This window comes from Rhinolophus hipposideros, assembly GCF_964194185.1.
Source record: "Rhinolophus hipposideros genome assembly, contig: HAP1_SCAFFOLD_89, whole genome shotgun sequence".
In the NCBI taxonomy this organism is placed as follows: Eukaryota; Metazoa; Chordata; class Mammalia; order Chiroptera; family Rhinolophidae; genus Rhinolophus; species Rhinolophus hipposideros.
Genome location: NW_027669012.1, coordinates 169460 through 313638, shown reverse-complemented (window position 1 = coordinate 313638; position 144179 = coordinate 169460). Strand labels below are relative to the sequence as shown.

Sequence of the window (144179 nt, the reverse complement as noted above, 5' to 3'; positions counted from 1 at the left end):
AAGGAGCCAACTCCATTCCTTGTGAATACTGGTTTCTGGCCTAGTTTTAAGGAGGAGAAACATGGCCCCAGTAGGTATAGGGACGTGGCCACTGTGGGTACCACTAGTAAATTGCCTCATAAATTCCTTATTCTGGAGAGGAAACAACATCTCTTGGAAAACAAACCAAAAAAGCATGAGGGTAGGCAGAATGAAAACACTCTGTTGTGTAATTAGTAGAATAAATTTTTTTTTTTTTTTTGGCCAGGCCTCACAACCATAGATTCTTCTCCTTTCCATCTTGTCAAGTTGGTTCCTGGGTGGGAATATGCCCAATGAGAAAAGGATAGGGAGCAGGAAAATTCTTAAGTCACACATGCGGCCATGATGGTCTAATACATGCCTTCTCTGGGCTTGAATATAAAACTCATCCTCATGTGAGTGCTTTTGAAAGTTCTTTGGACATCTCTCACTGTTACTTCTCTGTTATCCTGAGAATTTCAACTCTTTTCTGGACAGCACCTCCTCGACCATCCCTAAGATATCCCCGTCCTGTTTGTCTCACACACACTCATATGTGATGGTTATTCTTTGCCTACATGCATTCACCTCAGACAGACCCTAATGCAAATACATCCTAGGGTTCCATACTTATTGTTTGGCAGAGATGCATTTGAACAACAGTGAGAGGTTTTTAAAAGGTTATGCTCCAAAAGGAATTTCATTCTATGGCATGTAATGGTATATTGAGCTTCTAAACTATTTCAAAATTGTCTGACATTTTGGAAATGACAAAGCTTATACTAAATAGGTCAATTGACGATAAAATCTGGAAAAATCTGTGCCTCTCAAACATACAGTAAACTACTCCTTGCTCATGATCCTTTTCAAAGGAGATGTGAATTCCTCACCAAGCATATAGATGGTTTTCTAAGTGTAATAATTCTAATTGAGGCCTTCCATACTATGTGAATTGAAAATTCAAGAAATTGGCTATTTTGCTGCCAGTGATGTCCAAATCAGCTTGAGCACTGGAATTATATCAGTAAATTTTTAGACACAAGAATCTGCAGCTTCACTACAAACCTATTAAATCAGAATCTAGACCGCTGGGTTCCAGGGAATCTAAGGTTTTTACACTCTTCTCGTTCATTCCGATAAACTGCTTAAATGATTGCCTTCTTGGTAACTGGAATATCTTCAAGTCTATTCACTGAACTCCTATGGTGTTCCACCTTCAAATCTTTTCTCTCATTGTCTACTGAACATTAAAATATAGGTCATGTAGTGAAAGTCAACACCTCAACTAGTCAAGTCATATCACGATACCCAATAATATACTTTAGTCTCTCCATTCTCTGAAAAAATTACATCACAAAATACAGAAATTTGAAAGATAGAATGAGAGTTAACGTCATATACAACTGTTGTCCTCATTAATCTTTCAGATTTCAAAGTTTACCTTAGGTACTTTTATCTTAAACTTTTATAACCTGATACTCTAATTTAAGAAAGTCTTCATCATAATCAAGATTTATCGTAACAAAGCAATTTACTTTGGTTGTGGAATTTGTTGGTTTGGGGCCCTGGATTGAACTCACAACACACTGCAAAATATATCTGGGTTGACATAAGTGCACAAAAGAGAAGAGGCTAATCGTAGAGCCTGTTTCACCACAGAAACTTTAAAAAAATACATAAAATTGTCAAAATCAACTCTGACAGAACTCTAGAAAACAACCAGTCTTTATATCAACAAAGTGAACACTAAATCTGGGAGAGAAAAAAACAACTTAAAAATGATAGAATGTTTTGTGGCATTTTAATTAGCCTTTGTTCCAACCCACTGCCTGGTAAGGACAGTGCTGGTGGTGGTCTTCAAGAAGGGGGCCTGTATTCCTGATATGGGACCCTTGGCTGTGTTTCAGAGGGCGCAGAACAGAGCTTGTTAACAAAGAGGTATTTGTATGTTCAAACCTGTCTGAAAGCTAGAAGACACACAAAGCATTGCCCCCTTTTGACTACTTCAGAACTCACTCCTGGTGAAAAGAGGCAGGCAGTCTGCAAAAGCAATTTAGGGCAAACTGTCAACCCACAGCCAGTAAGGACAAAACATTATAGATTGAGGCACACAATAGACCAGTGAAAGCCATGGGTGAAGAGCTAGAGAGGGAGTTTCTTTGTAAAATTGAGGTATTCAAAGGCACTCCTGTATGCTGGAAATTTAGACACACACATCCTCAAGGCAGGTTGCCTGCTCAGGAAAGACACAAGAAAACTCTAAGCTTTCACCATTGGCTGATCTCTGGGCTCAGTGTAGCAGGAAGGAAAGGGTAAGAAGCAGTTGTGAATGGCCTGGCTAAGCACTGAAGGAGTGCCCCAGCCTAGGTTGAATTTGCAAAGCCAGGAAAAGATTAGGATTTAAAAAATTTCTTTTTTTTTTTTTGGCTGTGGGGCAAATGGGTGTCTGTCATGGACAGGACTCATTATTTCACCATTCCCACCTTCACCTCCATCCACTCATTCATACTCATTGGTGTCATTTCCACTTCATCACTTGCAAGGAAACACATTCTGGAAGCATAGTGGGAAAGGGCAGCAAGCAATTTCCTGAGATTCATGTCCGAGGAATATTAATTTAAATGAAAAGGCAGGGATGTGATCCCACTTCTAAGGAGCAGACAACATAGTGCCCAGGCTGAGAGCGCTGACGTTTTAAATCCTGGTTTCACCTCCCATTAGCTGAAAAACACGAACTAGTTGCTTAAACTTTCTAATACTTATTTCCCTGTCAACTGTGGATTTTATCAATACCTACCTCAATGGTTGTTATGGAAATTAAATGAAACAATAGCAGTAAAGCTCTTCTCACAGTGTGTGGCATGGTGAGCACTCAGTAAATGGTAGCTAGTATCAGTGAGCTCCTATGTGCTTTTTCTATTGTTTAACTTCTTCAGATTCAGGACACATTCCACCTTCCATTGAATGGCTGCAAACATGTAGAAACAGATAGAATTTCCCCCCTAAAAATATTTTTAAATTCTCTCTCTCTCTCTCTCTCTCTCTCTCTCTCTCTCTCTCTCTCTCTCTCTCTCTCCTTCTCTCTCTCTCTATCTTCTTCTTCTTCTTCTTCTTCTCTCTCTCTCTCTCTCTCTCTCTCTCTCTCTCTCTCTCTCTCTCTGTTCTTTTTATTTTTATTTTTTGCTTCTAATGTTCAAGAAAATTTAGGTCAAAATACTAGCTGAAAAATAGCTAGAGGTACAGAGACTTAAGAGATCACAAATAATAAAGAATACAGACATGTAAAATAGTTGATAAAGTTCCTTAAACAAGCAGCTACAACCTACAAGTAACAGAAACCCTAGAGGGAGAAAACCTTGATTGAAAAGACAACATGATAATATTCAGGATGTCTAGTTTTCAATGAAAAATTACAAAGCATGGAAAAAAATTTGGCCCATTCATACAAAAATTAAAGTTAACTGTCATTGTCTCTGAGGAAGCACACTGATTGGAATTACTAGACAAAGACTTTTAATCATGTATCTCAAATATGTTGAACTAGTTAAAGGAAGTCATAAGAATAATGTGTGAACAAATAGAAAATATCAATAAAGAGAGAGAAAATATTAAAAAGAGCCAAATACAAATCCTAGTGATGAGAAGTATAGTAATTAAAATGAAAAGCTCACTACAGGATTTCAATAGCAGAATTGTATAAACAGAATAAAGAATCTGCAACCTGGAAAATAGACCTAATGAAATTATTCAATTGGAAGAGTAAAAAGGCAAAAGGATGAAGAAAATGAACAGAGCCCAAGAGTTCAACCAAACCAACATACAGTGGGAATCCCAGAAGAAGAGAAGACAGAAAATATAAAATAAAATAAAATAAATTTTTTTAAAACCATAAAGAGTTCTTCTCGTAAGCAGCCTGAGGAGACCTCTGAAAATGGTTCGCTGTTCGCTTGACTCAGAGAACCCCACAAAATCATGTAAATCAAGAGGTTCGAATCTACCTGTTCATTTTAAGAACACTCGTGAAACTGCCCAGGTCATCAAGAGTATGCATATCTGAAAAGCCACCAAGTATCTAAAGGATGTCACATTACAAAAGCAATGTGTGCTGTACCGTTGTTATAACGGTGGAGTTAGGAGGTGTGCCCGGGCCAAACAATAGGGTTGGACAAACAGTCCAACCCAAAAAGAGAGCAGAATTTTTACTGCACATGCTGAAAAATGCAGAGTAATGCTGAACTTAAGGGTTTAGATATCGACTCTCTGGTCATTACACATCCAGGTGAACAGGGCTCCCGAGATGCAGCCCAGAACTTCCAGAGTTCATGGGTGTAGAAACCCGTACAGGAGCTCTCCCTGCAACAGAGAGATGATCCTAACTGAGAAAGAGCAGATTGTTATTGTTCCTACACCAGAAGAGGAGGTTGCACAGAAGGAAATGATCTCTGAGAAGAAAGTGAAGAAACTAAAACTTATGGCCCGGGAATAAATTCAGCCTCACACAAATGCTAATAAAAGTAAAAGCAGAAAAAAATAGCATAAAGAATATTTAAAGAAACAATAGCTGAAAACTTTCCAAATTTGATAAAAGATGCAGGTCTACATATTCAAGAAGCTTAATGAACTCCAAAAATTATAAATCAAAGAGGTTCCTACCCAGACACCTCACCAAACTCTTCAAAGCCAAAGGCAAGCAATCTGGAGAGCAGCAAACAAACAGAGCAACAAAAAACGAAGTCAGTACAAAGGATCTGCAATGAGATGCACAGCATATTGCTCATCAGACACAATGGAGGCCGGAAAGCAGGGCCGTGACATTTTGAAATTGCTGGACTGCGTTCTGATTTAAGATGGCCACATAGGAAGATCCTGAACTCGTCACCCCCCACATGCACACCAAATCTCCAGCTGTATATGGAATAATTTACTCTGAGAAAAAAAAGAAAAACTAACAACTGGTAGAGCGACCCCTGCTCATTGGGTAAACAAGAGGGAAAACGCATCCAAGCGGTTAGGAAGGGCTGAGACAAAGTCTCGCCATGAACCCCACCCCCAGCACACTGTGCTCCATAGCTAATGTGGTGAGAGGCTGCCATATTGGACAGGGCAGACAGAGGACGTTTCGATCATCATAAACAGTTCTATCACACATCACTGCTGTGGAAGTTTCTAGTCCTACCTTTCCAGAATTGTTTCTGGTTTCTGAAAGGAATGTTTTGCTTATCTCCACGGTTTTTCTTTCACACCTGCACTGATATCACTGAGGTGACCCTTGCCTCATCAGCATGGCTGATATATACCAGTCCTCATTCAGAGGAATTAATTTCTTGCCCTGCTCTAGGTAAAAGTGTATGAACTTTGTTGTTATAGAGCTTTGTATTCATAGTCTGCGACCACCATTTTCTAACTGTGTGGCCTTGGGCAAATCATTAAATCATACATTACTTTCCCCTTCTATAAACTGTGAAAAATTCATACGTCACAGAGTTATGAGAATTAAATGAAATAACAGAAATTAAGGGCCTAATTCAGTACCTGCTACATGTATGTGCTCAATAAATGTGATTTCCTTCCATCACATTCCTTGTCTCCAGGTGTGACCAAGTTAGATAGAACCTGGCCTTCCAGGGGAAGGATTTACTGGTATCTCTGGGAGTTCTGAAGTTTAGAGGCAGAGTAGAACAGCTAATCACTCGGAGAAATCTAATATATGATTAAGACATGGGTTTCCTTGCTTGGACATCATAGGCCAAGATTCAAGATTGCCAAACAAATTATATAGGTGCTTTGGTGGTAAAATTGTTTAGGAAAACAGGTAAAGCCTCATTTGAGGGTAGCAGACTAGAAAATGTCCAAGGAAAATATGGTAAATGCCTCCTGAACCAGAATATTGGAAAAGCAAAATGAGCCAGGTGTGACATGTGTAGTCATCCTGAAATGACTCTCATGGGATAAACAGTAATTCTCTTTTTCTAGACCCAGAAGACCATTAGACAGGCTAAGGGATTTTTCAGTGATTCCTATGCCACAATTTTTCTTTCACCTGTAAATGAAATTGACGAAAGTGATTGACCGTCACTCTTATTCCTGAAATACTTGCTACAAGACTGTTCCATGATGGAGATTATTTATATATAAATAAAAAGCAGAAGGAAACTGAAGCACATAATGTTTTACAAAGTTCTCTTGTGCACACCAACCAAACATGAACTTTTATACGTGTGTCCAGCAAATTGTGCGCGCCCACCCGCCCCCTCAATGAGGAAGGCTAGCCTGCCACCTCAGTGCTCTCTGTCTTCCCTCTCAGCCATCCTTAGCATGTCACTCTTTTGTAGGCCAGTTCTCCTCATTGTCACAAGCTGGTGCAGCACTTTCCAGATCAGTCAGATACAACAGTATGGAGGGGGAGAAGGACTATTTCCCATGTGCTTCTACAAAGAGTGATATAAGTGCTCTGATGTTCATTGCTGCTTCATTTACGGTGGCCAATACATGGAAACAACCAAAGTGTCCTTCGATTGATGATTGGATAAGGAAGATGTGGTATATATACACAATGGAACACTACTGGGACATAAGAAAAGATGAAATAGTGCCATTTGTGACAACATGAAGGATCTTGAGATTATTATGCTAAGCGAAATAAATTACAGAGAAAAAGTCGAGAACCATTTAATTTCACTGATATGTGGGATATAAAACTAAAGCAACAAAGAAACAAGACAAACAAAGAAACAAAAAGAATACATAGACCCAGACAATAGTTTAGTGGTTACCAGAGGGTAAGGAGGGAGAGAGATGGGAGATGAGGGTAAACAGGGTCAAATATATGGTAATGGAAGGAGAACCGACTCTGGGTGGTGAACACATAATGTGATATGAGCATATGGTAGTACAGAATTGAATTTGAAACCTATGTAATTTTACCAACCATTGGCATCCCAATACATTTTAATTAAAAAAACAGAAAATGGACTCAGAACACTTCTGGCATTTCTCTGGGTGAAAATGCCCACATCTGATTCAGTAACTGACACAAAAAACTGGATCACAATGACTGGCATGGATCACGTGGAATTTCTTCCTGGGACATGGATAGTGTGACCTCTCTCAAGTCCCATGGGTTAGGGCTACACAGAAGAACACAATAAATGCTCCGCATCAGGAGAAAAGGTGGGACCAACTCTTAGGAACACAAGGTTTTTTCTTCGGGTAATATTTCTTGAAACTTCATTCTCTGTGCTTCCCAATGTGTGGGGAACAAGACCCACTGCATTTCTCCAAAGGCAATCTGAGATAATCTTGACTGTCCTACAATACTCTCTCTGTTCTCAGCATAGTATGGACCTTACCTGAAATTGTCCTGAATTAACTTTTTCCATTCATTGTTATTCTTTGTCTAGAGGAAATAAAGTGAAGGCAACAATCTATTTCTTCTGGGAAATTAGTTTTTTGTATGCACAACCTCCTCTAAAAGAACACACACAATAGCCTGTTACACGCCCTCTCATGTGTGCCATGAAGCTTTCTGCTGGCCATTTCACCAAACTCTCAAGACATCCCAAATCTAACAGTAATTACACACAGTTTCCATGTAGATAGACAAATGTTATAGGGCCATGCAGGCCATCTTTCCTCTTACATATATCTCTTCAGTTACTATTGTGTTTTTCTGCTTGGGACTAGAGGCATAAAGATGAATAAAAACAGACATGATTCATGACCTTGTGGAACGTGAGCCTAGCAGGAAAGCCAGACATTGACCAATCGTAACAAGCAAATGAAAAATTATAACCATGATCAGTGCCAAGAGAGAAGCAAGAGAAGTCAGAACGGGTGCCATGAGGACGTGAAGCTTAAGCTTTTACTGTAGGAAGACAGCAGCCAACTGGGTAAGTAGTAGAGGGGTAGGAGCATGATCCAGACAGAAGGAATAGCATGGGAGAAGGTTCTGTGACAAGAGAGAGTGGCACAGCCTGAAAAACGCCAAAGAGGTGGGAGCATAGAAAGAAAGGTGCGGGAGGTGGTGCTGGGGAAAGCCAGCATCTGAGGTGGAAGCCAGATCATGCAGTCCCGGGTCCCTCACAGTTCGAATTTTAGTCTTTCTCCTATGTGTAGAGGGCAATTTCTGAAGTGTCTTACCTAGGAGATGGCACGGTCAGATTTGCATTTGAAAGGGTTATTCTGCCCAGTACAGCTCATACTGGAGGCAGCAAAGCCACTTTTCAGGCTAATGCAATACACCACATGAGAGACGTTGCTATCTTAGACCAAGATGGAAACTGAGGGAAGCGAAGAATTCAGAAGAGAGTGTGGACGTAAGAAACTGCCGGAATTCCATGATGGATTGGGTGAGAGGTAAGCTAGCAGAGCCTGATGAATGTTGGTGCCCATTACTGAAAAGGGAATATAGAAATAGGACTGGGTTTGGAGGTTGAGGAATAAGTTTAAGAACTGCTGAGCTGAAGGAATCTCTGAGACAGCCCAGTGCACATGTCAAGAAACTAACTGGATCTATAGATCAGGAAGGACTCAGAGGACTAAAACGGAGACATCTATTTATGAATCAACTTCACATAGGTGATCATTTAAACTTTGGGCATAGGGGAGATAAACCAGAGCAAAGAGTAAATTCAGTGGTTGGAAGGTGTAAATACAGGGGCTGGGAAGTGGGATACACATCTGTACATGGGACTGAGGCGTAGCCAGAGAGGAAGTGAGGACACAAGGTGAGGGCTGGGTCATAGAAGGCAAGGAAAGAGAGAATGGTTCATAAGCCAGGCCACCTGTGGATTATTCAGCTGAATGAGAAATAAATTCTATCTTTACGTTAAGTCCTTTGAGGCACATGTTTTAACACTTGTAAACTAATGCAGAAAAAAATTATAACAAACATGCTTAATCTGATGCCATCTCGTCATTTTCAGCTATTGTCCCAAACTCACTAGGCTGGGGTCAGTCTCAGAGCTATAAAACTGACAGAAAAGGATTTCACGATTTTGAATTGCTTTAACACCAACACCACAGAAAACATGACCATAAATATTTAGCCAAATGCTATTTTGTAGTCAATTGGAGAAATCTAAATTCCATTTGTAGGATAATTAGAAAAGCCAGCAGGAGAGCAATTAGATGCAAACTGCTTTAATTATTATTCTTGGCCATCCAATCTCAGAAATGCATTCCCCATCCTGGGAAAAGAACTCAAAGTATGTATCCTTCTAGTGGGATAAAAACAACTCTCACATTGTATGCCAGAAATGGTATCCTGATTTTGCAGTTTGCTAATACATGGAAAATGGAAATAAATTTCACTTCATCTCCCCAGGCAGAAACCTGGGAATTGTGTTTGATTCTTCCCATTTCTTCTTCCTCCAAGTCTAATGGGTCACTAATGGGTCACCAAAGGCAGTCACTTCCACCCCTTCTCCATCCTCGCCAGCTTAGGTGAGGTCCTTCTTGTCTTGTCTGGACTGTAGATATCAACGTTGCACTCCACAGAGTACAGGATTTCTGCCTATTTTGTCCACAGCACCTAGAACATTACCTGACATATTTGGGGGTCCAACAAATACTTCCTGAATGTATTTTGTATTGAACATAATGCATTCATAGTCTCCTACACAGTCTGACTCTCAGATCTTTCCCTCCCACTGGTTTCTTTCCCAATATGAGCTCATCTGCCTGCTTAAAACCCTTCCCACACAAGACAGAGGTCCAGCTCCTTCCTGAGTGAGACAAGTAGGGCCTTTCAGGATCTGGCTGTCACTTAACCACCAATATCATCTGTCGCCTTGCCACTCACACCCAGAGGACATTACAGAGCTCACAGTTCCCTGCACTCTTGCTTCTATGCCCTTGTATCTGTGTTCTTCCCTGTGCTTGAAATGAATAGCCCCCTTTTGCCCTGACAAACAGCCACTGGACAGTTCAATGAGCAGCTCAAATAGATGTCCCGTTCTTTCCTCTGCGTACCCAATAGTGTGTTCCACCTGCGTTCCACCTCCCTGGCCCTTTTCTGCAAAGTGTTCACCCCATGCCCATCCATCTTCCTGTCAAACTTAGGCCAAGATCTCTATTTCATTCTTTCTAGATACTGGCACACAGCAGGCCCTCAGTAAATGTTTGTTGAAATGAAATGCGAATATAGTTTAGCAAGGTATTTTAAAGTCTAACACAAGTAAAACACTTTCTGCTGTGTAGGTGACAAACCCACATGCTAGTATTATGAGTTTTTCTACAGTTCTACGACATTCACTTCCTGATTCTTAAATTCAACATTTAAAACTTACCTTGAAAATCAGTACTGTTTTTTATATTACTATTAAATTGGTGCAAAAGTAATTGAGGTTTTTGCATTTATTTTTAACCTTTTAAACGACAATTACTTTTGCACCAACCCAACTTAATGCAAAGGTATCTGGACATCAATTCCTAACATATATTCTGTTATTCAATCCTCATGCACATCAAAGTGAAAACAATGAAAACTTTTAATATATTTTTTTCTGAATGAAATAGATGTTATTTTCAAAAACAAAGTTTACTTTTTTCCTTTTCCTTTGTATTTACTGTTCCATAGATTCCAAAGAACACATCGTACGGTTCAAGTATCTATAAAGCTCACAAAATGCAGGGCTCGGAGATCTACTTTAAGGGGGGCCTTCCATGGTAAGGTAATAAATACAGTGACCACCTCCTTTCAAGAATAAGTTTGTTTTGGATTTTGGAGGGTTTATTTGGATTCCATAGCATAAGATGCAATCTGAGGTCAATTACAAAAAGACACTACTTTTATAATGCTGTTCACAATATCTAAAAAACTACTGAAACTGTCCCAGTAGAAAAATGGATCATTCATCCCACAGACTCTAATCATTGTCCTCTCTCTCCAGGGTAGTCGGTTCCAGGGCGGTCCCTGGCCCTGGCCTCCTCTCAGGACCGCCCAGCCCACTACAGACTGGGCAGGGCCTGAGGGTTAGCCTCGCCCCCAGACAAAGAGCAAGGGGGATTTCCTGTTCACAATGCCACTTGTTGAAGCAGATCTCAGGCTTTCCATGTCCTACCACCACCTTAGGTCCTACAGCTTTGGTTTTCCTTAAATATCTCTGTGGCATACATTTCCCTACAAGTTTTCCTGGTGGAGGAGGCAGAGGAACCTGGTTTCATTTCCTCTCCTCGATGTTTATTCCAGCGTACACATCTCCAACAGTAAAAGCAATTCCTCAGCCTCATCCAATGTTCACATTCTCTGTCTAAATGCATGTATATAAGTGTGTATGTACACATGTCCACACACACACTCACACACACGTTCTAGACACCACGGTTTATGAAGATTCCTCTCGGCTGGCTGTTCAGTACCCCCCACCTGAGGGAAGTCACTTGTTGTTCAGCGTTCCTGGGCCGTTTCCTAAAGCGAGAGGAGTTTTCAGTTTCTTACGTCTTCCAAAGGTGACCCTTCACCACTTCCCTTATAATGCGGCACTAGCTGCACAGGGAGCCCCAACCCGCGGGGGGGCATCACCTGACCCCCCCTTCGCGGCCCGCAGAGGAAGTCACCTCCGGTGACGCGGGCAGGGCGCTTACGGACGGGCCCTCCGCCCCTTTCCCACCAGGTCAGGACCCCCAGGAGGGACCCCCCAGCCCTCGCCACCCACTCCCCTGCCGTCTCAGGATGGCAGGAAGGGGTCTGCGGGAACAGCTTCCAGGTAAGACAGAGAAGGAGCCACCGCCTCGCGCAACCCCTACCGGTCCCGGCGCCGCGTCACCCCGCGCCCGCGCTCCCGCCTCTCCCCGGGTCACCTTTTCCTCGGCCTCGTTCCCGCTCGGGGAGGCTGGGCACCCGGATGCAGACGCGGACAGAGGACCCGCGGGCGGGCGGCGGCGGGGACTCGGGAGCCTCGGGCTGCCTGGCGGCCTTGCAACCCCCGCCAGCGACGCTCAGCGGACCGCAGTGCGGGCCTTCCCGCCCTCGACGGGCCCCGCCCCTCCGAGGGCCCCGCCCCTCCGAGGGCCCCGCCCCTCCGAGGGCCCCGCCCCTCCGAGGGCCCCGCCCCTCCGAGGGCCCCGCCCCTCCGAGGGCCCCGCTGCAAATATCCTGCTGTTCCTCTCTCCTGCGCCGACTCCGCTGGCTCAAGGCACCGACCGGGATAATGAGGGTTGCGCCAAGGTGTCAGTGTGATAACTGTGACGAACGGCGATAATCAAAATAAATTACTAATTAAACCATGTGTGCGGAGTCGGTCTTCCCCGCGGGGTCCCTCTATAAAGCCATATCCACAGGGGGTCGCTGCACCCCGCGGAAAGAGGAGGATGGTCCCACGCATCCTTGGAACTAGGCGGGAGCTCTATTAAAAGCCTTACATCTGGATATAGGTAACTGAGCACCATGGCTTTCCACCTGATTTTACGCTTAAAATAGACCTTTCATTATAAACCAAAAGCCTGCAGGATGCTTTTCCGGCCTTTCTTACCAGGGAATAAAACACCTGGTTTTGTTCCTGGATGTTTCGGCTGCCCCAGGCAGGGGGATTACTGCATTGACCTGGATTGTACCTGGGAAGCAGGAGTCTTGCTATACTGGACCAGAGGAGGGAAGATGCTTCCGGATTTGTCAGAATTAAAAGGAAGGAAACAAGACGAGGAAGGAGAGAGAACCGCGCTTGGTTGCAGTCTAAGCACGGTGAGGAGGAATGCACATACCTGACGCAGAAGTCATCTGATCTAGGGTCAAGGTCTATGCCAAGGTGGTGCGGTCCGAGCGCCTGGCAGGCAAGGGGACCCTCGAGCAAGACTGGAGAACAGCAATTAGGGTGGGGTTGCAGGTGGTCTGGATGGGAGTCTGGGAGCAGGTTTGTGCTGAAGACCGAGAAGGACGTCATACCTGGAAGCCTTGATTTTGGAATTAAGGAGCTGACGCTGCTGAAATCAGTGGGAATAAGCAGCGTGTGGATGAGCATCCACGCTGCCCACTGGTGAGATGGAAACGAGCCGCCAGCACAGGGGTGCGGGGGAATCCTAATACAAGTGGCAAGAGGCCTATGCGCCCTTTCCTGGCTTCTCGGAAAGATTCCGCAGGATTCTGCTTCGCTATCTAGACCGCCTGCTCCGGGCTGGCTCCTCTTGCCTGGCTCTTCACACCACCCTGAGGTTAACCCCCCGGGAGCAGAGCAGGGGCAGCTAGCGCGTTAGTAACTGCCCCCAGACTCTATTCCAGAGCGCCCCTCCTGGGCCTGGTAGGGCTGCCTGGGGTGAGTCACACTCCACTGGGCTTCCTTCTATTTTAAACCATAGTAAGGTAAGATGAACTGAGTATCAGAGAAGCTGGGGCGGGGGTAGGGGATAGGGGGATGGGAGTGGAGGAAGGTCATTCGCAATGCTGCCCACGCTACAGAGTGGGAAGGTTGGGGATGACTTTCTGGTACAGAAAGTGGTCCAGGGTGGTTTCTCTCCACCCACTTGCTCCCAGCAGGAAGGGCCTCTGAGGCACTGAGCATGTCCACCACTTCTTATTACGCAGCTGTGTGACCTTGGACAAATTACCCGCCCGTGCTGTGCCTCATTCACTGTCTGTAAAATGGGGGCTGTACTACAGATCCCCAATAACAAAAAGTTCCTAGAATCAAACCCTTTCTTAATTCACTTAAAGACAAAACCTGACCTAAATGATGTAAATAAAGCCTTTTATAGTCTTTAGACCACTTGTGATTATTTGTTTCCCTGAAGGCACATTAACTAGTTTGTATGAGAACTGCTTCAGATCCTCTTGGGGAGTTATGTTATATAAATTACAGGCATTTGTTACCTTGCTAAAATCCAAACACTTCTGAATTCTGAATCAGAGCTTGCTGCAAAGGCTGGAAATCTACAGCACCTACTGCCTGATGTCCTGGTGAGGGTTGAAGGAAGAATGCATGAAAAATGCTCAGAACAATGCCTGGTGCATAGTGTTAATTGTACTGTTAAATTGCTAGTGTTAGAGCCAGCTTTGTTTCTCAGCCTGAATAGCCCAGGGGGTACCTCCTTCCTCTTTCACACTTCCAGGAGTAGATGGACTCTAAGTGCCCCTAAGAAAACTGAAAACTGAAACTGTAACTTGCTGTTAGCTGTTCACTGATGTGGTTTTACGGTAGGGTATTTAGGGAGATATTCGTTTGTTTATGTAGATGACCTCTGTGCTCCTCCCCAGCCCCTAGCTCCTTCTATTTGAAGAAGGCAGCTGATCCCTGTGTTTCCTACTTCAAGGGCATTTGCAGGATCCTTTAATCTTTTGAGAGAGCTCAATCTCACTAAACACTGTATATATCCCAGGTGTCCTGGTGCGGACAGGGGACATAGACTGGACGGGGTAGGGGGCTTTTACAGCAGTTGGAGAGAAGAATGACTGCTCTAGAGTGGAAGGGGTGGGGATTGGTGGTCTCCTGCGCCCCTGCAGCACCAGGCAAGCTCTTGGTGTCACACTGCTGTGTGGTGCATCTATTAGACCTAGGGAACCTGGCCCCACAGTTTTGGCAGATTCTGGAGTCCACACTTGTCACTGGAAATAATAGAGCAACCTGCCTTCTCCTTGAAGAACCCATGTGTTGGTTAATGAGGGTATCAGCAGTAAGATTAATGGGCTGAAGAATAAGTGGTCCTGATTCCAATGGTACCGAAGGCCCTTCTAGATTTTTGCACGACCCTAGAGAAGGAGAGCCTCCACTCCAGGCCGCACTGATGCCTGACAGTGGGTCTCCCTACATTCCTACTGGCACGGGCTGAGTGGAGAGTAAAGATATGTAATATTTTTATGTACATCTGAGCTAGTAAACTAATATTCATACTTGGGACACCAGATCCAAAAGATCTACCGAGACCATGATTATATATATATGAAATGTCTGGAAAAGGGAAACAGAGAGACAGAAAGCACACCTGGGCTTGCCTGGTGCTGGGAGCAGCTTTGACTGCAAACAAGCTCGAGGGAATTTTGGGGGTGATGAAAATATTCTAAAACTGGATTGTAATGATTGCACAACTATTAGTGTAATTAAAATCACTGAGTTTACAGTTATAATGGATGCATTTTGTGGCATGCAAATTATACTTCAGTCGAGTTGCAAAAACACCAAAAAGAACATTAGAGCCTGAAGTAAATAATCATATTTTCCCAGAAAGGATATGTCCCTTCTCCTGTTGGGCCAACACCTACTCAGTAGCTGAGCTGGTCTGGGCTTCCTTTGAGCTTTAGATTCAGTTCACCATTGACTCCAAATATTCTGAGGATGGGTTCCTCAAAAAGTTCAACAGAATTACCATATGACGCAGCAATCCCACTTCTAGATATACACCTGAATGAATTGGAAAGAGGGACTCAGACTACGACGTGTATAATCTTTAACAGGGTGCTTTCCTTTTACTGATATGCAGCATGTGCCTGTACAGTATGAGGAGTAAGGTGTGTAGTCGAGGCTTCCATCAGAAAGAGGCTCTGGGAGGAGACTTTCAACTGCCGCCAATTTGCAACAGACTCAGCCAAGTATCTTGAATCTCAGGGAAAATGGCACTGTTTTATGAAAAGCCAGAGTGAGTGTGTGAGAGTGTGTGTGTGTGTGTGTGTGGGTGTGTGTGGTCCTTGTTCCTCTCCTTCATCCTATGTCCCTAAATCGTGAAACAATAAACTCACTGGGAAGGAGTTGGGTGTTTATCCTTTAGGGGATTGTTGGTCCTCTGTGAATATTAAATAAGAATACCATAGTCATAATATTACTTATTAATGACTTCCTACTCCTTTCCCATTGCGTATACAGAGAAACTGTCTTAGTGCCTGCCATCTTTGCTATCAAATCAAGGCAGAGCATGGAGTGAACATTAAATCTTTGATTCCCTGTTTTGCTGTAAAACTGTTAAGAGTTCTTGGAGCAAAATTTTCTGTTAAAGTCTTAATTAGCCAGAGCCAGTGATTTGGAAAAATAATCATGATATCACAATTCTTTGTCATGGTCTGAAAAGTATTGTCATTATCTTCTATGTATGCTTCAGGAGTGAGAAATAGTCTCAGTACTTCATTTTCTGCATAGGTTCTTGCTTCTGATTAAATAATTCACCTGTCAGTGTTGACACACATGTGATTTGTCTGTTTTCCATCTCATTTATTTTTTCCACAATGAGACATCTCTCTTTTCAGAAGTCCCTGGTGGAGTGGGGGACACAGGCCTGAGTGTCAGGCTACCTGGGCACAGCCTGAGACTCAGGAAGGGGCAAAGTACCCTGGGACTTACCTCTCTATCAGGGAGGTAAAGAGGCCAGGACAGGTGAACTCTTAGCTTCCCTCTAGCTCTGAAAAAAAAATGTGAATTCCTTTTGGTTCATTGTATTTGGTGTCCTATTTTAGTAGTCACCAAATTAACTTAATTTCAGGTTAGGCTTTTTGTTTGTATTAATCAGGGTTCTTCAGAGAAACAGAACTACCGTGTTTCCCCGAAAATAAGACCTAGCTGGTCAATCAGTGATAATGCGTCTTTTGGAGTAAAAATTAATATAAGATCCAGTCTTATATTATATTATGTTAGGTAAGACCTGGTCTTATAGTATAGTAAAATAAGACCGGGTCTTATATTAATTTTTGCTCCAAAAGACGCATTAGAGCTGATTGTCCGGCTAGGTCTTGTTTTCCGGGAAACACGGTAATAGAATGTAATATATTCATTTTCTGGGACAGATGTCTACACCGTGTAAGCATGTCTGACTCTATATGAGACAGAAACCCTAAGAATGTTAGGATGGGTGGTTGATAATTAGAGAGTTGGGTGTTTGAATACTAAAGAAATGCCACTTTTTTTACCTCAAGATGGTGAAATGGGATGCATCACTTACAGATACTTACCATTGAATTATTTTATTGACCCTCTCTGCTGCATCTGACACCTGTAATCACATGCTCTGTGCTTTCCCCACTGCTCCGAATGCCCTGTCTGAGAGCTCCCTCATAGCTGAAATCTTTGTGTTCCTGATACTCCCCCTCAGCACCCTTCAATGCTTAATGCTTCTATGCTCTCCTTCCCCACCCTGGAAAATCTCACTCACCCTCATGGCCTTGCACATACCCTCCTCCAAGCTTCAGACATCTGCAATCAATTGCTTGCTGGCATCTCAAAATCAACATGTTACAACCCCCAATTTCATTATCTTGGCCAAACTGTCTTCTCCTCGCTATTCTCCATTGCAACTCACGTCATTGACATTCACCCATTTGTATACATTAGAAATTTGGAGGCACCGCTGACTCTTTCCCCATAGTGAATTAATCATCTAGTCTTGCCCCTCGTTCCTTCTTCAGTGTTTCTGGAATCTATTAGCATCTGTACTTCCATCAGTGAGGTGCTGCTAAATGGTTAGCCACCTGCTCTGGAGGGAAGCCTTGCTTTACAGCAATTAGTAATTTCTGTAGAGCAAACATTCCTACTGTGGATGATTTCAAGCTATCAAAGGTTTCACAGTCTCTCCCCCAAATTCCTGAAAACTCAATTGTCTTCTGTGAGATGATAAAAGCCAGCTCCCATGCTCACTGGCCCCAGCCCTCATTGATGCTTTCTGAACCTGTGCGTCTTGCTCCAACTTTCTTTTGCCTCAGCCATTCCATAGCCAGATGCCAAAGAGGTCTGCTCCAAACTGACATCTGGCCATGCTGGTCCCTTGCTGAAATGACATTGGGAGATTCTATCCACATCTCCTACCAGCTTCCACATTCATGTCTATCTCACCAGTGTCATTTCCAGCCACCTTGCAGTGCTGTCCCTGTCCACATTGCGCGTATGTCTCTCCTTGCTATCCTTCTCATGCTGTCTGCCCACTCCCATTCCCTTCCTCCTTTCCTGGCCTCTATCCTTTTCTTCTTTGAGGCTCAGCTCAGTTGAAACCTTCTCCAGCCATTCTTCAGATTGGGTTGGGTGCCCCATCCCTGAGTGTTTATAATAACCTTTGCAGGCTTTGATTGTTGCGCTTACAACCTTTCACCCATGGGATTTTGTTTTGTTTCTTTCGATTTGTTTTCTTTCTAGTCTGTAAGCTTCATAGAGAGAAATCATATATTGAGATTCTCACCCCCACCTCTGCCCCAGCTTTATAGCTACAGAGCATAGAACAGTGGCTCTCTCATTGAAATCAGTCAATAAATTCTTCTTAATTATCAAGTGTGTGTGTGTGTGTGTGTGTGTGTGTGTGTGTGTGTTGGAGATATGGGAGACATTAACAGTTGTCCAATTATCTATTGCTGTTTAACAACCCCCCTCCCAACCACACAATTTTTGGCTTAAAATTGTTAAAATAAAAGCAAACAGAGACCAGCCTTTAAAATTCCCTGAGCAGACAAAATTAGTTTAGTCATATCAGCAAAGCTTAATTTAGCTGATTTTGCAAGTCTAACGTGACCTGGTTCATTTCTTGCTTATGCCTCTGGAAATCAGAAGCAAAACTTGAACTGTTTCCCAAGGTTGACATGTGGTAACCGCTGACCAATTCCTCTGTCATTTAAGAACATTCTAATATAATAACCAATCCCTGTGAAGAACAAACAGTCACTGCTTTCTCACTCTATAAGCTGTGAGATTTATAACAATATTCCATGTTTGGGTTTGAAATGTTCTTACATTGCAAACCGTCTTTTGGTGTGAACCCAATAACCTTTTACTAATCACTAGTTAGGTAATTTGTTGGTTTCACTTCTGTTATTTCTGAACTTTTGACAAAAACAGTAACAATTATTTTGCTCATGAATCTGGGAGTTAGTGGGGCTCTGCTTGGCAGTTCTTGACTGAATTTCTTCGGCAGTCAGACGGCAGCTAAAGCTGGGGCATCTCAACACCTGGGAAGACTGAAAGGGCTGAGGCTCCGTGAGCCTCTTTCCCCCCTGCACACCTCCCACTCCATGCACATGGCTGCTTCAGTGTAGCTAGACTTCTTCCATAGGATCCCAAGTGGACTTCCTCTGCCCTGCCCCCCATTATGACTGTCATATATTCAGTTTGGGGAGGGTACAGCCCCCAGACTCCAAGATGGTTTTGAGGTGTGGTTTTCCTACTTTTAGTGTCTCTTTGACTAAGTTTCAGATCAGTTGCTCCGTTGCATTTCCCCCAGCACCTGAGGCTGAAAACTCTTTCCCAGGTGTTTTGGCAGTTGACTGTCTGCCCAACATCACAAAAATGGTCCATTGGAAGCCAAGGAGTTGAGAGAAAGCTTTGAGATCTGACTGACAGATTTTAGGTCAAGAAAAAATAAAATTCATGAGTTTTTTTGGGGGTCGGGGGGAAACCTCTGTTTTCTTTCCCAGTTCTTGTAGGGCCAGATCTCTGACATTTGAATGGGTTCCTCTTTTACTTTCCCTCATTTGTCACAGATAGCATCTACTCAGTAATTTGCAACAATAGAGTAATTTTTTTGCATACTGTTTCATGCAATAGATGCTTTTTGTAAAAAGACAAGCTTTTTGATAAAAATGATCTGTAGGAGTTTGGCAACTAAGCAGGAAAGACAGCCAGCAGTCTCAAGACTTGGGCTCAGATCCTCTCTCCACCATTTAATAGTTACTTCACTTCTTTGAGTGTCCTCATCTGAAAAACGGGTAACATGTGCCTTACTCGCTTCTAAAATCATAAGGATCAAGGTTGCTGGAAGCTCAGATGTCGCACCTGCCTGAGTCTGGACAGTGGGTGACGGAAGGGCTCAGCAGGGAATCCACGGTTTCTGCCAGCGCTTCTGCTGTGGGGAGGCTGCCCCTCTGGCTCTCGCTCTGCAGCCAGATGATTTGCTTCCTCCCTGTGTGTCCCTGGCGCCTTTTGAGCTGCTGCCCCAGAGCTGGAACTCAGAATGAGTGAGTCATTCAGCAAAATGCTCTTCCCCACTTCTGCCTGGCCCACATTGACTCATCTATCCAGTCTCAGATGAAACATCATTTCCTTAAGAAAGCCTTCCTTGGGGCTGCCGGTTGGCTCAGTTGGTTAGAGCATGGTGTGCTTGACGGCAAAGTTGCCGGCTCGATCCCTGCATGGGCCACTGTGAACTGTGCCGTCCACAACTGGATTGAAACAACTACTTGACTTGGAGCTGATGGGTCCTGGAAAAACACACTTAAAATAAATAAAAGTTAAAAAAAAAAGAAAGAAAATTTTCCTTGAGCACGCCCCACCAGGTCCCACTCTCCTGGACTAGGGTCAGGAAATAGATAGCAGATATTAGGATAAAAAAAGCTTTAAAAATTAAGAATCTAATCAAGGCTGAAGAAGTTACCTACAACCTCAGTGAAGATTATAGATTTCTCTGAGCAGATGGAAGAAGTCAAAAATGGCATCGCTTCAACTCAGAAAAGCTCAATCGTATAAAAAATGCAGACATGGTACAGTAACTATGAAAAGGGCTCATTCTTATATTCTCCTAAAATTGAAGATACTAGACTGTGTCAACTGAAATACATTTACAATTATGATTTTAAATGGGAATTATAAGGCTGACATGTTGGTCCAATTAGACAAATTTTCTTAAAACATTGCAAGTACATAAATACCAAATATGCACAGACTTTTTAATGTAAAAAAAAAAAGTCAAAACACAAAACTCCGAAAGATTTAACGTATGTTTTAATTACAAATCTTCCTGGGGTTAAAAGAAGCTTCTTCTGTAGTAGGCAGAATTCTAAGATGACTCCCACCCCTTGCATATGGGTGGAACTTGGAAGTATGATAAGATGTTATTCCCATGACTAGATTACTAACCAGTTGACTTTCAGCTAATCAAAACAGAATCCTGGAAGGGCCTGCCTTAACCAGGCAAGCCTTTACAAGGTGAAGCATCGGAGTAATGTGTTCCTGCTGACATTGAAGACTTAGCTGACCCCTGGCCAACAGACAGAAAAAACACTGGGACCTCAGCCCTACAACCACAAGGAATTCAATTATGCCAACAACCAGTGAACTTGGAAGAGGATCTTTAGATGAGAACCACCGCCCCAGATTTCAGCCTGATGACACCCTGATCTTACGTATGCCTGAACTCCTAATGCACAGAAACTGTGTAATAGAAAACTAATATTCCCTCTGTGGTGGGCTGAATTGTGTCCCTTCACCCAAATATGTTGAAACATTAACCCCTTATGACCTTATTTGGAAATAGGGTCTTCGCTGATGTAATCAAGTTAAGAGGAGGTCACACTGAATAAGGGTGGGCCCTAAATCTGATGACTAGCATCCGTATAAGGAGAGGGAGATTTGGGGACACACTTGCACATACACAGGGAAGATGGTCAAGTGACCATGTAGGCAGAAACTGGAGTGATGTAGCTGAAACCCAGGGAATGGTAAGGCATAGATGCAGACACCAGATCTGGATCCTAGACAGTCGCACTAGCCGGGCTTTTGGGACGCTCATCTCTCCTGGTTCTCCTCCTGCGACTCTCAGTGACCCCTCCTACTCAGCGTCCTTGCTGGCACTCCTCCTATTGACCTCTGATGGCTGGAGTCCTCAGAGCTCTGTCCAGCTTCCACCTTCTGAGTCTCTCACCAGATGATCTTGTCATTCCCTTGTCTTTAAATCCCATCAATGCATTGATTACACCAAACTTGACATCCTCATGTCAGGCGCCTTCTGGAACGTACAAAAGCAGGTCTGATGGCGTCCCTGTCCAGCAATGCCCAGGATGCCACCCGACCCCGCCCACCTTCAGTCTTTATGTGACTTCCTTCAGATCTCAGTGAGCTTACATTTAACCTTCTCTGACCAACGTAGCATTGGATCCATGTCACTTCATCCTGCTCATTTCCTTCACAGCATTTTTTTATTCCCTACAATGTTATTCATTTCTTGTTCACTTGACTATTATTGGTTATACTTTCTAGAATTTTAGCTCCTTGAGGAGACCATGTCTCTCATTTACTTTTCTGGGCCCAGAGCCACGCAAAGTGCCTGACCAAAAGCAGCTGCTCAGCAATACCTGATGAACAAATGAAAGGTTGTCCTGAGCAGCTCCCCTAACCTTGCTGAGGTAATTCCATCTATTCTATAATATTAAGAGGATTCTATGGGATATAAGGTGGTATACTAGGAAGAGCCCAGTCTGCTCCTGGCACATAGCAGGTGTTTATTAAAAGTTAGTAAATGTAAATTAAATGTTATTTCCTTCTCCCTTTTCTGGGCCATACATAATAAGCTTATAACATGCACCTAAAAGCCCTTCATTAAATCTGGTGTGATGCACATCACGTAGATCTAAACTGAGTGTACTTATTATCTAGTGTACAGATGCACTGGGCTGTATTCCCAGAGACAATGATTCAAAATGGTGTGTGCTGTGTGTCAATGTTTGAGATCCAGTTATATGGAATATACATTACAGTGCAGTAGTGGGTACATTAGTCAAAGTTCTCCTGAAGGGAGGTTTAGGGTTAGGGTTAGGGGTGTGGGTAGGAGTAGTTGTAGTGGTAGGTGTAGGGGTAGGGTTAAGGTTAGGGTTAGGTTTAGGGGTAGGGGTAGGATTAGGGTTAGGGGTAGGGGTAGTTGTAGGGGTAGTGATAGTGGTTGGTGTAGAGATATGGTACAGTTACGGTTAGAGGTTGGAGTAGGGTTAGGTGTAGGGTTAGGATGAGATTTAGGTTTAGGGGTAGTGTTAGGGTTAGGGTGAGGGGTAGGGGTAGGGGTAGGGTTAGGGGTAGGTTAGGTGCAAAGGTAGGAGTAGGGGTAAGGTTAGAGGTTAGGGGTAGGTTTAGGGGAAGGGGTAGAGAAAATGGTAGGTGTAGGAATAGGGGTAGGTTGAAGTTTAGGGGTAGGTGTAGGGGTAGGGTTGGGGTAGTTGTAGGATTAAGTGTAAGGTAGGAGTAGGGGTAGTTGTAGGGGTAGAGGTTGTCATAGGGGTAAAGATATGGTAGGGTTAGTGTTAGGGATAAGGGTATGGGTAGGGGTAAGGTTAGAGGTTGGTGTAGCGTTAGGGTTTGGGGTAGCGGTAGTGAAAGGTGTAAAGATAGGTGTAGGTTTATGGGTAGAGTTAGCGGTAGGGTAGGGTTAGGGGTAGGGGTAGGGGTCGTTGTAGGGATAGGGATTGTGTTAGGGTTAGAGGTAGGGTTATGGTTAGTGTTAGGAGTAGCAGTATAATCAGGGGTAGGGTTAGGATTAGATGAGGGTTAGCGGTAGGGTTAGGGTAAGGTTAGGGGCAGGAGTAGGGGTAGGGTTAGGGTTAGGATTAGGGTTAGGGGTAAGGGTAGGCTTAGGGGTAGGTTTATGATAGGGGTAAGGTTAGGGGTATGGGTAGGGTTTGGGGTAGGTGTAGGATTAGGGGTAAGGTTAGGGCGAGGGTTTATGGTAGGGTTAGGTATAGTGTATGGTGTGGGTTAGGGATAGGCGTAGTTAAGGGTAGGTTTAGACGTAAGGGTAGGGTTAGTGGTAGGTTTATGGGTAGGGGAAGGGGAAGGTGTAGGGTTAGGTGTATGTTTAGGCTTTGCAGTAGGGTTAGAGTTAGGGTAATGGTAGGGTTAGGGATAGGGGTAGGGGTAGGGGTAGGGGAAGGGTTAAGGGTAGGTTTAGGGGTAGGGGTAGGGGTAGGGGTAGGTTTAGGGTTAGATGTAGGGTTAGGTTTATTGGTATGGTTATGGTTCGTGTTACGGATAGGGGTAGGTTTAGGGATAGGGTAAGGGGTAGGGTTAGGGGTAGGGTTAGGGGTAGGGTTAGGGGTAGGTTAAGGGTTAGGGGTGGGGTAGGTGTAGCAATAAGGGTAAGGTTATGGGTAGTGTTAGGGGTAGGTGTAGGGTTAGGGATAGGTTTAGGGTTAGGGTTAGGCGTAAGCTTAGGGTTAGGGTTATGGTGAGGGTTATGGTTAGGGTTAGCGTTGGGGTAGGGCTTGTTGTAGGGGTAGGGATATTGGTCTGGTAGTGGTAGCAATCGGGTAGGGTTAGGGATAGGGGTAGGGTTAGGGGTAGGTGTAGGGTTAGGGGTATGGTTAGGGTTAGGGTTAAAGATAGGGTTAGGGGTAAGCTTTAGAGTTAGGTTTTGGGTTAAGGTTAGGGTTAGATTTAGGCTTAGGATTAGTGTTAGTGTTAGAGGCAGGGGTAGGGATAGGGCTAGGGTTAGGCGTAGGGGTAGGGTAGGGTTACAGGTAAGGGTAGGGGTAGTGTTACGGTTAGGGGTAGGAGTAAGGTTAAAATTAGGGTTAATATTAGATTTATGGTTAGGTGTAGAGTTAGGTTTAGTGTTAGGGATATGGGGAGGGGTAGGGTTAGGGTTAGTGTTAGGCATAGGGGTAGGGATAGGGGTAGTGGTAGGCGTAAGGGCAGGGTTAGGGTTGGGCTTAGGGTTAGGGTTTAGTGTTAGGTTTAGTGTTAGGGCTAGGGTTAGGGTTAGCATTAGGGTTAGGGTTAGGGGAAAGGGTAGAGGTAGAAATAGGGGTAGGCTTAAGTGCAGGGTTAGAGGTAGGGAAGTGTTAGGGTTAGGGGTAAACGTAGGTTTAGGGTTAGGTGTAGGGTTAGGGGTAGGGGTAGGGTTGAGGCTTTTGGTTGGGGTTATGGTACGGTTAGCGGTAGCGGTAGGGTTAGGGGTAGGGTTAGGGGTACAGTTAAAGTTTAGGGTTTTGGTTAGGGTTAGGGTACGGTTAGCGGTAGCAGTAGGGTTAGGGTTATTTTTAGTGTTAGGGATAGGGGTAGGGGTAGGTTTAGGTTTAGTGGTAAGGGTAGGGGTAGTGCTAAGGTTAGGTTTAGGGTTAGGGTTAGGTGTAGTGGTAGGTGATGGGTAGAGGTAGGGGTAGTGTTACTGGTAGGGTAGGGGAAGTGTTAGGGTTAGGGGTACGGTTAGGGTTACGGTTAGGGTAGTGTTAGGTTTAGGGTTAGCGTTATGGCAGGGGTAGTGGTAGGGTTAGGGTTAGAGTTAGGGTTAGGGTTAGAGGTAGGGTTAGGGGTAGAAATTGGGGTCTCGGTAGGGGTAGGTGTAGGGGTATGGGTAGAGTTAGGGTACGGGTAGGGTTAGTGTTAAGATTAGGGTTATGGTTAGGGTTAGGGGTATGGTTAGTTTTAGGGTTAGGGTTAGGTTAGTGTTAGGGGTATGACTAGGATTAGGGTAGCATAGGGTTAGGTGTAGGGTTAGGGGTAGCATTAGTGGTAGTGTTAGGGGTATGGTTAGGGTTAGGATTAGGATTAAGGGTTTAGGGTTAGGGTGAAGGGTAGGGTTAGGGTTAGGTTTAGGGTTAGGATTAGGGTCAGACTTACGGTTAGGATTAGGGTTAGAGTTTTGTTTAGGGTTAGGGTTAGGGTTAAGTTTAGGCTTAGGATTACGGTTAGGGTTAGTGGTAAGTGTAGGAGTAGGGCTAGGGTTAGGGTTAGGAGTAGGGGTAGGTGTAGGGGTAGGTGTATAAGTATTAAGGTTAGGGGTAGGGTAGGGTTAGGGGTAGTTGTAGGGGTACGGATAGTGGTAGGAGTAGAGGTAGTGTTAGGGTTAGGGTTAGGTTAAGGTTAGGGTTAGGGGTAGGAGTAAGGTTAGGGGTTGGGTTAGAATTATATTTAGGGTTAGTGGTACTGTTAGGGTTAGCGTTAGGGTTAGGGTTAGGGGTAGTGTTAGGGTTAGGGTTTAGGGTTAGGGTTTAGGGTTACTTTTATTGTTAGGGTTAGGGTCAGTGTTAGCATTAGAGTTAGGGGTAGGGTTACGGGTAGACTTAGAGGTAGGTTTGTGGTACGGATAGGGTTAGGGGTATGGGTATGTTTAGGGGTAGGTGTAGGGTTAGGGGTAGGGTTAGGGTTAGGGTTTAGGGTGAGGGTTAGTGTTAGGGTCGGTTAGTGGTATGGGTAGAATTTGGGGTAGGGGTAGGGGTAGGTGTAAGGTAAGGTTAGGGTTAGGGGTAGGGTTAGGTGTAGGGTTAGGTTTAGGGGTAAAGTTATGGGTAGGCGTAGGGTACATTTGGGGTAAGGGTAGGGGAAGGTGTAGGGATAGGATTATGGGTAGGGTTAGGGTTAGGGGTAGGGTTAGGTTTAGTGGTATGTTTATGGTTAGGGTTATGGGTAGGCGTAGGATTAGGGTTAGGGGTAAGGTTAGGGTTCGTGGTACAGTGAGGTTTAGTGGTATGATTATGGTTAGGGTTACGAGTAGCCGTAGGTGTAGGGTTAGGGGAAGGGTTATGGGTACCGTTAGTGGTATAGATAGGGTTAGGGTTAGGGTTATGGGTAATGTTAGGGTTAGGTTTAGGGTTAGGGTTAGGTTAAGGCTTAGGGTTAGGGTTAGGGGTAGAATTAGGGGTAGGCTTAGGGTTAGGTTTAGGGGTAGTGGTAGGGTTAGGTGTATGGGTATGGGTAGAGGTAGGTGAAGGGTTAGGGGTAGGGTTAGGGTTTAGCGTTAGTGTTAGGGTGGTTACACTTAGGGTTAGGAGTAGGGGTATGGGTAGCGGAAGCGGAAGTAGTGGTAGGGGTAGGTTAGGGGTAGGGTTAGAGTTAGGGGTAGGGTCAGGGTTAGGGGTTGTGTTAGGTTTAGTGGTATGGTTATGTTTCGGATATGGTTAGGGATAGGGTTGGAGTTATGGTAGGGGTAGGGGTAAGTGTAGGGTGAGGGGTAGGTTTAGGGTTAGGGCTTGGTGTAGGGATAGGTGTAGTGATAGTGGTATGGTTATGGATAGGGTTAGGTGTAGAGGTAAATTTAGGGTTAGGTTAAGGGTTAGAGGTAGGCTTAGGCTTAGGATTAGGGTTAGGGTTATGTTTAGGGTTAGGGTTAGTGGTAGGGTTAGTCTTAGTATTATGGTTCACGTTAGTGTTAGGGGTCCTACTAGGATTAAGGGAAGGGGTAGGGTGAGGTATAGGGTTAGGGGTAGCGTTAGAGGTAGGGTTAGGGGTAGGTTTAGGGTTAGGTTTAAGGTGAGGTTTAGAGTTAGTGTTAGGTTTAAGGTTAGGCTTATTGTTAGGGTAAGTCTCAAACTTAGGGGTAGGGGTTAGGGCTAAGTGTTGGTGTAGGGGTAGGTTTAGGGGTAGGAGTAGGGATAGGGGTTGGGTTAGGGGTATGGGTAGTGGTAGGGGTAGAATTAGGTGTACGGTCAGGGTTAGGGTTGGGGCAGGGTTAGGGTTAGGGATAGGGTTAGGGTTAGTCTTAGGTTAAGGGTTAGGGTAAGGGTTAGATTGAGGCTTAGGGTTAGGCTTAGGGTTAGGCTTAGGGGTATGGATATGGTTAGTGTTAGTGTTGGGGTTAGGCTTAGGGTTAGGCTTAGGGTTACGGTTAGGGTTAGGGTTAGAGGTAGGGTTGTGGTTAGATTTAGTGTTAGGTTTAGGGTAGGGGTAGTGTACTTGTCTGATTGTTGGATTCCATTGCTTTGCCAATGGAAGCCTGAATGTGCTTCACCCCGATTCTCTGATAGCGTCATTTGGCATAATGGTGATTCACTGCATGGAGTGGCTTGTTCTGTTAATTGTTCGGTACACTGTAGCCAAGAAAAACACTCCTAAGTTCCCTCGAGGGACGCCAGCAGGGCAGCAGCTGAGTGAGTCCTCCTCTCCACCGTCTGTGACATTGTACACTATGGGAGGGAAGCAAAGTAAGCCTGCAGTCCTAGACTGCATATTCAAGAATTTTAGAAAGAGATTTTGGCGGAGATGATGGAGTCCGCATGACCCCAGGAAAATTAAGAACCCCTCTGTGAACTAGAGTGGCCCACTTTTAACGTTGGCTGGCCATCAGAGGGAACCCCAGACCTGGTCGTCGTCCGACGTGTTTATATTGTAGTGACCAGCAGTCCTGGTCACCCGGTCAGTTTCCATATATTGACTCTTAGTTGGAAATTGCCAGGATCCTTCCACCTTGGGGTACGGTTCTGCTCTAGTGAAAAGGGACAGTGCAGGATTCTCCTAACCCAGGCTCCGAAAGAAACTGCTAACGCCCCTCCCACAAAGCCCATTCACTGAGAGGACACAAGAAAACCCCACTGCAGGTTTGAGGACAGACGTCTGAGTTCCGGAAAAACATTTCTGGGAGCCGGGATGCACTGTGTTTGGGGACAGTGTGAGGCACAGCGTGAGCAGGAGCGCGGAGAGGCGCCTCCAGAACGTAGAGTCACAATCAAAACCCCACATTCCGGGCGAGTGCGAGCGGGAAGGGATGTGACCCGGACACGGGCGCCCCGTGAGCGCCCTGCAGCCAGCGTGAGCGCTGCCGGCCGGTGCGGCCAGCCTGGGCGCCGGCCAGGTCGAAGCTGGGAGTGGGGGTGGGGGTGGGATGGCGGGAGCCTGCGTGCGTGCGTGCGTGGGTGCGTGCGTGCGTGCGTGCGCCCTGGGGTCCCTGGCTCCCCGTTCCGCGCCTCTGAGGAAGCCCGCGGGCTCCCCGCTCCGGCCGCCGCGCCCCGCGCTCCCGCGCCGCGGACCTAGGCACAACCAAACTGCGGCCCCACTGCCCCACCGGCGGGCCATCCCCAGCTCGGCTTGGGGACCCGGGAGCAGCCCCGGGGGCCTCCCCAGCTGCCCCCGCTCTCTGCGAGCGCAGCCTGGGCCTCGCCCAGCCCCCAAACTACCGTGACACCAATTTTCCTTGGGTAATGGGAGAGAAAAGGGAAGGGAAGGACCGTCCAAGGAAGGCTCCGCCCAGCTGCGTCCCTCTGGATTTCTGCTTCTTTGACGGCCGCACGCTCCGTGCTCCCCCAGTGGTGCGGCGGTAGGGCTCTCGCCTGCTTCCCAGTCGGGACAAGGTCGCCTGTTCACTCCCGCCAAGGAGTTAACCCTTAATTTTTGTATAAGGCGTTTTCTGCTTACCAACTCCGCGACAGTTTTGGTGATCCGGGTGCGACACAACGGGCGATGTGTGGAAGTCTCTGGGTGCTTGAGATGGGGACTATTTAAAGGCCATGTTATAGAATACCGAAGGAAAACTGTCATCACAAAACTGAGAAACAAGCAAACTACGTACTCCTTGTGTCTAAATGCACACCTGAGAGATTTACTGAGAGCTGCTTGGGAGAAGGCTAACCTTGTAATTCGCCTGTCTTTCCACGAGGTTTGGCGCCCCTGTGCTAATTGGCTTCTGCCTGATAGTATTGGGACACACTTCCTCGATACTTGGTTGTCTAAACAGCAGCTACACATTTACTGCTTATGATTTCCTTCTCATTTCTTACGCAGTGCGATGCACGTATGACCTCTCCGCGAGCTCCCACACAAAGATTGCGTTGACTTTGATGTTACCTTACTAACGGATGGAGACCCCCTCCTCCATCTGTAGGAGACTCGCCTACTTCCATCAGCAGGAAGGCAAAGAAAGGTTGACCTGTAATTTTGCTGAGTTTGAGAAGGAAGAAGAAGGAGACTCTAGAAAAATGGAAGTTCCGATATCAGTACTGGCTGCCTCCAGCCACAGTTCTGCCGTCTTATGAGACAATCCAGGGATGATCTTGTTCCCCGAGTCTCACTCTGACTGCAGCCGCACGGACAGCAATTTTCCACCCAAATCCTTCCTTGCTGCTCATACAACATACGGCCTAACGCAACGAGAGCTGGAATTTCAAGGACCCCAGCCATCATCATTTCATAATCCCTCACCGAGGGACAAAATACCTTCTTGTCTTAGTCTGTGCCTTCTCGGGCCGGGTAAAAGCCTTCTGCACCCGTGCTAAAAGCCGGAGAAGTCACCGAAGTTCCCATCTGCGAAATCATCCCACGGTATGGGCTTCCCCTCACCACTCACATGACAACGGACCAGCCTTATCTCAGATGTGCTACGGTCTCTGCCCTTGGCCCTCAGTGTCTCCTGGAAGCTTCACACGGCCCACCGGCCTGAGTTCAGGGAAAGTAGAGTGCATGAACCATACCCTCCAAGAAACATTGTCCAGGATATGCCAAGAAACGTCCCTGGGACAGATGGATATGCTCCCCTTAGCCGTCCTCCACTCCCGGTGTACTCCTCGAAAGGATGGTTTTTCCCCGTTTGAAATTCTCTATGGCCGGCCTCCCCCATTACTGCCATCCATCTCAGGCAGCCTCAGAGTAGTAAGTGACTCCCAGGTCAGCTCCCCGCCCTAGGATAGATCCTTACCAGCCTGCACTCACATCTACTAGAAAGAAAGAACTGATGTGGGAAACTCTGCTGAAGTGCTAGCAGGTGTTGTTTTGTGAAATGTTGAACCTTTGACTTCCTTGAGTGGTTTGTGCTCCCAGCAAGGCAAAACTTGCTACTTTGAGAACACAGAACCAGAGAAGGTCAGGAAGTGCAGAGCTGGACAAAAAACAAGCCCTTGTTCATGCAAACATTGTAACTACTAGACTGCAGACAGTTCTGTTACTTTTTGATGCCCAGAGTATATAAGCTGCAAAAATAAACTTGGGGTGAGGCATTCTACTTAGTGACAGGGGTACCCATTTTACGGGGCAAGAGGTACAGCGCTGGGCTGCCAGGATGGACGTGCAATGGTTGTTTCATGCTCCATACAACCCACAAGCAGCTGGCATGACTGAACGTTATAATGGCCTTTTGAAGCAAGGTCTCCGGGTGTCAAAACACCCTCCCACGATGCGTGACTGGGCCTCGCATCTATAGGACGTCCTGAGAGTCCTGAATGAGAGACCACGGAAGGGAGGACCAGCACCAGTAGAAGCTCTGCTATATTGAACGGCCGCTCCCATTCAATTACAAGTCACCACCAGCGAGACTCTGTTAAAGCCAGGCTATGACAGAAATGGAAACATGTTGCTGCCAGCACCCACATGCTTGAAAGCAGGGGAACGGCAGCAATGGACTTGGCCCGGGCAGGTCAAAAGCCCCCACTGTCCATGGTTGGGCCTGATAGCCCCATGGGGGGCCGGTTTGACTCATGATTTGCAAGTGACGCCAGGGGTGGTGGCTGAGTGGCCACCGCAAGTGACTGTAGTATACGGAGGTCCCGATACCGGGATGATTTTGCAGGGAACCTATGTGCTCTCACTATGGCCTATTATGGGGTCCCCTGTACTGTTACATGTTGAAACTATGCAAGGGACCCCAAGCCCTGCCATAAAAGTTTGGTACCATAAACCGGGAAAGGTGCCAGTGGCAGCGACCCTCCTTTCCCAGGACAAAAAGCTAGCGTATATCCTCCAAGATGGAAGGGATTTGCCATTATTGGTTCCTAAGACTACCGTTTCTTTTCGTTCATAGGTGTCAATAGTCTAATATGACACAGGGACCCTCGCAGAAGACGCTTGTTGTGTAGATTATGAGGCGAGAACCCGTAGGGGTGGAGTGTGGGGACAGAGCCCCAGAGGGCAGTTTCCAGGCTCTCGGCCTCATGTGGAGAGGTGCTGGCTCGGATAGTGGATGGCCGTCAGCTGTGGCTGGTTGGCCGTCAGCTGTGGCCATTAAGCCATTGGTCACTGATATAACTGCCGCGGCTACGGAAGGGAGCCGAGGAGAGTGAAGGAGGAGACTGAGGAGAGTCGAGGACAGTTGGTCGGCTGGCAGCAAAGCGGACAGCAGGTCACACGTCGTGTAAACCCAGCCTCCAGTGAGCCCATAGTGGTATGACTCCCCTACCTATGGCTCCGTGGGTGTTCCTTTTTGGCCTCACCATGTCCTGCGTTCTTATGTGGGGAGCGGGAACAGAGACCCCGCAGGCCGCCCCGCCGGTCACCCTGCACGACAGTAACCTATTCGTAAATTGAGGAAAACTCTTGAGTTCTGCACATACCATTACATTGGTCTGCTCATGATAATTTAACAATTCAAGTAAGTAATTTTGTTCCATACATACTACTATATATTGTTGAGTTTACAGATACAGCTGGAAACTGCTCTCTGGGGCTCTGTCCCCACACTCCACCCCTACAGGGTCTCACCTCACAATCTACGCGACAAGCATCTTCTGCGAGGGTCCCTGTTCGAAGAGCCTGGAGGTGGATGCAGTATCCTGGACACAGCCAGGGCTCTCAGGGCACTGCCACTCTCTCTGGGCACAGCCAGAGATTCTCAGGGCACCACCAGTACTTCTGGGCACAGTCAGACTTCCTGGGTTTCTTAGGGTACCAATAGTCTCCCCGAGCACAGACAGGGCCTCTCAGGGCACTGCCACTCTCTCTGGGCACAGCCGGACTTCCTGGACTCAGCAAGGGCTCTCAGGGCACTGCCACTCTCTCTGGGCTCAGCCATGGCTCTCAGGGCACTGCTACTCTCTCTGGGCACAGCCAGACTTCCTGGACTGAGCCAGGGCTCTGAGGGCACTGCCCCTCTCTCTGGGCACAGCCGGACTTCCTGGACTCAGCCAGGGCTCTCAGGGCACTGCCACTCTCTCTGGGCCTCTTAGGGTACCATGCTGGAACAACAGTGGCTCACAGTCAAAGTGCTCACATATTCTCGATGGCGGCTGGTCAAGACACAAAAGCAAACATCCGCCAGTCCCACTACATGGTAGTATGTTCCCAAACAGTCAGGTGGTCCATTAAATTAGAGATGGAAGGCAATTCCCCATAGTCCATAGTCATTCGCCAGGGCTGTCCTGGGGGTGAGGGATGACCTTGACCTCACCCTCATCTCCCAAGGAGGACTCAGCAAGCGTTTCCTCCTGGGACTACAAGTCCTGCATCCAAGCTGCCTCAGCAAGCACTTTCCAGCCCACAGGGCCACAAGGACCTTCGATTTCTCCGGCCTCTGCTGGTTGGGGAACTGTCCACGTTTTCCCACCCCTCCACGGGGGTCCAGCTCTCTGGCAGCTGCTCCTTCTGGTCTTCCTGAGACCCAGTGTTCATACGCATAAACTGTTCCACCGCCCTGCGGGGGCTTTGGCCGACACCATACCCTGCTTGCTGTACCATGTGTCATGCAGGGTGGCCTGTGGGTCTCTGGTCCCGTTCCCCACATAAGAACGCAGGACATGGTGAGGCCAAAAAGGAACACCCACGGAGCCATAGATAGGGAAGTCATACCAGTATATTCTCGCTGGTGGCTGGGTTGGAGATACAGGAAGCAGGAGTCACACTGTTTGCAACCCTCATTGCACCGCTTGCAGGCTCAGCCACCATCTTCTTGCTAGCCCCCATTTCTTTGCTAGCGTAGTCTTGGCAGTTATATTAGTGGCCAATGGCTCACTGGTTACAGCTGACGGCCAACTAGCCACAGCTGACGGCCATCCAACCACAGTTGATGGCCATCTACTACCTGAGCCAGCACCCCTCCACGTGAGGCCGAGAGCCTGGAAACTGCTCTCTGGGGCTCTGTCCCCACAACATATGATACAAAAATATTTTCCTGTAATAAGGATTTCACATGCCATATATTTTGGGATACAATTAACATGTTGTTTAAACAGCCCAGTAAATACACTTGTACTATTTATATTTTAGAGCTTATACTTTTTTTTCAAATTGTGGACAATTTCTCGTTTTACATTCTCAAGTAGATCATCAATAGGTAATGGAGGAAATTTTCGACTGGATTTAGATTCAAATTCAGCAGCAACTGGAAAGAAAAAGAATTATGTTCTTTAAAATACAGCTAAGTATAAGTGTTAAGAAGAATGAGAAAACCTCTAGATGAGGCCACAGCTCACAACAGGAGATCATATTCAATACAGTTTGCCCACGGCTGCACACTGACTTGACTGCTATTGTGGCCAAGTATCAGAGCTTCTGGTTGTCTCATCCTTCATTCATTTATAAACAAGGTCGTAGGACAAGCACTGAAGTTACAAGACGAAGATGACACGGTCCAGCCCTGACCCATCATCTACTATAAGCTGAAGGAACAGATGAACAGGCAATTTCCATTCAGAGGCCCCTATACCATACAAATGCACAACAGGACGCGAGTGGGACCCACAGAAGGGACATCCCAGTATTGATTGTCTGCTCTCTGGTGGAGGTGACATGGACGTTGATGCCTGAAGGACAAGGACAGAGGATGCCATTGAGAGGGAAGACGCAGATGCGAAGACTAGCGTGGGGGAGAACACTACGGAACGAGAAGTAGTCTGGTTTAGCTAGATGCTAGAGCAAAGGGGCAAACGAGGGTTGGTAGCAAGATATAGGCTGAGATGTTTGCTGAGAACTACATTGATTTGGGTGTTTTCATTCCATGCAAAGCAATGTGGAGTTTCTCCTGAGGGTACATGGTAAACTAATGACAAAGTAAATGACTGGAGATTTAAATGTCACCCATCAGGTGACAGCTACAGTGTTTCCTCCAAAAATAAGACTAACCGGAAATTAAGCCCTAATGCGGCTTTTGGAGCTATAATTAATATAAGACCTGGTCTTATTTTCAGGGAAATATGGTAGCTTGGCCCTCCCAGGAGGTACCGTATTTCCCCGAAAATAAGACCGGGTCTTATATTAATTTTTGCTCCAAAAGACACAGTAGGGCTTATTTTCCAGTTAGGTCTTATTTTCGGGGAAACACCATATGTGAACAGTAATTGCCTAAGTATCACTAGATAAGTCTGGTTATTGGGCCTCATATCACTGGCAAAAACATGAGAAGTTGATGAAGCCCCCTTTTCAAAGTGCAGGTGGACAGTTCTGTAGGGATGGCAGAAGAAAGGAAGGGGACAGACCAGAAATAAAAAGAGATACATATACCCTTGAGATATTTAAAAAGATATCCAATGTCGTAAATACTCATATGACTTTGTCTTCACTATGAATGTTTTTGCTTTCACCTTTTTTATTTGCTATGCCCAAGAAAATATTTAATGTAGTACGTATTATCAGAACATGGAAAGGGATGCCATTTACTATTTACATTTTATTCCAGAAATCAGTGATATCTAACTTGAATTAATACATTTTGGCAACATACCGTCTTTCTGTTGTTCTCTAGTTATTTTTTCGTGGTACTCCTGCAACTGAAATAAATCAAATCTTATTATAGCATTTAAGGTAAACAAGAGACTTCATTGTAGAAATGATATATATCTTATGAAATGTGCTCTTTAAATAATACCTTTAGAGACCAGACTTAACGTATGGATTATATAAATACAAAAAAGTTAAAAAATGAATTACTGGTTGTTTTGATTTTACATAATAGAGACCATCTATATGAGATGCTATTGAGATTAATCTGACCAACAGTGCAATTGATATTGGTCTACCTAAGATACATAATCTCAAAAGGCGTGACGTTTGATTTGTTTGGTACAAAGAAGTTTAAACAAATTAAGTCATATTTTACACTGAATGCATTACTTTGCAATTTTTAGAAAAATTGTCCTTTATAAATGTTTCTTGTTTTTTGTTTTTACTTTAATGGACTTTTCCTTAAAATGAGCTTTCCATTCTTGCACTTCTAGAAAAGTAATCTTAAGGTGTATTCTAGGCTATTCATTTTTCGGCATAGAACCTTAAAGACATAAAATGATGAAAGTGGTACTGTGACGTCATGTGAAAATTCTACTGACAGAAACAATAACCAAAACGATTTTGCCATCTATGACTGAAACATTACTGTATTCGTAGACAGAAAGATTTCCGAAAAGCTGCTTGAATAAAGTATGACCTAGAGCCAGTTTTCAAATTTACTTTCTCATTTATGACTTTGTAGAGTTAGAAACAAAAAATAATATATAATTCTTTAAATGTAACTTTGTTCCTTAGAAATCAGGTCCAATTTTCGAAAACTCAAGTGGGTGTAGTTATAGTCTATTTAATTATGAAATATTCCCACATGGGAATATTTCAAACTATATTATAAGTGTCCCAGTCTAGAGTGGTCTTACTTAAACCTTTCTTCTGAAAGCTATCCTCTCACAAAATGTCCAAAGCAGTGCTTAAAATAACATCCAGAATCTAATAGATGCTGTGGTGACAACAATGTGACACCCAATCCCTGTACAAATTTAGGGGGGAAGACAAATTTGTTAGCCATCATGTTTTCCAATATTTGCATAACACTTTTTTTTGTGAATGGCTTGATAGACAGGGCTTATAATGTGAATAATGTGACAACAGCATCACCAGACAGGCCGTGTAAAATCAATAACTAAATACCATAGGAAGGGAGAGGACTTTCATGAAACAGTTTAAGTTACTGTTAATCAACAATATAAAATGTAAATCACATTTTTACACGACTTGAATTAATGAACTACCAATGTAGCATTATTATTATTTTCCCCCAAAACAGCTCTTTTCCTAAATATTTACTTCATCACTTCTACCGAGTTTCCCCGAAAATAAGATGTAGCTGGATCATCAGCTCTAATGCGACTTTTGGAGCAAAAATTAATATAAGACCTGGTCTTATTTTAACATAATAGAAGAACGGGTCTTATGCAATATAAAATAATATCAGACCAGGTCTTATACTAATGTTTGCTCCAAAAGACACATTAGAGCTGATGGTCCAGCTGTGTCTTATTTTCGGGGAAACACAGTATGTTTATTTCTAGGTGAGGAGTGTGTTTAGATGGTGGAAGTAGCTTGAAGTCCAACATTAATAAGGACAACACATCTGCAGTCTTATTTATACTTTTCTATTTATCATATATATAGAAAAATGAGAAAATTATACACACAAAAAATGTATCAGCAAACTTTAATTCAAAAGATTTCAACTAGAAGGATTTTCTCATAACTGGCAGTTCTCACTATACAACGTCTCGGAGAAAGCTCAGGTTCCACAGGGGACACCCACGGGATAGCACAGCTTAGGAGTCTGCATCCCTCCTTTAGCTAGGTAGCTCTACACGTCTCTGCTTTGGTTTGTTTTGTTTTTATTGGAGACGATTGAGGAACACTTTGCTTTTCCAGGATGTCAAGTCGTTGTCTTTTTTCAATCTAGTTGTGGAAGGTGCATCTCACTGGCCAATGTGGGACTTGAACCGGTTACCTTGGTGTTATGGGCACCTCGCTCCAACCCCTGAGCCAACAGGCTCCCCACCAGCAGCCCAATTCCAAGCTCAATCCGTTGCTTCTCACGGGTCTATGTGGGAATCAAACTGTCAACCTTGGTGTTATGAGCACCGTGCTCCAACCACTCAGCCAACCGGCTGCCCACCAGGGTTCAGCTCCAAGCTCAAGCCATTGTTTTCAATCTAGTGGTGGAGGGCGCAGTTCACTGGCTCATGTGGGAATCGAACCCGCAACCTTGTTGTTAAGAACTTGCACTCTAACCAACTGAAGCATCTGGCCACCCTTGGTCAGAGTTTTTATATACCGTGTTTCCCCAAAAATAAGACCTAGCTAGACAATCAGCTCTAATGCATTTTGGAACAAAAATTAATTAAGACCCGGTCTTATTTTACTATGATATAAGACCGCGTATGATATATGATATGATGTGACATGACGTGACCGGATCTTACATTAATTTTTGTTCCAAAAGACACATTAGAGTTGATTGTCCGGCTAGGTCTTATTTTTGGGGAAACACAGTAATAGAGTTTTAAACAAAAAAATTTTCTCAAAGAATGGTACTATTCTTTGATAAAAAGAATATTTTTCAGGTCTGAAAGTCACTGATTTAGTGAAAGTCCCTAATTTTACATAAGAGGCAACCAAGGCTCACAGAGATTATAGGTCACCTGAGGTCACCAAACCAAAATGCTGCGGGCTAGGAATGGCATAAGTCTTCCTACTGAGGCTAGCGTGCTATACCAGGTACTACCTCATATTCAGGAAAATTCCATCAATTTCTGAGTACAACTCAAAGAAAATGAATATGTAAGACTTTGTCATGTAGCTCAATAATGTTAAGGCATGAGAAACAAAATAGTAGCTTTCAAACTCAAGGGTAAACTTTAAAGTCATGAATAAAAATAAAGACACAGATTAACATCACAACTCCTATTAACAGAAGTCAACACACTCAATTTATAAAGCATAAACACTTCTAAACACAGAATAGGGAACTTGAAGGAGAAAATCATGAGTTAAAGAAAGCAAACTCAAGTTGAGGAAATTCTTCCTTAAAATGACTTGTCTTTTCCTCAGAATCAAATTTGGCTGACCAATATAAACCAACACAGGTATTATTCATGGTGGGGGTTAAGTATAGCGAAATTGGAAACACAAAACAGATTTCTCTTTACCATCTAGTGCACTTGTGTCCAACCTCACATCATCACAACTGCATCATCAGTCTTTCCAGTGTTCCCTAGTGATTTGGGACACTTATCTCTGGATCTTGACAGAGTGGGGCTTTTCCATCTCTTATTCAGCCTTGCATGATTGAGCAACCCAACGCCTCACAAGGGAACAATGTTGGCCTTGGAATGAGGGCATTGACTTTAACAAACCATTTTCCAATTTATGAGGAAATACTGAAAACTAAACACCTCCTTCCTACCAAAAAATAATTAAAGGAAAAATATTCACAAGCATATTCTTTCTCATTGCTTCTGCCTTTACACTCTTTCATCTTCTGATTTCTGTGGTGAAACTACTGAGAACATTTTAATTGTGCATCATGCTTAAGAATTTACAGAAGCGTTGGCCATTCACTTTCTTTTTGTACCCATTCCTTCCTCCAGGTTCACCTCTTTGAAGGACTTGAACTCCATTTAGCCGAAGGGCTGTCCGAAAATCCTTGGTTTTGTTCTCCTATGATTTATTAAGGGGAAGGTAAATGAAAACACAAGGTTGGAGCCCCATTTAGTACAGGCCTGTGCTATTTTCCTCTGCATTAAGACGGCCACAAAACACCATCAAAACCACAAACCACCCTGCATTGATCGAAATGGATATTCTTTGGAATGATGTAAACATCATGTCAAGAGAGACGACCTCTTTGTATCTCCAGATATCTACAACTCATCAGGCATCTATAGCCCAAGAAAGGATCTTCTGCTCAACACACTACGATTCCTTAAAAGACCACGCATCTGTAAAAGGGAAGGAGGGTGCACTGGATGTGAAAGGGAGGCAGGATGGAGGAAAGCACAGGGACAGCCCACAGCTGCAGTTCCAGGGGTTCAAGGCTGAGCCTGAAGCCCCAGCAAAGGCAGTGGCGGTGGAGGGGACGGGGTGCAGCTCCCACATCACTGCCCAGGGGAGGCTAAGCGGTGCAGCAGCAGCATCCCCCCACCCCTCTCCAGATGCAGCAGTGCTGGCACCACCAGGGACCAGTAGCAGCAGCAGAAACAATTCTCCAGTCTCACGACCACACACAGTGCTACCAGTAGACATAGGGAACCAGGTAGCAGCTCAGCGGGTGCAAGAACAGGCTCCCCTCAACCACCCACTTCCCCCACCTGCGTGGTGGTGGTGACCAGAGACCCTGGAGACCTGGATACAGTTGCAACACCCACCTCCCTGGTCACCCAGGCTTGGACTCCCACACCCACAGCTAAGCCCCCGCCCCTGGACCTCCCATACTCAAGGAGCACCTATGGGAGAAAACAGAAACTACACTATTGTACCATCTACTGAAAACAAAAGAAAGACCTCTAATTGTATACCTGTTTAATTGTTCAAATCGAAATGTACCTACATAAGAAAGTGTTCACTACTTCAAATGTGCCTGTAGAGGAACAAGCCATTCAGCTTCATGAAGAAGCAAGGTGACACGGTAATACTAGAGAAGATGACACTTCTCCATAAACCAAGTCAAAGTCATGGAAGATTGTGATCTCTGTGACCGAGATTTCAAAACAGCAGTCATGCTCTCTGCTCATCACACAGAACAGCTAAGAGAATTGTAGGAGGATTACTTGAAGGTGGGCAAACTGGGCGAGCAGGGGAAGTGGGAAGGGAGACGTGGCCCACATCCATGGCTGTGGAAGTGCAGGTGGTGCCAGGACAGAACAGAGACCACAAGAGCCAGGAGGTGGGCTCTTTCCCTGCGTCCCACAGCTCATCTCCCTGCCCAGAGAGCATCATATCCAGAGTTTGAGGCAGTCACCTCAGCTGAGACCTCCAGCTGGGCCCTAGGTAGGACAAAGGAAGTAAACACCATACCTGGGCCCCTCCCCCGACTCTCCTAATCCTACCCCCACCCTTCCAGAGACTCAAACTGGCCCCTGAACTGAGGTGTAGTGTCAGATTACAGAGGACCCATAGTGCTCAGGATCTGGGAGGACCGGGTTTGTAGCTACTGTGACCCAGGGAAGAAGCTGGGAAGTGTGTGACACTGCTGGGCTGGGAGAGAGAAGACTCCTCCATCCCCAGTCCCCACCTTTTCTGACCTGCCCAGGGCAGGGCAATCACAACTGTGGAGACAAGCCCCGGGGTCAGCAGCAGGCAGCAGTTGTAGTTCTGGGCTTTCAGCAGCTCAGAAATCTCCCAACAGACGCATGCACGCACGCACACGTACACACACACACACTCTCAGGAAACCTGGGCACAGGGCTTGTTGTGTTACTCTCAGTGCGCATATGTGCAGGCAAGAACAGACATTGCACTGACTTTGTAGAAACTACCATCCAGACCCCATAGCCCCACTCATCTACAACTGCCGTCCCAGGGTCACTCTGGGCACCAGGTGACCGGCTCTGCCTGAACAATACACAGAGGACTCTTTGGTACAGCGGATGACGACCTGGAGATTACTTGGTGGGCTTAAGCCAAGACTTGCGCTGCTTTTTTTGTTTTGTTTTGTTTTTGGATCTTTGATATTTTTGTCTGTGTTGAGTGTGGATTATTGGTTGTTTTCACACGTGAGTGTATTTGGTTTTTACTTTGTTGTTGCTGTTGTGTTTGGTGATTGGCTTTGTTCCCAAATTGCCCTACACCAGGGCGCAGCCCAAGAGTCACAAGATTCAACACCCCCAGACACCAACTCCAGACCCAACCAGAGTATTATTGGGTTTGACCTACAAGTGACACCCCCAGAGGAAATTGTCTACAGGCACAAGAGCCCATAAGGGCCAAGCCTAATTGGAGTGGTGAACCCTCACACAACCGAACACCCTGCGGTGGGCAGAGCCAAGTCTCACAACTAGTCACCCTAGGAGTCAATCCCACCTACTGACCAGCCAAAAGCAATGAAAGTTCAATTTACGCAGGACAATATACACAACACCAGGATCACCTTTGGAGCACACGCACAGGAGAATAGGGAAGTGGCGCAAGTCAAATATAAAGGACACATACTACATAAGATAACCCAGCAAAAACCAAGAACTCTAGGGGAGCTACCTAATCCATTGAAGCAAACACAGAGAGTCAGTCAGAATGGGGACACAAAAAAACATGTCCCAAATAAAAGAACAGAAGATTATTGTAGCCCTGTAGTACAAGCAAAAATCAGGGAGTGTGATACCTCCAGTATTGTTCTTTTTTAAAAAATATTGCTTTGGCTATTCCGGGTCTTTTGTGGTTCCAAACAAATCTGATGATTTTTTGTTCTATTTCTTTAAAAAATGCCATTGGGATTTTGATGGGGATTGCATTAAATCTGTATATGGCTTTGGGTAATATGGCCATTTTAACTATGTTGATTCTTCCAATCCATGAGCACGGAATGTCTTTCCATTTCTTTGTGTCTTCTTCAATTTCTTTCAACTGCATCGAAGAAAACATAGGTACTAAACGTATGGACCTTGGGTTCAAAGAGCATTTTATGAATTTGACTCCAAAGGCAATGGAAGTAAAAACTAAAATAAATGAATGGGATTATATGAAACTTAAAAGCTTCTGCACAGCAAAAGAAACTACTGACAAAATAATGAGGCAACCAACTGAATGGGAGAAGATTTTCGCAAACAGTGCCTCTGATAAGGGGCTAATATCCAAAATATACAAGGAACTCATGAAACTCAACAACAAAAAAACAAACAACCCAATTGAAAAATGGACAGAGGACCTGAAGAGACATTTCTCCAAAGAGGATATACAAATGGCAAATAGACATATGAAAAAATGCTCAACATTGCTAATCATCAGAGAAATGCAAATGAAAACCACAATGAGATATCACCTCACCCCAGTCAGAAAGTCTTTCATCAACAAGACAAATAGTAACAAGTGTTGGACAGGCTGTGGAGAAAAAGGAACCCTCATACACTGTTGGTGGGAATGCAGAGTGGTGCAGCTGGTATGGAAGGCAGTGTGGAGGTTTCTCAAGAAATTACGAATAGAATTACTATATGACCCAGCAATCGCTCTCCTGGGTATCTACCCAAAAAATCTGAAAGCATTTCTCTATAGAGACACGTGTACTCCAATGTTCATTGCAGCTTTGTTTACGGTGGCCAAGACATGGAAACAACCAAAATGTCCTTCGATAGATGAATGGATAAAGAAGTTGTGGTATATATACACAATGGAATACTATTCGGCCTTAAGGAAAGATGATATAGGAGCATTTGTGACAACATGGATGGATCTTGAGAGTATAATGCTAAGTGAAATAAGTCAGACAGAAAAAGCAGAGAACCCTATGATTTCACTGATATGTGGTATATAAACCAAAAAGAACAAGACAAACAAATGAGAAAGAAAAACTCATAGACACAGACAATAGTTTAGTGGTTACCAGAGGGTAAGGGGGTGGGGGGTGGGTGATGAGGGTAAAGGGGATCAAATATATGGTGATGGAAGGAGAACTGACTCTGGGTGGTGAACACACAATGGGATTTATAGATGATGTAATAAAGAATTGTACACCTGAAATCTATGTAAATTTACTAACAATTGTCACCCCAATAAATTTAATTAAAAAAAAAGAACAGAAGAAACCTCCAGAATTGGAACAAAATGAAATAGAGGTAACCATCCTATCAGAGACAGAGTTCAGAACACTGATGATAAGAATGTTTAAAGATCTTAGAGACGACATAAAGAAGGATAGAGAAATCATAATGAACAACCAGTTAGAACTAGAGAATACAACTGAAATAAAGAACACACTTGAAGGAATTACCAGTGGGTTAGATGAGTCAGAGAGTCGAATCAGCGACTTAGAAGACAAGTTAACAGTGAACACACAAGCGGAACAAAAATAAATCCACGCCTATATGGTCATTTAATCTACGACAATGGAAGCAAGAATTTATAGTGAGGTAAAGACAGTCTATTCAATAAATGGTGCTGGGAAACCTAGACAGACACATGCAAAAAAATGAAGCTGTACCAGCTCCTTATACCACATACAAGAATAAATTAAAAATGTGTTAAAGACTTAAATGTAAGATCTGATTCCATAAAACTCCTAGAAGAAAATAGAGGAAGAAACTTTACATATATTACCCAGAGTAAGATTTTCATTGATATATCCCCTTGGGCAAGGTAAGTAAGAGAAAAAATAAACATGTGGGATTACATATAACTAAAAATGTTTTTTCACAGTAAAGGAAACCATCATTAAAACAAAAAAGGATCCTACTGAATGGGAGAAGATATCTCCCATTGATATATCCAAACTTTATTTAAAAACTCATTCAACTCCAAAAAAACAACCCAATTAAAAAATGGCCAGAGGACATGAGACATTATTCTAAAGAGGAAATACAGAGGGCAAACAGACATATGAAAAAATGCTCAACCTCACTAATCATTAGAGAAATACAAATAAAAACCACAATGAGATATCACCTCACCCCAGTCAAAATGGCTGTCATCAATAAATCAACAAAACAACAAGTGTTGGCAAGGATGTGGAGAAAAGGGAACCCTTGTGCACTGTTGGTGGGATTGGAGACTGGTGCAGCCACTATGGAAAACAGTATGGAGGTATCTCAAAAATCTGAAAATGGAACTACCTTATGACCCATGAATTCCACTCCTAGGTATCGATCAGGAAATATCCAAAACTCTAATTCAAAAAAATGTATGCACCCCTATGTTTATTGCAGCACGATTCACAATAGCCAAGACATAGAAACAACTGAAATGCCCATCGGTAGATGACTGGATTAAGAAACTGTGGTACATTTATACAATGGAGTATTACGCAGCCATAAAGAAGAAGGAAATCTTACCATTTGCAACAATATGGATGGACCTAGAGAACATTATGTTAAGTGAAATAAGTCAGACAGAGAAAGACAAATACCTTATGATCTCACTTAATATGGAATCTAAAGAAAACAATAAATGAGTGAACTAATCAGAAACAGTCTCAGAGACAGAGGAAAAACTGAAGGTTGCTAGATGGGAGGGGGGTGGGGACAAGGGGGAAGGTGAGGGGATTAGAAAGCACAGTCAATAACCACAAGATTGCCACGGGGATACGAAAGTCAATTTGGTGAATGTTATCAATAATGTAAAGATTTTGTAGGGTATCTGATGGACACTTGTCTCATTAGGGAGACCTTCTCAGGGATGGTGTAGATGCCTGACACTGTACACCTGAAGCTGAAGCTGAACAATAATGAATGTTAATGTTAACTACAATTTTTATACACACACACACACATACATGTATGTATATATATATATGTTTACAAGAAGTAGGGTACAGCATTAGGGATAGAGGCAGTGGAAATGTAATGGCTGTATGTGATGTCAGAGGGGTCGATGAGGGGAGAGGGGTCATCATTATGTGAGGGATACAAATTATAAATGTGTAACTATTACATTGTTTTGTACACCTGAAACTAATAATAAAAAAGAGTTAAAAATAATAAAACTCATTAACTGAAAAAAAAAGACACCCAGAACTAGTTTCTGCACAGTAAAACAAAACAAAACAAAAATAGCACTTCTTGATGACTTTCAGGCACATATATAACACCTGTCAATCAGCAATCTGGCCCTCAGCTTAAAATAACCCAGTTCAACACAGTCGAGTCATGGGCAAAGAGAAACAGGGCTGAGCTATTTTCAGCTGTAGCCCAAGCAAGAAGCTGAGTATATTATATACTATATTATATAAAATACTATATGTCAATAGTCAAAAGACATACAGTGTTTACTTCTAGAGTCAAAGACTAGCACGAACCAGGAAAAACTGTTCACCTGAAACTAACTACATACATTATACTTCACTTAAGTTTTCAAATACAAAGGAGATAACAGACTCTCTGCCACATATTATATATAACCCCATGAAAGAATTATTATTTCATTATCCTTTTTATGCCTACTGCTGCCTAGAGAAAAAAAAATCAAACTCACTTAAAGCCCTCCTCAATTTGACCTCTACTAACCGTTTAAATTGATTTTCTATATTGTATGCTTCATATAAATTAGACCAATTGACCCGAGCAGATGATTTGTGCTTTCCTTCCTGTATTCTCCATGTTGCTTAAATGTAATAAACATTTTGGAGGGTAAAACAAAACAAAACAAAACAAAGAAGCAGCAGTCATGAAGAATCACACTGAGATATAACAACACACAGAAGGCAGTTCAATGACTTCAGGAGTAAAATTAATGACCAGGAGGAGAACTTTATCAAAGAGATGAAAACTATGAAACAGAACCAAACAGAACTCCTGCTGGTCAAGAACTCAAGAATGAGTATTTTTAACAACCACGTCACACGAAGAAAACGAGTTGTGATTTGAAGACTCCCTTGCATTGCCACCTTACTCATCAATTACCCAAATGCTGTCAAGACATATAGACATAAGTGAACTTCATTTTAAAAATTCAAATATTTGCTTAATGTCCCTATTTAGAATATGTACAATTGTGAAGCAACTCATTTTAAAACACTGAAATAGATAGTGCTATGAATAAAATAAAAATTAAGGATATACTCTCTTGTTAGAAGATAACTTTAACCATAAAAACAGAGACTAATCTTTTTCAGTATTACAAGTTTGCCGAATTCATAAAAAGGATTATATCTGTTTCATTTAATAATAAACATCCATTTGTGGTTAGGTGTTTGGCCGTCCATCATTCACTTATGCTTAGGGGAAGAAAAACTGGGATGTACAAAACTTTAAAATTGTATGAATCATCTCCAATTAAAACCAATTAAGAAGCAAGCCAAAGCATCTCAAAGCATACCATTGGTTATTAGGCAACGATATTTAACATCTGAAATAAAATTTAAAGGCAAATTTTCAAGCATTTTAAATATATCACTTTAGTTACATTTATTAAATAATAATAAATAACTCTTAACACATGAGAGCTCTAGGGACTTAAAAAAAGATTGTAAAATTTCTGTCTCCTTTGTATGTATATTAGCACACATATTTATGCCTTTTACCTTGTGTGCATTAGTCAATGAAACAATTCAAAATTTCACCAAAGACAAACAAACAAATCTCATAGACACAGACAACACTTAGTGGGTGAGGGGGGAGAGAAAGAGATAGAAGAGGGAAAAGTGGGTCAAATACATGGCGATGGAAGGAGAACTGACTCGGGGTGGTGAACACACAGTGAAATATATAGATGACGTTTATGGAAATGCACGCTTGAAACCTATATGATTTCATTAACCAATATCACCCCAATGAATATATAAGACAAAACAAAACAATAATTATATCAAAGAAAAGAAAGAAATCTGAAACCCAAGGGAAAGAAGCTAATATAACTAACCTTGGTACAGTAACACCCCATGCTATCATTTGAGCCCCTGCGGTTGACTTAGGAATCACCACGTTTTCTCTTGGAGCAGGATTTCCACTGAGGAGTAACTCAGTATTCAAACTTCCAATGCAAGGTGGCTCCAAGACTGGCCTCCTAAGAGCAGTGCCCAGAAACTGGTTCTGCTGTTCCTTTGCCAGAAGACCAGTTCTGGCCTCTGCCAGCCTATCATTAGCACTGTGAAGATTGTAAAACACAACTTTGAATTTTATTTTTCCTGAATGACTTGCATTTTCTTCAAGTTGCCATAATAAATAGTAAAAGAAATTTCCCATTAAACAGCATTTTAACATTGAAAATGCGTCAGGGCAGACCTACCAGGCACAAGGATAGCTTTCAAATTATCCTAAACAAGTACATATGTTTCTATGGGGATGCCAGACTAAGAAGAAATTCAAAGTAGGGAGGGGAGGACACGGGCTATCAGTGACATCGAGGGATTCACAGATAATACTTGCTGCCTTCTGCAATGGCTGAACCAATAAGATTCTTGAGGATTGCCATCAGACATACATAGTAAACGAGTTTAGAATTTTTTAAAAAAAATCCCACCAAGATATTTTCAAGCCTTTGCTGTGACCGCCCTTGGGTAACGCCCTCATTACCCTGAGGACTGAGGTATCATGTAGAACAACAGCCTCTGGGGGAGAAGGAGGGAGCCTGGTTGGTGACCCTACTAAACTGAAACCGCTCCGCAGGCATGTAGCTTATAATATAACACTGTGACCAAGGCGCTGGGCGTGGGCTCTGCGCTTTCTGTCTTCCACACACCCCCTCAGGCTCACCACCTTATCTTTTTAGCCACTTCTTGGGTTATACTGCCCTCACCCCTACGTTGTTAACCCTCTGCTATATTTCACATATATGCCTTTGTGGACATCAGAAAGACTAGAAAGAAGAGCTTGTCTGAAAGCAACCTCTAGAGATAATAACACAGAGCACAATGGAGACAGTACATGTACCAAGTGCCAGAACATGCAGAGTACTTAACCCTTTCAGTTTAAGTTGTTATCTTATAATAAATAGTTACCTCATTAAAAACTATTTAGGGGAATTCTGACAAGAAATTTTATAATAAATAGCGTTGTCTAAATCATAAAGCTTCAAAAACACTTTGCTTAAAGACTGGTAGATCAGATTAACTCTATGAAAACCTCGAGAAGGAAAAATACAGTCATGTAAAACCAAAAATGGGGAGAGATGCAAATGTCCTGAACTAACTAACATTTTAAAAGTGATTTATTCACTAACATCATTTTCCGAAATTATACTATTTAGTAACTTTTCACTTCCTATTAATCTCGGGAATCTGCCTGGATAAAAATTGTACTTTAGAGGCAAATTAATTAGCTCGATTGATTTTCTCTGACCTTGTTTAGACTTACTTGTTTACTTGGTTTTCCAAAGATGTTGTAAGTTTTAATTCCTCTAGGTAGCGGCGCTTACATTCTTCCAATTCTATTTTAAAAGAAGTTTTCACTTTGGAGAGTCCAGATTCCAGACTTTTAATTCTGAGTTCCAAGTCACTTATGGAAGCGCCATCATGGTCATTTAACAGGTCTACATTTTCTTGAGATGCTGCTTGTTCCTAAAGCCAACGGAAAGGATACATTTTAAAAATAATTATAAACTGAATAATTACAGTCTATTTGTATTCTTTAGTTTTAAGTCAATGACTTGGAGGGCAATTTAAATGTGGAGAAAGCTGAAGTTTAAAATATTTATTATCAATATGGAATGAAATAAATCTGAATCATGACAATATTTTGAATCATCTCATCTGACTATTTCAATAAGAGAATCAATTTTAAATTTTAAAAATTGAACTATATGACTTAATAATCTAAAAGTATGGTGTAAATTTAAAATCACAGTTTGTCTTTATTTCGTAATAGTCTCGTTTTATATCAACTGGTCTTTAAAATGATTTTCCAGAAAGGACGATTCTCAAAGATCAACTGAGTGATAATAATGATGGGAACTGAAACATTAAAAAGGAGAGGCAAATACCACCTTTGTTCCAGAAATCTAAAAAATAAAATAAATAAATAAAAAATAGCTCCTGTTAAGGGGAGTAGAAGAATCACATACAATATGTATATCTAAAATGTAATTTGCAACAAAATGATTTAAGGCACGTTAAAAATCAATGAATTAGCCTGTAAAAGTAGATTTAAAAATTTTTTCTACTACATCCCGTCTTGTTCAGTCTTTAATATCCCAGAATTTACTGTGTTCTGCTTCACTCTTTTAAACCACATTCGTGACTATATGAATTTTGAGGTTTACTAATTTTTATCTCCACTTCTTTTTATTCTCTAGTTTTTCACATGACTTTTGTATTCCTTTCATAGATAATAACTCCTGTTTAAGATTGATTTTCTTCAACAAGAGGTAGACAGCTTTAAAAAAAAACTTTTTAAAACAAAATAATTTTTTGAAATTGGGAACAGTGTTTTTTCTAGGACACATCAGCTCCATGTCAAGTAATTGTTTCGAATCTAGTTGTGGGATGCGCAGCTCAGCTCCAAGTCAAATCGTTCTCTTTAATCTACTAGTTCTCTTCAATCTACTAGTTCACTCAACAGCTCACTGACCCATGCGGGAATCAAACCGGCAACCCTGGTGTTATGAGCATTGCACTCTAACCACTTAACCAACCAGCCGGCCGTCCACCGGGGGCTCAGCTCCAAGCTCCAGCCATTGTTTTCAATCTAGTTGTGGAGGGTGTAGCTAACTGGTCCATGTGGGAATCGACCCAGCTACCTTGGTTATTACCAAGGATTGGAACCAGCACGATGCTATAACCATTGATCCAACTGGCTACCCCACAGATGGAGACATTCTGAAGATGCAGTTTCCAGTTTTGCTGTGAGATCATCATTCAGAATGAGTAAGATAGTATAATTTGGTTATGAAGGAAGTTGACTGAGAATAGTCTAACCCCAAACCAGTATGAAATTTTGAAATAAACTCAGTTGCAATAAAATATCATCGATACTGTAGTAGAGTCTTAGAATGTGGAAACTGAGTTACTCAGAATGAAGAACAAAGATAAAAGTACCAGGAGTCTCAAAAATGCATCCTTTATTGTCATCGACTTTGCCACACAACTTCTGCACTTGATTTTCTACTATTTCCTCAATGATTGTTTCATGCTTTTCCTCTGTAAAATGACTAAAAGTCACCTCTGAGTTGATAGTCTCTCACCTGTTCCCCATTTTAACTCTCCATAATTTCTTAAAAAGTTGTAGGGAGTTACAAGTAACTCATCTTGAGTTACTTAGGCCTCCGTCAGCTACAAATGTTTCATGGTAAATTGAATTGCTTTCAAGAAGAAATGATTCCCAAAGTTAAGGAGAAATCACATCTCACACTGTGAATGTTTAGTGAGATGATCGCTACATGTTTTTCAACAACAAAAAAAGTGTCTTAATTCGATATGCTATCTTGTAATCCTCTCTAACTTTCCACGATATACGAGAACATCCTAAACAGCAATAATAACAACAACAAATCTGCTGGAATTTCAGTGATACTGAGTTGGGAAGAACTACTTTCCTGTAGATACAATGCTCATTTGGTAAGATGAGGTGAGTGGATGGATGTAGTGTTTTTAAAACATGGCTACAAATTCTTGACATTTCTCCGTGAAATTCCCTCCCTTTTAACATGTGCTGGCTGTAGTAAGTAACTGGATTCTAGTGCATGGAATAGGGCAGAACTGCTGTGAGAGTGTTATGCCTGCGGCAGAAAATGTGACACAGCTTCCATCTGACTTTCTCTCGGGAAGCTCTTCCAGAAAACCCAGCACCATGTTGTGCAGATGAAGAAGCCCAGGACACACAGTGAGGCCTCCTACAGATGTTCGCGCTGAGACGGCCCCAGCGGACGTCCCGGCCAAAACCCCGCTTCAACTGCTACACGTGTGTGTAACAGCCTTTAGATGATTCTCATTCGCAGCTTCATGGCAACGCAGCTGAAGCCAAGTGGAACAGAAATGAGCTGGTCTCACTGAGCTTCACTCAACTGCATCACTGGTGAACAAAACAGATGCTGTTTTGAGCCACTAGCTTTTGAGTTGGTTTCTTGAGCAGCAATGAACAACTGGCATTGATACTGATATTCAAAATGGTGTGAGGCCACAAAGAATAGCAATCTAAAACCTGTAGGAGTGCCTTTCCACCAGGAGGTAGGTGGAACCCGAAAGGATGTGGAGAAGAGTGAGAATAACAACCACAAGGGCCTCCAAGAGACGGTTATTGGGGGCTTGCGGGCCCCTAAAGAGGCTGGCCTCAAGGACTTCTCAGCTAGTGAAGAAAATGAGTCTGAAATCTGGATGAAAGGGGACTCTTGCTGTGAAGTCACCAAGTAAAATCCATGAGATACATGAGCTAAGGAAAGACTGTGAACTGTAAAGGAACCAGGACTTATTGTGTTCAAATGTGTTTCCCATTTACAGCCTCTCCCACATGCCCTGTTTTCAAATCATGCTAAAATAAAGAAATGGCTTCTGAGTGAAGATCAAATTCGCTGTGCTCCCAGGAAGACTGATCTACGGATGAGGACAAGACTGTAAAGCCTTCCTCAAGACTTCGAAAGAGTTAAGGTGGGGCCTTAAATTCCTGGAAGGCTCTTCGGAGGAAAAGAATTTTAAAGGCATGGTCCTACAACAGCTACAGGAAGCCCAAGAGCTTATCTCAAAACGATTTATGACGGTGGCTTTTCTAATGGCACGAACCCCAATAAACTCTCACGCAACTCCACGTTTTTAGGAAAATCAAGTAGCCAAAAACCACCTTGTTACCTTGGACTAATAAAAACCAAGAGAGTGAAAAACAAAAGGAGGCCTGTGGGTGTTAGACATTTGGGTGGAGGAATGATGCTGAGGAAAGAGCTGCAAGCACAGGTCATTTCTTATGAAAAGGACAGAACGAAGAGCTCACACGGGACAGCAAAGGGCCATGGAGCAGCATTGGCATGGTGTGGGGACAAAGCCCCAAAAAGCAGTTTCCAGGCTCTCGGCCTCACATAGAAAGGTGCTGGCTCGGGTAGTAAATGGCCATCAACTGTGATCAGATGGCCAGCAGCTGTGGCTAGTTGGCCGTCAGCTGTAACCCGTAAGCCATTGGCCACTAATATAACTGCTGTGGCTACGCTAGCAGAAAGAATGGGGGCTACCAAGAAGATGGCGGCTGGCAAGCGCGGACTGCTGTTAGGCAGATTATGTAGATCCTGCTTCCTGTGTCTCCAGCCCAGCCGCCAGCGAGAATATATTGGTTTGACTTCCGTATCTATGGCTCCATGGGTGTTCCTTTTTGGCCTTACCGTGTCCTGCGTTCTTATGGGGGGGAATGGGAGCTGAGACCCCGCCGTACGCCCCGCATGACAAATGGTGCAGCGAGCAGGGTCCCCCGCAGGACACCTGGTTAGGACTAAGTCATAATCAAAGAACGGACAGCGCACATCAGGCTGTATTTCAAAATTGCCATGGACTAATGTGCCTTCCACTTTCCATTTCTGCAGGGGAAATTTCAGCAGTCGAGCAGAATGTTGGGTGTGTGGGTGGTAGATAACTTGTCTCTTCCTTTCTCATGTTTTCATATTGAAAGGTATTGTCCTTCAAGGGGCTTTATCCTAGAAACCAAAACCCAGGCCCTTCATCACCATTTGCACCAGACTAAAATGGTAAAATCTTAGACGCGAACCTGAGCCTGATGCCATAAAATTGAGACTTGTGGTGAGTATTGTATAGGGATGAGTGTATTTTCCATGTGGGAGGAATATAAAGAATTGTGGCCAGTGGATAGATCAAGCTGGTTTTTAAATGTGTCCGTAAATTTTGAAATATTCATTGCATAAAAACAGTAGAATATGGGTCAAAATTAGTGACTTGCTCCTAATGAACAGAATATGTTGAAAGAGATTCCGTGTGAATTCCAAGACTCCTTCACAAAGGGCAACACAGCTCCTGTTGGTTATTTCTCTGAGGATCTGAACCTTGGAATCCAGCCCCATGTTGTGGGGAGGCTTGGGCCACAATGCGAGCTGGGTGTCCAGGTGTAGGTGTTCCTGCCGTCTGCCCCAGCTAGAGAGCCGACCAACAGTAGGCACCAACAACCAGACACGTTGCTGAACAAACTTTCAAATGATTCCAGCCACCAGCCATCGAGCCACCCCAATTGAAGGTGAGGGGAACGGAGACAAATGTCCCTGGCCGCACTCTTCTTAAGTATGGATTTGTGAACCAAACAACTGTTGTTTATTTCAGCCACTCCACTGGGGAATTAAGGAAAAAATAGACACACCTTCTGGATTAAAAAAAAGAGATAATGAGAAACATAACTTATACAGTATAAATTACAGATATCTTCTTTTATTGCACTTTGCTGTATTGTGTTTTGCAACTATGTTTTACGAATTGAAAGCTTTTGACAATCATGCATTCACCAAGTGTATGAACAGCACGTTTCCGACCCAGTTGGAGTATGTTTGGCAGTTTTTAGCAATGAATTACTTTTTGATTAAGGTATGTACACTGTTTGTTTAGACATAATGTTACCACACACTTAATAGACTACAGACTAGTGTAAAATAAATTTATATGCACAATTCTTGTGATTCACTTTATTGGGTTACTAGCTGTATTGCTGTGGTTGGAACTAAATCTGCAATATCTCCGAGGTATGCCTTTAGTCTCCTTTATAGTGGAATCTAAGTAATGTGGAGATTGACTTATTAATGACACACAATGCTAATGAGAAGAAGCAGTGAATACAAGGAAGATACAAGAAGTATCTCAAGGGTTCCCTTCAACGACAGCTAGGCATATAGGCATCTTTAGAAGCTTCCCTCAACATTCGGGATAAGGAAGGCTGGCAAGGAGACATGTGATTTGTAGTATGATAGTTGTAAAACTAGAAATAGCCAGTTAATAACCAAAATCAAACCTTTATCCTGATTTCCATTCCCTAAAACTCTAAAAGAGATAGGCAGCTTTCAATATTTATTCATCAATCTAGTACTCAATCTTCACCTCCTTTTCCTCGGTGAGGAAATAGAGAGCATTATGGAATCATTTTTAAATCAGTAGTAAAACAATCATAGTGTCCTCTGTCACTATTTAAATACAATCTCTCCTTTACCGTACTTCAAGCTTGTGTGTATGGGAAGGGAAGACCATGTCTTCTGTATCTTATACCGAAATGCTTCTCCGTATCACACAAATAGGCTTTGACATTTTGTAATTCACATCACTAATCTATTATTTGTTTCTGATTGATCGATTTCTTCCTGAATTTTAACAGCTGTACTCTTGAAATGTTTTCTTTGGATGGGATGAAATATTTACTCCATTAATTATATATGAAGCTAAAGGTACAACTACGCATCTCTATGTGTTTCTCCGAATGTAGGATCTATGCCAAGAACAAGATTGGCACCAGTGTTTTAGAAAAGAACCGAATCAAACAGAATCTACTTTTCAATTGCAAGATGATGGATTAGTGAGCTTTCTAAAAAGGAGAGCAGACGGTCCAGGTTTCATCTTCTCCTTCCTAGACAGTGAAATCTACGCAAGATGCTATGGATTAGGAGATAGACAAACTGAAGAAAGTGGTCCACCAAGTATCAGATCCTATTACTGACATTTGATGGAAATGGGAGTGAAAGGGAGGCACTGGGTTAAAGATTAATGTTTTGGATGAAGAAAACAAAAGGAACGAGTCGACTGTGTAAGCCTAATATCCCATCATGTCATAAGGTCACTAACGCATAAGCAGGCCACAGTCTCCATCCAGAAGCAAAACATCTCCACAGAAGTGGAATTAAAGATTCTCCACTGCACTGACATTTTATTATTCCATAAGGCATCTGGTAATATGCAAGATGACTGGGGAAGCGTTCTCATAACATTTGATTTGGTAATGGCGTAAGGACAGATCTATAGATCAATGAATTGGAATAGATGATCCAAAATTAACTCTCATATGTAGAGCCAAGTGATTTTTGACAAGGGTGCTAAAAAACCCAATTGGGCATGAACAGTCTTTTGAACAAATGATACTGGGTCAACTGGATATCCACATAGAAAAGAAAAAATTAAACCTCTACGTCATACCATATATAAAAATTATCTCAAAATGTAAAAGCTAAAACTATAAAAGCTTTGAAGAAGCTTCATGTCTTCATGACTGCAGTTGGAAATTGTGTCTTTGATATAACAGTACCAAACAAAAATAGATTAACTGGACTTCATTAAAATAAAATAAAAACCTCTAGGCTTTAAAGGACACCATTGAAAAACTAAAAAGGCAAGCTAATGAAAGGGAGAAATATTTGAAAATCCTGTATGTGACAAGCAATTTGTATCTAGGATATATAAAGAATTCTTACAATTCAACATGAAAAAGACGAACCAATTTTAATGGGCAATGGAATTGAATAATCAATTCTTCAAAGAAGATATACAAATGGATAATAAGCATGTGAAAAAATTGCTCAGCATCATTAGTGATCAGGAAAAACTACATCAAAACCACAATATGGAGCAGAGAGTTCACCAGTGGTTCCCTAGGGCTAGGAAGAGTGGGAAGGGCAGACTGGCACACGCTGAAGGCTAACAGTACACGGATACTTTCCAGGGTGATGAAAATGTTGTAAAACTGATTGCGATGATGACTGCATAAAGCTTCGAACACGCTAAAAGCCCCTGCACTGCACTCTTTAAATGACTGAACTGCATGCTATGTTCATTATTTCTCATTGAAGCTGTTACGCAAGAAAGGAAGGAAGGAAGGAAGGAAGGAAGGAAGGAAGGAAGGAAGGAAGGAAGGAAGGAAGGAAGGAAGAGCAGTGCTGGCACCACCAGAGACCAGTAGCAGCAGCAGAAATACTTCTCCAGCCTCCACCCACAGCACAGTGCTACCAGGGCCACAGGGAACCAGGTGGGCTCAGTGGACTCAAGACAGGCTCTCCCTGACCACCCCCTTCCCCTGTTCCCTCCCACGGTGCTGGTGCCCAGACTCCCTGGTGATCTGGATACAGCGGCAACACCCATCACCCTGGTCACCCAGGCCAGCACTCCCACATTCACAGCTAAGCCCCCACACCTGGACCCCCCAGGCTCAAGTAGCACCAGTGAGAGACAACAGAAACTGTGCTATTGCATCAGCTACTGAAAAACAAAAAAAGATGTCTAATTATTTAGCTGCTGAATTGCTCGAATCAAAATGTACATAAATAAGAAAGTGTTCACTACTTCAAATGAGCCTGCAGAGGAACAAGCCATCCAGCAGCATGAACAACCAAGGTGACACGGTAACACTGAGAGAAGATGACACTTCTTCAGAAACCAAGTCAAAGTCACGAAGATTGTGATCTCTGTGACCGAGATTTCAAAACAGCAGCCATGAAGAATCTCAATGAGATACAAGAAAACTCACAAGGCAGTTCAACGAGTTCAGGAGTAAAATTAACGAACAGAAGGAGTACTTTATCTAAGATATGAAAACTATAAAAAAGGTCCAAACAGAAATCCTGGAGCTCAATGAAGAACTCAAGAAATGAGATCAAAAATGAACACTTTAATAACAATATTACACAAAGAAAACAAGTTGCTATTAAAGACGCCGTATCATTGCCACCTCAGTCATCAATTATTCAAGTGATGCCAAGATGTACAGATATAAGTGAACTTCATTTAAAAAATTCAAATATTTGCTCAATTTACTTCTTGAGAAAATGTACTGTTGCTGAGCAAGATATTTTATTTATTATTACTTTTTAAGCAAGACATTTTAACATATCAAAATAAAAAATGCCGTAAGTAAAATAGAAATTAAGGATGTACTATTATGTACAAAGAAAACAACTTTTAACTTAGAAAGACAAATTAATCTTTTCAGTGTTACAACTTTGCAGAATTCATAACAAGGATTTACCTCGGTTTCAATGAAATGAGAAACATCCACATATAGTTGGTGAATGTCAATCATTCACTTACGCTTAGGGGTGGCAAAACTGGGCTGTAGGGAAACTAAAATTGTTATAAACCATGAGCAAATTAAAACCAATGCAGAAGTAAGCCAAAGCATCTCAAAGCATACCATTCGTTGCTAGGCAATAACATTTCATTTGTAAAATCTAATTGAAAAGCAGCTTTTCCAGAAATTTAAAATGTGTCAGTTAGTTATATTTATTGAATACAGTTAATGACAGGTAGCTCTTAAAACATGGGAGATGCAGGGACTTACAAAAGATTGTAAAATTTATTTCTCCTTTCTACATTAGCACACATAATTATGCCTTTTACATTGTGTGCATTAGTCAACGAAACAACTCAGAATATCTCACCAAGTTAAGAACAAGAATTATATCGGACATCTGAAACCCAAAGGAAAGAAGATAACATAACTAACCTTCATGAAGTAGGTCAACGTGTCATTATTAGAAGTCTGCGGGGTTGACGTAGGAATCACCAACTGTTCTCTTGGAGCGAGATTTCCTCCAGGTAAGAACCGATCGCTTAGCCTTCCAATACAAGTTGGCAGCAGGACTGGCCTCCCAGGAGCGGTGCTGAGCAAAGTGTTCCGTGGTGCATCCATGAGAAGCTGGGTTCTCATCTCTGCCAGTGTGTCATTAGTCCTGTGAAGATTGTAAGAACAAAGGCTTAGTATTTTATTTTTCCTTAATGATTTGCATTTTTTAATGTTGCCATAATGTAAGTGGAATTGCCCATGAAACGAACACTGAAAATATGTCAGGGCAGACCTACCAGGCACAAGGATAGGTTTCAAATTATCCTGAGCAAGCACATATGTTTCTAGGGGGATGCCAGACTAAGAAGAAATTCAAAGTAGGGAGGGGAGGAAACGGGCTATCAGTGACAATGACGGCTTCACAGATAATACTTGCTGCCTTCTGCAATGGCTGAACCAATAAGATTCTTGAGGATTGCCATGAGACATACATAGCAAACGAGTTTAGAATTTTTTTAAAAATCCCACCAAGATATTTTCAAGCCTTTGCAGTCACCGCCCTTGGGTAACGCCCTCATTACCCTGAGGACTGAGGTGTCATGTAGAACAACAGCCTCTGGGGGAGAAGGAGGGAGCCTGGTGGGTGACCCTACTGAACTGAAACCGCTCAGCAGGCGTGTAGCTTATAATATAACACTGTGACCAAGGCGCTGGGCGTGGGCTCTGCCCTTTCTGTCTTCCACACACCCCCTCAGGCTCACCACCTTATCTTTTTAGCCACTTCTTGGGTTATACTACCCTCACCCCTACGTTGTTAACCCTCTGCTGTATTTCACATGTATGCCTTTGTGGACATCATAAAGACTAGAAAGAAGAGCTTGTCTGAAAGCGACCTCCAGAGATAATAACACAGAGCACAATGGAGACAGTACATGTACCAAGTGCCGGAACATGCAGAGTACTTAACCCTTTCGGTTTAAGTTGTTATCTTATAATAAATAGTTACCTCACTAAAAACTATTTAGGGGAATTCTGACAAGAAATTTTATAATAAATAGCGATGTCTAAATCATAAAGCTTCAAAAACACTTTGCTTAAAGACTGGTAGATCAGATTAACTCTATGAAAACCGCGAGAAGGAAAAATACAGTCATGTAAAACCAAAAATGGGGAGAGATGCAAATGTCCTGAACTAACTAACATTTTAAAAGTAATTTATTCACTAACATCATTTTCGAAAATTATACTATTTAGTAAGTTTTCACTTCCTATTAATCTTGGGAATCTGCCTGGATAAAAATTGTACTTTAGAGGCAAATTAATTAGCTCGATTGATTTTCTCTGACCTTGTTTGGACTTACTTGTTTACTTGGTTTTCCAAAGATATTGTAAGTTTTAATTCCTCTAGGTAGCGGCGCTTACATTCTTCCAATTCTATTTTAAAAGAAGTTTTCACTTTGGAGAGTCCAGATTCCAGACTTTTAATTCTGACTTCCGTGTCACTTATGGAAGCGCCATCATGGTCATTTGACAGGTCTACATTTTCTTGAGATGCTGCTTGTTGCTAAAGCCAACGGAAAGGATACATTTTAAAAATAGTTATACACTGAATAATTACAGTCTATTTGTATTCTTTAGTTTTAAGTCAATGACTTGTAGGGCAATTTAAATGTGGAGAAAGCTGAACTTTAAAATATTTATCATCAATATGGAATGAAATAAATCTGAATCATGACAATATTTTGAATCATCTCATCTGACTATTTCAATAAGAGAATCAATTTTAAATTTTAAAAATTGAACTATATGACTTAATAATCTAAAAGTATGGTGTAAATTTAAAATCACAGTTTGTCTTTATTTCGTAATAGTCTCGTTTTATATCAACTGGTCTTTAAAATGATTTTCCAGAAAGAGCGATTCTCAAAGATCAACTGAGTGATAATAATGATGGGAACTGAAACATTAAAAAGGAGAAGCAAATACCACCTTAGTTCCAGAAATCTAAAAAATAAAATAAATAAATAAAAAATAGCTCCTGTTAAGGGGAGTAGAAGAATCACATACAATATGTATATCTAAAATGTAATTTGCAGCAAAATGATTTAAGGCACGTTAAAAATCAATGAATTAGCCCGTAAAAGTAGATTTAAAAATTTTTTCTACTACATCCCGTCTTGCTCAGTCTTTAATATCCCAGAATTTATAGTGTTCTGCTTCACTCTTTTCTACCACATTCGTGACTATATGAATTTTGAGGTTTACTAATTTTTATCTCCACTTCTTTTCATTCTCTAGTTTTTCACATGACTTTTGTATTCCTTTCATAGATAATAACTCATGTTTAAGATTGATTGTCTTCAACAAGAGGTAGACACCTTTAAAAAAAAACTTTTTAAAACAAAATATTTTTTTTGAAATTGGGAACAGTGTTTTTTCTAGGACACATCAGCTCCATGTCAAGTAATTGTTTCGAATCTAGTTCTGGGATGCGCAGCTCAGCTCCAAGTCAAATCGTTCTCTTTAATCTACTAGTTCTCTTCAATCTACTAGTTCACTCAACAGCTCACTGACCCATGCGGGAATCGAACCGGCAACCCTGGTGTTATGAGCATTGCACTCTAACCACTGAACCAACCGGCCGGCCGGCCACCGGGGGCTCAGCTCCAAGCTCCAGCCATTGTTTTCAATCTAGTTGTGGAGGGTGTAGCTAACTGGTCCATGTGGGAATCGACCCAGCTACCTTGGTTATTACCAAGGATTGGAACCAGCACGATGCTGTAACCATTGATCCAACTGGCCACCCCACAGATGGAGACATTCTGAAGATGCAGTTTCCAGTTTTGCTGTGAGATCATCATTCAGAATGAGTAAGATAGTATAATTTGGTTATGAAGGAAGTTGACTGAGAATAGTCTAACCTCAAACCAGTATGAAATTTTGAAATAAACTCAGTTGCAATAAAATATCATCGATACTGTAGTAGAGTCTTAGAATGTGGAAACTGAGTTACTCAGAATGAAGAACAAAGATAAAAGTACCAGGAGTCTCAAAAATGCATCCTTTATTGTCATCGACTTTGCCACACAACTTCTGCACTTGATTTTCTACTATTTCCTCAATGATTGTTTCATGCTTTTCTTCTGTAAAATGACTAAAAGTCACCTCTGAGTTGATAGTCTCTCACCTGTTCCCCATTTTAACTCTCCATAATTTCTTAAGAAGTTGTAGGGAGTTACAAGTAACTCATCTTGAGTTACTTAGGCCTCCGTCAGCTACAAATGTTTCATGGTAAATTGAATTGCTTTCAAAAGAAATGATTCCCAAAGTTAAGGAGAAATCACATCTCACACTGTGAATGTTTAGTGAGATGATCGCTACATGTTTTTCAACAACAAAAAAGTGTCTTAATTCGATATGCTATCTTGTAATCCTCTCTTACTTTCCACGATATACGAGAACATCCTAAACAGCAATAATAACAACAACAAATCTGCTGGAATTTCAGTGATACTGAGTTGGGTAGAACTACTTTCCTGTAGATACAATGCTCATTTGGTAAGATGAGGTGAGTGGATGGATGTAGTGTTTTTAAAACATGGCTACAAATTCTTGACATTTCTCCGTGAAATTCCCTCCCTTTTAACATGTGCTGGCTGTAGTAAGTAACTGGATTCTAGTGCATGGAATAGGGCAGAACTGCTGTGAGAGTGCTATGCCTGCGGCAGAAAATGTGACACAGCTTCCATCTGACTTTCTCTCGGGAAGGTCGCCCTGCGAAACCAGCCACCATGTTGTGCAGAATGAAGAAGCCCAGGACACACAGTGAGGCCTCCTACAGATGTTCGCGCTGAGATGGCCCAGCGGACGTCCCGGCCAAAACCCCGCTTCAACTGCTACACGTGTGTGTAACAGCCTTTAGATGATTCTCATTCGCAGCTTCATGGCAACGCAGCTGATGCCAAGTGGAAAAGAAATGAGCTGGTCTCACTGAGCTTCACTCAACTGCATCACTGGTGAACAAAACAGATGCTGTTTTGAGCCACTAGCTTTTGAGTTGGTTTCTTGAGCAGCAATGAACAACTGGCATTGATACTGATATTCAAAATGGTGTGAGGCCACAAAGAATAGCAATCTAAAACCTGTAGGAGTGCCTTTCCTCCAGGAGGTAGGTGGAACCCGAAAGTATGTGGAGAAGAGTGAGAATAACAACCACAAGGGCCTCCAAGAGACGGTTATTGGGGGCTTGCGGGCCCCTAAAGAGGCTGGCGTCAAGGACTTCTCAGCTTGTGAAGAAATTGAGTCTGAAATCTGGATGAAAGGGGACTCTTGCTGTGAAGTCACCAAGTAAAATCCATGAGATACATGAGCTAAGGAAAGACTGTGAACTGTAAAGGAACCAGGACTTATTGTGTTCAAATGGGTTTCCCATTTACAGCCTCTCCCACATGCCCTGTTGTCAAATCACGCTAAAATAAAGAAATGGCTTCTGAGTGGAGATCAAATTCGCTGTGCTCCCAGGAAGACTGATCTACGGATGAGGACAAGACTGTAAAGCCTTCCTCAAGACTTCGAAAGAGTTAAGGTGGGGCCTTAAATTCCTGGAAGGCTCTTCGGAGGAAAAGAATTTTAAAGGCATGGTCCTACAACAGCTACAGGAAGCCCAAGAGCTTATCTCAAAACGATTTATGATGGTGGCTTTTCTAATGGCACGAACCCCAATAAACTCTCACGCAACTCCAAGTTTTTAGGATAATCAAGTAGCCAAAAACCACCTTGTTACCTTGGACTAATAAAAACCAAGAGAGTGAAAAACAAAAGGAGGCCTGTGGGTGTTAGACATTTGGGTGGAGGAATGACGCTGAGGGAAGAGCTGCAAGCACAGGTCATTTCTTATGAAAAGGACAGAACAAAGAGCTCACAGGGGACAGCAAAGGGCCATGGAGCAGCATTGGCATGGTGTGGGGACAAAGCCCCAAAAAGCAGTTTCCAGGCTCTCGGCCTCACATAGAAAGGTGCTGGCTCGGGTAGTAAATGGCCATCAACTGTGATCAGATGGCCAGCAGCTGTGGCTAGTTGGCCGTCAGCTGTAACCCGTAAGCCATTGGCCACTAATATAACTGCTGTGGCTACGCTAGCAGAAAGAATGGGGGCTACCAAGAAGATGGCGGCTGGCAAGCGCGGACTGCTGTTAGGCAGATTATGTAGATCCTGCTTCCTGTGTCTCCAGCCCAGCCGCCAGCGAGAATATATTGGTTTGACTTCCGTATCTATGGCTCCATGGGTGTTCCTTTTTGGCCTTACCGTGTCCTGCGTTCTTATGGGGGGGAATGGGAGCTGAGACCCCGCCGTACGCCCCGCATGACAAATGGTGCAGCGAGCAGGGTCCCCCGCAGGACACCTGGTTAGGACTAAGTCCTAATCAAAGAACGGACAGCACACATCAGGCTGTATTTCAGAATTGCCATGGACTAATGTGCCTTCCACTTTCCATTTCTGCAGGGGAAATTTCAGCAGTCGAGCAGAATGTTGGGTGTGTGGGTGGTAGATAACGTGTCTCTTCCTTTCTCATGTTTTCATATTGAAAGGTATTGTCCTTCAAGGGGCTTTATCCTAGAAACCAAAACCCAGGCCCTTCATCACCATTTGCACCAGACTAAAATGGTAAAATCTTAGACTCAAACCTGAGCCTGATGCCATAAAATTGAGACTTGTGGTGAGTATTGTATAGGGATGAGTGTATTTTCCATGTGGGAGGAATATAAAGAATTGTGGCCAGTGGATAGATAGCTGGTTTTTAAATGTGTCCGTAAATTTTGAAATATTCATTGCATAAAAACAGTAGAATATGGGTCAACATTAGTGACTTGCTCCTAATGAACAGAGTATGTTGAAAGAGATTCCGTGTGAATTCCAAGACTCCTTCACAAAGGGCAACACAGCTCCTGTTGGTTATGTCTCTGAGGATCTGAACCTGGGAATCCAGCCCCGTGTTGTGGGGAGGCTTGGGCCACAATGCGAGCTGGGTGTTCAGGTGTAGGTGTTCCTGCCGTCTGCCCCAGCTAGAGTGCCAACCAACAGTAGGCACCAACAACCGGACACGTTGCTGAACAAACTTTCAAATGATTCCAGCCTCCAGCCATCGAGCTGCCCCAATTGAAGCTGAGGGGAACGGAGACAAATGGCCCTGGCCACACTCTTCTTAAGTATGGATTTGTGAACCAAACAACTGTTGTTTATTTCAGCCACACCACTGGGGAATTAAGGAAAAAATAGACACACCTTCTGGATTAAAAAAAAAGAGATAATAAGAAACATAACTTATATAGTATAAATTACAGATATCTTCTTTTATTGCACTTTGCTGTATTGTGTTTTGCAACTATGTTTTACGAATTGAAAGCTTTTGACAATCATGCATTCACCAAGTGTATGAACAGCACTTTTCCGACCCAGTTGGAGTATGTTTGGCAGTTTTTAGCAATGAAGTACTTTTTGATTAAGGTATGTACACTGTTTGTTTACACATAATGTTACCACACACTTAATAGACTACAGACTAGTGTAAAATAAATTTATATGCACAATTCTTGTGATTCACTTTATTGGGTTACTAGCTGTATTGCTGTGGTTGGAACCAAATCTGCAACATATCCGAGGTATGCCTTTAGTCTCCTTTATAGTGGAATCTAAGTAATGTGGAGATTGACTTATTAATGACACACAATGCTAATGAGAAGAAGCAGTGAATACAACGAAGACACAAGAAGTATCTCAAGGGTTCCCTTCAACGACAGCTAGGCAGGTAGGCATCTTTAGAAGCTTCCCTCAACATTCGGGATAAGGAAGGCTGGCAAGGAGACATGTGATTTGTAGTATGATAGTTGTAAAACTAGAAATAGCCAGTTAATAACCAAAATCAAACCTTTTTCCTGATTTCCATTCCCTAAAACTCTAAAAGAGATAGGCAGCTTTCAATATTTATTCATCAATCTAGTACTCAATCTTCACCTCCTTTTCCTCGGTGAGGAAATAGAGAGCATTATGGAATCATTTTTAAATCAGTAGTAAAACAATCATAGTGTCCTCTGTCACTATTTAAATACAATTTCTCCTTTACCGTACTTCAAGCTTGTTTGTATGGGAAGGGAAGACCATGTCTTCTGTATCTTATACCGAAATGCTTCTCCGTATCACACAAATAGGCTTTGACATTTTGTAATTCACATCACTAATCTATTATTTGTTTCTGATTGATCGATTTCTTCCTGAATTTTAACAGCTGTACGCTTGAAATGTTTTTTTTGGATGGGATGAAATATTTACTCCATTAATTATCTATGAAGCTAAAGGTACAACTACGCATCTCTATGTGTTTCTCCGAATGTAGGATCTATGCCAAGAACAAGATTGGCACCAGTGTTTTAGAAAAGAACCGGGTCAAACAGAATCTACTTTTCAATTGCAAGATGATGGATTAGAGAGCTTTCTAAAAAGGAGAGCAGACGGTCCAGGTTTCATCTTCTCCTTCCTAGACAGTGAAATCTACGCAAGATGCTATGGATTAGGAGATAGACAAAATGAAGAAAGTGGTCCACCAAGTATCAGATCCTATTACTGACATTTGATGGAAATGGGAGTGAAAGGGAGGCACTGGGTTAAAGATTAATGTTTTGAATGAAGAAAACAAAAGGAACGAGTCGACTTTGTAAGCCTAATATCCCATCATGTCATAAGGTCACCGACGCATAAGCAGGCCACAGGCTCCATCCAGAAGCAAAACATCTCCACAGAAGTGGAATTGAAGATACTCCACTGCACTGACATTTTATTATTCCATAAGATATCCAGTAATATGCAAGATGACTGGGAAAGAGTTCTCATAACATTTGATTTGGTAATGGCGTAAGGACAGATCTATAGATCAATGAATGAAAATTAAGGGTCCAGAAATTAACCTCATATGTAGAGTCGAGTGATTTTTGACAAGGGTGCCAAAAAATCCAATTGGATGTGAATAGTCTTTTGAACAAATGATACTGGATCAACTGGATATCCACATGCAAAAGAAAAAATTAGAGCTCTACATCATACCAGATATAAAAATTATCTCAAAATGTAAGAGCTAAAATTAGAAAAGCTTAGAAGAAAGCATAGGTATACGTCTTCATGAAAGAGTTCTAATTGTGTTTAAGAACAATAAATTAACTGGAGTGCATTAAAATAAAATAGTTCTGTGCTTTAAAGGACACCATTGAAAGACTAAAAAGGCAAGCTAATGAAAGGGAGAAATATTTGAAAATCTTATGTGATAAGAGAGTTTTATCCAGGATATATAAAGAACTCTTACAATTCAACAAGAAAGAGACAATCCAATTTTAAAAGGGCAAAGGAATTGAATAAACAGTTTTTCAAAGAAGATATACAAATGGATAATAAGCATGTGAAAAGATTGCTCAGCATCATTAGTGATCAGGAAAAACTACATCAAAACCACAATATGGAGCAGAGAGTTCACCAGTGGTTCCCTAGGGCTAGGAAGAGTGGGAAGGGCAGACTGGCACACGCTGAAGGCTAACAGTACACGGATACTTTCCAGGGTGATGAAAATGTTGTAAGACTGATTGCGATGATGACTGCATAAAGCTTTGAATACACTAAAAGCCACTGCACTGCATACTTTAAATGATGGAACTGCATGCTATGTTCATTACATCTCAATGCAGATTGGAGCCAGTGCTTTGGGGTCATGCAACGGTGTCCTTCTTGGCTTTAGATCACTAGCCAGGGTTGAGACAAAGGAGAGGTAACAGTATGCCCTTTTATAGAAAAATGATATAGAAAATAAGCTATCTTTTTCACTGCTTGAGTCTGTAAAATTAAGGGAGAAATCTATATTGTACTGCTTAAAGCATTGAGTGGTTTGTATTTCCCCAAATTAAGTGATTTCTGGGTCCCAAACGGATTACAAATTACCTTCTGTTTTAACCTAGTCATCTGAATAGCCATTTCAGATTGATTGGGTTCTAAATCTCCAAGGAAACTAACCTCTCCATTTTGACTGTCATGTAGCATCCTTGTATTCTGAAAGAGGGTCTTCAGTCTGCAGAATTGTAGAAAACGAGTAAGTCAAATTCTTTAAGAGTAAATGTTTAGTAATTATTTAAAGAGATGATATGTCTATCATACAAAATAAACAAATCTATAAATTATGATCCTCTCCTATTTGTTCCAGTATAATAGTTTGAAAGCAAACTAATTAAATTATAATCTTAGGTAAGTAACAAAACAATTGTGATACATATGATACAGACTTAATATTGTAACAATGTATGGTTCTTATAATTAAAGTATTATTAATATCTACTTGAGATTGTTAGTATCAAACATTAACCTATTATTAAATATCAGCTATAAACCAGAGATCAGTATCCAAGCTGAAGAAGGAAAGTATAATACATGGGGGTGTTTTGAAAAGACACAAAAATACCATTCGGTGCCTACTGACCACAGTCTACCAGAAGAAAAGAAAGTACGTACCAACAAGAGATCATTCAAAATAGAAAGAGAAACCGGAAAGAAAAATCTGAAGTCTGAGTGGAGGGGAAAGAAAAGGGGCAGGGCTTTAGAAGAAAGGAAATTGGAGAGATAATGTGTCACAGTCTCTTCGAGTCTGTTTTACGAAGAGATCTTTGCTAGCACAAAGTTAACAAAATGAGAAGAATACAAAACAATGCAGAGAAAGACAGTGACATGGGAGAAAAAACACTGAGGAGAATCAGAGAAAAAACTTCATTCAGTAAGCAGCAAGTAAACAGAAAGCAAGCCACGCGTGGGCTTCCCAGACGTTGGGAAAGATTCCATTATTATCTGAGTGAGATGATTACTCATCTCATTCTTCTTTACGTTATACATATGGTTTGGTATGTATGACATATTTTATAACTGAAAAAAAAGTAGAAAGAACATAGAAGCCAAATCAATAACAATTCTGATGTTGTTACACAATACCACAGATAGGTTTTTAGACATTAAACTGTTAGAATGCCAAAAGGAAGAACACTACTAAAAGAAGGAAAGATTACCAAAGAGAGCACAGACATCCTGCAGAAATAAAGATTCAAGGGAGACCAGGAAGAGTGCAATTGACAGTATATGCAAAAGACACTGTCATTATAGTTTTAGGAATCATTCAAGAGTAGGTATAATATTTTGGCATTCACACAAGTTTGTGCTGTGAGTTTCTGATGTAAATTCTTAAGTAGGATAACTTGGTTAATTATGAAAATTACAGGTATGAAATACATTTGTACTTAGGTTTTCATAAAGTAAGAATTATAATTAAATAGTAATTAATGGTTGACATGATCTGAAATATTAAAACCTTACCTGGTAACCTCTGTCTCTAATTCATCATTTTTCTTCTTTTGTTGATTCAAATTATATTGCAGAGATTCTAACTTCTCATAGTACTTTAATTGTTCCATTTCATCCTCAGACTTTGAAAAACATTTTTAAAGAAAGTTAATTTTAAAAATCTAGAGACTCACTCTTCTTTCTTTAAAATATGATTCCTCATGAGCTCACGAGTAATATGTGTACACAGGTGTATAAAATGTAGTTATAGACCTGAAGCCAATAAGGACAGAGTTCAAAAACAATGACATTTCTTAAAACAGCTGAAATGGATTTTACAGTGTCATCATTGGTTTCCTGGAATTTAAATTGCCAAACTTTCTTAAAAACAGAGGCTTTTACATGTAAAAATACTAAGTGTTAAAGAATAGATTTAAATAGTGGTTCTATTTACATTTTAGTTTCAAGAAATGCTCCCAGAGACATTTTCATCAACATTTCAAGATTTTACAGGGTTTATGGAATCACATTTTCATACGATAATCTTTGAAAACTTCCTGTGCAGTCCCCCTTACATTGTGATAATCTGACATGAGCATCAGATGAAGACTCTCATTCTCTGTAAGCGTTCTTCCATAGGTTTCAATTTCTCCTTTTCTAATAAATATTTTTCTCTTTAAAGTTTATCTTCTCTATATTATATAAAAACATAACTTTTTCTTGATTCCTGTAACTTTTTCTGTCATCCTGTTTTTCTCCTTAGACTCTAACCCTCTTTAATATGTGGTCTCATCCCCAGGTCCATATTTTCGCCACTTATTCTCTTCTTTTACATAAGAATCAGACTTTCTGTCCTTATAAGTGCACTAAAACATTTTTTCAGGGGCATCTCTTTCTTTAGTCCTTATCCTGCTTTACTTCTTAGCAGCAACTGATAAGGATGCCCACACCCTTTCTATGATCTTCTCAGCCCAACTCATTTCTAAACAGCAGCCCTGATGGTCAGTACTTGACCCTTTTCTATTCCTCTTTTTAAATGCTCTCAGTTCCTTACATCCCAGTGCTTCAAACCACATTCCCTCATCTACAGTTGCAGCCTTCACCCCTTTACTGAGATCTTCTGTACTTTCCTTTTTCCCCTGGAGCTCCTCATAGACAGTGTCCCTCAACCACACACTCATAAACCATGACTTGCTGTGGATCAGCTCATCTTGTACATTTTATGGGGATTCTTATCACTGTGACTGTGAGCATAGTGTTATTTTTGGATCTTGGCAGCTCCTCACCCTTAGGATGTTGACCAGCATACTTTGTCCTGTTTTTCTCTCAGAATGCATAAGTTTTTCATAAGCTTCACATTATCCACTATTCGCCTTTCCATTTTTGTTTGCTCTATTGAATAACTTCCTGTTCCTTGGGACCTGACCTGACCTATGGTAGTGTTCTGAAATTCCTTTCACAAGTACACTCCACTATCTTGTTTGAAGGCTTAAGTCAGTTGCAGCTATCCTTTCTTCCCAGTCCAGATGCTTCCTCTCAACATTGTGTGAATCAAATATCTTAACTCAGGTAATATCTCACGTGGGGGGAATCATGAGACGAGAGTCTTCTAGAGAAGTGAGGGCTATTGATTGAATTCATTGAAACCTGTCATTATAAATCTTATGATATACAGGGTAGACCTTATGGTGGCTGATAATTCTGTTGAGATCTAACTACTTCCCCTAGGAATCTATAGTCCTTCATTATTTTGGTATAAGCTTAATCAGTTTTAGGTGTGCTTACAAATTTTTCAATTTTTTGACATTCAATATTATTTTATATTAATTTATATAAAATGTTATTTTATAGTATTTCATATTAATTTCAGGTGTACAGCATAGTAATTAGAATTTACGTAATTTAAGAAGTGATCCCCCTGACTCATTTTGTACCCACTTGGCACTATAGTTAGTTATTGTCATAGTATTAACTATATTCCCTATGCTTTACATTACATCCCCGTGACTATTTAGTAACTACCAATTTGTACTTTTTAATCCCTTCACCTTTTTTACCCTGCTCCGAACTCCCCTCCCATCTAGTACTCACCTGACACCATGCATCGTGATTACAATATTATTGACTATATTCCTTATTCTATACCGTACATCCCCATGACCACTTTGTAAAAACCAATTTGTACTTCTTAGTCCCTCCCCTTTTCACTCATTTCCCAAACCCCCTTCCAGCTGGCAACCAACAAAATGTTCTTTGTATCTATGAGTTTGTTTTAGTTTGTTTCTTTTGTTCTTAAATTCCACGTATAAGCAAAATCACATTGCATATTTGTCTGTCTGACACACTTCACTCAGCACAGTTCCCTCCTAGTCCATCTATGCCGCAGCAGATGGCAAGAACCCATTTCCTTCCATGGAATATTCCCCGAGCAATATTCCATTGTAAACACATACCATCTCTCCTTTTCCATTTATCCATTGATAGACATCCAAGCATCATGCGCATGTTGGTCATTGTAAAGAATGCTACAGTGAACATATGGATGTACAAGTCACCTCGAATTGGCGTTTTTTGTTTTCTTTGGATAAATACTCTGAAATGGGATATCTGGGTCATTCTTTGACTCTTGTGATAGCCTTTGTTTAAAAGTCTATATGGTATGATATAAGTATTGCTCCCACAGCTCTTTAAAAATTATTTTATTTTCATGAAATATCTGTTTCCATCCCTTTATTTTCAGTCTCTGTGTCTTTTGATCTGAAGCGAGTTTCTTGTATGGAGCATATGTAAGGATCTTATTTTCTTATCCTTTGAGCCACCCCGTGTTTTGATTGGAGCATTTATTTATTTATTTATTTATTTAAATAGTTTTTATTTTATTTTATTTTTACATCCCTCACACCGTGAACCCCCCTCCCCCCATTGATTGGAGCATTTGATCCATTTACACATAAAGTAATTATTGATAGATATGTAGTTACCCGCATGTTATTAATGATATTTTTGCTCTTTCCTTTTTGTGTATTTTAAAGAAGTCCCCCTAATATTCCTTGTAATACTGGTTTGGTGCTGATGAATTCCTTTAGTTTTTGTTCTCCAGGAAGTTCTTTATCTGTCCTATGATACTAAATGATAGCTTTGCTGGGTAGAGAAATCTTAGCTGTAGGAGAGTCTTTCATCACTTTGAATGTTTCGTGCCCTCCCGTCTGGCCTGCAAAATTATTGTTGAGAAATCAGCTGATAGTCTTATGGGTGCTCCCTTTTAGGTTACTAACTGCTTTTTCCTTGTTGGGTGCCCTCTTATAGGTTACTAACTGTTTTTTTTTTTTTTTGCTGTTTTTAAAATTCTTTATTTACTTATAAACTTTGGCATTTTAATTATGTTGTATCTTGGTATGGGCCTGTTTGGGCTCATCTTCTTTGAGACTCTGTGATTTCTCGGCTTATATGTCCATTTCCTTCACCAATTTAGGGAAGTTTTCAGTCATTATACCTTCAAGTACAGGTTGAATTCCTTCATATCTTTTTTCTTCTTGTAGTACCCCATATGATGAGAATGTTGGTATGCTTGACATTGTCCCCGAGGTCCCTTAAACGATCCTCATTTTTTGAATTATTTTTACTGTTCTGATTGGGTATTCTCTGCTACCATATCTTTTAAATCATTGATTCGATCCTCTATTTTATCTAATCAGCTTTTCATTCCCTCTAAGACATTTGCTTTTTCAGTTATTTTATTCTTTACTTATGACTGATTCATTTTTATGTTTTCTATTTTCATTTTTATGTTTCCTATATCTTAGTTGAAGTTCTCCTTGAGATCACTGAGCATCCTTATAACCAGTGTTTTGAACTCTGCATCTGATAGATTGCTTGTCTCTATCTTGCTCAATATTTTTCTGGAAGTTTGTTCTGTTCTTTTATTTGGCATGTTTCTTTGACTCCCCATGTTGGCTTCTTCCTTGTGATTGTTTCTGTGTATGAGGTAGGACGGCTGTGTCTCCCAGGACTATTTGAGTGGCCTTAGATAGTAGGTGTCCTGTGGGGCCCCGTGGCACAGTCTACTTGTTAACCAGAGCCGGGTGCTGCAGGTGTGCCCCTTGTGTGAGTTCTCTGTGCTCTCCTGTTGTAGTTCAGCCTCTGTTGCTCTTTGTATGTCAATGGGAGGTATTGATGCTCAGGCTGATTGGTTGTGTGGACTGACCATGACTACAGTGGAAGAGCTGTTTTGGCACGGGCTGCCTCTATAGAGCAGGATTTGCTTTAGCAGGGCACTGGTGTCTGCCCTGTGTGCACTTTGGTTGTGTCTTCCTTGGTGGCATCCAGGTGATGCTCCAGCTCTGTTCAAGGATGATCACCAGTTGTGTTAGCCCTAGGGACTCCTGTCAGTGGCCCAGCTACAGGCCAAGACCAGCCGCAGCCTGTGTCCTGTCTGGGGCCAACTATCTTGACCACAAAGCAGGACACAGATGGCTGCCACCTGCACTGGGTTCAGAGGTACCTCAAGAGTTCCAGTTGCGAACCACAGCCAGCTGCCACTAGTGCCATCTTGGGTCTGCACAGCAAGAAGTAAAGGACAGCTGAAGCCACATAACGCTTGTTTGAGTTTTGTGAACCGTTGAGAGATTTTAGGTAAGCCTGCAGCATGAGCCAAGACAGGATTTTTTTTTGGAAAAGGCACTGAAAGCAGCTTGGGTTGGCTCTCAAGTTGGGTGGGGCAGGTTCTCAGGGAATCACCAGGGTGGGGTGGACAGTGTTAGCCAGGTTGATGTAGACTCAAGAGATGGCGGCCATCTATGTCTCACACTGCGATGGGTGATGGAGCAGTACAGAAACAAAGGATTCTACAAGCACCTCTGTGTGGGAGAAAGCTCCCTTCCAGCCATCACCCTAAAACCAGAAAACTTAGTTCCTGCCCTTATATCCCTGACATCTTTTGAACTACTGCCCAGTGTTGGAGTTCGGGGCAAACGAATCTGTCAGTTAGTAAGCCCATTCCAAGCCCTATAAGAGAATCAACTGGGACTCTAGCCACGCTTCATCTCTCCCAGCCAGAATGACCAATGGTTTCCACAGCCAGAAGCTATAGGGACATCTCTCTCTAGCACTGGAATCCTGGGTTAGGATGCCTGGTGTGGAGCTGGGTCCCCTCGCACCCCAGGTGGACCTCCACAACCAAGATATCCCTCTAGACTTTTAACAGTCACACAGGGGTCTGGCGTCAGCTTGTTCTGTTTTTCTGCCCCTCCTACCAGTCTCGAGGTGACTTCTTCTGTATGTCCTTAGAAGTAGGACGACTTTGGTTGAGCTAGACTTCAGGTGATGCTCAGTGATGATTGTTCTGTAGTTTAGTTGTAATTTTGATGTGGTCGTGAGAGGAGGCAAGCATGGCATTTACTTACTCTGCCATCTTGACCACAAATCCCCAATTTTTCAATTTTTGATACCTTAATATAATAGATTTCTCTATAAAACTGTGATGTGACAACTCATGGAACTCACATTCATGTAAGACTCCTTATCAACACATTATCATGTCACTCCTATGAAAAGTATGCTAACATAATGTGACTTAATTGACAAGAAGTCTAGACAAAAATTTTTTTCAAAGTTTCTTTGGCCACAAGAAGGACCATCAGCACAATCTTCTGTTTCCCTTGATGGGCATGTCTGTTTAATGAAATTGCTTAGACCTGGCTACTGTGACTGAAAGACACCAGCTGGAAAGTACATCTACGTCAATGGTCCACCTCGGGTCACAATGCGATCTTATGATGGGAAATCCTAGGGAGCCTCTCCTACAGAGGACAGGAGGATGGCAGGGGAATGTTGTTCTGCTTAGGAAATAGTGATATGGTTTTCACTGTCCATCAGGAAATTGTCATCCTGGATGACACATCAATCTTTTCTGACATCAAACTGTTAAATCTTTAAAGGCGTATGATTAACTCAAGTGAAGGGAAAAAGATTAGTTTCTAAACTTGTAAAGCTAGAAGCACTATGTTACTATGTAAGGCCTTACTTGGGCATTCATTTCTACTTTTACACTGGCATCTCTTTTCTTTTTCAAAATCCAACAAAGAGAAAAGTATATTCTTTTTGGGAAACATTTGCACAATGATCCAGTATTCGTGAATGACGAAGAAAACAAATTAGAACATTAAAAGTAATTCATTCTCGAGACCGAAAAAAATGGCGGCGTGAGGTGAGCCTCTGTAACGCTCCCCTGGAATTTACAACGAATCAGACAATAACTCCACAAAGGACTCCTTGCACAGCAGACAGGCAAGACGAAGAGGCCCACTACTGAATTCACCTCCAGGTGGGTGAATCGCGCGAGCGGGGGAGGAGGGAGAGGAGAAGTGCGGACGCAGGATGCAGACCTAGCTCAGTGCTCGGAGCCCGCTGCTCCCGGATCTTCCGCAGCTGCGGGAGAGGGAAGGACTCGGACTGCTAGGGCTCCGCTTACGGCCCACAGGGCTGAGGGGGCAGCATACAAAACCGCTGAACACAACGCTCGCTCACGGCAGACCTTGGAGCAAAGACTGAGGGAAGAGGGCTGAAATCAATGGTTTAAGCCCTCACTGCCGAGCGGAGAACGGAAGCCCTAGACACGGAGACTAGCCGCCCCCTCCCTACCCTCCCAGAGCTCGCCCTGCCCCCACCTGCCTGGTGCTAAAGCGATAAAGTAGCAGTGTCGGATCAAAGGACAGAATATTTGCTGCTCTGAGAACTGTGGACCGCAGACACAGATTCGCAGCTCAACTAGTTCTGGCAAAGGGGAGGGAGCTGTGGAAGCAGGACTGGCTGTGGTGATGGTCGCCGCCATTGCTCTGGGCCACCTCTCACAACTCACCCCGCCCCTGGCCCCACCTATCTGGGCGGATCCCTGCAGGAGTAAACAGAACTGCTGAAACATACGGGCTCTGAATCTGGTGCAGAAAGAGCTTTGGAACTTCAAAACCTCTTCGCATACCTATCAACCTGTTGCAGAAGCCACTCCTGTAGATGTCTAGGAAGAGAAATAGTAAATCAGTGATTGCCATGAATAACCAAGGCAACAAGATAGCTCAGAAAGAAAGTGAAAAGTCTCCAGAAAAGGAACTTAGAGATATGGACCTTTGTGATTTAAATGACAGAGAATTCAAGATTGCAATTCTGAAAAAACTGAACGAGATGCAAGAAAACACAGAAAGGCAATTTAATGAACTCAGAAACACAATCAAAGAACACCATGAGCATTTTACAAAAGAGATTGAAATCTTGAAAAAGAACCAAATAGAATTTCTGGAGATTAAGAACTCAATAGAAGAAATTAACAATAAAATATCCAGCCTAGGTAGTAGATTTGACCAGATAAAGGAAAGAATCAGTGACATCGAAGATAGGAACCTGGAATTTACACAGAGGGAAGAAGGAAGAGACTTGAGACTTAAAAGAAATGAAAGAACTCTACAAGAACTTTCTGACTCCATCAGAAAGAGCAATATAAGAATAATGGGCATACCAGAAGGAGAAGAAAGAGGGAAGGGAACAGAGAATATATTCAAACAAATCGTCGATGAGAACTTCCCAAACTTGTGGAAAGAATTGGATCCTCGAATCCAAGAAGCAAATAGAACACCTAATTACCTCAATCCCAACAGGCCTTCTCCAAGGCACTTGTATTGAAGCTGTCTAAAATCAATGACAAAGAAAGAATCCTCAAGGCAGCCAGGGAAAAGAAGACGGTAACTTACAAAGGAAAGCCCAGTAGATTATCATCAGATTTTTCAGCAGAAACTCTACAAGCTAGGAGGGAATGGAACCAAATATTCAAAATATCGAAAGAGAAATCATGAGCCAAGAATAATATATCCAGTAAAGATCTCCTTTAGATATGAAGGAGGAATAAAGACCTTTCCAGATATCCAGAAACTGAGGGAATTTTCTAATACACGACCTGCACTACAAGAAATACTAAAGGAGGCTATTAGACCACCATCAACAGGGACAACTTGTGGCAACCGAAACATAAAAAGGGGGAGCGTAAAGGCCTGAACTGGAATATGGGAATAGAGAAAGTAAGCGTACTGAAGAAACTGGAATACTCTAAATACTGGAATACTCAAACTTTCTTTTACATAAACTCAAGGGTAACCACTCAAAAAATATCCAAATCTGAAATATATACTGTAATAAAAGAAGAAACAGAGGGAAACATCATAGAATACCACCACACAGAAAAAACAGACAACAACAAAAAGGCAAAGAAACAATGGAGACACAGCCTTACCAGTAAACTAAAGACAGAATGACAGGAAATCCTCACATATCAATAATCACCCTAAATGTAATGGACTAAACTCACCAATAAAGAGACACAGAGTAGCAGATTGTATTTCTGTGGTGTCCGTGATAACTTCCCCTTTTTCATTTCTGATTTTGTTAATTAGTGTCTTCTCTCTTTTCATCTTAGTGAGTCTAGCCAAGGGTTTGTCGATTTTGTTAATCTTTTCAAAGAACCAGCTTTTTGTCACATTAATTTCTTTCTATTGTCCTTTTGTTCTCTATTTCCAAGACATGGAAACAACCTAAATGTCCTTCGATAAATGAATGGATAAAGAAGTTGTGGTACATATACACAATGGAATACTATTCGGCGTTAAGGAAAGATGATATAGGAGCATTTGTGACAACATGGATGGATCTTGAGAGTATAATGCTAAGTGAAATAAGTCAGACAGAAAAAGCAGAGAACCCTATGATTTCACTGATATGTGGTATATAAACCAAAAAGAACAAGACAAACAAATGAGAAACAAAAACTCATAGACACAGACAATAATTTAGTGGTTACCAGAGGGTAAGGGGGTGGGGGGTGGGTAATGAGGGTAAAGGGGATCAAATATATGGTGATGGAAGGAGAACTGACTCTGGGTGGTGAACACACAATGGGATTTATAGACCATGTAGTACAGAATTCTACACCTGAAATCTATGTAAATTTACTAACAATTGTCACCCCAATAAATTTAATTAAAAAAACAAAAAGTAATTCATTCTCCAAATCTCACTAAAGGGTTTAGATTTCAAGGGAAATTCAGAATTCTGGATCAAATCATTACTCAAACGCCTGGACTCAAACAGATATTTGTAGTCCGATGTTTGTGGCAGCATAATTAGCAACAGCCAACAGTTGGAAAAACTGAAATGTTGGACAAACGAAAGGATAAATGAAATGTGGTATATATCAAATGTTGCCTTTAGACTGTCACAATGTTTTTCTATAAAAACCTTACTACAAAAATCATTAATTTTATGAACTGAGATTTCTTTCTCTGTAGAGAGAAATTACATTACTCCCAGCAAGTAGTATCAACATGAATTCAGTACTTTTATTAATGAGACTGTTCTTATTGTCTAAAATATCCTTATGTGCTACTATGACAAACATAGAAATTCCTTTGCAGTATGACAGAAATGAAGAGATTCACTTACCAAACTTGTACCTGACAGGTGCCTGAGAAGCTGTTCGATTATGCCCACTAGCTTTTGAATTGTCGGTTTTAGGTCAATATTTTCAGCTTCAAGCCTAAAGTGAATATTTTGACATAATTATTCTCACACATTGACTTTAAAGCATACCACATAATCGCTGAACAAATATCTAAGGTGCAACTACATAAAATCTTACAATTTGAAAAGCACATGATTTGGCAATTGTGCCATTTTTCTAGTTGTGAATTTTGCATAATGTGCAAAATTAGAGATAATGTACACAAATTATTCTTTTCAAGGTAGCTCAAAGCTGCCATTTTGACCCAGGTTCACACTCATGTGTTTATTGTTATAACTGATCTAATGGTCATACTACACTACACATCTGCTTTATAAATACTCAAGTTATTTTCTGTGCTGCTTTAACTTATACTTTTGCACGTGATCTTGCATCTTCTCAGTGCATCGTGCATCCTCTGGATGTCGAGCTCCTGCTTCTTGCAGCTAAAATAAAGAAAAAGTTATGTTTACTGATGATCTATGACATCGGACAATTAAGTTCGTAAACTTGTTGCAATGATGTTGCTCCCCATTTTTTAATATATATGATGGATTGTTCATTATGAATTTCTACCAACTGGACAAACAGTTAACCAAGTTTACTCTTTGGAAGTGCTTAAAAGGTTGTGTGAAAAAGTTAAGATGACCTGAACTTTTAGCCAACGACTCATTGCTCTTGTATCACAACAATGCACTAGCTCACACGGCACTGTCTGTGAGGGAGTTTTTAGCCTGTAAACAAATAACTTTATTGCAACACCCTCCTTACTCACCTGATCTGGCCCCCAATGACTAAATATGTCATTACCCAAAGAGAAAGAAAATATGGAAATGAAGACTATTTGATGACATTCAGGACATCAAGGGTAATATGATGATAGCAATGATGGCCATTCCAGAAAAAGAGTTCCAAAATTGCTTTGAACTGTGAATTAGGCGGTGGCATTGGTGCATAGCTTCCCAAAGGGAGCTTTGTGACCGCAGTGATATTCAGCAACGAGGTATGTAGCACTTTTTCTTGAATGAGTTCTCACACTTAATTATCATACCTTGTAGTACAAATGACCCAAGAAGTCAAACATACTGTATTCCAAGCATCCCATCAACTCTAATTTTAAATATTCACATACGTGAATTACCAGGCTATTCCAGTGATTATGAAAGTTAACAGGCTACTCTTGGGGGCAGTCAGATAGTCATGGAATAGTTTGAGGGGCAGTAACTAAATAAGAGCCAAAATGCCTGGGTTTTTATCCCAAGTCCACCAGTTATTAGCTGGGTGACCTTGAGCAAAATACTTAAATTTTTTGGGTCTCAGTTTCTTCATGTATAAAATGAGACAATAGTGGCATCTACCTCACTGGGATATTGGGAAGATTAGATTAGGGAACATATGTAATAGAAAAGGACATGGCACACAGTAAAACCAAAGGGTTTGCAGTTAGCATTATTATTGTTGCTGTATTTTATGTTCTAATAAAATTTGATATTTTACACAGATGGGATGCCAATGGAAGTGGAACCAGTGTAAGAGTACACCAGTTACACTGAAATCATTCATCAAACTATCGGCAATGTCAGCAAATGGGGAGCATTAAGCCTAGAATATAACCCCAGTACTAAAATCCTTTTACCAATTCCAAGAGCCAACAGTACATTTTCTCTGCTTCTAATAATGTATACGTTCCTATGTCTCTGTACACTCAGTGGGTAATGAGTATGGACTACAACGCAAATACCACCTCCTGGATTGAGCATACAATTTATATGACCGTGAGAGGCAGGGTAAAGCCACTGACATGGAAATAACGGACTCTAGTGCTAAAGCCAACTTCCCAAATGAATTCCTTCCCAGCAACTAGTTCTGTGGGGATGTGTTAGAACTCAGAGGAGCAGATGGAAGCAGCACGCTCTGGCAGATCAGAAAAGCCGTCCTCAGAGCTGTAGTTAGAACGTGCTATCGACCTGTACACCCTGGCTAGCTGCAGACAGGAAGGGCTGGCTCCCTTTTATTTTATATTTTTATTTTCACGGAGAGGGGGAAATTGAGCATTTCACTGAACAATTTTCTATTAGATTCGTGCTTTCAGTTTTATATATAATTGTGAAAAATACTTTCAGAATAAAAGTTTAATTATATCAATGTCTCCAAGGGCAAGTATTGGTTTGGTATAAAATATTTAATTTTATCCAAACAACTGTTGAAGAAAACATTTTCAATTTATACAAGGATAGGTGCCATCATATCAAATACTATTTCCCCTTAGACAAACTTATACATAGAAAGACAGAATTCTCTCTCATGAAAAATTGAAACTATGTCAAATGTAGGGCTTGATTGCTCTGCACAGACTATCTGACAAGTGCTGAGGAACACGAGTTCAATGAGAGTTCAAACAGTCAGAGAAAGCTTCACGGAGAAGCCAGATTGGGAGCCAGAAATCCGGGGGCAGGGAAATCAAAACACTGGCTCCCACCATAACTTGTAAACTCGTGTTCATAGCAGAATTATTAACAGCCAAAAAGTGGAAACAACACAAAGTTCCATCAACTGATGAATGGGTAAGTATTTTGTCCACAAGGTGAAGCAACGTTGGGCAACAGGAAGAAATAGCTAACAATTGATATGTGCTACAACACGGTGGAACCCTGGAAACGTGATGTTACGTGAAAGAAGCGAGTCACAAGGGACCTCAAATCGTGTGATTCCATTTACATGAAATATCCAAAGTAGGCAAATCTACAGAGACAGAAAGTAGATTGGTGGTTGCCTGAGGCTGGGAGAGACAGGAAGATAGGGTGACAGCTAAGGGATGTGGGGTTTCTTTTGGGGGTGATGGAAATGTTTTATAATTGTGGTGATAATTCCACAATTCTCTGAATGTAACAAGAGATATTGAATTGTATATTTTAAGTGGTGAAATATGATATGGGAATTGCATCCCAATGAAGATTAAAAAACACACAAATATAGTGAATCTGGATTATTTTCTTAATTCTCTATTGTGGGTGTGCATACTATAATGATCAACATATTTCTACACTTTTACAATATTTCTAAAATGAAAACAAAATGAAGGCAATGCCTACTTCAACTGGTTTGTATACTGAACTTTCTGTACAAGTTAGTCTGAAGTCCATGAAATATATACCAATGCTGTAACCATTTACAAAAGTGATGATAAGAAATAAGACAAATTTCTGACTCATTCTAGTAAACATTATCTTCTGATTTTAAATGGCTGCCTCATCCGGGTAATGGACATATCACTATACAATATAGTGTAGTAGGAAAAAAGTCCCTCGATTTCTATGAGGAATGCTGCCTATTCCTCAATGTTACCAAGGGTATAGACTATAAGAAAAAACATACAATGCAAATAGCAGGATGGAAGCCAGAGTTTAAGGAAGAAGTGCATTATAAAGATAATAAAATTATAATAAATTAATTACAACGAAAACACAAAAGAAAGCTGCCTTGAAAATCAGGATCCTAAAACACTTTATATTGATCAATTATAGATGAACACTTGACAGGTTACATTTCACACATACCTGACTCCTGATATGCTCTAATGTCTTGAAATCCTGTGTCTCAGCTTCTGAATTCATACGGTAATGTGATCTAACCTCCAGTGAAGCCTCTGACATAGACAGTTTTTTTGTGGAATCAGGTAGCTCTTGTTGAAATTGTCTCCCAAGCACCTAGGAAGATGATTCTGTTAGTGATCTTATAATCACATCTATTAAATTATGTTAAAATTTGCTAACTCTAACATATTAATATAATATGTAACTCGAAAAAGATCACCCCATGCATCAGTTCACCTTCTTTTCTTCTTTTGGACACAATTCTGTCTACTGAATCTGGGTAAGACACAGAAGGTGTTATCCTGCTGCCCACTCACTATTACGAAGGTTACTTGAACAACAGATTCAGCCCCACTCTCTACTTCCCCTGATGAAGCAGCAAAGCTTAACAATCTACTGACATCTCAAGGGGAAATTGGTATGTCGGTGGGACTAGTGGTCGTCAAGTATACATTGTGGAATGTTTTTCCCCCTTTTTCATCACAGGCTTAAATTGACTTCACAGGTCCTCACATATGCAGTCCACTGCTCACAACCTTCCAATAGATTCCTGTATCTTAGAAGAAAAGCGAACTCATTTCAGTGGTCTTCAGGGCCCCAGGTAACGTGGCCTGGACCTCCCTTCCTGCTACACATGAATCCTGCCTTCCCTCACTCATCTGAAAATGGAGACCCAGTGCCAAATTAATAAATCAGAGACCGCTACAAATCTCTTTGAAATGGATAAACTTATGTCCAAATGATAGTAAATGGGCCTTGTGATGAGAAAAAATGAATTTGTAAAAATAGTCAAGGACAATTATACATAGCAGTGGGAAGATTAAATCAAGTAGAGTTTTGATAAAACTCCTCACATTTGTCCCAAATTATGATTTAATGAAAAATTAGCTGCCTTTAAAGAGGTCACAGGTCCTAAGAATACATTATTTGAGACTGAAATAGTTCCAATTTATATCAAATTGACATGAATAAAAACAAAATTATACCAACTAAAATGTGGAAGAAACTACTGAGGGAAAGGGACAGCATCTACACTTCAGTTCATGTGGGAAATCTAGAATTAACTTTCTAGGTAATCCACTTAATTGAACCTTTATCTCTAAAAACTGTTTGCATAGGAGCATTTCCATTTATCTGCTTCATAATGGTATTACAATGTGGTAACAGAAAGATGAAAATTATTATTGTAGCAGTATAAGACTAAATCATTCATATCAACATGTATCTAATAACAATTTATACCTTAAAATTTCATAGTCAACACAATGCCTTTACTCAAAGTAAAGCACCTCACAGGTCTAAGTTTTGTTTGCTGGATACAATGTATGCTTTTAAGCTGTTAGAGCAAATACATTTGTAATCTATATATTTTTAATATTCTGCTAGATTCAACATTTAGCCATCATCAAATATTTGAACATTGAATTTTCTTTCAGGAAATCTGAAAACTACCTTTCTGGATACTTACCTCTCTTTCTGATATATCGTTTTCATACTGGCACATTCTTCCTTTCAAGTGATTCAATTTGTTGACTAACTCCTTATGGTTCTCTTTCAACACAGCATCTTGTTTTTCACATTCAGCTTGAAGCACTTTTCTAAGCCCCTGAAGCTGCTCTTCAATATTCATTCCTGAATTTTCATTATTGTCACTTTTGTGGAACGCATCATCCAGTTGCCGTCGAAAAAGCATGTTTCCACTTTGTAGGTCAGATCTTTCCTCCTTTAGGGATTCCAGCTTTCCAGTATACGGGTTCAATTTTTCTGGTTCCCTTTGATTCATGTGTTCAATTTCCTCCTCTTGACACTGAGTTTGGTTTAGGTCTTTCAGTACAGGTTCAGAAACCAATGTCCTTTCTCTGACAGCATATCTTGTTTGAGGGAGCTCAGTGTCTAAGCTATTGGATTTACTTCCAGGTTTAGAAAGTTGCTGAGAATGAATCTCACTGTTTTCTTTTAGGTTACACATAGCAAACCCGATGTTGTCCACGAAATGCAAGCATTCATCTTTTAATCCCTGGAAAAGATTTTGTAGGTGTCTTAATTGCTTACTAAGCTCATAATGATGGGCGGATTCCGCTTCTGTTTTCAATCTTTCTTTGCTTTGTCTTTCGTTCTCCAGTTGAGAGTTCAGCATTGTATTCTCAGCTGTTGGGACGTTAAGCTGTCTGTTATATTCAAATACTGTTTTTGTTAGCGTTTTGTCATTCTGTTTTATTGTTTTTTGAAGATGGTCCTTCTTTTCTTTTACATTTGCAGTGTCCTCAAAGTATTTATTTTCCACTTCCTGATTCTGAGTTTTGAGTGTTTCCATTTGCAGTCTTAGTATGGCGATTTCATCCTGCAACACGTGCTTTTCACGCAACAGGTCTTTCTCGTAACTCTCAGAATCCTAAGTAAAACAAAGGAGACTTGTAGCTAGCACTCAATGAAATGACATATCATGATATCCTCTGAAATTAAAGAAGAACCTAAATGTTTATATAATGAAAAGGTTGCAGTAGTTGGATATCCCATTGAAAACATACAATGTTGAATCCAAACCTCCAACTTCATACAAGCATAAATTCCCCAAAGTTAAAAAACGATTAATATAAGATGCTGAATCCATGAAAGTGAAAAAGAGAATTTTAAAATCATAAGGGAATTTTAAGAGCCTCAGAACTGGAAAGGCAGCAAACCCAGAAGGCATGAAATAGAAGATTAAGAAGTCTGACTACAATTTAAAAGGTCACCATCTGAATATACACCTATCCCACAGTAAGAGTATTCACTCTGCATACATTTGGACTGATTACATTTCCTAGAATTTTTTTCCCAAGAATACTCAAAAGATATTTTACTTTTCTAATATTTTCAGAGTCACTTATAAGATTAAATCTACTAATCACTGATAAAACTAGGCATTGCACTAAGCAGTTCTTTATACATCAATGAACTCATTTCGTTATCACAATTTCAAATAGAACGATTAAAAAGATGAGCAAGTTCAGGATTTTTTCCCAGGACTTTGGACTCTACAATAGGGTGCTTGCTGCTCTTCTAGTGTAAATATATAAATTCAAAAGAAGCCTTAGATTTCAAAAAACTCAGGGTAAATAGGCTAAAAATTATAGAGCTCTTCTTAGAAAGTAGTGAGATTATTTGCTGCTACATAAGTGTTGTTTCCTTTTCATAATGTTTAAAGGAGAAATAAATGTGAAATAGGGGAAAATACACTGACTTCTTTGAATAAAATACTCACCAATAAATTATCACTAAGTATGCATCATGGCATACAATTTTCTTCAAAAGTTCCTAGCACTGAAATAGGACTCTACTTGGAACAAATTGTTCCTTTTCTCAAAAGTAGGAGAATGAGATCTAAAAGATGGTCTCTGCACTGGCTATACTTCAACTCCTTACAATCAGCGGAAGTGAAAACTAACCTCTCTACTAATACAGCAAGGGGATGAAACCACTGCCTCCAACTGAAACTTCTGTTATTAGTAGCAATAGTTTTGAGATTGTAGAAAGCTCATCGATCCCTGTAAAAAGTATTGAAAGCCTCCCCTTTAGATGACACATTGGGAACGTCACTACTTGACTGTTGGACATAAAAGGATTTCAATCAAGAATATCATTTATTGCAATGGACCAAAAATGCCACTCTCCCTAAAATACACACACACACACACACACACACACACACACACACACACTTTTAAAATCCTCTACAATTCCCATATGTATAACATTGGTTTTTAAAATGTGTACATACACAACTACACACATACATATTTGAAAATGACTAAACAAAATACCTCAGAATTCATTTTCTTAAGATTTATTTCTGTCTCCTTTGGTTGTTGAAGGCAATTGGTCAGAATTGTTTTATGTAATATTCTGTTGTTCTGTTCTCGGGAAAGTGGCCTCTGAGTGTTGTTTTCCTCTTGTACAACCTAGATAATTGAATATGAACAAAGAAAAATTAGAATATAACTAAAATTTAACTGTTAAAAATCTTAGTCTACGTTTACTTACTCCCAAATTATTGGACTGTAATTAGAAAGTGAAAAATAACTTGCCTTAGTCTAAATCAGAAGAAAAACATGAATCCACAAAACTAATTTTGTCACTGTTTGAACTAAACAATTGGTTATATGTTAAATCCACCCCAAAAATGAAATAGTGGATGATTTTTAATGTCACAGAGGCTTTCTCATTTAAAATAGTTCACCTCACCATGTTTTAAATAGTGATCCCCTACAGTGAATTTAAGAGTATTTTTTAAGGATTAATAACTGGAGAATAGGCAAACTTTAATTAGGAGCCCACATCATTAACATCAATCAGTAAGATAAGTAAATTCCTAAATATTAATTCACATTATACACTATGAGTGTTATACATTGTGTTATACATTGACATAATTATCTGTTGCATCCAATTCTAACTTATTCAATACCCACTAATAAGAGCAGATAAAAAATTAAATCATATTTACTGATTTCCTACACTGAAAGGAAAGAAATTAGAAAGTTATTATTTGTGTCCTAACAACCAAAGGTCCCATCCTGAGAAGATGTGATTCTCTTAAAAAGCAGTTGAGTTGAGTGCCGGACCCCATTCTCTCCCTGAATGTAGACGCAGAGTCCATTACACAGAGGTCACAAGGAAGAATGCATCTCTAACCTTGGCCTTAGTGACCAGCCATACGGAACTGCACATTTTGAACCCCTGAGAATCATGACTCCTTTCACGTGAGCCAGAATCAGTGGCCATCATTTTTACATGGTTCATAATTTCAACTGTCTCATCATGTGATTCAATATTTGATGTTACTTTCTTTATTATTTAAGGGAGTTATAAAAATTAAAGGAGCAAACAACATTCAGGACTTTATTATTATTTTTTTTTGCCACAATCCAAAGATAAAGTTGAGCTATGAATATCTATAGATTCTAATAATATTTTAAGTTTTGTAACTTTGACTCTAAAAGGCTCGCATAAAAGGTAATTTCAGTTGGACTCTATTATATTATTAAAGCACAGAAAACCATATTATACTAGAAATTTAAAATTAAATTTCACATACATGTGTGTAGTTCTTTTCATTTCCATCAAGCCTCGTTTGACCTTCCTCTGATGTCATTCCTAGGTGTTGTCCTGCTGACAAATCTACGTATTAGTTAGAACTTAGAACAGTTTTATCTAACTTAGAACAGTTAGATAAAAGCTATAATCTTTATAAATACAGAAAATAACATCTTATCAATTGAGAGTTCAAATTAAGCGTAATCTTTTCCTGAATATTTACTTGACTTAAGAAATACTTCAAATTAGCTAACACTTCAACAACAAACCATTTGGGAAATATGAGATGTCACAAAGTGAAAGGCATACAAACATGTCAAAAATTCATCCACAAATTCATTCATTGAACATCGATGGAAAAACAATCAGAAAATAACCCACAATTTAGAAATGCAGTACAAACATATCGAGTTGCACTATATACTCTGTTCTCTTCCTTGTAATATACCTTTTGAACAACACCCTAAGATTCAACTGCAATGTCATTCATTGATTCCAGAATGACTTACTTCTGATGCATTTATTAGTGTACACCCTTCCTTATATCTGAAATGTTTTCCTCTACTATTCTGAAATTTTCTTTTCACCTTTGAGGATTCAGCACTGGGGTTTAAGGAAGAAGAGAGAGAAGAGGAGACAGACTGCCGACACAGCTGAGAAGGAAGTGCTATGGATTTAATTCTCGATGATTCCTATCACTGCTGGGAAAGTCAATTCTAAAATATATAAAGCCATAGAAAATCCAAGAAATATTTGATTGTTGGTTTCGGAAGGTGCTTTTTCGTCTACAATACATACAGTTTTAACTGATACTTGTGAATTCAGAATATAAAACTAAAGCTAAGAAACTATGTTTTGTTTCACTAGGCAACCTTTAGGTCTTTATGAAGTTTTCCCATCTGGTCCTAATGTTCTAAGTATAATTCTGCTGCCCGCTCCCCAGAGTACGCTAAATACTAGTCTGAAGGAAACCACGCTTTCACCTCATTCTCTTTCTTATTTCCATATGTTACTGTGGTTCAGGAAGAATGCCAATGTCTTGCTAAAAGTCATTCTGTTTGGCTGTTAAGTTCCATAAACAGAGTAAACGTGAAGTAGATTTTGCCACAAAATGGCTGTTGGAAAGTCAGAACTAGGATGAAGCTACACAGAGGCGGGCTAGGGTTGAACTCTTTCTGTTTCTTTATTTCCGCCTTTGCTTTCTCTGTTTCCTGGTGGCTGTGCTTCACTCGAGCCACGGAGCCTATGACCACCTGACAGGAACACACCTACGACCTGCGTCTCCAGTCTGTCTACTACGGCCATCGGGCCAAACCCTGTGGTGCTGACGGAGCTGTGCTCATGGAGTGGGACGCGGATGACCAACTTCCCAATCCCCGCATCTTTGACCAGTTTCATGATTGGAGGTCAAAGAAGTAAAATCCCAGTCTGAATTCTGGGATTAAGTGTTCATTTATGAGGAGGTAAAAATAACACAAATTGACCATCTTGTAAAACTTCCTTTCTCAGAGAAGCAGTCCCACGTCCTACTTTCCCCCAATCACACTACTCCTTCAGAGTACATTTTATTTTAGGTGTCCTATGCTTGCCATTTACATAGGTAAGTTTAATTAACTATTGTCACACAGCAATTTCTATTACATAATGTGTTTCCAATTAAAAATTTCCTTCTTAATAGTTAAGATGGTGCAGGGTATGCTTTTTTTTGTTATTGTCAAAAGTTATGTGTAACCACTTAAGTTTAAATATGCATGACAAACATGGGTTTACAAAAACTTTTAATGAATCGTACTATTTCAAATAAGAAACTACTTATTATAAGAAAATGGTCTTTTCCAAATGCTCCAATACCTTCAGAATTCATTTTTGTAAGCCTTAGATAAACAGATATTCATATGACAAATTACAGTCCTGGGTGACCTTATTGTTTCCAAGGAAAAATAGGAACAAAGTAGGTCCCCATGAGCTCCAAAGAGTACAGGGCACCATGAGACAGAAAATGAATATATAACAAAACTATTTTCCTTTTGTTTTTAAACAATATTCTCAGCTTAAAACTTTTTAAGACAAGTGAAAGAAAACCACAACTGTAGAAGTGAAGCTTTAAAGCCTCTTTTATCACTTCACATCCAGGAAGCCCGTACATCATTTAAAACGGTGGTTTCCAATCTCATGTGAGAATCCGTGAAGTCCCAAGGTCTGTCAGTCGAGGGGCCCGAAACGGTCAAAACTATTTTCACAGAAATACTAAATGTCATTTGCCATTTTCACTCTCATTCTCTTCTAAGTGTAAAGTAGAGTTTTCCACAGCCGTGATATCACAGCTCTGATGGTGACATCATAGGTCTATGGTTACTGGGTCGTAGCTCCAATGGCTCACGGAATGCATGACTGTGTGTGCTCCTATTTTAAATTGTTCAGTTTTTATTTCTAATATTGTCACTATGTATGGAGCCTACCGACTTAAAAATGTTCTTTGGAATGCTCAATAATTTTTAATCGCATAAAAGCATCCCAAGGCACAAAAGCCTCAGAATTCCTGTTGTCAAAGATTGTGTCTACCAAATATTCATTACCATTAACTACTTCTCCCATTTTTAATAATCGAAGATACCATAGGCGTACATACACATACCGCCAGTGTCTGCTCAGCAGAACATCTGGTTGTCTTAAGACCATCAGTGTTACAACACTAAGAGGAAGCAACGTTAAAAAACAATTGACATGGTAGCAACTCAGGCTAACTTGGGTAAACGTAAAAATTCAAATGACCATTTGAAAACGCTGGAAAAATCTTCCAGTGTGATAATTGACCTCTGGTAACCCCTATTAAGTACAGGGATTCCAAACTGGGACATTTAGGCTATGGAACAAACGGAGAACCATCTTAGTAAAGTCACCGTTTTAAAATCTCATTTTCTTATTCCTGTGAATACCTTTTCTCAAACACCGATACCAACAATGACATCACGTTATTTATGTCAAATCCTTCAATTAAATTTGTAACAAAAAAAAGGAATGAGAAAGAGAAGACTGCAAGCATGTCACATGTCCTTGCGTACTCCTTCCCAAAATTAAATTGGTATTACAAAGTGTACCTGGTCTGAAGGGTTGCACATCGTCCATTCCTACAGCTCTGTTAGGAACAGGATCTTCCACTTCAATTCTCGCCTGAAGGGGTTAGGAAACAAGATGATTACTAACTAATGGACACTTCATGCAATCTCTAGTTAACAATTCAGGATTAGAATATTAACGTCATTATCTCCAAGAAAAGGACTTTTTGAAAAATAGGTATTTAAGCAAATATTAATTTGGTACAAATGATATTGCAGTTTGTGCAATTTTTTTGAAACCTTTAAAACCGCAATTACTTTTGCACCGAACTAAATACCTTCAAAAGTGTACTTCCTACAACTTTGCAATATTTCTAATGATACATTCTTTTTGTTTGTATGTTTGTTTAGTGTTGAAACAAGATACTTGCCTGACATGGTAAGAAACCTTGGTGTATGTCCTGTGGAGTCTAAACAGAACATATTAGAACCTACTTCATCTGGGTCAACAAGAGCTTGGAAAAACCAAACTCTTATTTGATAAAAATTTTGATAGGAAAAGTGATTAAACAGAATGACAAAGGTGTAAGAAAAACTTTTCTTTAAGTTATATTTAAATAAATAATAGGAAAAATGTTATATATAGTTATGCAACTTTTCAAAAAGTTTAATAAGATCTAATCAGGGAAAAATAAGAACATTTATTTATTAACCATCTCAAATGTACCAGGAATCTGCTATGCACATTTTATTTCTTTTCCACACAAACAACAAATATAAAAATGGTTTGATGCTGGTTAACCCTCTTCCTGCTTCCTGACCATTCCAAGACATTAGAATAAAATGATGAACCCACACGATCCATTGCTGTCCCTGCCCAGCAGGTTTTGCTCCTAGATTGTCACATGACTGGCTCCTTCTCATGCTTCACTTGGCAGTATCCCACACAGACATTTTCTTCAGGTCAAAACATTGAGCTCGCACCAACAGAGCCTCAAGTACCGAAACACTACACATCAACAGGGTATCGCCTACCACAGTCTCCTGAAGTTTAGAATCCCCCAGATTAGAAATCCACATGCCCCTTCTAACTTTTCCACTCTGTTCTTGACACTACTGCCATTTGATTGTCCTTCAGGTTTACCAAAAGTGTCCCCACCATTTGGTAAGTCACTACCACCCACTGTGATCATTGATTTTACATTTCTATAGCTCCCTTTATACTTCATAGAGTGTTTTCACATTTATTACCACATTAGTTCATTTCACACCCTGAAAGGTAGGCATAAGTACCTGTAGGATGAATGAGGTCACTGACATCCGACATGTTAAAAAGAAGTTTCCCCCAGATCCCACAGCTAGTAAGTGACCTATCCAGGGTTCTAATGTGTTCTTATCTTCAAACACAGTGTCTACACCAGTAGGCAGCAGTTGCCTGTATCAGAAGATCACACTCCTCCTGTCTCTTTTCACAGCTGTCATCTCACATTGGCTCATCATTACTTTGTACTTCTATTACTACAAGCATGGTTGCCATCAAGATACTCAATGCATGCTATTTTAACTGAACAGGACAGTTGTTGTGTATTAAAGCAGCACTCGGCCGATTGTTGTTAGTAAAATCCTACATAGTGTTACTATTAACAATGCTCTTCCTTCCCTGCAAAAGTTCCTTGCAGATCTATTGGAGAATACAAGTACAATAATACTTACATGTAGCAGGCATTATCTTTTCAAATTCCAACGTATAAAAAACCCTAAATTCCAAATTCTTTCTTTCTGAATCTCATTAGGACATTTACACAACCGTCAACACCACAGAATCATGCATTTGGGCATACTTCAAGCTGGAATAATTCTTTAGCTTTTAGGTAAACTTAACTTCAGAACCCAACTGATTCCTTATGACTTGGAAGCCTTCTCGTTTTATACTATTCTACACCGACCGCCTTCAGTGACCCATGCAAGTTAGCCGAGCTGTACTACGCTGTCTCATTTTATTCAGTACATATGAATTTTATTAATTATAGGCTAAACCGTAATAAAATAATTTAGGTGGGGAAATGCAGAGGTGAGAAAGTATAGTCAAACCATACCTTTTATGTTTTAACATCACCGAATGGTGACATTTAAAATAATAATGATAAAAATAATAGTAGTGAATGACAGTACCTCAGAATCCCAACATGATTTTTCAGCTTCTTCTTTCAATCTTAATGCCGATATTTTAACTATAAAACGTAGTCACAGAACATTAATGGGAACATATATTTCTATGCATTTTAAATACACATTCAAGTCATGAATATTTCCATAAAAGTAACAGCAGAAAAGAATTTCTGTAGGTCGAAGCATTTGCAAGAAGCCGTTGTTAGTAATAGAAATACTTTTGCAAAAAAGATAGGAACAAATGCTTATAAGAAATGAAAATCACAGTTGGATCTACACGTGTTAGATTTGTGTATAGCAGCACTTAAGCTAGAAAGATTTCATAGACAGTCACTAAATTATCACTTGTATTATTTTGGTGTACTCCATCAACACAAGTCAAGATATCAGTTTTCGTTTGCTCTTGTGGAGCACTTTCAATAATATCCACACCATTTTCTCTTTTTCCAATTGGCAGCTTGGTTGCTTCTTTCTATTAAAAAAAAGAAAAGAAAAACCCAACTTCAGCAAACATCATATTCATTTACTCGTTCACTCGCTCACTCAGTCCTTCAGTCAGTAAGACAACAAACCGCTATCATAGCCATCGAATCATAGGCATAGACCCAGGGGAAGCTGGAAATAGAAATGAAAGATTTTGTCCTATATTCTAGTAGAGGTCGATATACTATAATTTGTGAAAACAATCAGAACAGAAAAGTACCGCGCTCCAGTCCTACACCTCAGATCAATAAAGTATAGTACGGGCACAAAAGAAACAACAATCGGTTGTACCAGATGCTGCAAAAACAGGGCTGCATCTTGAAAGACATACGAGGTGCGGAGGGAAACCATGAAGGGGAGTCCAGAAAGGGCAGCGGGCGCAAAAGCCTGCGTATGAAACAACATATTGTAAGTGAGGGCAGAAGAAGAATGAGGTAAGCCTAGAACTCTGAAAATGGGATGGAGAGACAACTGCAGAATCAGAACCAAATCAAAGAAGGCACGTGTCATGCTAGCAGATGAATTCTACCCTCACGTCATGGGGAGTCACTCAGTAAACAGAGGTTTGCATCATCACAATTCTAGTTTACAACAGCCACTCGGGCACCATTTATGATATTGAGGAGTTCCATTTCTTTTTAGGAGCCTATCCATCAGCCTGTCTTGCTTCACAACATAGCGCCTCGCAGGTGCCTACAAATCACGAACAAAGCTACCAACAACTGGTTACTCTGTAGCTTCCCCTAGGTGGCTCCCGGTTGGGCACAAGCAGCAGCTGACCTGGACCTGCCAGACAGCCCCTCACAAGAGCCCCAAATCCAACACACCTTTGGACCAGCTTCAAGTGACACCAGAACATCACCAAATTAGCTTCACAAATGACAAAGCCAAGCCATGGACTGAGCAGACACCGGAGCCCTGCTACAGCCGATCTCACTCTGGGAGGTCAGCCCACACACAGGGGTTCATTTACTGTAGTCACAGCCAGTCGTCCTGAGGGTCAAGTCCACACCCAGATGTGCCAACAGCAATAAGGCTCAAGTACAACAGGAGGGCACACACCACCCACACGAGCTTCTGGAGCACAAGGCTCAGGTAACCAGGGTCTGTACCACTGGGCCACACACAACACCTGGTCTATAAGGCAATACTGTCAAGATGAGGAGAATTGGCAGATCTACAGAATACACAGAAACAAACACAGAGAGGAAGTGAAAAAAGACGAGACAAAAAAAAACATTTCTCTAATGAAAGACCAGGAAAAAAAAAACTAGAGAAAGAACTAAACCTAATGGACACAAGATATCTACCAGACACACAGTTCAAAATACTACTTCTAAGGACGCTCAACGAACTTTGGGAAAAAACAGAAAAATGTTGTAACACTTCAACAGAGACAGCAAACAAAAAAAATGGACATGGAAATCATTAACAAAAGTCAACTATGAAATATACAACATCTGAAATGAGTAATTAATAGATGGAATCAGCACCAGATTTAGTTGAGGCAGACGTTCAAATCAATGATTTGGAAGACAAGGGAGCAGAAAACACACAATCAGAGCAGAAGAAAAAGATATGAAAAATGATTATGAGTCAAAAAAAAAAGAGAGAGAGAAGACTTTTAGGGATTTCTGGCACAAGGTAAAGTGTAACAGCACTCGTAAGGCTATCAAAAGGAGAAGAGAGATACAGAAAGGAATTGAAAACCTATTTGAATAAATAATGACAGAAATCTTCCCTAACTTGTTGAAGGAAACACAAGCGTAGGAAACACAGAGTTCCAAACAAAATAAAGCCAAACGAGCCCAGACCAAGACATACCAGACTTAAAACACCAAAGGGTAAAGACACAGAGAGAATAGTAAAACCAGCAAGAGAAAAGCAGTTAGGTACATACAAGGGAGCTCGCATAAGACTGTCAGGTGATTTCTCAAAAGTAAATCTGAAGGCCAGAGGAATGGGCAAGAAATATGGAAATGTGATGAAACGCAATAATTTACAACCAAGAGCACTGTATCCAGCAAGGCTCTCATTTAGAAGCAAACGAGAGGAAAAGAGCTTGCCAGAGAAAAAGGAGGTGATGCAGTTCAGCACCAGGAAACCACTATCACAAGAAATGTAAAACCACGACTAGAAAAAAAAGGAGGATGAGGAGAAGGAGGAGAAAGAGCAGGATGGGGAGAAGTGAATAAGAAAATGCCAATAACTACGTGCCTACAAATAATTACTTTAAATGTAAATAGATTAAATGATCCAGAAAAGACATAAGGTAGCTGAATGGTTAAGAATGCAAGACCCATACATACGACAATCAAACTACAAACTTTCTTCACCGCAAAGGAAACCAACAACAACATGAAGTCATGACCGGATGAATGGAGAAGATATTTGCCAATGATATATTTGATAAAGGGTTGACATCCAAAACATATAAGGAACTCATAAACCTTAACACCAAAAGACAAACAGTGCAATTACAAAATGAGAAGAGTACCTGAATAGACTTTTCTCCAAAGGGGTCACACAGATAGCCGAGAGACATACAAAAACATGCTCCGTGTCACTAATCATCAGAGCAATGCAAATTAAAAACACAATGAGCTACCACCTCACAACTGTCAGAATGGCCATGATCCATGAATCAACAAGCAACAAGTGTTGGTGAGGATATGAAAAAAACGGAGTCCTCGTGCACTGTTGGTGACACTGCAAATCCGAGCAGACAATGGAAAACAATATGGAAGTTCCTCAAAAATTTAGAAATAGAACTACCATGTGGCACAGCAGTCCCTCTTCATGGTTTTCCTCCACAGAAATCCAAAATACTAACTGGAAAAGCAATATGCATTTCTGTGGTCGTTGCCACATTATTTTCTTTTTTTATTGTTTTGCCGCATTATTTTCAATAGTCCAGATAAGAAAGTAACCAAGGGATCCATCATCTTGGAGAAAGAAGAAGATGGACATATATATATAACAAAATGCTACTTGTCTGTAATGAAGAATAAATACTTATCGTATTGACAACGTGTGTGGACCTAGAGGGTATTATTCTAAGTGAAAAAAGTCAGACAGAGAAAGACAAATACCACATGATTTCACTTATTGGTGATATGCAAAAAATAAATAAATAAATGAACAGAGAAAAGGGAAACAAACTCATAGGAGCAGAGAACTAACGGATCGTTGCCCGGTTCAAGGATTGTTGGGGGAATGCTTGAAACGGAAAAAGGATTAAGAAGTGTAAAGTGGCAGATATAAAATAGTTTTGAAGATGTCAAGTACAGCACAAAGAATACAGTAAATAAGATTGTAATAACGAAGTACGGTATCAGGGATACCACACTAATCGGGGTACCAGTTTGCACATTATATAAATGCCTAAACACGATGCTGTACACCTGAGGCTCACATCATATTGAATGTCAACTGTAACAGAAATGAAAAATTTCACATTTAAAAAACAAAACTAAAAACTTTCTGAAACTTGACATTTGACTATATGGTTTTTAAGAATCCCTGCTTTTGACCAGAGTAAAGAAAGGATCCTATATTTTGTAGACACGGCTCCTTTCTTTACTTTGGTCAACGCATCATGGACATGGGCATAGTATCTCATGGACATATTTTTATAGGGAGCAGCCAAGAGCATCATCAGCTTTGGAGCCAAGTGGATTTTGCATCAAACCCTCAAACTTCTCCCTGGCTACTGCAAGTCATGCTGCCTAGACTGTCTTGGTCTCCATTTCCTTATCTCTGAAGATGAAGATTCCCTTCCTTGACAAAGCTATTCTGAGGATTAAATCACATCGTGCTGATTACAGAATAGGTCCGGAACAAGTGTTGATTTGACTATGGAGTATTTCACCATATCAGTTAAAAGAAATTCTGTGTCGCTCTTGCTCATATGGGCCAGGGCCCATGCATCAATACCACATAATCAAACACTCCATGAAAATACTAAACTTGAAGAAAAAAAAATCTCTGCTTTCAAATTGATTATTATTTTATGCGAAACATGTACTCTTCAATTAGATGAAGACATTTAAATATATTCACAATGCAATGATTTAGATCATAGTGCAATCCCTTTGTAATATGGGTTTTGAGATGGCGAACGTGAATTTGAAACTTTCAAAACTCTACTATCATTTTGGTCTAAATGATGAACCTAGTGTACCGAAAACTAATATAAAACAATATGGAATTTCCACGGAATGTCAATGAAAAAAAGAAATGGAAAAAACACTCCCTCCTAAAAAGTACCATACCAACATACAAAGTGTAAAAAAATAAAACTATATGTCTTATGCTATCTAGTTTTAAAACTGAAAGCTACCAGGAAGATTTCATGATTGTTACAATGAGTACCTAAATCCATTAAAGATTCCATTTAGGCACGAGTATGATAAAAGTCATGCTGGTATAACGTAAAAGTCACATTAAAATTCCTTACCCTTAACCAAATTGCATATCTCCGTCACTGTGGGAAAACTCCCTATAGAATTTTACTATCACTATACATATCCTAGCCTCTTCTTTCTCAGCTCCCATCTTGGATACTTACTAAAGTTAAAAGAACAACAACAAAACAATGAAGCGTCAAATGGTCATATGTTATAAAATGGTTCACCCTGACCTATTTTCCGTAAAAAACATAAAACAATGATAGGTGGACCGCTACTATTTTTACAACTCAGTGCTACACAAAACTCAATTAAGAGCACAACAGTTAATTTCACACAGGAGCCTTTTACCTTGGTATCAACGTTGAAGAGTCCATCATCTGAAGTAGACAATGAATCATCACTGCCAGGACTCCAGGAAAGTCTTCAGGGAAAAGATACACAACAAAAACAAGTGAATTCATTTCTTTACAAAAGCAGCAACAAAAACAACAAAAGGAGTAAAATTCAGCTATCTGCATATGAAATGAAGTTTCTTGATGTGAATAAAATTTAGATGATGTTCTAGAAAAGCGATCAGTTATCTATTTATCTATCTATTTATTAGTTATCTATCTATTATCTATCAGTTATCTATTTCTGCCTCCACCACTCCCAACTCATGCAATATTTAATGAAGATACACTCTAAGTTTCCATAACAAAGAATGACAGCCAACATGTTGGCAACACCTGAGAGTACCTTGTTTTCACCAAAAGTCCCCAGGGCTGAATTGAAAATGCAATTAATAGCTGACAAGAGGAACCTGAACTGGGACAAAAGCAATGAGCTAAATCAAGGTAGAACGAAACACTGACCCTTCTCCATGGTCTGTCCCTGGTTCAAAGATCAATCTGTGTGGGTCAAAAATGGCAGTCTTCCTTCTTTAAGGTAGAAAGCAGTTATTAAATTGACCCCATTCCTTCCTTTCACCCTGAAACACTACAGTGAGGTCCCTGAAATGTGTGAAATGTTTGCAAGTTACACGTACAAAAGTCAAAGAACAAATATGTATGATGTTAGCCTCCCCACTCCACGATCACTTGTCCACACAGCTTCCTGGCAATCTCCAACCTTCAAAACTTCAGCCTAAGAAGGCATAGACTCCTGAAACAAGGTTGGGCTCAAATGACCGTCAGTAGGACTTCTCTATTTCCCCGTTCCTGGAAAATAAGCTCAATGGGGCCTCAGTCATCCACTCCCAACACAGGCATGTTACCACCTACCCAACTCCATTACTGTTTTCACAATCAGTCCTCCCTCTGCCCAACCCTCCATCTCCATGGGAAGGACATCAGCCCGTTGGGAAAAGAGGTGGAGGTGACGAGACACCTGCCGTGGGCCATAGATCTATGTAGTTCAGCAATCTCCAGTGCCTTTGGACTCGAGGGGACCCCCTCTGTAATTTCGGGTGCAGGTGGATGATACCACATTCCTACTTGCTATAAAGAGAATGTTTCCAGAGGCTCAAAGGTTTAATATGTTTTCATACAGCCTTAAGTTTTGCTGGTTCCTCCAATTCAACAAACGAAAAAGCAGCAACCTGTTCAGATGCCGTTGAACCACTTACTTTAATCTGCTTCTTTAGACAACTACCAACAGCTGGTGTCCTTCTTGCTTGTAATTTCTCTTTACCTTGTCATACCCTACTATTCTGATCTCTTTTCCCTTATCTGATCTCTGATCTCTATTCTAAAAGCCTTATTCCTATGACAACCCAGTGTCGGTCCTATTGAGACTTGGATTCCCCTGCTAATTCCATTCTTATCCTCTTCCACTGCATTCACTAGACCTCGCCATAATTAAAACACTCACCCAAAGAATGATAAAGAAGGAAGTGTGCTGGGCTTAGAAACCTACAGTTAATCTCATTTCATCACTCACTATACTCAAATAAGTCACTTTAATGTCTTGGAGCTAAACTCCTCATGTGATCAACTACTTGACCAAAACAGTAATGGCAGCATGAAGTACTAGGGGGTGTTTTGAATAATTAATTGCTAACATTCCTTCAACACCTGGAATTCTATGTACTCTTGATTCTGTCAAGAAAAATGAAGAACACTTAGCTGGCAGAAGTGGAAAAAAATAACACAACAACAGCAACAATAATACCCCGAGAATGCAGAGAAAAAGGGGAAAAAAATCAAGAAAACTCATGGAAGAAGGAAGAAAGACTCTGGAAAAAGAGAAAAAACTTCCTAGAACAAGGGAAAGGTATTAGCCAGAAGGGAAACACAGGCTGGGAAGTCAGTCAGTAGAGGAATCAATTACAAATATCATCTCAATTTGTGCTGCATTAACACAACATGGTCTATACATAGATGTTCTTCACTTACAGAACAACGATTCAACCCCAAGAAGTGTACGTGGCATTATACTTGAAAACATTTATCTGATTAGGTCTTGCTTATATACAACCTGTGGTTCTGTGGCCACAGCGAACTGAGATCTGCCCTAAACACTGATGGTGAAAACAAGGTTCTCGTGACTGCCGCTACTGTCAAGTAAACTACATTTAGACAGAGCTTGGGCTAACTGGGCTTGTAGGAAACTTCTAAATCAGCATTAACACATCACTAAACGGGACTCTCTGAGGCCACCTGACTTGCACCTGAATCTTGAATCCAGACCTGTCCAGGCACTTCTCAGTACAGGCCGAGGGACAAGAGAATGGACTTGGGAAGCCAAGCAGGCTGAAGGTCACATCACATGTCAGCCTCTTGGTAACAATGGAACCAGGGGTCAGTTATTCCACCTCCCAAAACCACACTCGTCTAATGAATAAAAACTAGGCCAAACAGTACAGCTACTTTGTGAATCTACTGTGCCGACGACCTGGGATTACCAATGTTAGGCACATAGTATAGGGTCTAGGCCAGAGCAGAACACTCATTAAAGCTTACTGGCTTCTCTCCGCAGTCTCTCAGTTAACATGCAATTTTAGAAATCCATAAATTCCTACCTGCTTGCAGGGTCGCATTTAGGACACTCATCCACTGTTAAAGAAAAAATTCACATACATTGTAAACACACAACAGAAAAACACAGAACTTTTTTTTTGACATTTTAATGTTTTATTTAGCAGTACTATAAATGTTATTTCGATATGTAATTAATGTAAAAATTATTGCGATCTTTTACATTATTTTTCATAGTCTTCAAAATCCAGTGTTATTTTACTTACAGTGCACAACTCAGGTCAGACTAACCATATTTCAAGTTCTCAATAGCCTCATACATCTAGTGGCTACTGTATTGGGCAGTGCTGTCTTATACTTTTGCAACTTAGTGCTGTAACATAATTGTTACTTTGTGTGACTATATGTTTATTTTAGTTACAGATTAATTGAATGAACTATAAAATATTTTAAAATGCTGCCTTTTATTTTCTTTCTCTTTAAGGCTCTTCCTTCTTCCATGATTATAGTAGCAGTTTATTGTCCAGTGATAGATGCTGTTTTCATTGTTCTGAAAATGATCAACTATCGACTTCACAGCGCGCTTGATGCGGGAGAAGTTGTAGACAGGAATGCAAGTGAGTTCACAGATCAGCGAGCCAACTATTATGAACTTGTGCCAAAATGTAAGCAGTATATTCTACAAACTTACCCTGGTCACCACAATATACAATGTTGCTGTGAAGTATAATGTTCTTACCTTGCTCTTCACTTCCTTCCTTACAAAGACTAGAGCTCTGGCCCAGGCTTAAGCTGATATCATCAGAAGTCTTAGCAGTGTCTGTATCTCCTACAAAGTTAAAAGAAACATGCGAAGACATTATATTAAAAGTAAAGGATAACAAGGCTAACAAGGATATCAAGGAGTATGCAGAGAAATTGGCCGTTGTAAACACAGAAAGTAATCAGCACTTGTTGCCACTTTCCAAGAGCCGTGGGGCTGGGCTGCGTGACACAAGGATGAACATGGCGTATATGAAGACAGCCATCACCACACTGAATCAGTGATGAGTAATAACCAGCAACATCTCTTCTCTCTCCATTGGGATACATTCTCCAAGTCAGATTCCATGGAAATCAGAAGATGGAGAGCAACATGAAAAACTAAAAAGCAAAAGGTGTAAAAACTTGCCAAACGTTTCAGAGGAATAAGCAACATAAACTGGGACATGTTTATGTAAGAGTGACTCAGTAAACCACACTGAGTCACTGGTATAGAGTTCAGTTGAACACAGACTTTCAAAGCGTCAGATTCAAGTGATGTAAAAATGTTTCTTTGGGACAACCCCTGAAGATTATAGTAGAGTGAATGTTACTGATACAACTGGTGGGCAATTAATACATGAAGAACTTTTACTTCCTCTGCTGTATGTCTCTGTGTGTTTGTGTGTGTCTGTGTGTACACACATATATATATTAATATATATTCATACACATACACATATGCACAGATATATATATATATACATATATATATACATATATACGTATGTACCTATATATGTGTGTATGTATGCATATATACTCCCCAGTGTACGCTAAATACTAGTCTAAATGGAATCACACTTTCTCCTTATTCCCTTTCTTATTTCCTTATGTTACTCTGCTTGTGGAAGAATGCCAATGTCCTGCTAAAAGTTGTTCTATTTGGCTGTAAGTTGTGTAAACAGAGTAAACATAAAGCAGATTTTGCTACAAAATGACTGTAGGAAATTCAGAACTACGATCAACCTACACAGAGATAGGCTGTGTTTTTTATTTCCTTCTTTGCTTTCTCTGTTTCCTGGTGGCTGTGATTCACACCAGTCATGGAGGGAAGAATTATGTAAGAGGAACACACCTCCAATCTGCGTCTTTCGTTTGTCTATAACGGCCATCTGTCCAAACTCTGTGGATGCTGACAGAGGTTTTCTCATTGAGTGTGTGGCAAATGGCCCTTTATCACCAAATTTCGAATCCCCGGATCTTGGACAAGTTCCATGATTGGAAATCAAAGAAGTAGCATTCCAGCTGGAAGAATCTGAAAATAAAATTTTCGTTTTTGAGGAGATAAAAGTAACACAAAGCTGACCGTCTTGTAAAACGTCCTTCTTCAGAGAAGCAGTCCCACGTCCTCCTTTCTCCCACACACTCTGTTCCTTCAGAGTACATTTTTTTTCAGGTGTCCTATACTTGCCATTCACGTAAGTTAAGTTGAATTAACTATTGTCACTCAGCAATTTCTGTTATATAATGTGGTCCCAATTGAAGCTTTTCTTCTTAATAGTTAAAATGGTGTGGGTGTGAATTTTTTTGTCATTATCAAAAGTTATGTCTAACCGCTTAAGTTTAAATATGTGTGACAAACATGGGTTTAAAACCACTTTCAATGAATCGTACTATTTCAAATAAGAAACTACTTATTACAAGAAAATGGTCTTTTCTAAATGCTCCAATATCTTCAGAATTCATTTTTTAAGCCTTAGATAATTGAAATTCAAATGACAAATGACAGGCTTGGGTGACCTTATTGTATTCATGTAAAAATACGATCAGGGCCAGACCGGTGGCTCAAGTGGTTAGAGCTTCATGCTCCTAACTCCGAAGGCTGCCGGTTCGATTCCCACATAAGCCAGTGGGCTCTCAACCACAAGGTTGTCAGTTCAGTTCCTCGAGTCCCGCAGGGGATGGTGGGCTACGCCCCCTGCAACTACTAATGGCAACTGGACCTGGAGCTGAGCTGCACCCTCCACAACTAAGACTGAAAGGACAAGTTCAAGCTGAATGGCACCCTCCACAACTAAGATTGAAAGGACAACAACTTGACTTGGAAAAAAGTCCTGGAAATACACACTGTTCACCAATAAAGTCCTATTGCCCTTACCCAATAAAAAAAAAAAAATATATATATATATATATCTATATAGATATATACATATCTATCTATCTATCTATCTATCTATCTATCTATCTATATCTATCTATCTATCTATCTATCTATCTATCTATATATATAAATAAATAAATAAAATAATACGATCAAACTAGGTATACATTAGCTCCAAAGAGTACAGGGCACCATGAGACAGAAAACAAATACATAACAAAACATTTTCCTTTTGCTTTTTAAACAAAATCTCAGCTTAAATCTACGAGACAAGTGAAAGAAAACCACAATTGTAGAAGTGAAGCTTTAAAGCCTCTTTTATCACTTCATATCCAGGAAGCCCGTACATCATTTAAAACGGTGGTTTCTAATCTCCTGTGAGAATCCGTGAACTCCCAAGGTCTGTCAGTCGAGGGGCCCGAAAAGATCAAAACTAAAAAATTAAATTGGTATTACAAAGTGTACCTGGTCTGAAGGGTTGCACATCGTCCATTCCTACAGCTTTGTTAGGAACAGGATCTTCCACTTCAATTCTCGCCTGAAGGGGTTAGGAACAAGATGATTAGTAACTAATGGACACTTCATGCAATCTCTAGTTAACAATTCAGGATTAGAATATTAACGTCATTATCTCCAAGAAAAAGACTTTTTGAAAAATAGGTATTTAAGCAAATATTAATTTGGTACAAATGATATTGCAGTTTGTGCAATTTTTTTAAAAAAAACCTTTAAAACCGCAATTACTTTTGCACCAAACTAAATACCTTCAAAAGTGTACTTCCTACAACTTTGCAATATTTCTAATGATACATTCTTTTTTGTTTGTTTGTTTGTTTAGTGTTAAAACAAGATACTTGCCCGACATGGTAAGAAACCTTGGTGTATGTCCTGTGGAGTCTAAACAGAACATATTAGAACCTACTTCATCTGGGTCAACAAGAGCTTGGAAAAACCAAACTCTTATTTGATAAAAATTTTGATAGGAAAAGTGATTAAACAGAATGACAAAGGGGTAAGAAAAATTTTCTTTAAGTTATATTTAAATAAATAATAGGAAAAATATTATATATAGTTATGCAACTTTTCAAAAAGTTTAATAAGATCCAATCAGGGAAAAATAAGAACATTTATTTATTAACCATCTCAAATGTACCAGGAATCTGCTATGCACATTTTATTTCTTTTCCACACAAACAACAAATATAAAAATGGTTTGATGCTGGTTGACCCTCTTCCTGCTTCCTGACCATTCCAAGACATTAGAATAAAATGATGAACCCACACGATCCATTGCTGTCCCTGCCCAGCAGGTTTTGCTCCTAGATTGTCACATGACTGGCTCCTTCTCATGCTTCACTTGGCAGTATCCCACACAGACATTTTCTTCAGGTCAAAACATTGAGCTCGCACCAACAGAGCCTCAAGTACCGAAACACTACACATCAACAGGGTATCGCCTACCACAGTCTCCTGAAGTTTAGCATCCCCCAGATTAGAAATCCACATGCCCCTTCTAACTTTTCCACTCTGTTCTTGACACTACTGCCATTTGATTGTCCTTCAGGTTTACCAAAAGTGTCCCCACCATTTGGTAAGTCACTACCACCCACTGTGATCATTGATTTTACATTTCTATAGCTCCCTTTACACTTCATAGAGTGTTTTCACATTTGTTACCACATTAGTTCATTTCACACCCTGAAAGGTAGGCATAAGTACCTGTAGGATAAATGAGGTCACTGACATCCGACATGTTAAAAAGAAGTTTCCCCCAGATCCCACAGCTAGTAAGTGACCTATCCAGGGTTCTAGTGTGTTCTTATCTTCAAACACAGTGTCTACACCAGTAGGCTGCAGTTGCCTATATCAGAAGATCACACTCCTCCTGTCTCTTTTCACAGCTGTCATCTCACATTGGCTCATCATTACTTTGTACTTCTATTACTACAAGCATGGTTGCCATCAAGATACTCAATGCATGCTATTTTAACTGAACAGGGCAGTTGTTGTGTATTAAAGCAGCACAAGGCCGATTGTTGTTAGTATAATCCTACATAGTATTACTATTAACAATGCTCTTCCTTCCCTGCAAAAGTTCCTTGCAGATCTATTGGAGAATACAAGTACAATAATACTTGCATGTAGCAGGCATTATCTTTTCAAATTCCAACGTATAAAAAACCCTAAATTCCAAATTCTTTCTTTCTGAATCTCATTAGGACATTTACACAACCGTAAACACCACAGAGTCATGCATTTGGGCATACTTCAAGCTGGAATAATTCTTTAGCTTTTAGGTAAACTTAACTTCAGAACCCAACTGATTCCTTATGACTTGGAAGCCTTCTCGTTTTATACTATTCTACACCGACCGCCTTCAGTGAACCTTGCAAGTTAGCCGAGCTGTACTACGCTGTCTCATTATATTCAGCACATATGTATTTTATTAATTATAGGCTAAACCGTAATAAAATAATTTAGGTGGGGAAATGCAGAGGTGAGAAAGTATAGTCAAACCATACCTTTTATGTTTTAACATCACCGAATGGTGACATTTAAAATAATAATGATAAAAATAATAGTAGTGAATGACAGTACCTCAGAATCCCAACATGATTTTTCAGCTTCTTCTTTCAATCTTAATGCCGATATTTTAACTACAAAACGTAGTCACAGAACATTAATGGAAACATATATTTCTATGCATTTTAAATACACATTCAAGTCATGAATATTTCTATAAAAGTAACAGCAGAAAGAATTTCAGGGGGTCGAAGCATTTGCAAGAAGCAGTTGTTAGTAATGGGGATACTTTTGCAAAAAAGTAGGAACAAATGCTTATAAGAAATGAAAATCACAGTTGGATCTACACGTGTTAGTTTTGTGTATAGCAGCACTTAAGCTGGAAAGAATTCATAGATAGTCACTAAATTATCACTTGTATTATTTTGGTGTGCTCCATCAACACAAGTCAAGATATCAGTTTTTGTTTGCTCTTGTGGAGCACTTTCAATAATATCCACACCATTTTCTCTTTTTCCAATTGGCAGCTTGATTGCTTCTTTCTATTAAGAAAAAGAAAAGAAAAACCCAACTTCAGAAAACATCATATTCATTTACTCGTTCACTCGCTCACTCAGTCCTTCAGTCAGTAAGACAACAAACCGCTATCATAGCCATCAAATCATAGGCATAGACCCAGGGGAAGCTGGAAATAGAAATGAAAGATTTTGTCCTATATTCTAGTAGGGGTCAATATACTATAATTTGTGAAAACAATCAGAACAGAAAAGTACCGCGCTCCAGTCCTACACCTCAGATCAATAAAGTATAGTACGGGCACAAAAGAAACAACAATCGGTTGTACCAGATGCTGCAATAACAGGGCTGCATCTTGAAAGACATACGAGGTGCGGAGGGAAACCATGAAGGGGAGTCCAGAAAGGGCAGCGGGCGCAAAAGCCTGCGTATGAAACAACATACTGTAAGTGAGGGCAGAAGAAGAATGAGGTAAGCCTGGAACTCTGAGAATGGGATGGAGTGACAACTGCAGAATCAGAACCAAATCAAAGAAGGCACGTGTCATGCTAGCAGATGAATTCTACCCTCACGTCATGGGGAGTCACTCAGTAAACAGAGGTTTCCATCATCACAATTCTAGTTTACAACAGCCACTCGGGCACCATTTATGATATTGAGGAGTTCCATTTCTTTCTAGGAGCCTATCCATCAGCCTGTCTTGCTTCACAACATAGCCCCTCGCAGCTGCCTAGAAACTCACAAACGCAGCTACCAACAACAGGTCACTCTGTAGCTTCCCCTAGGTGACTCCCAATTGGGCACAAACAGCAGCTGACCTGGGCCTGCCAGACAGCCCCTCACAAGAGCCCCAAATCCAACACACCTTGGGACCAGCTTCAAGTGACACCAGAACATCACCAAATTAGCTTCACAAATGACCATGCCAAGCCATGGACTGAGCAGACACCGGAGCCCTGCTACAGCCGATCTCACTCTGCGAGGTCAGCCCACACACAGGGGTTCATCTACTGCAGTCACAGCCAGTCGTCCTGAGGGTCAATTTCACACTCAGATGTGCCAACAGCAATAAGGCTCAAGTACAACAGGAGGGCACACACCACCCACACGAGCTTCTGTAACACCTGGCTCAGGTAACCGGGGTCTGTACCACTGGGCCACACACAACACCTGGTCTATAAGGCAATACTGTCAAGATGAGGAGAATTAGCAGATCTACAGAATACACAGAAACAAACACGATAGGAAGGGAAAAAAGACGAGAGAAAAAAACATTTCTCTAATGAAAGACCAGGAAAAAAAAACTAGAGAAAGAACTAAACCCAATGGACACAAGTTATCTACCAGTCACACAGTTCAAAATACTACTTCTAAGGACGCCCAATGAAGTTTGGGGAAAAGTAGATAAACGTTGTAACACCTCAACAGAGACAGCAAACATAAAAAATGGACATGGAAATCATTAACGAAAGTCAACTATGAAAAATACAACATGTGAAATGAGTAATTAATAGATGGAATCAGCACCAGATTTGGTTGAGGCAGACGTTCAAATCAGTGATTTGGAAGACAAGGGAGCAGAAAACACACAATCAGAGCAGAAGAAAAAAATATGAAAAATGATTATGAGTCAAAAAAAATGAGAGAGAGAAGGCTTTAAGGGACTTCTGGGACAAGATAAAGTGTAACAGCACTCGTAAGGCTATCAAAAGGAGAAGAGAGATACAGAAAGGAATTGAAAACCTATTTGAATAAATAATGATGGAAATCTTCCCTAACCTGTTGAAGGAAACGCAAGAGTAGGAAACACACAGAGTTCCAAACAAAATAAAGCAAACCGGCCCAGACCAAGACATACCAGAATTAAAACACCAAAGGGTAAAGACACAGAGAGAATATTAAAACCAGCAAGAGAAAAGCAGTTAGGTACATACAAGGGAGCTCGCATAAGACTGTCAGGTGATCTCTCAAAAGTAAATCTGAAGGACAGAGGAATGGGCAAGAAATATAGAAATGTGATGAAACACAATAATTTACAACCAAGTGCACTGTATCCAGCAAGGCTCTCATTTAGAATGAAACGAGAGGAAAAGAGCTTACCAGAGAAAAAGGAGGTGATGCAGTTCAGCACCAGGAAACCACTATCACAAGAAATGTAAAACCACGACTAGAAAAAAAAAGGAGGATGAGGAGAAGGAGGAGAAAGAACAGGATGGGGAGAAGTGAATAAGAAAATGCCAATAACTACGTGCCTACAAATAATTACTTTAAATGTAAATAGATTAAATGCTCCAGAAAAGACATAAGGTAGCTGAATGGTTAAGAATGCAAGACCCATACACACGACAATCAAACTACAAACTTTCTTCACTGCAAAGGAAACCAACAACAACATGAAGTCATGACCGGATGAATGGAGAAGATATTTGCCAATGATATATTTGATAAAGGGTTGACATCCAAAACATATAAGGAACTCATAAGCCTTAACACCAAAAGACGAACAATGCAATTACAAAATGAGAATAGTACCTGAATAGACTTTTCTCCAAAGAGGTCACACAGATAGCCAAGAGACATACGAAAACATGCTCCGTGTCACTAATCATCAGAGAGATGCAAATTAAAAATACAATGAGCTACCACCTCACAACTGTCAGAATGGCCATCATCCATGAATCAACAAGCAACAAGTGTTGGTGTGGATGTGAAGAAAACGGGAGTCCTCGTGCACTTTTGGTGAGACTGCAAATCCGAGCAGACAATGGAAAACAATATGGAAGTTCCTCAAAAATTTAGAAATAGAACTACCATGTGGCACAGCAGTCCCTCTTCTCGGTTTTCCTCCACAGAAATCCAAAACACTAATTTGAAAACAACATGCATTTCTATGGTCGTTGCCACATTATTTTCTTTTTTTATTGTTTTGCCGCGTTATTTTCAATAGTCCAGATAAGAAAGTAACCAGAGGATCCATCATCTTGGAGAAAGAAGAAGATGGACATATATATAACAAAATGCTACTTTTCAGTAATGAAGAATAAATACTTATCGTTTGTGACAACCTGTGTCGACCTAGACGGTATTATTCTAAGTGAAAAAAGTCAGACAGAGAAAGACAAATACCACATGATTTCACTTATTGGTGACATGCAAAACATTTTAAATGAACAGAGAAAAGGGAAACAAACTCATAGGAGCAGAGAACTAACGGATCGTTGCCCAGTTCAAGGATTGTTACGGGAATGCTTGAAATGGAAACAGGATTAAGAAGTATAAAGTGGCAGATATAAAATAGTCGTGAAGATTTCAAGTACAGCACAAAGAATACAGTAAATAAGATTGTAATAACGAAGTACGGTATCAGGGATACCACACTAATCGGGGTACCAGTTTGCACATTATATAAATGCCTAAACACGATGCTGTACACCTGAGGCTCACATCATATTGAATGTCAACTGTAACAGAAATGAAAAATTTTACATTTAGAAAACAAAACTAAAAACTTTCTGAAACTTGACATTTGACTATATGGTTTTTAAGAATCTCTGCTTTTGACCAGAATAAAGAAAGGATCCTATCTTTTGTAGACATGGCTCCTTTCTTTACTTTGGTCAATGCATCATGGACATGGGCATAGAATCTCATGGACATATTTTTATAGGGAGCAGCCAAGAGCATCATCAGCTTTGGAGCCAAGTGGATTTTGCATCAAACCCTCAAACTTCTCCCTGGCTACTGCAAGTCATGCTGCCTAGACTGTCTTGGTCTCCATTTCCTTATCTCTGAAGATGAAGATTCCCTTCCTTGACAAGACTATTCTGAGGATTAAATCACATCGTGCTGGTTACAGAATAGGTCCGGAACAAGTGTTGATTTGACTATGGAGTATTTCACCATATCAGTTAAAAGAAAATCTGTGTCGCTCTTGCTTATATGGGCCAGGGCCCATGCATCAATAGCACATAATCAAACAGGCCATTAAAACACACACACAAAAAAAAAAGAATCTCTGCTTTCCAAATTGGTTATTATTTTGTGCAACACATGTACTCTTCAATTAGATGAAGACATTTAAATATATTCACAATGCAATGATTTAGATCATAGTGCAATCCCTTTGTAATATGGGTTTTGAGATGGAGAACGTGAATTCGAAAGTTTCAAAAGTCTACTATTATTTTAGTCTAAGTGATGAACCTAATATCCTGGAAACTAATATAAAACAATATGGAATGTCCACGGACTGTAAGTGAAAAAGAAAATGGAGAAAACACTCCCTCCTAACAAGTATACCATACCAACATACAAAGTGTAAAAAATAAAACTATATGTCTTATGCTATATAGTTTTAAAACTGAAAGCTACCAGGAAGATTTCATGACTGTTACAATGAGCACCGGAATCCATTAAAGATTTCATTTAGGCACGAGTATGATAAAAGTCATGCTGGTATAACGTAAAAGTCACATTAAAATTCCTTACCCTTAACCAAATTGCATATCTCCGTCACTGTGGGAAAACTCCCTATAGAATTTTACTATTACTATACATTTCCCAGCCCCTTCTTTTTCTCAGCTCCCCTCTTCGATACTTACTAAAGTTAAAAGAACAACAACAAAACAATGAAGCGTCAAATGGTCATATGTTATAAAATGTTTCATGCTGACCAATTTTCCATAACAAACATTAAAAAATGATAGGTGGAGCACTACCAAATTTTACAACTTGGTGCTACACAAAACTCAATTAAGAGCACAACAGTTAATTTCACACAGGAACCTTTTACCTTGGTACCAACATCGAAGAGTCCATCGTCTGACGAAGACCATGAATCATCACTGCCATGTTTCCAGGAAAGACTTCCGGGGAAAGATACACAACAGACACAAGTGAGTTCATTTCTTTACAAAGGCAGCAACAACAACAACAAAAGGAGTACAATTCAGCTATCTGCATATGAAATGAAGTTTCTTGATACGATTAAAATTTAGATGATGTTCTAGAAAAGCTATCAGTTATCTATTTATCTATCTATTTATCAGTTATCTATCTATTTATTATCTATCAGTTATCTATTTCTGCCTCCACCACTCCTAACTCATGCAATATTTAATGAAGATACACTCTAAATTTCCATAACAAAGAATGACAGCCAACATGTTGGCAACACCTGAGAGTACCTTGTTTTCACCAAAAGTCCCCAGGGCTGAATTGAAAACGCAATTAATAGCTGACAAGAGGAACCTGAACTGGGACAAAAGCAATGAGCTAAATCGAGGTAGAACGATACACTGACCCTTCTCGATGGTCTGTCCCTGGTTCAAAGATTAATCTGTGTGGGTCAAAAACGGCAGTCTTGCATCTTTAACGTAGAAAGCAGTTATTAAATTGACCCCATTCCTTCCTTTCACCCTGAAACACTACAGTGAGGTCCCTGAAATGTGTGAAATGTTTGCAAGTTACACGTATAAAAGTCAAAGAACAAATATGTATGTTGTTAGCCTCCCCACTCTCCGATCACTTGTCCGCACAGCTTCCTGGCAATCTCCAACCTTCAAAACTTCAGCCTAAGAAGGCATAGACTCCTGAAACAAGGTTGGGCTCAAATGACCGTCAGTAGGACTTCTCTATTTCCCCGTTCCTGGAAAATAAGCTCAATGGGGCCTCAGTCATCCACTCCCAACACAGGCATGTTACCACCTACCCAACTCCATTACTGTTTTCACAATCAGTCCTCCCACTGCCCAACCCTCCATCTCCATGGGAAGGACATCAGCTCATTGGGAAAAGAGGTGGAGGTGACGAGACACCTGCCGTGGGCCATAGATCTATGTAGTTCAGCAATCTCCAGTGCCTTTGGACTCGAGGGGACCCCCTCTGTAATTTCGGGTGCAGGTGGATGATACCACATTCCTACTTGCTATTAAGAGAATGTTTCCAGAGTCTCAAAGGTTTAATATGTTTTCATACAACCTTAAATTTTGCTGGTTCCTCCAATTCAACAACGGAAAAGCAGCAACCTGTTCAGATACCCTTGAACCCCTTGGTAACAATGGAACCAGGGGTCAGTTAATCCACCTTCCGGAACCACACTCGTCTAATGAATAAAAACTAGGCCTAACAGCAAAGCTACTTTGTGAATCTACTGTGCCGACAACCTGGGATTACCAATGTTAGGCACATAGTATAGGGTCTAGGCCAGAGCAGAACACTCATTAAAGCTTACTGGCTTCTCTCGGCAGTCTCTCAGTTAACATGCAATTTTAGAAATCCATAAAATCCTACCTGCTTGCAGGGTCGCATTTAGAAAATTCATCCACTGTTAAAGAAAAAATTTACATTCATTGTAAATACACAACAGAAAAACACAGAACTTTAAAATTATCAGACTGAACTTATGAAAAAATATTTTTGGGACAACCCCTGAAGACTACAGTAGAATGAATGTTAATGATACTATTGGTGGGAAATTAATACGTGCAGAACTTTTACTTCCACTCCTATTTATATGTGTGTACATATATTTATATTTATATATTCATACATATATACGTACACATATATGTACATGCATGTACTTATGCATGTTTGTATGTATTATACATTTATATCTAATGAAAGAAAAATAAGCGGGATGTGCAATCATTTGATAGCTACAAGTCAAGTGCTACTTACAATGATTGTAATCCTCCCAAACCCATTGCAGTCAACGAAACGGTATCAGCAGTAAAATGAGTATCATAAACTAACACGGTCCAATTTAAATAGCATGATTTTTCTGTACTTCTGTCATGAAGAGCAGTTAGAAGAGAGTCCACTTGTTTTGCTCTTACACAGTACCGCTGTGCCGCTCTTCTGTCAAGGGTGTTCAGTTTAGGATGAAACATCCTGTCATCAGCAGCTTAGTCAAGAAGCAGTCTACTTTGCAGCACGGCAAAACACAGGAAATAGACTCTTTCTGGCCCTCTCTCCAGTGCAGGGTAAGTATGAAAGACTTTGCGATTCCAGTTTTATCTAGTCTAACCCCTGAGACTGTTTCCCTCCATTGCTGGAGAGTCTATCCGGCTCACCTCATAGAGCAGGAAGGTCCAAAGGGTTATTGCTGTACAGCAGCGAGTGATGCCATTTTTCTCATCCCTCCCCATAGTGGCAAATGTGTATAGAAATCATGGTTTTTTTACCTTGTAAGTCATATATCATCAAATCCTAAGCCGATGAATAACAGCAAACAAACAAACACCCCCCCCCCAAAAAAAAGACAAAGTGGTTATCTTGAATAACAACCTTCAATGACCCTGGAGTTTTAAGTTTTTAAACATTCAAAAAGATGGCCACTGTATGATTCCAACTATATGATATTCAGAAAAAAACAAAACTATAGAAGCAGTAAAAAGACGAGTGGTTTCCAGAGGTTAGGGAGAAGGGAGGACTGAGGAAACGCCACAGAGGGTATCTAGTAGTGAATCTATTCTGTGTGATACTGGAAGGGTGGAGACCTGTCATTATACGTTTGTCAAACCCCACAGATTGTACAACAGCAAGAGTGAGCTCTAACGTAAAGTGTGGGCTGTGAGTGGTCATGCTGAGTCAGTGCAGTTCATAGATCGTCGTGAATGTACCACCCGGGTGCAGGTGTCAACAGCGAGGGAGGCTCTGTGTGGACGGGGATGTGGGTTTTGAGGGAACTTTCTCTACTCTCTACTCAATTTTGCCCTGAACCTAAACCTGCTCTAAAAACGAAGGCTTACTAATAAAAAAAAAAAAATTTCCACTGAAACTGCTATTACCAGATATGAACACATTAATGCTATTTTCAAAATACAGTCACTTTGAAAATGAATATCAAGGTCCAGTATCAGAATATGATTATTCACCCAACCGAATGAAGCATATGAAAAGCCATAAACAAAGCAAGTCATTTTTGGAATACTTACACAAGAAAATCACTGATAAACGTGACTGAACATCTCGCTTTAGCATGCTGAATAGGGATGCCAAGTGAATCAAAATGGAATCGTCCCTGTACTTACAGGACAACTTTGATTCTCATTGTAAATCAGAAATCATTGTGCTGATTTTATTCAAAAGCTATATTGAAACATTAATCACACAAAAAGATTGGAGTTGCCATGGTTATTGCCATAGTAATGTATGTGCAATACCTGTGAAATACTCACGAAAAGGCAAAACAGTAACCAGCACTGCAATGTTTAATGGATGATACAACTGAAACCAATACCAAGGCACGTCACCATTTTCCTTGCTATTAAAATAAAATTTTAAGCTACACTAAAAATTAAGTCAGGCCTATAACTGCTGTGCCGAAAAGACTTCATACAGCAGGCCTGACTGCTATCCTTTGAAAGTCCTGCTTGAATGGCTGGCCCTTGGCTGGTATCTGGAAACCTGCATATGGTGAGGGTTCCCACCATTCCCTAACTAAGTGTGGCTCACCGTGCCTGAACTGCTTGTACAAACAAGGTGGTTCATGCTGGACACTCACTTTCCTTCTGGGAATCAGGAATGTTAGTACCAGCTAGGGGGACGCTGCCTATGTGACTGGCGTGCTATGAAAGCACTCCATGAAGGCACTGAGTCTAATGAGACTCCGGTACCAATAGACAGCATTTCACATGTGGTGCCAGAATTTAATAGTGGGGTATTAAGCACATCCTGCTAACTCCACAGGACATGCGTCTTGGAAACTTGCGCCTGGTTCCCTCCTGTCACAGACACTGCCACACACACCTTTTCTCTTTGCTGATTTTGCTCTCACTGTAACAAATCACAGGCATTAGTACAGCTATAAGCTGAGTCTTGTAAAGTGCTCTAGTGAATAACCAAACCCAGGGGTGGTGTTAAGAACCTCTAATAAATGGCATTATATGAAATTTTAATTCTGTGGGTTGATGCTTTCTACATGATTCAGAAGGTGATTTTGCAGATTACCTGTCATTAAATTCGTTTTTTTTGATTCTTCTTTTGCAGATTCCTGTAGAGCTAGATATATTTGAATAAAGGCATAAAGAGGATAAATGAAATGATGTCAGAAAATACTGTAAAACAAGCAACCATCCTATTTTAATCAGAATAAAAAATAAAACATCCTAATGACAACATGTTCTATCAATTCCTATATAGCAAATGAAGAGATCGCACTGTCAATTTTCTACAACTAGGCAAGTTTTATGTTCTTTTTATAATACTTATGAATCAATCAAGTAACTGGGATAATTACAGAAAAACATATAACTATCACTTGTAGTATAATAATGTACACTGATTATAGAGTTCCTTTGCTTTCTAAACTTTTTTATTTCTTATAAAACCAAAAACATAGCTCTCATATGAAAAGGCAGTGGTTAACAGAATATGTGAAAATGAAACAAAAAATTATATCCATGTAGGATGAATTACCCCTGGATATACCAAGAAACTCAACATTCAGAGGAAAAAAAACGTGTCTTCCCTATTGACCTGCTGCATTTCTCTCTCCATCTGATAATGTCCTAGTCACTCTTCTCATGTCCCATTGAAATGCTAGTGCACATTCTGGAAACCTAGGAATCATCTTCGTTTTCTCACTCCCCACTAACTTTTACATTCAATTATCACTAACTTCTATTAACCATAACACTCTCCAGGCTCTGCTTTATTTTTCCACAGCCACTGCCCTAGTCAAACAGGGGCTCTTAGCAGATGGCTTTCACAGGGGGAAAAATGAGACACCACCGACTGTTATTGTTGCTTCCTAAAGGAATAGGATTTATTTTCAGCAAAACAAATGAGAAAGACATAAGCCAGCAAAGACCAACATGTTAAATTGAATAAATTAACCTTCCTGACTTTCTTGTCTTTCAAAATGGATGCGTGAAAACATCACAGTGGACTGATACTAGTCCAAGGAAGTAAAAGCTTCCTTTGTCTGCGACTTATTTTTATGTGCTTTTCTTCAATCTATCCTCTATGTGAGGGGCCAGCAAACTCCAACCTGCCATCAGTTTTTATAAATAAAGCTTTACTGTAGCACGGTCTTGCCTATTCAGTTGGCCCACGACTGTTTTCATACCATGATGGCAGATTTGAGTAGGTATGACAGAGACCACATGGCCTAAAATCAGGCCCTTTACAGATAAGCTTGCTGGTCCCTGCTTATACCACAACCAGAGTGTCCGAATGCCGTCTCATCTTGTTCCTAGTCTGCTCAAAACTCTCCCATGATCCCTGCAGTAACCATTGCTGAGTCCCTGCCCACTTGCCATTTCTTCATCTTCATTCTCACTGGAGAACCACAATGCTGTGTGGATATTTACTGTCCCAATACACAAAGAACATGGCCTCTCTCCAGCTCCACAAAGAAAAATGATTATACTATGCTAATCACAGTGACTGCTGTACCCCTAACTGCTGTGGGAACCAGCATGTGCTGTACCCCAGCCTGGAAATGTTAAGGGATCTACTGGCAGCTTCTCAGTCTTCTTCCTATTTAAAAGAATCACATAGCTGATCATCACTGTTTATCAGGGAAACGGAAATCAAAACCACAGAGAAATACCACCTCATTACTGTCAGATGGCTACCATCAAAATGGCACCAGATAACAAATGTCGGCAAGGAAGTGGAGGAAAGGGAAAACAGACCCTGCACTGTTTTTGGATTTGTAAATTGTTATATTCACTGTGGGAAACAGTATGGAGATTCCTCAAAATATCAGAAATAGAACTGCCATGAGATCTTGCAATTCTACTTCTGGGTATTTGTCCAACGAAAACCAAAACAGTAATTTGAAAAGACACCTGCACCTCTATGTTCACCGCAGCAGTATATATAATAGCCAGGATATGGAAGCAACATAGGCGTCCTTCGATAGATGAATGCATAAAGAGGATTTGATATGTGTGTGTGTGGGGTGTGTGTGTGTGTGTGTGTGTGTATACAGTAATACTATAACTGATATTAGAATAATTAACTCATCCATAATATAACTGATATAATAACTCATCCATAAAAGATGAAATCTTGCCCTTTGTAACAATATGGAAGTTCCTAGAGGTATTATGTAAGTGAAAGAAGACAGAGAAAGACAAATACCTTATGATCTCATTTATATGTGGAACCTAAAAAAACAAAACAAACAAAACAGAAACAGATCCATAGCTACAAAAAAGTAACTTGATTGTTCCCAGATGAAAGGGAGTTGAAGAGATGAACGAAAAAGAAAGTGTATGAGAAGTACAAACTTCCAGTGATGAAATATCTAAGCCACAGGGATGTAGTTAACAGCACAGGGAAAATATCAATAATATTACAGTCACTTTGAAGGGTGATAGATGCTTACTAGACATATTGTGGTGATAACCTCGCAAGGCATATCAATGTCAAATCACTATGCTGTACACCTGAACTGATATAATGTGGTATGCCAACTATATAACACAGAAATGCAGTCCTTCAGCCTTTGGATATTGTCCTGTGAGAATATGATGCTTGGAGCCATTGCTAATTAACCAGCCAGCAAAGAAAATGGAAAACCTACAGAAACGCAGTCCTTCAGCCTTTGGATATTGTCCTGTGAGAATATGATGCTTGGAGCCGTTGCTAATTAACCAGCCAGCAAATGAGACTTAAACGAAACACTGACAACCTCACAACTGAAATAGGGACAACAACAGGCAACTCATGGCATCACAGAACCACCAAAACCATCCTGGTTCCTCCTGTTGTAACCACTGTTAATTAGGTCACCTATTACCTGCAGCTAAAACATTCTAACTGATATATTTCCCAAGGCCTACAGGATAAGAGCAACTCCTTTCTCTAGAACTAAAGACTTTCCTAAGCTTGCCTTACCTAGGTATTCACCACTTTCTCAAACATTCCCACAGCACGCTTTTTATACCATCAAAACTGAACTGCTTGTAAATCCTTCAAAGTTCACTGTGTATCTTAGCCTATGTCTGCAGTTCCTTCTGCCAAACCTATAATCTTGATTATTGTTTCCCCTGCCCAACACGGTCCTTCTGCCTCTTTATCTGGCCAACTCACACTCACACTGCATACTTCCCTTAAATCCTACCCAGATTTTCACAACCGAAATCATCATCATGGACATAAAGTGTCTGGCCCACGAGATCTGACAATTAGGTTCACGAAGTCATCCTAGAAAAAGTGCTGCACACCTCATTGCTGAGTATCACTATGGTCACCTTCGAAGTACACCTCTTGGGAAGCTATGCACCAATGCTAGCACCTAGTCTACTCTGCGAAGCAATTTTGGAACTCTTTATATGGAATGGCCATCAGAGCTGTTGTTGTATTACTCTTGATGTCCTGAATGTCATCAAAATGTCTTTCTTTCAGTATTTCCTTTATCTTCGGGTAAAGAAAGAAGTCATTGGGGGCAGATCAGATAAGTAGGGTGGGTGTATCAATACAGTTATTTGTTTACTGGCTAAAAACTCTCTCACAGACAGTGCCATGGGAGCTGATGTATTGCTGTCATGCAACAGCCATGAATAGTGGGCCAAAGGTTGAGGTTGTTTTCTTCTAACATTTTCATGCAGTCTTTTCAGAACTTCCAAAAACTAAACATGGTTAACTGTTTGTCCAGTTGGTACAAATTTATAATGAGTAATCCCTCTGATGTCAAAACAGTTTAGCAAAATTGTTTTGACTCTTGATTTCGACTGACAGAACTTTTTGGTCTTGGAGAATTGGCTGACTTCCATTGTGTACTTTGATGCTTTGTTTCAGAATCGTATTGGTACACCCACGTTTCATCACCAGTGAAAACACGGCTCAAAACATTGTCTTGCCTCTCCAAAAGGTCTTGGCAGCCTTTGACTCTCCTTTGCTTCTGTTCATCGGTGAGCTCCTTTGGATCTATTTTTGCACACACCTTTCTCATGCCAAGATTGTCAGTTAAAATTTTCCTAACTGTTTCTGTATCGATGTTTACTTGGTCTGCTATGCTTCTCACAGTCAGCCAATGATTTTGACTCACAATTCGATGAATTTTTGCAATGTTTCCTCCGTTCTGGTCGTTACTGGCCACCATGACGTCTCTTCATCAGTGACGCAATCTTTCCCCTCAGAAAAATGTTTAATCTATTTGTACATAGCCGTTTTCCTTGTGACATTATCCCCATGAACCTGGACTAACATGTTCCTGATTTCACTTCCACTCTTGCCAAGTTTAACAAGAAATTTAATGTTTGATCATAGCTCTGATTCAAGCTCAGACAGCCTCGCAATGGCACACAAAAACATGCAACAACAACGAGCAAGACACTCGTGTCAGCTCAGCAAGACACCGCCACACATCAACACGAACACAGCTCTGAGACACTGATATACCAAGGTTATGAAACCTTACTGAGCTGTTTCTACAGTGCTGCCAATGTAAGCGCACGGTGGCAAGTTCTCAAACTTAATTGTCAGATCTGATGCTACAACCCAATAAAAAACAATAATGATAATTATAAGCTCTCAGTGGATTCTGGCACCTAGTAAGCACTGTGTAAAGTATAATAAATAATAAAAATGACAATAATAAGAACACGCTCTTGGAGGTAGGGACTGTGGTTTTAAAATGCTTGTCTTCTGCAACATCAAAATAACACTTAGTGCCTAAAAGACTCCTGATGGTTACATAGCAAACGGCTGCAGAGGCAAATAAATACATGAATGAAAAGATTGGCCTTGAAAATTCTGTTTTAAGAAACCATAGAAATAAGCCAGGGACAGCTCTAAAGTCTTAGGGGCACATTAAAGATCAAATTCCATTTCATCTCTGTGTTTCCTATAACTTGCAAAACCACCGACACAAGTGCTTTGATAGAGGTCTACTAAGTTAAAGGGGTCCTTGGGCATTTCAGATTGCACAATGTGCCACATTCAGTGAGCAGAATAGCGTTTTTGTCATTGTGAAACTTTTCTGTACTTTTATTATAATCTTTTGAGTCCTAAGTTAGGCTATGGGAACATTTATTATGATTATCTTTTGACTAATGGCTACAAAGCATCTTGTTCTAGAGAAATTACACTGTTATGACAACTATCCAACTAACAGAAGAAAACATTTTCTTCTAATGAGGTCAACATGTCTCACTCTGTTTTGACTTATGAGAAAAAAAGGTGATAATAGTGAGACCTTGTTGGCATATCCACATGGAAAATAACCCATGCTTCTCAACAAGGCACAGCTTTACTGACTTGTATCAGTAGATACCTTTTAAAAACAGTCTCACTGCGGAGAACTACCAAAAATGGCAGCGTGAGGTGAGCCTCTGTAACGTTCCCCTGGAATTTACAACTAATCGGACAACAATAACTCCACAAAGGACTCCCTGCACAGCAGGCAGGCAAGATGAAGAGGCCCACTACTGAATTCACCTCCAGGTGGGCGAATCGCGTGAGCGGGGGAGGAGGGAAGGGAGAAGTGCGGAGAAGGAGCCGCGTGGGAGCAGGTCAAAGACCTAGATCAGTGCTCCGAGCACGCTGCATCCCGGAACTACCGCAGCTGCGGGAGAGGGAAGGACTCGGACTGCTAGGGCTCCGCTTACGGCCCACAGGGCTGAGGGGGCAGCATATAACACGGCTGAACCCAACCCACAAGGCAGAGACCTCGGAGCAAAGACTGAGGGAAGAAGGCTGAAAATGGTGGTTTAAGCCCTCACTGCCGAGCGGAGAACGGAAGCCTTAGGCACTAAGACTAGCCGCCCCCTCCCTACCCTCCCAGAGTTCGGCCCACCCCCAACGGCCCGGTGCTAGAAGCGATAAAGTAGCAGTGTCAGATCAAAAGGACAGGATATTTGCAGATCTGAGAACTGTGGACCGTAGACACAGATTCGCAGCCCAACTAGTTACGGCGAAGGGGAGGGAGCTGTGGAAGCGGGACCAGCTGTGGTGGTGGTCGCTGCCATTGCTCTGGGCCACCTCTCACAACTCACCCCGCCCCTGGCCCCACCTATCTGGGCGGATCCCTGCAGGAGTAAACAGAACTGCTGAAACATACGGGCTCTTAATCGGGTGCAAAAAGAGCTTTGGAACTTCAAAAGTTCTCTGCACCCCCACAAGGACGTGGCGCCCTATGACCCAGGTGAACTGTTAACAGAGGAGAGGCCAGTCTCTCAGGAAATCCCGCCATTGTGTGAGAAGCTGGAATAGTGCAGAGAAAACGTAGCACTACTGTGTCAGAGGAAAAAAAAGGCTGCAGTCAGAGAGAAAATAAAACGTTCTACCAACAAGTATTGGAAAACAAAAGAAAGACCTCTTCCTATCAACCTGTTGCAGAAGCCTCTCCTGTAGATGTCTAAGAAGAGAAATAATAAATCAGTAATTGCCAAGAAAAACCAAGGCAACAAGACAGCTCAGAAAGAAAGGGAAGTCTCCAGAAAAGGAACTTAAAGATATGGAAATATGTGACTTAAATGATAGAGAATTCAAGATTGCAGTTCTGAAAAACCTCAAAGAGATGCAAGAAAACACAGAAAGGCAATTTAATGAACTCAGAAACGCAATCAAAGAACAACATGAGCATTTTATGAAAGAGATTGAAATTTTGAAAAAGAACCAAATGGAATTTCTGGAGATTAAGAACTCAATAGAAGAAATTGAGAATGAAATAACCAGCTTAGGTAGTAGAGTTGACCATATGGAGGAAAGAATCAGTGACATCGAAGATAGAAACCTGGAAATTACACAGATGGAAAAAGAAAGAGACTTGAGACTTAAAAGAAATGAAAGAACTCTACAAGAAGTATCTGACTCCATCAGAAAGAGCAATATAAGAATAACGGGCATACCAGAAGGAGAAGAAAGAGAGAAGGGAACAGAGAATATATTCAAAGAAATTGTTGATGAGAACTTCCCAAATTTGTGGACAGAACTGGATCCTCGAATCCAAGAATCAAATAGAACACCTAATTACCTCAATCCCAACAGGCCTTCTCCAAGGCACATTACATTGAAGCTGTCTAAAATTAACACCAAAGAAAGAATCCTCAAGGCAGCCAGGGAAAAGAAGACGGTAACCTACAAAGGAAAGCCCATTAGATTATCATCAGATTTTTCAGCAGAAACTCTACAAGCCAGGAGGGAGTGGAACCAAATATTCAAAATGTCGAAAGAGAGAAATCATGAGCCAAGAATGATATATCCAGCAAAGATATCCTTTAGATATGAAGGAGGAATAAAGACTTTTCCAGACATACAGAAGCTGAGGGAATTTTCTAATACACGACCTGCACTACAAGAAACACTAAAGGAGGCTATTCGACCACCATCAACAGGGACAATTTGTGGCAACCGAAACATAAAAAAAAAAAAGGGGGGAGCGTAAAGGCCTGAACCAGAATATGGGAATGGAGAAAGTAAGCGTGCTGAAGAAAATGGAATACTCTAAATATCAAACTTTCTTTTACATAATCTTAAGGGTAACCACTCAAAAAAAAATCCAGAACTGAAATATATACTGTAATAAAAGAAGAAACAGAGGGAAACATCATAGAATACCACCACACAGAAATAACAGACAACAACAAAAAGGCAAAGAAACAATGGAGTCACAGCCTTACCAGAAAACTAAAGATAGAATGACAGGAAATCCTCACGTATCAATAATCACCCTAAATGTAAATGGACTGAACTCACCAATAAAAAGGCACAGAGTAGCAGATTGGATCAAAAAACTAAACCCAACCACATGCTGTCTCCAAGAGACACATCTCAGCTACAAGGACAAGCATACACTCAAAGTGAAAGGGTGGAAATTGACACTCCAAGCAAATGGTACCCAGAGAAAATCAGGTGTAGCCATAATGATATCAGATGAAACAGACTTCAGGGTGAAAAAGATAACAAGAGACAAAGATGGACATTTCATAATGGTAAAGGGGACTATACAACAAGACATAACAGTCATCAATATTTATGTCCCAAATCAGGGAGCACAGAAATATACCAAGCAACTACTAATAGAACTAAAGGGAGAAATTGACCAAAACACAATTATACTAGGGGACTTAAATACATCATTGACAGCTATGGATAGATCATCCAAACCGAAGATAAATAACGAAATTGCAGCCCTAAATGACACATTACATGAAATGGACATCATTGTCATATATAGAGCACTTCATCCTAAAACATCATACTATACATTCTTTTTGAGTGTACATGGAACATTCTCAAGGATAGACCATATATTAGGGCAGAAAAGCAGCCTCAGCAAATTTAAGAAGATTGAAATCATACCAAGCATATTCTCTGATCACAAGGCTTTGAAATTGAGATTGGATATCAACTGCGAAAAGAAAGCAGGAAAAAACACAAATACATGGAGATGAAACCACATACTTTTAAAGAACGACTGGGTTAAAGAAGAAATTAGAGGAGAGATCAAAAGATACATAGAAACAAATGACAATGAAAGTACATCCTACCAAAATTTTTGGGATGCAGCGAAAGCAGTTTTAAGAGGGAAGTTTATATCATTACAGGCCTGTCTCAAGAAAAGAGAAAAATCCTAAATAAACAACCTCATGTTACACCTCAAAGAACTAGAAAAAGAAGAACAAGTGAAACCCAAGGTCAGCAGAAGAAAGGAAATAACAAAAATCAGAGCAGAGCTCAATGAAATAGAGAACAAAAAGACAATAGAAAAAATTAATGTGACAAAGAGCTGGTTCTTTGAAAAAATTAATAAAATCGACAAACCCTTGGCTAGACTCACTAAGATAAAAAGAGAGAAGACACTAATTAACAAAATCAGAAATGAGAAAGGGGAAGTTATCACGGACACCACAGGAATACAAAGGATCATGCAAGAATACTATGAAGGACTATATGCCACCAAATTCAATAACCTAGAAGAAATGGACAAGATCTTAGAAACATATAGCCTTCCAAGGCTGAACCATGAAGAACTGGAAAATCTAAACAGACCGATCACCAGTAACGAAATTGAATCAGTCATCAAAAACTTTCCCAAAATCAAAAGTCCTGGACCAGATTGCTTCACCAGTGAATTCTACCAAACCTTCAAAGAGGATCTAATACCAATCCTGCTCAAACTCTTCCAAAAAATTGAAGAAGAGTCAGTACTCCCTAACTCATTTTATGAGGCCAACATTACCCTGATACCAAAACCTGGTAAGGACAACACAAAAAAAGAAAACTACAGGCCTATATCTCTGATGAATACTGATGCAAAAATCCTGAACAAAATTCTAGCAAAGCGAATACAACAATGCATCAAAAAGATTATTCACCACGACGAAGTGGGGTTCATACCCGGGGCACAAGGATGGTTCGACATCCGCAAAGCCATCAATGTGATACATCACATGAACAAAATAAAGGACAAAAATCATATGATTATATCAATTGATGCAGAAAAAGCATTTGACAAGATACAACAATCACTTATGATTAAAACACTTAAAAAAAAAGGTATAGAAGGAAAATACCTTAACGTAATAAAGGCCATCTATGACAAGCCCTCAGCTAATCTCATAATTAATGGTAAAAAACTGAAGCCCTTTGCTCTACGTTCAGGAACACAACAGGGCTGTCCCCTATCACCTCTGCTTTTCAACACAGTGTTGGAAGTCCTTGCCAGAGCCATCAGGCAAGAGAAAGAAATAAAGCATCCAAATTTGGAATGAAGAAGTTAAAATATCACTCTTTGCAGATGACATGATGCTATATATAGAAAACCCTAAGGACTCCACCAAAAAGCTGTTAGAAACAATCAACGAATACAGTAAGTTGCTGGCTACAAAATCAACATACAAAAGTCCATTGCATTCCTATATACTAACAATGAAATCTCAGAAAAAGAAATACAAAAAACAATTCCCTTTGCAATTGCAGCAAAAAGAATAAAATACCTAGGAATAAACTTAACCAAGGAAGTGAAGGATTTATATGCTGAAAACTGTAAGACATTTTTGAAAGAAATTGAAGAAGACACAAAGAAATGGAAAGACATTCCGTGCTCATGGATTGGAAGAATCAACATAGTTAAAATGGCCATATTACCCAAAGCCATATACAGATTTAATGCAATCCCCATCAAAATCCCAATGGCATCTTTTTAAAGAAATAGAACAAAAAATCATCAGATTTGTTTGGAACCACAAAAGGCCCTGAATAGCCAAAGCAATCTTAAGAAAAAAGAACAATGCTGGAGGTATCACACTGCCTGACTTTAGCTTGTACTACAGGGCTACAATAATCAAAACAGCATGGTATTGGCAGAAAAACAGACACATAGACCAATGGAATAGAATTGAGAACCCAGAAATAAAACCACATAAATATGGACAGATAATTTTTGACAAAAGAAGCTAAAAACATACAATGGAGGAAAGACAGCCTCTTCAATAAATGATGCTGGGAGAATTGGATAGCCACGTGCAAAAGAATGAACTGGACTGTTATCTGTCACCATGTACCAAAATTAATTCAAAATGGATCAAAGACTTAAGCATAAGACCTGACACAATAAACTGCATTGAAGAAAACATAGGTACTAAACTTATGGACCTTGGGTTCAAAGAACATTTTATGAATTTGACTCCAAAGGCAATGGACGTAAAAGCTAAAATAAACAAATGGGACTATATGAAACTTAAAAGTTTCTGCACAGCAAAAGAAACCATCGACAAATAAAGAGGCAACCGACTGAATGGGAGAAGATTTTTGCAAATGGTTCCTCCGATAAGGGTCTAACATCCAAAATATACAAGGAACTCATGAAACTCAACAACAAAAAAACAAACAACCCAATTGAAAAATGGGCAGAGGACCTGAAGAGACATTTCTCCAAAGAGGACTTACAAATGGCAAATAGACATATGAAAAAATGCTCCACATCACCAATCATCAGAGAAATGCAAATAAAAACCACAATGAGATATCACCTCACCCCAGTCAGAATGGCTTTCATCAACAAGACAAATAGCAACAAGTGTTGGAGAGGCTGTGGAGAAAAAGGAACCATCTTACACTGTTGGTGGGAATGCAGACTGGTGCAGCCGCTATGGAAGGCAGTGTGGAGGTTCCTCAAAAAATTACAAATAGAATTACCATATGACCCAGCAATCCCTCTCCTGGGTAACTACCCAAAGAATTTGAAATCAGTTATACATAAAGACACGTGTGCTCCAATGTTCATTGCAGCTTTGTTTATGGTGGCCAAGACATGGAAACAACCAAAATGTCCTTCGATAGATGAATGGATAAAGAAGTTGTGGTATATAAACACAATGGAATACTATTCGGCCTTAAGGAAAGATGATATAGGAACATTTGTGACAACATGAATGGATCTTGAGAGTATAATGCTAAGCGAAATAAGTCAGACAGAAAAAGCAGAGAACCCTATGATTTCACTGATATGTGGTATATAAACCAAAAACAACAAAAGAACAAGACAAACAAATGAGAAACAAAAATTCATAGTCACAGACAATAGTTTAGTGGTTACCAGAGGGTAAAGGGGGTGGGGGGAGGGAGATGAGGGTAAGGGGTATCAAATATATGGTGATGGAAGGAGAACTGACTCTGGGTGGTGAACACATACTGGGATTTATAGATGATGTAATACAGAATTGTACACCTGAAATTATGTAATTTCATTAACAATTGTCACCCCAATAAATAAATTTTTAAAAAAAACAGTCTCACTGCGATTCCTTCACACTGGCTAAGTTTTGTAGTTCTTATTGTTTGCCATTTGTTTATGGGACTACGAAGGTATTGTTGAGTTCTTAGTTTTAGTTACATTATGGTGAGACAAACCACAATGTAATAACAAGAATTCATTCACTACGTGTAATCCATTTGCTGTAAAATTTAAACAAATATCCATTTTTACAAGTCCAACTTATTGTCCAACTTATAAGGTGATTATAGAAGCAACATACAACATACTAACTTAAAAATCATTTTTCTTATTTACACAAATATCATATGGGATTGTAGGGGTCATGACTAGATAAATGAGTTTCTTTTCACACAATACTCTCTCAGATTTTAAATTACCTACAATTAACTTTTATAATAATTCTGAATACTAGACTATTAAGAAAGACATTAACTAACAAAGAAAAAATATACATGCAATATACACATTTTTTAACAGCTCTTTCAATAGCAAAACTTTCTTAGTCTTACTGTATGTCTGGTAGGACCACAAAGAATACTTCACTATTAAGAGTCTTACCTCGACTGTTACTGTCAGAAGACGTTTCACATCTCCATCCTTTTTTATAACCAGAAATTAGTTGGACGTTGCTATGTATAAAAGAGGTGAGAATATTACTGTCTTAATACTGACAGGAAAACATTTATCAAAACATGGAATTCTTAGAGTATTTCAGGTAATATCTGAACTAATATAAAAACTTGAATTATCCCATACGCTTCAATTTTGTAAGTTCTAAAGACAAACAAATAAAGAAACAAAAACTTATAGACACAGACAACAGTTCAGTAGTTGTCAGACAGTAAGTGGAAGAGGGGATAGTAGAAAAGGGTAAAGGGGGTCAAACATATGGTGACAGAAGGAGAACTGACTCTGGGTGGTCAACACACAATGTGATATATAGACAATATATTAAAGAATTGTACATTTGAAACCTATGTAATTTTACTAACCATTGTCACCCCTATAAATTTAAGTTAAAAAAAAACCATAGTAAGTTGTACAAAATTTTTCTTAAGCATGTGATTAAAGAAGACAAAAAAACAAGGTGAACCAGTCATGTTGAGGGCAGTATAGTTCAGTCAGTGAATTAGAATTAGCAGGGGCAAGTGTTGAGAACTCAGAAATCCTAGTTCTATAGCCCACAAGATCCGTTTTCGGGGAAGTCACCGCTGTTAGAATCAGAGCTTTCCTCTACAAACCAAGCATCTCACTGCCTTATTTTATAGGTTGTCAGAGGATCAAATAGGTAATACAGCAAAATTGTAAGGCAACGGAATAACTTTTTTTGAGCTTTAGTTTTTGAAATTATTTTGGAATTCCAAATAAACCTAATGTGTGCTTTTCATAGGTTCTATTTAACATTCAAATGTTGCAGTTTACAGAAAATGTTTTTAATTTTGGTTATCAGCTACTCTCTTTGTGGTTTGTAATTCAGTACATCTCAGCTATTATGTAATTTGTAATTAAATGCGTTTAGAAATATGTTACCTCAATAAGGTAGATAACATAACTGCCCCTATTATCGTAGCTAATCACACCAGTGGCAGAAAAGTCACAGAAGTCAAGACCTGGCTTGGACTACTTCCGTCTCATGTCTACCTCCTGAAACTCTGACCTATCAGATCTTTCTAACCTTCCTAGGCATCCCCAGTTGACGTGGAAGATAGAACACATGCACACTCATGAGGCGTGGAAGGGGTGCAGCTATTCTAACACCAAGTAACCTCCTTTAGATCCAGAGCTTTCTGTTTACTGGCTTCCGTGTCAGGCAAAACTTTAAATACTCTGAAACCTGAGGGAGAGTCAAGTCACTGGCCAGATTTTCATTATTTTGGAAAACAGATCACTGAGCCTCATCTTAACTAAGGAATCACAGGCAAGTTAGTGTCTACTACTCTGGGAAAGGCGTATGGGACCTTCCAGGACCTAAGGAAAGATACTCCATGGGATAGCAAGTGGCCTTGGGGTACAGATCTGGTAACAGGAGAAAGGAAAGTCTGATCTTTTCCTGCAGCATTACTGGCACCTCTCTGACAGCTCAGAAAGTTCCAACTAACATGTGCCGGCAGAAGACACAACAAGACACTCAAAAGGGTAAGTCATTATGAGGTTTGGGCTAAGATGTGGGCCCCACATAGTTTTTCAGTGTTGGGGAAGGCTGTGTGTGGCTAAAGCTAGAAGTCCAGACTCCCGGGACAGGGAGCTGGTGCTCTGGAATAGGGGCTAAGGATGTAAGCGAGCATCTGCATGTCAAGTTAAAAATATCGCCACTTCGAAGTCCAAATGTGGAAAACCATGGACACAGAGGACTCGGGATCAGCAAGGGAACCTGGGAGCACAGGGAGTCATGACGACGGGATCCGTTTCTATAGCAACCATGCAGCAACACAATCGATGGAAACCAATGAATGACCAGAATGACCTTCCTTCCCTCTCCATCTGACTTGTGAAAGAGGATGGTCCCCCTTGGACTTAGGGAACACTCTGGCTTCTTGAAAAATTCAAGGGGGGAGCATAGCCAATAGCCTCCAGAAAATACAGAATTTCCTGCTAAACTGTACATTTTACACACCCAAATAACTAGTAGGAAAAGTCAGAGAAGAGACATTATTGGTACCTGACACACAGGGGTTATGCTTGGAATGAAACGGAGAATGTGGGGATCCCTAAAGATAAAGGTCTTCAAAGTTCTGGGATAAGGAATCTGTCCCTTTGCTACGTCTTACACGTCTGATCGTTTGCTTGGTTTCTGGCTGAGGATGTCTACTAACTCACTGCCATTCCCCTCCTGCCTGACCCCAGTTAGGACGTCTCACCTGTTCCCTAAGAAGTAACAGTTCAAGTGTTTGGAAGCCCAGTTTGGTGATAACTAGCATTTCAATGTACACACTTACTCCTTCAAACCCTTAGAGAAAGCATATTCTTCCGCGGTGCGCCCAGTGTCATCTCGAGCAAAGACATCTGCACCTGCCTGAAGCAGAAGCTGGACTGTATTTGAGGACTTATTCCTTGCAGCAAGCATGAGGGCTGTTCTGAAATAACGAAGAGACAACTTCACCCTTAGGAACTTTCAGTTACATAAACAGCAACATTGAGAGACTTTACCAAGTTCAATACAGTGCTTATCTGTATACAATCGACCATTTACATGCTTAAGTGTTCATCTTTGTAAATTATGTCCAAGGCTAAAATGAAGGGACATAAAAACAAAACAAAAAAAGCCTCTTGCCCCACTGGGTATTACCATAAGGTGCTAATTTAAAGGTCTCTAATAGACAAGTAACTCTGCTGAGGTCACTTATCTGAAATAGGTGAAGATTTCAATGAAGAATTTCCCGTTTCGTCCTTAGTCTTATATATGGTGCATCCAAAGTCAGCTAGAAGTCAAGTAAGTTAAAGCTACTTGGCAGGCTCAAAACAATAATATTAGTACTAATTCTAGTAAACATTGTCATCGTTGAGTTAACGGTGCTCATAAGCATGTGCTGGGCACTGAATCACATGCCAGGTCATGACACACGACCATACTTGAAGGAGATATTATTTCCCTCGTTTCCACATCGGGAAACATGTTTGGTGATGACAGTAATGTTCCCATGGTCACACACGTGACACATAGGAAAGCTGAACATTGAACCCAGTCCTGAGTGCACTGAAAGCCCATCTCTTCTTTAATCACCCATCCATGACTTGTTTCATTAAAGAAGAAGTTTATTCAGTTAATGTTGTCTTTCTCCCTTCTACCCATACCAATTAAAAATGATTAAAAAAAACATCAAAATAGACTAGAAATGAAAAAAGAATAAAAACTGAGGAATATCTGGTAGTAATAATTCACAGTCATTTAGGGAACACCCTATAACATCAGTATTCCTTCAGGAAAACAATTTAAAGCAGAGTCATCCAAACAACAAAATCAACTCCTATTTACGTTTAACGTGCATCTTTTAAGGAAACCTGAATACACAGTAGAGGTTAAAAAAACTGTCAGAGAGACTAAACCCAATATTGTATCATAAACTAAGTTAGAGTCCATACTATACAAAATTAGTAAAATTACCGTGAAAACCCTTTAGCTAATATAATACCATGTGACCAAAAACTGCAATGACAAATGACATCAGTCGATATCATAAATGAATATGAATCCTGCAGGATACGGTTCTTCTTGTTCACCAGTCAGAATAATTGCTATTCTACCTAACTAACGATGTGCTGATATTTTTCACTTTGTAATTATAGGTTAATCCTCTTCTTCTTAATTTAATCTTTCTGACTTGAGTAACTGTTACCGCTCTAAAACAGTTCTAAGTTAAAAAACAAACAAACAAGTACCTTTTCCACTTATCAACTGCATGTATGTTTGCATGTCTCTCGAGTAAATATTCCACCATTTTCGGGCAGTTCTCATTCACAGCAAATAAAAGTGGTGTAAAACCAAACTGTAAAACAGAGAAAACAATTTATAGCTTAAAAAACTACGTAGTTCTAAATTGAATTTGAAAACTCATAAAAGATCCTCTAAACTTGAACATACACTAGAGAAAGTAAATAAAAAGTAGCCCTCTGTGTTGTCGTCTGCTGCTCCTTCCCTTTAAAATATCCTCCTCCTTCCTCTCCAACAGATGGACTTCCACCTCATTCTCCAGAACTCCCTTGAAACACTGACAGTCCTGGTGCCAAGAACTTTGCTCCCATCACAATCTCTATCGCACTATACTGCAGTTATTTTATCGTTCCCCACCTGAACCCAGAGCTTTCTGAGGGCAGGGGCTATTCTTCATCCCTGTATCTCCAAGCTCGAAAACATAGATGTAAATGCTTTAAGTCGTTTCATTGAATTGATAACCTAAATAATTATTTCTGGGGTAGTGTTTGTTACATTATATTCCAAAGAATATGTACTTTAGCAGAAATTAATTACTGTGCCCCAGTAGGAAGATTCCAGAAAGATCACCTGTGTTTGAGAAGTATTATAAAACTGTGCTTTATATGGTTATTACTAAAGAAGTGTTTCAGGTTGCTTAATCCCGATTTGACAATACTTTTCTGTGGCAAACATTAACATTTGAAGTATCATAGAATTTCAGGGATACAGTTTGGAGAGCTTTCCAACAGAAGTGAAGGTTTTCTGCAGTTTATACAAACTTGCTTGCTTCTCTTCTATCCATATTCTCAGGATCCCAGATGTCAACTTCAGGCTCTCCTACTCCAAAAGGGTCACTAAGGAAGTGGACTCTAAATTAAAAAGAGTTAGGCTTCAAATGACCTTTGATTGCTTATCACTAAATGGTCCATGGGTTTTCTCCCATTATAAGATGATGGGTTTTTATCTTAGCTGTTGGTAAGCTCAATGTGAAATTTTATTCTCAGTTACAATGATAACCTTGGGACCCCAATGCCTATCTACTTTCTGAAAAAATCTGTTTTTTATTCTGTTTCTATTTTAATTGCTACTTAAAATTATTTTATAGCTCAGGCAAAATGTAACTCCGAAATAAAATATCATGGCTTATCAGTTCACGTTTTAATGCTGATCTATATGGATGATTTTTAGCATCATGAAAGCAACTAAATCACTTGCATTTTTAAGGAACCACGTTGAGGAGGATGATAGAATACTGCCTGGAATATGCATAACATCTACAACTATAACCATCATTGACCTCATAAGACTTAAAGACATTTCAATGGGTATGATTATTTATAGGACATATAATGAAAAAGGAAGTTTTTAGGTTTTTGTTTTTTAAAAAGAAAAACTTAGGAATTCTAGCTTGAAAAACTCACTCTCATTCTAAGGAGATTAATATAGAATACGTATAATAAATCAATATAGACTGTCTTGAAAATCTTGAAGCGTTTATCAAAATATTCTATAAAACAGGAATCGCACACTCCAGTGCTTACGGAGGCAAAGAAGGTGACCCAAGTAAGTGAAGAAGCCAGGTGGGGACAGTAGCACACTAGGGAACACATGTCTCATATAAGAGGCGCAGCCTCGCCACAGGACACCCATCTGTAGTCAGGGCTCAAGGGGACCAGGCTTGATTCTTTCAGAGAAGCTTGACATCCTTATTTCTTCATGAGTCTCCAAAACTTTCGATGTTGACTCAACATATGGAGGCAAACGAAACATATCGAGGAGCCATAATTAGTCCGTGGCCCACTTGGGATGTTTTATCTGCTGTTTCCAAACGTTTGTGTATAATGTGAATATTTGTATGTAAAATCTTTCTGTTTTTTAGTATCATATGCTTCATTAAAAAACTGGGCCCCAACATGCAATAAAACTGTCATTTAGACTCATTACACCCACTTCAAGAATTTTTCCCATTCTTATTCAAACCATAATCTATTTGTATTCATTTTTCAGATTGTTAACCCAATGGATAATTATATTATAGGACTGCTGACACTAAATTATTGACACTTCCCATCTGTATTGCTACTAACTTCACGGGATTTCATGTTTAAACCTACCATCGTGATTATGCCACGGCTCTATGAATTTCACAGACATACTGAGAGAGTTTATCACACACCTTCGATCATTGCAGCATCATTTACGGTGGCCCAGAAATGGAAACAACAAAACTGTCCTTCAATAGATGACTGGATAAAAAAGATCTGGTATGCATACACAATGGCATACTACTCTGCCATAGAAAAAAATGAAATGCTGCCATTTGGGACAACATGGATGGATCATGACATTATTATGCTATGCAACACAAATCGGACAGAAAAAGTCAAGGACCATACGACTTCACTCATATGAGGGATATGAAACTGAAAGCAACAGACGAACAAGACAAGGAAAGAAAAACTCATAGACACAGACAACAGTTCAGTGGTTACCAGAACATAAGGGGGGACGGTGGATAGTAGAAGAGGTAAGGGGGGTCAAATATACGGTGAAGGCAGAACTGACTCTGGGTGGTGAGCACATACTATGACATATAGATGACGCATTATAGAAATGTACACTTGAAACCTATTTAAATACAATAACCATTGTCATCCTAATAAATTTAATTAAAAACAAAGAAAAGAAAACTGGAGATTTACAGAACAACAGGCAAAAAAAGCAGGTTCACAATTTCCTATTACTGCAGGAAAACCCCGCGTGCAGTAAGCATTTGTTGATCTAACAACCTGAGCACAAACAAACATGCAAAACTCTTAAAGGGCCCGATTCTATGCATTAGGAGACCACCCATCAGCAAGTTTCTAAAGATTCTCTGAGCACCAGTGAATGACTGATGGCTGAAAGGAAAAAGGTGTTCTTCTTTAAGCCAGTAGATACTGCCAATGATATTTCCTTCCACTTCTCGAGCCCAGAGGTACAGACAGTTCAAAAGTCAGGCAAAGAGTGTTGGGAAGGAGAGAGCTGAAGGAGAATCACCTCTCAAACTCCACCTCTTCTAGAGATTTCTTAAGTATTTGAGATCTGCGAATTGATATATTGCACTAGTAGTTCTTAACCAAGAGTTGTATCAGAATCTCAGGGAAATATTTCTAAACAACACATGTCCAGGCCTTATTAGCTTTCCATAGTCAAAACCTTCAGGAAGAGCCTAGCTTGTAAATGGTTGTGAATGTTTTTAAAGTTCCTAGGGTGACTGTGATTCGCCAGCATAATTCTAGCCGAGAACTAGTCCAGTAGACGATCACTTCAGTCTCCTCTTCTCTCGCCTATGTCACCAATTTCCTCTGACATTGAGGATTAGGCCAAATAAAAGTGGAAGAGACATGTCACTTATGAAAACCACACTTAATTTCCTGGGTAGGAGTGGAAACGGGATTAACAATTAAAATGCAACTTGATTTCATTATTGCTAAACCCCTTACTTCTCATGGGACAGTCTACATTTCACAGCAGAGTTTAGACTCTTCCCTAGGTGGCTCTTTCTGCCAGAACAGATGACATGTCACTTAATTGTCTGTCCTTCCCTCCTTTCCCACTTAATTGCCGCCTGTTCACTGCAATCTGGTGGATTCGGAGCCTTCCCAGATGTGGTCTCAGGGGAATTTAAAACTCACTAACTCTCTCTCCCACACTAAGGATTATTATCCCCCAAAACTGAAGAGGACCTTGACTAAGCATATAAACTGGAGGAAAACAAAACTAAAAAAAACCTCTTTTTATTAATTAAACTTATTGGGGTGACATTGATTAGTAAAATCACGTTGGTTGCAAGTGTCATTTCTATGATACAGCATCTGTATATCGCATTGTGTGCTCACCACCAGAGTCAGTTCTCCTTCCACCACCATATGTTTGACCCCTTTTTCCTCATCTATCACCCCTCCCCCCTTTACCCTCTGGCAAATATTGAACTGCTGTCTGTGTCCATGAGGTTTTGAAAAACCTCTTCTTGTTATTTCCCTTCAATAGCCAAATTTCCAAATTGCCCTGCATATTTCTGATAGTTATTTCCTTTCCCTTTCCTTTTTCCCTCTTAGGCTTTGGCCAATGAGTACTAAATAGCTTTATATAAATCATTTGTTTACAAATAGCAATTTGTCAACAGCGGGAAGATTTCTATGATATTGTAAAATGCTTTTGTTTGTTTGAGTTTTAAGGTAAAGCCGATTTCAAAGGCAAATTTTGCTTTCCTGCATTGTTTTGCATTAATTGGAAAACAACTCGGACGTGAAAAAACACTTAAAAAAGGAAGTGTTGCCTGTAATAAGTGTTGTTTTCACACGTAATTTATCATAAATGCATAAAAGAGAGCTGTGCCCTCTACTGCTACTTTAGAGGTATCATCACGTAAAGTAAAATTTTAGAAAATTAAGTTCCAACTGTTTGCATTCAGGGAACGCTTGAGCTTCCAAAGGTGTAAAATTGACCCTTCCTCTGTCAACCAAGGGCATTCCTGCTGGGGTTGCAGTGGCGAGCGGTGATGTACGTCCAGGAACAAAAAGGGGTGAACGCGTCCCCATCACCTGCTCCATCTGTACACCTAAAACCCGCCCAGCACCTCCGCCAGCCTGAGCAGGAGCCCCACTCCGAGGTGGAGACCCCAAGGGGGGCCGTGACTGGCAGAGTGGCTAGGAGCACAGGCCGATGCCCTTGCTGGATGTCCAAACGTGCTGGCCCTCCTGCCCTGATCTTCAGAATCCCCGAGGCCTGGGGTGCTCAGGGCCTGTGTCCTGCTGCTTCCCCTCCCTACCTGCACCCCCCAGCTCCCTGGCTGGACCCAGGCTCACCCATCTCCTAGGCCCTGCCCTGCAGCAGCCACCCCCACATACTTCCCTCCCCCCGGGTCGTCAGTCCTTGGTGGGCTCTGAGCCTGCCACCCACTCCCACGCAGTAACAGGACGGTTACAGGACAGAGCTGGGCCCTTTCTGTGGCCACCTCATTTCCCCTTCCTGACTTGGCTTTGGACTTGTTTCTATGGCGACAGGGAGCGATGTACAGCATGCAGTATATGTCGACTAGAAATAAAATGCTTGTGACTGAAACACACGTATAACAAATATTGTGTAAGTACAGTCTGTGGATCTATACCTCATTGGTTGCTTCCATATCTGCCTGATGTTGCAGCAGCTGTTCAACTATCGCGGTGTTTTGCCCCATGGCCGCGTAGTGGAGAGCCGTGTTGCCACGATAGTCCTTCATAAGTGGATCCGCACCATGTTGTAGTAGGATTGTTGCACACTCCTCTTCCTGGCTCTCCACGGCCTGTCAGGATTACGTCATTAAATAAACGGTAAATTATGGGAATTCAAAGTAAGCATTCCACAAGTTTCCACAATTAGTTATAGTTAATTGAGATAAATTCATTTTTATTCTAAATACTAAAATAAAATCCATCTCCTGTTGACAGAGCTGGCTACCACATACCTTTATTAGAGCTGTCTTGTTTTTGTTGTCACCGAAATTCATCTGGCATTTTTTCTCTGCTAGAAGAGTCACCACTTCCGAATGGCCAAAGGTGCAGGCCAAATGGAGAGCAGTCCTATGAGGGTGAGAGGACATTTAGGACATTACAGGGCACTGTCTCAAACATGCAGCTCTGCACGCAATTGTAAACATGACGCGCCACTCCAATGCCTTCAGAACCAACATGGAGTTTTCTTCTGCACAAAGTACAATATTCACGAGCTCTGGTTACTCGCCACACTAAGGACAGAGCAGCCTATGTGACTACAGAGAGCATGCCCTGGGGAATCAGCTCAACTCGGTTTGATCCTAATTTAACTCGACCACTTATTAGCTGTCCCTTAGCCTTTGTGTGCCTCCATTTCCTCATCAACAAAGTGGGGATAAAAACAGTAGTTAACACTGTTGTGGGCTCACATGGGAATCTATGTAAAGTGTTTACTTAGGTTCCTAGCACAAAACACACAGCTCAATAACTGGTAATATTATCAGAATCATTACCATCACTACTACTTTACAAGACAACATTTCAATTAAGTAAAATGATATCATTCCACCTACTTTCCAGCTATGTTTTAAGGATTAAGAAAGAACACTGTATTTCAGTGGTTCTAAGATGCTTCTTTTCTCATATTTTAACACCTCTGACTCTGGAAGGCAATGTATAATTCAGAATGCCTTGAAAGTATAGTTGGCAGCATTTAAATAATTTCTTACTGGTATTTACAAGAACCGGCATCTTACCACCCTGACGTGAAGTGAAATAATGGAAACACACCAGACCTTCCACAGTTCTCGTCATAAATTGGCGTCTAAATAAATGTTCATTCTTAAGAGCATCATGGGGAAAGAGGACTAAAATCACAAAGTAATTCTTGTTTTGATTTTCAAGAAACTTGAAGCCAAAGGAGACTCAGCATTCAAGTGACTAAGGATGGCTCCTTTCATTGTCTGTTTTGAGTCATAGATTACATGAAAATCGGATGATTTCCAGTGATCGATACTCGTATTTAATACTATTGTACACTAGGTAAACAGCAAGTTTGGTTACTGTTCACAATGTCCTAACTGTAGAAATCCTTTTATTTGAAATGAGGGAGGAAAAGCTTCAATGGAGATTAGGTACTATTACTTCCATTTACAATTTTTCATTTCGTTCCTACTGGGCAACATAAAGTTTTTAAGGATGAAGAGGGCCTGAGAGATAGATTCTGAGAGTCCTGAGTAGACTGTGTCTGCTCCGTAACAGTTATTCAGTGTATATTTGATGAATAAATGGATTGAAAGAAGGGATAACTACACCTGGAGAGTTCAATGTTTTTAAACAAAATGTTTATAGTAAAGCAGTACTTCTGCAATAGTAATAATCACTTATATGTGCTATTTTTGATTTCCATAAAGACAGAACCAAAATGATGAATCAAAAATCACTTAATGTTATAGGTAATGAAGCTCTATATAATAAAAAAATAAGTGTGTACAGAAATATAGATACATGAACTTCTACAGGCACAGATAAAAAGACTGCCTTTACTTCTGAAGAGGCTAAAAGTTGCCAGAAAATACCAATCTTTAAAAAAAAAAAATTGAAAATAGAAGTGAGAAATTGTTTTAATCTGTACAAGATTCATATTCCTGGGAATAATGAAATATTACCTGGGACTACTTTATTAATAATAAACTGTTACTAGAATTTCTGTATATGTTCAGTGTAGAGATCAGACTTTTTAAAAAAGAAAATGTCACTGTAGAAATACTCAGTATTCAAGTTTGCACATATTTTTGGCTAAAATAACATCGTAGTCTGTGTGTGTGTATAATCAAAGGAATTCTTTCTCCTTTTCCAATCTACCAAAGTACATCTTTGCATGTAAACATGTATGTATTATCCATACCACCTTCAGCGGTCTCAGGTAATTCCATCCTACAGATGCACTGCAATTTATTTACGAAATCCGTTGATGTGAGTTTTTCACAATACATTGATATTGTAAGCAGTGCTGAGAAAAGCAAATTGTATGTGATTTATATAATTATTTCATAAAGATATTTTAGCACTTGGAATTGATGAGTAAAGGGAATATACATTTTTAAATGTGGTACTTATCACCAAAATGAAAAGTCACCAAACTTTGAAAAGTCTGAAGCAACTTAAATTTGAAGCAGAAGTACAAGTACCATGGCTCCTCATCTTCTCAACCTTTGAGGATGGAAAAGAAGTTTTCATTTCTCTTTCAACTTTAATTCCTTTTTTTTTAACCTGGGACATAAATATTGGTCACTTATAGATACACAGAAAGAACTTGGTCCAATTCAAAATTCGAGCGCTTTTTTCTCTTGATTTCAGACACTTCTCTATAAAACAAAGATACACTTTTCCCTGATATGTGTATGCTGTACATAATTTGCAAGTACCTTTTCTTTTATTTTGTTAGTATTATTTTCGGATATACAGAGACTATTGATTTCTTATATTGCTCAACCAACCTTCTGAACTCTTGGTTTTTTGAAGTCTTCGCCAACATAAAAAATTGTATAAATAGGCATTTCTGTTTTCTTCTGGTACTTTCCTCATTTTGTACATTTATAATTTTTAATCTACAGTACATCTGGAACTTATTTTTGTGATATGAAAATCTAACAAATTTTCTCCAAATACTGAACAGGTATTTCTCCATCATTCATGAGTAATTCATATTTTCTACTAACGCGAAATGTCATCACTATGAAGCTCTAACATCCTGCATATATTAGGGTGTTTGGGCATTTTCTGCTATATTCCAATCATTTATCTCTCTTTTCAGCTCTTAGTAAAGAAATTGTGGCAATAGAGCACCCGTTGACACCTAGAAGGGCAAACCTTTGTCTACTATACAAAATGATTCTTAATTTTATCACTACAATCAAAGAGACACCATGTGCAACCCAAAACTTTTAAAACCCTGAGAGTTTAGTTGGCTTATGGAAAACTGATAACTAGAGGAAGAGCACACACGGTGAGAAAACGAGTCTTCCTAGACAAGGCCACAGCCATCTTCCACTGGAAGCTTCCCTTCTAAGGCCCCTCAATAAACACCATACATACATGGGTGGACACTGATGTAAAACGGATACTGGGTTTTAGCTGAAGAACTTTTAGCCCACAAGTCGCTCTATTATGGGAATCAGTTTTCTCATTACGGACTTTTCTATAGTGTTTAACAATGTGGTCTAAAACTGTGCACATCAAAAGTAAAATGCTGCATATACTTGTTTTCATTTCTATTACTGATATTTAGTTAAATTGGTTTAACATTGTCAGTAAAGTGCTTTATAAGGGGAATTATGAGTGACGGGACCTTGAGAGTTTGTCCTGGTGCTCACCACGTGGGCCTGGGCCCTGGCCCCCAGGTAAGGGCCCCGCCCAGGCTGCGCTCCTCCCGGGGGAGCCGGCAGGTGGGCCCCTCTCCCAGGCCCCCGCCGCCTCCGGCCCGTGCCCAGCGGCCCCCCAGGCCCGCTCACCTCTTCTGCAGGTCTCTGTCGTTCAGTCTCTCTGGATGGAGCGAGAGCAGCCTCTGCACTTCTGATACGTTGCCCGTGGCGGCAGCTCTGTAGATTTCTATGCGATCTCTGCCTTGGTTGCAGTACCCGGACTCCGAGGTGACCCCACCTCCAGCCTCAGGCTGCCAGCCACCACCATCGCTCTGGGGTCTCCTTCGGAAACCCAAGCGGGACCTGACCTTCTGAAGCCCAGAGCCAAAAAACTTCTTCATGGCCAAGCCACGGGCTTCAGAACCTCCTCCGCACTTCTCACGCCTGTTTTCTCCGCGCCCAGCCAACAGTAGCCTCTAGAGCAGCCAACTCCAGTCGCCACAGTATCCCCGCAGGACAGCAAGGCGGTTTGGAATCTCTCCGCCCAGAACGGCCGTCACCAAGCAACGGTGCACGGGGCAGAGGCCGAGGGCTGCGCGTGCGCACAGAGCCCCGTGGCCAAGGTCAAGGGCACCCGGAGCCCACGTGCAAGGCCCAGGCGCCTCAAGCTTCAGAGGTGGCCTGTGGGCAGCGCTGAGTTCCATTCGGACCTCGGTGGGCGCTGGCCCAGGCTTCTGCTGGGTCGTCTGAGCAAAATGAAATACGAAATTTCATTTCCTGAATTAAGAAAACAGGTATGTAACAGGCAGAGAACTTGGGGGAAGCAAAAACCATAAATGAGAGAAGAAAAAATACCTTTATGTACCCTAAAACTGAAATGTATTAATTTCGATTTATAAAACACAAAAGCATTTAAAAGCTTGATTTCCCAGAGAAAACTCTTGTATTTTTTTTTGGGGGTGAAAATTGCTTTAATCAAGATATTTCACTGAATTATAAAAATATGATACTTTGTGTTTTTGATTTTTGGAGCCTAACCCCTTTTGTAGGAGCTCTTGTTTCGCATAACACGGCAGTTTTAGGGCCCTGGCAGCCCTGCCGCACGGGGGCCACCTGTGCACCACACGTCACAGGGGTGTGGCCTGCCTCTGAGGCCTCCGTGGCGCGGTTCTCCCGTGGGGATCCCGCTGACAGCGACAGCACCTCCGAGGGTGCCCTTCGCGGGCCTGTTACCTCCAATGACCGCGGAGCCATGTCCGTCCGCTCTGACCCAGGGCTCGCCCCCATCTGTCGGTCCAGAACGACCTACAGTAGAAAAAGGCAGAACGACAGGGGGGTGGAAAGGCGGACTTTTGAAAATCCACAAACAGTTGAAAGCAGACAATCGCAGCCATAGAAATGAACGAGAGCCGAGGCACTGAGACTGGAAAGGGCAGAGAAGGGGAAGGCGGACCCACAGAGGACTTCGGGGAGCCTCGGGACGCAGAGCGGCTGGCAGGCCGCGGGCGGAGGGCCACGCACCTGCGCCACCTGCGGGCGGCCGGGTCGCCGCGCGCCGGGGCTCCGGGCCCCGCCCCCGGGCACAGCGGGACGCGGCCACCTGTCCGCGGACGGCGACTGGGCCCGGGCGGCCGGGGAGCAGCGCCGCCTTCAGCGGGGTGGCGGGGCCGAAGCGCACGGCGGAGAGGCAGCCGGTGAAGCCCCGCGCGCCGGCTCGCAGCGTGTCCGGGTCCGCGCCGGGGGGCTCTGCGGGCGCAAGAAGAGGGCACACACGTGAGGCGGGGCCGCGGGCGGGGCCGCGGGCAGGGACCTCTCTGCGAAGCCTGGGCGCGGCCTTCCTCGGGAGACGCGACAGGGCCCCCTGTGGCCTCGGCCGAGGACCCGCGGGACGGCCTGCCCGCCGCCAACTGCACTTTCCCCAGCGGCGTTCACCGTGACAAACCAATGAAATCCCCCGCCACTTCCGTTTTCAAATGATCATTAAAGTGGGCAACCTAAATGAGCAAACTAAACAGAAACAGTCTCAGAGATATAGAGGAAAAACCGAGGGTTGCCAGATGCTGGGGGGTGGGGGTGGGGGAGAAGCCGAGGGGACCAGAAAGTGCAAATCAGTAGCCACAACATTGCCACGGGGATACATACGAAAGACACTTTGGGGAATGTAATCAACAATGCCGTGAAAACCCTGCAAGCGTCAGACGGGCACCCGTCCCATCAGACAGACCGCCCCACGGACGGTGTAGACGCCCGACCCCTGCAGTGTACACCCGAGGCTGAACAATACTGAATGTCAACCACAATTTAACACATATATAGCCACAGGATGTGGAGTACAGCATAGGGAATAGTCAGTGGTACTGTAACAGCTATGAACACTGCCACAGGGGTAGTACATTGGGGGCTTATCACTTTGTGAGGGAAACTCTTGTATTTTGAAACGTTTTATTTTCAACCTCAATATCTATCACCTTAGACCCAAAAATCTTCTTTAAAAATTGGAGTATACTTTGTACTTATCTGCTTTTTGAATAAGGCCTGTGAAACTAGAAATCTCTTTCTCTTTTCAGTATATATGTTAAGAAAGAAAGGAAATTTGCTGTTTTGCCTCAGGATTTCACCAATTTATTCAGTCTAGAATGGCTAGAAAAGATCCACATTTCCAATCCTTTCTTTAGTTGGTATTATATTCACTTGTCAATTTGTGACAACTGGACCAGTATTATTATAGCCGGTTTGATTTTCAAACACCTTTTTAAAAACCCACCTTAAATTTGTCACTTAAATCCTTCAGTTGTCTTTCCAAAGGTGAGTTTGCATTAAGTTAATCGATTCATAACTAACCACTGTTCTGTTCATTTTTGGCAGTGTCAACACACTTGTCTGTACAATTATTTTGCCAATATTTGAGTATTTAATCATTTTTTGTCATTATAAAACTGAGTGGGAAATATAAAAATGAATTTACCAACACCCAGAAGCACAGATCATACAGACATAATACAATTATTAAACTTAGACATGATTAGGCATTCTGAGAAACATCCTTACGTTAAGTGAAACAAATTAAATATGTAAATCATTAGAAATAAATCATGGAAGATTATAGCTAAAAATCGAGGTAAAAATCGAAGTAATCGAGGTAAAACCAGTAATAGCTCTGACAACTTTCTTGGGATGAAACCCTTACATTATAACACGTTAAGGCTACTATTAGGTTTTTGTGCTTTTAAGTTGCATATACATTTGAACCTAAAATGCTATGAACTAATAATCACTTCTCCGTAATCACTACGTAAGTTTGGCAGCTAGTGGAAAAAGTATCTACTATTATTCTAATCTACCATTTCAGAGGAAAGAGTCCAATTTTAGCTGTTGCGTTTTTCTGAGTTTTCAGAAATGGATTCCAGCAGAGAAAGACTATTTCTGATGCTCTGGAGAGTATTTTGGCCTTTTTGTCACAAGCACTGAGTGCAAGTTTTTGGCAGTGCTTCTATATATTATGCACCTCCTAAGTAGTGGACGTAGCTGTTTCCAAGTGCAGAAATTTTCGATCTTTGAAATTTAGCAAGTTACGATTCTACATGACACAATATTTTACTCTAGATGAAGAGTATTTTTCAGATTTTTATGTTATGCTTGCATAGAGTATTATTTTCATTATATTTCCAATATGCATTATTACGTAAAAGTTCAACTTACATTTTCTTCAATCTGGGGCTTTGCTATGCATTCTTTTAGAGGTGTATTTTGATGAACTAAAGTTTTTAAAGTTTTGAAATCCCATTTTTCTTCTCTTTCTCCTCCTTCTCCATCTTCTCCTCCTCTTCCCCTTCGTTCTCCATTTTTGGTTAGAGCTCTCTGTGTCTTCTCTAAGAAAATGTTGCCTATTCCAAGATTACAAAAAAATTCATCCCTGTGTTGTTCTCAAAACAGACACCGTCTTTCCCTGAAAATAAGACCTAGCTGGACAATCAGTTGCAATGCATCTCTTGGAGCAAAAATTAATATAAGACCCGGTCTTATTTTACTGTAATACAAGACAGCACCGCGAATCCTCCCCGCCCCCTTTCATCTCCCAGGAGCGCCAGGCGCCCTCCCTTCCCGCCTGCCTCGCTGGCCCCGCGCCCAGCACCAAAAGAGCTGGACAAAACGGCGAAAATAGGGAGCGCACGTGCCCTCGGGTTCCAGGAGAGACCAACACAGGGAAAAGCAGGCAGGCGGGCATGCACACAACCCACACAAGGAGGGTGTCTGGGACTGCTCCTCTCCTCCCGCATTCGGGACCCCGGGGCTCGGAGCCCGGCTGCAATCCGCGGACCCTGGAGGTCTGCGCCGGGGTCCCACGGTGACTGACAGCGCCCGGGCACTGCATCCGCAACGGAGCCCAGCCCCGGGCACCACGGCACTCCTGTGGGGAAGCTGCCACTTCAACTCAGCCTCAGATCGTCTGTCCAGTCGGTGTCCCATCCAGTGCGTCCGTCCCCCCTCCTCCCCAACTCCCAACCCCTGTCTGTCTGTCTTCTGCCACCTCCAGGGAAGTGGTAGCGGCCCCGTGGAGCCACAGATGGCGCTAAGGGGCCTCGCTGCGGGCAAGGAGTAAAAGGCAGTCCACCCAGGCAACGTTTGCAGGAGGCGGGGAGCAGGCGGGAGGCGGGGCCCTGGCGGAGCCGGCCAGCGGGGAGATGCTCCGGATGGGAGCAGCCCGGCAGCCTGGTTCGCGCTCACCACACAGGGCGGTCCGCCGATCTTGTGGCGCCGGGAGCCTACTCCCAGCGTCTATGGCCACAGCGGCTTGAACGCGCCCGATCTCCTCTGATCTGGGAAGCGAAGCAGGGTCGGGCCTGGTTAGTACGTGGATGGGGTCCGCCCCGGAATACCGGGTGCCCTAGGCTTTGGCCCGCAACTCCTTTTGCGGCCACCCCGCCCCTCGTCCTTCGGGAGTGGCCCAGCCCGCCTAATAAACCCACGCCAGGGGTGGCGCTTGGGAAGCTGGAGGGTTAGGGGGAGAGGAATGGGTGGCGCCACACAGCACTACAATCTCGCTGCATCGGCCCCACGCCAGGCCCTTCGGCCCGGGCTCCCCCCCTCCCCGCACCCCCTTCTTAGTCCCCTTCCCTCCAGCAAGCCCTCTGCCAGCAGCCTTTCGACCCGCCCCCAACGCCCAAGCCCCGGTCTGTCTGCAGGCGCAGGCCTGCCTCGGACTTGGGCGGCTCTCTCCAGCCAAGGACCTCCTTGGCACCTCGGGACCCAGCCCAATGGACGACTATCGCTCTGCCTGCACCTGGGCCCCGAGACAGAGACTCGGGGTGTCGCCGGACACCGGACCAAGGGGAAGGCCACCCGCCCCACCCCACCGGAAAGATCTGTCTCCGCTGGACAGCACCGCGACCCCTCCCCGCCCCCCTTTCATCTCCCAGGAGCGCCAGGCGCCCTCCCTTCCCGCCTGCCTCGGTGGCCCCGCCACCAGCACCAAAAGAGCTGGACAAAACGGCGAAAATAGGGAGCGCACGTGCCCTCGGGTTCCAGGAGAGACCACCACAGGGAAAAGCAGGCAGGCGGGCATGCACACAACCCACACAAGGAGGGTGTCTGGGGCTGCTCCTCTCCTCCCGCATTCGGGACCCCGGGCGGGCTCGGAGCCCGGCGGCAATCCGCGGACCCTGGAGGCCTGCCCCGGGGTCCCACGGTGACTGACAGCGCCGGGGCACTGCCTCCGTAACGGAGACTAGCCCCGGGCACCACGGCACTCCGGTGGGGAAGCTGCCACTTCAACTCAGCCTCAGAGCGTCT

The 144179-nt window shown here is 41.0% G+C and overlaps 1 protein-coding gene, 1 long non-coding RNA gene and 1 pseudogene across 3 annotated transcripts; 1 reads left to right on the top strand and 2 right to left on the bottom strand.

The window, feature by feature from the left end:
* The first annotated feature begins 3931 nt into the window (after positions 1-3931).
* Positions 3932-4509, top strand: LOC308495718 (large ribosomal subunit protein uL22-like; annotated as a pseudogene). Its single transcript has one exon. The product of its transcript is annotated as a large ribosomal subunit protein uL22-like (transcript).
* A 41312-nt stretch (positions 4510-45821) lies between these two features.
* LOC308495717 lies at positions 45822-104257 on the bottom strand. The gene is made up of 17 exons (XR_013993037.1): positions 103977-104257; positions 101844-101916; positions 100353-100532; positions 99213-99302; positions 98518-98551; positions 95865-95937; positions 90625-91093; positions 88495-88567; positions 85398-85468; positions 84124-84261; positions 81789-82712; positions 80285-80434; positions 77103-77173; positions 76670-76763; positions 58195-58397; positions 56774-56999; positions 45822-47943 (listed from the first exon to the last, which is right to left on the bottom strand). It is a non-coding gene; the product is annotated as an uncharacterized lncRNA (long non-coding RNA).
* Positions 104258-109985: 5728 nt separating this feature from the next.
* Positions 109986-139117, bottom strand: LOC308495715 (uncharacterized protein; the record flags this gene model as incomplete). The annotated part of the gene is made up of 8 exons (XM_081080702.1): positions 138540-139117; positions 135000-135114; positions 134664-134837; positions 129478-129584; positions 128037-128174; positions 125659-125729; positions 113373-113423; positions 109986-110008 (listed from the first exon to the last, which is right to left on the bottom strand). The coding sequence occupies exons 1-8, from the start codon at positions 138788-138790 to the stop codon at positions 109986-109988; spliced, it is 930 nt and encodes a 309-aa protein (XP_080936828.1). The 5' UTR covers positions 138791-139117.
* Between the last annotated feature and the right edge of the window lie 5062 nt (positions 139118-144179).